The sequence below is a fragment of the Triticum urartu genome, chromosome 7A, assembly GCF_056163025.1.
Source record: "Triticum urartu cultivar PI428250 chromosome 7A, HENAU_Tu73, whole genome shotgun sequence".
Classification (NCBI taxonomy): domain Eukaryota; kingdom Viridiplantae; phylum Streptophyta; class Magnoliopsida; order Poales; family Poaceae; genus Triticum; species Triticum urartu.
In genome coordinates, this window is record NC_141879.1 from 75,239,462 (window position 1) to 75,383,640 (window position 144,179).

The 144,179-nt window shown below is 42.3% G+C and overlaps 4 protein-coding genes and 2 pseudogenes across 9 annotated transcripts; 4 read left to right on the forward strand and 2 right to left on the reverse strand.

The window, feature by feature from the left end:
* The first annotated feature begins 3,919 nt into the window (after nucleotides 1-3,919).
* LOC125518885 (RNA-binding protein csdA) lies at nucleotides 3,920-10,014 on the forward strand. Of its 6 annotated transcripts, none has more exons than XM_048683769.2 (7): nucleotides 3,920-4,302; nucleotides 4,383-4,415; nucleotides 6,581-6,694; nucleotides 6,969-7,994; nucleotides 8,769-9,112; nucleotides 9,326-9,396; nucleotides 9,679-10,014. In XM_048683769.2, exons 5-7 carry the CDS (start codon nucleotides 8,781-8,783, stop codon nucleotides 9,690-9,692), a joined length of 417 nt encoding a protein of 138 aa, XP_048539726.1. In that variant the 5' UTR covers nucleotides 3,920-4,302; nucleotides 4,383-4,415; nucleotides 6,581-6,694; nucleotides 6,969-7,994; nucleotides 8,769-8,780; the 3' UTR covers nucleotides 9,693-10,014. The 6 variants fall into 6 exon arrangements, with proteins under 6 accessions (XP_048539726.1, XP_048539725.1, XP_048539721.1 ...); XM_048683768.2 differs by lacking the exon at nucleotides 4,383-4,415 and having other exon boundaries at nucleotides 6,969-7,066; nucleotides 7,801-7,994; XM_048683764.2 differs by lacking the exon at nucleotides 4,383-4,415 and having other exon boundaries at nucleotides 6,969-7,066; nucleotides 7,806-7,994.
* Nucleotides 10,015-12,856: 2,842 nt separating this feature from the next.
* NUDX19 (nudix hydrolase homolog 19) lies at nucleotides 12,857-16,172 on the forward strand. The gene is made up of 6 exons (XM_048686858.2): nucleotides 12,857-13,555; nucleotides 13,692-13,832; nucleotides 13,943-14,047; nucleotides 14,899-14,998; nucleotides 15,207-15,299; nucleotides 15,598-16,172. The coding sequence occupies exons 1-6, from the start codon at nucleotides 12,872-12,874 to the stop codon at nucleotides 15,861-15,863; spliced, it is 1,389 nt and encodes a 462-aa protein (XP_048542815.2). The 5' UTR covers nucleotides 12,857-12,871; the 3' UTR covers nucleotides 15,864-16,172.
* A 39,934-nt stretch (nucleotides 16,173-56,106) lies between these two features.
* Nucleotides 56,107-69,596, reverse strand: LOC125530853 (very-long-chain 3-oxoacyl-CoA reductase 1). Its single transcript, XM_087535685.1, has 4 exons — nucleotides 69,217-69,596; nucleotides 68,850-69,138; nucleotides 68,360-68,429; nucleotides 56,107-56,587 (listed from the first exon to the last, which is right to left on the reverse strand). Exons 1-4 carry the CDS (start codon nucleotides 69,572-69,574, stop codon nucleotides 56,312-56,314), a joined length of 993 nt encoding a protein of 330 aa, XP_087391811.1. The 5' UTR covers nucleotides 69,575-69,596; the 3' UTR covers nucleotides 56,107-56,311.
* A 6,130-nt stretch (nucleotides 69,597-75,726) lies between these two features.
* On the reverse strand, nucleotides 75,727-78,297 carry LOC147957936 (uncharacterized; annotated as a pseudogene).
* Nucleotides 78,298-89,304: 11,007 nt separating this feature from the next.
* On the forward strand, nucleotides 89,305-91,079 carry LOC125530852 (anthocyanin 5-aromatic acyltransferase-like). Its single transcript, XM_087535002.1, has one exon. The coding sequence runs from the start codon at nucleotides 89,457-89,459 to the stop codon at nucleotides 90,864-90,866; it is 1,410 nt and encodes a 469-aa protein (XP_087391128.1). The 5' UTR covers nucleotides 89,305-89,456; the 3' UTR covers nucleotides 90,867-91,079.
* Nucleotides 91,080-92,416: 1,337 nt separating this feature from the next.
* LOC147957937 (protein FAR1-RELATED SEQUENCE 5-like) lies at nucleotides 92,417-95,024 on the forward strand (annotated as a pseudogene).
* The last annotated feature ends 49,155 nt before the right edge of the window (nucleotides 95,025-144,179 follow it).

The following is a 144,179-nucleotide window of genomic DNA, read 5'->3' on the forward strand; positions in this document are numbered from 1 at the left end:
ACATGATAGTATATATTATAAAGACACTCTACAAAAAACATCTGGAAAATGGTGAACAAGTATTTTTAAAAAGTTAATAAAGCATTCAGAAAATATTGAATGTGTATAGAAAAATTGTTGATCAGGTATTAAAAAATGATGATTTTTTTGTCACTAGTAAATGCACACGTGCGTTCACACGTGCAATTTAATCCGGCTTCAAGATATACCTGAATTTTCTATAAAAAAGTAGCACCAAACGGATTTGTCTTGCTAACACCACCTACGGGAGGTCCATCTCTTCTACAAATTGGTTAAATATTGTACAAAATCCCAAGTAGTTTATGGTACAAGCAAGTAACCAGGGTAGTGAGCACATACCCAGCTCAACCGATCCACTACCCAGCTGCTACCAAAAGTTCCAAATCACTGTGTAATATAGTTGTTTCATAGGGCATCGTCCACGAGATGCCACTAATTCCACAATCATCCCCTCGTACGGCCAACTAATTAGGTTAATGCTACATAAGATGCGATTCACATCAAATCTAAACATGCTAAAGAAAAACTGAGCACAGCTCCAGATCACATCCAGTCAATCAAATAAATATACTACCCAAATAAGCTTGTATAGTAATAAAGCAAAATATTCAGCCGCAAGAGATGAAGGGTGTAAAAGGATGGACCTTGATGGAGCCAAGCTGGTCGAGGTCGAGCTCCTCCAGGATCAATGCCATGTACTGCTCGACACGCTGAAGGATCTTTGTGAGCTTGTTTGCAGAAGCCGTCATACTGAGGACCTGACAAAGCAAGAGAGGTTTAGAAGCATTCAAATGTCTAGTTCTGAACAAACAAGGCACTGCCTAGCTTCAACTCTCACGACTTGTGACAACATTCTTCGAGCTCATTTGAATACTTGTGGACTTGTTTGTAAGTTCCCTAAATCGGGAACGATTCCCTGGTCACTATTTTCCATCCCCTGGTGTGTGTACACAATCACTGAGAAAAATTGAAGCAAATGCTAATTACGTTGGTACTAAAGGTGAAATCAGTATAATGCGATCGTTGGTAATGAAGCGATCGAAGTGCATACGACTGCTCAACTCTGTTGGTGATGAAGTTTGATTTGGGTTCAGTTTTATCAAGTGCATACAGGACTTGAGTTAATAAGCCTGATTTGAAACGTGAATCAATCTCCGGAAGAAAGAAAGAAATCAGAGTTGAAAGACGCCTGGCCCGGCGGCTGCATGTTTGACGATGGCGCTGATGACCAAGGCCCAGCGGAGTCCCTGACGGTTCGACGGCGATGGACGGCCAGGTGGTCCCGATGGCCCGATCACGACGGACGGCAAGGCGGTCTAGGCATCCCGATGGCTCGACCGCGATGGACGGTCAGGCGGTCTAGGTGGCGTCCCTGACGGCCGAGGCCACATGAGGCGATGGGCGGCGGCGGCACGGAGATGTGAAGGGCGGCGTCCTTAAGCTTCGCCGGGCCGAGGGTGATGGTGGCGACGTTGCTGAATCTATGGCGGGTCAAGGTGATGGGGGTGGCGGAAAAAAATTATATGAGACCAGGTCTCACGGTTAGCAGGTGAGATCTGTCCTGATGGATGACACGTGGCATTTACAAATCACAAAGCATCTAATCTCTCCCCCCCCCCCCCTGATTTTAAGTGGGGGGTGGAGGATGCTTTGTGATTTGTGAATGACACATGTCATCCATCAGAATGGGTCTCACGTGAGACCTGGTCTCATAGAATTCTTTTCCGGGGGTGACATGCTCGATGCGACCGGGGCGGCGGTTCCCTTGTGTCAGTTTCCTTTCATGCGAAAGGGTACGTAAGGAAGGGGATCACTGATTAGCGCTAATATGTGTTTGTGGATCATCATTAAGACAATAAGGACTGTCTGATTAAGGCAAACGAATGACCGAGATCTGTTGGATCTACCCCTCAGGATCTTTATATTGTTATAGATATTTGTAAGTTCCCTAAACTGGGAACGATTCCCTGGTCGCGACGGAGAAGCACCCGAATGACTATTTTCCATCTGCCTGATGTGTGTACACAATCAGTGAGAAAAACTGAAGCAAAATTCAATCAATGCTAATTACGTTGGTATGAAGGCCAAATCAGTATAATATGATCATTGGTAATGAGGCGATCGAAGTGCATACAGGACTGCTCAACTCTGTTGGTGACGAAGTCTGATATGGGTTCAGTTTTATCAAGTGCACACAGTACTTGTGTTAGCAAGCCTGATTTGAAACCCGAATCAATCTCCGGAAGAAAGAAAGTAGAGTTGAAAGACGCCTGGGCCGGTGGCTGCATGTTTGGCGATGGCGCGTCCCTTGACGGCGCGCTGACGACCGAGGCCAAGCGGCATCCCTGACGGCCCGACGGCGATGGACGACCAGGTGGTCCAGGCGGTCCGATGGCCCGACCACGACGGACGGCAAGGTGGTCTAGGCGGCGTCCCCGACGGTCGAGGCCACACGAGGCGATGGGTGGCGACGGCACGGAGATGTGAAGGGCGACGTCCTTAAGCTCCGCCGGGTCTAGGGTGATGATGATGACATCGCTCAATGCGACTGGGGCGGTTGTTCCAGTTTCCTTTCGTGTGAAAGGGTACCTAAGGAAGGGGATCACTGATTAGCAATAATATGTGTTTAGCATTAAACGTGTTTAGTGGCTCACCATTAGGAAAATAAGGGCTGTTGAATTAACGGAAACGAATGGCCGAGATTTGTTTGATCTGCCCCTCTTGGTCTTTTTATATTGGTATAGATGTATATAAAAATGTTAATAAGCATTTAAAAAAATTGTTGAACAAATATTTGAAAAATGTTAATCAAGCATTTGGAAATGCTAAATGTGTATAGAAAAAAAGATGAACATGTATTAAGAAAATGATGGAAATATTTAATCTTGTATATAAAAATGTAATCAAGCATTTGAAAAAAAATGATGAACAAGTGTTTCAAAAATGTTAATCAAGGTTTGGAAATGTTAAATGTGTATAGAAAAAAGTTGTACATGTATTTAAAAATGATGGAAATATTTGATCTTGTATATAAAAATGTAATCAACCATTTGAAAAAAAAATGTTGACCAAGTGTTTAAAAAATGTTAATCAAGCGTTTGGAAATGTTAAATGTGTATAGGAAAAATGTTGACCATGTTTAAAAAAAATATTGAAAAATAATTATCATGTATGTAAAAATGTTAATCAAGAATTTATAAAAATCTTACTAAACTATTTGAAAAATGTTGATCAAGCTTTTAAATTTTTTTAACTATGTATAGAAAAAATGCTGGCCATGTATGTAAAAATGTTAATCAAGCATTTACAAAAATGTTAAGAAAGTATTTAAAATATGTTGATCAAGAATTTAAAAAATGATAAATGTGTATAGAAAAAAAATTGACCACATATTGGAAAAAATGTTTAACACGTTTTTGAAAAATGTTCAACAAAGTGTTCAAAAACATGTACTTAAAAAATTAGATCGTGTATTTGAGAAATGTTCAATGTGTATCATTTTTTTTTCATGTGTACATTAAGAATGTATATACTTTTTTCTTCTGATAAAACCTACACGAAATAAAATAAAAATGAAGAAAACTAAAAAACAAAAGAAAACAAAAAAGAGAAACAATGAAATCCAAGTAAAATAAAAAAAACAAAGAAAACCTTCATGAAAATAAAACCGAAGTACAAAGAAAACCAATGAAAAAAATATCATAGTATATAGAAGAATAAAAATCGAAGAAAACCGATGAAGAAATAAAGAAAATCAAAGAAAAAACCAATGAAAACGAAAAAAAGAAGAAGCAAAAACCGAAGCGAAGAACCGGCCAAGAAAAACCACGAGCGATCGAACTCATGGGCCTACCCATTACTATACCGAGCGGGGGACCTTCAGCACTGTCCAGCCCAACTAAGCCATCTCAGTGTTCCTCATCGAAAGAAAAAATAAAACTAAGCCATCTCAGTGGTCAGTGCCGTGCGACAACGACGCGTGGCGGTCGGCGGCGGCTCCGGCCGTCGGCAGCAGGGTGCGGAAGCGATGAGGACGACGCAGGAGAAGCAGCGCCGACGTGGTCGCGGGTGGGGTTGGCTTGAGCCGCTCGGATGCCGGCTCCGTGGGCCCAATCGACGGCGACCGGATCTAAGCGGCGCCCGCCGTCAGCGGCCGGCGCGCACGCCGCCGAGGCGGGAGAAGAAGGCGAAGCGAGGAGCCGAGCCTGCCTGAGCCCGAGCCTCCCCCTGGCGCCCGGGTAGCGCGCCCAAAAAGAAAAGCTTCGGGCAGATCTGCTCCAGGTACCGCCCGCCCGACCAAAGCCTCTTTTTACCACAGCCATCGTCAGTATAAAAATGTGAGATGCCGTTATCCTTTTTAGACTTCAGCAGGAAGATCAAGATGGGGATCAAAGGTGAATGCTACGCTTTAAAAAAAAATTAGAGCAAGTGATAAGGGGCGATGGAATGTTTTGGGTGGAATAAATCGACGAATTCAGATTAAGAAGAGGGAATAAAGGGGCACCAATAGTGCTCTGCATGTCTAGAACCTGGAGCTTGATAAAATGTCCTTGTCGTCTCAAATAAAACCATTTTTTTCCTAAGCAAACCCCCAATAGTCCCAGGTATATTGTCTTGTGCAGTACCGGATTTTTCTTTTATCACCGGATAATATCCGCAGCTGTCAAAGCACTGCTTGCTACGCGGAGTTTCCGCTGCATGGATGAAAATCTGTATATGCCGTAGCGCGTGCTTTGCACATGAGCTTCCTCTGAGGGAACAAAGAATAATATTCTTTGGGGACACCGGGAACAATCTTTTCAAATCATAATTGAATTGGAATTGCAAGCTTAGAATCCTTTGCCTTTTTGAGAAAGCAGAGTACCATTGTAGTTGCAGTATGGACTGAACTTCACCTTCACCAGATCAGTACCCATTCATAGGAGAGATTTAGTAGATTAGATTTTCACCAGTTGGTCTTTGATTTGCTTTGCCGGTCGACATCCCATGGATGTATCGACAACGAACATGGTTTAGTGGAAACAGTATTTGCAACCGATAACGTCTTTACCTTCGCACTTCCGTGTGGAATCGATTCCTCTGCAAACCAGCAGCGCGAGAAGCATCAACTGAACCCTGCTCTTGCTCTGCCGTTTATAGACGCTAAAGCATCCAGGTCACAAAACCAAAGCTGTATGGTAGATGGTAACTGACCATTCTCTGTTGAAAAGGAACACTTTATTGATGTGTCCACACTTGATTAATTTTTTTTATGGTGGTCAATCTGGCTAGTGGGAACATTTGATCCAATGATCTACAACAGATCGATTTCCATAATTTGCCGCATAAATAAATATGTTAAATTTCATCAAACTACGTTTATTCTAGATTAGATTGGGAAAACCCCATATGAACTTGTTAGTAAACTAGACTTGTCCAGTTTTAGGAATTCTGTAAATACAGTGTGCCTTGGTGAAAAACATACTTTTTCTTTTGATATATGGAAATCATATTCTTATCACCAAGCTTCTGTCATGTATATTATATATTTCTCTGTGGGTCTTACTTGGTTTCTGAGCAACAGGGTTATTCATGTTTCTTCTACTCACGTTTGAGTTCCTGATGACAACAGAGGGAAAGGAACAGACATACTTAGGGTAGTCCTGACAGATCCTTTTCATGCAAATAAAACAGTACGGACAGCTGACTACAAGTGAACATGGAACCTCTTGAATTATTGCGTAAAGGTGTGATTTGGGAGAATATATGTTGATCAGAATAGGTTTTGTGAACGTCTGTAGGTCATGCACGTATGCAGAGAATTGATTCTGAAGTGGCTATATATATTTAACCCCAATAATACAATCTGCCCCTGGCATATAATGCCACTTCCAACTTTAGTACTATCTTTGGGAGGTTGCACAACATCTAGAATGGACAAGACATGCAAACTCTTTATTAAATTAAATTAGTAAAAGGTAAAATGTTAACTGAAGAGAATTAGCTTTACCTATTTTCTTTTCAAGTCTGGAGTTTCAGCTCCATGCAGCCATGGCTCCACCCTCTAGCGTTGTTTGATGCAGATTGGTCCACATAGGAATGTCTGCTACTTTCTTAATTTTTATTTGTGTAATAAGGTTTTCAATCATGCTTTCCTTTGTTTATCGTGCCTTTCCAACAATATTTTTGTGTGTTGATGCTGTAGAGAGATATTAAAGGGAGTTTGTAGGAAGAGTGTTGTGATTAGTACTCCATCTTCGCCAAGCAATTTTGTAATGGGCAGTGATACAAACCCTGGAGAAGCATCCAAGGGTGATTGAGTTTTGAGTTATGGCTCCATAGAGCCAAGAAACTTTTTCCTTTTCTTGTTCACTGTTTTTGCTTGAAATAATAAGCCTACCAAGTCCTGAGCCACTAGTATCTTCATTGAACTGTTAATTTTGTCACCATGAATCTTGTAGGCCATTTTCTTAAAAGTTACATGCATCTATTTTGGCCTTTCCAGTTATTTTTCTGCCTACCATTGTGCACTATAGAACAGAGGATGACAAATATCCAGTGTATTGTACTTTTCTCGCAGGCAAATATATTATTATACACAGCTGCATGCTTAATCAGGGATGCCCATACAGGAAGCCGGTAAAGAAGCTAGAAGCACATTTACTCTGTAATGGATCTAGAGCACATTTACTCGGTAATGGATTTAAACACATGTAATAGTATGATTCCATGGATACAACACTTACAAGCTTTACATTGAGCCCGTATGTATAATAAGGGGAATACATATGAGAAAGGCTAATTTAAACAATTCATTTAAGCTTAGATGTTATCCAGCATTTCTACTATCAGAACTATATTTACATTTTCTATACAGTTGAATTTATTCAAATTCGTTTATGAACTTATATTTTCCACACTTTAGTTGTAATAGCTGGCCTATCTGCCTTTCTTTTTCGTTCTTACAGTTACTCAAGTAATGTGGCACTTTGGTCTAAGGTGGGGGCACTAGGATTTCTATTAGCCACATGAAGTGTGCATAACTGCTAGATCTGCACCTCCCCAGGTACATATTGTGGAAGAATCAAAATCTAAAGAATATATCCTTTGATCCTAATTCCTCACACCTTTGTCCATGGATAAATTAAAAGACCTTAAACTAACAATTTCTCTGAAAAAAGAGAGAAAAGGTGGCCAGTAATATATAGCAGAAAACAAGTTATTGATCAGGCTATCTTATTGTGCTGAATTTGTTGCTCTTGAAACCTGTAATATCCATGGTGTCGATTCAGTCTCGAGCTATTTTTATGGTCTAACTAATCAACTGTGTTTGTAGTATTTAAGTAACTCTTTAAGCAACATGCATGAAAGACTGGTTTATACTTGGCATGCCCGGTAGACACCATTCTTACTTGACATTTGCTTGCCTGCACATTTACAACTGAACAGCTGTAGCCCTAGCTTGAAATTTAGATCATAATTATAAAACCAGTGAGGTATCCATGCCAATGAAAAGTTGATTTGGCGTATATACACGAAACATTTGCCTGAATTACCTTAATCAAATTATGTTACTGAGACAGCTATTTGATTTTTGGAGTAGTTAATTATAGCAGCAGTTACATTTATGTTTGGAAGAATCAGTTACCACATATTCAGAAGTAATATACCATGGTGTAGACTCAGGATGTAAAACTGAAATTCTCCTATCTTTGGCACCACTTTCCTGTTGCATTGTGGTCTTTCTTGGTTCTGCCCCGTCCTTTTTTCTCCATTCACCCCCTTCTTCAATCTGGATAGCTCAGTTAGAAAGGCTAGGTCAGAGCATCTCCGTGCCTCCACAGCCCCACTGGATTCGCAATTATTGAGGCGCCTCCACTATAAAAAGGCAACCATCCACAAGAAGTAAGAACACAGCGAGCAAGGAAGCAAGCACACAACAAGGACAAGACAGCAACTGAGAACCCTAGTACTGAACCAAAAGCTTTCACAGGGTATGTGACCCCCCCTGTTCCTCTCTTGTTCTTTTGGACGATTTGTTTAAGACCAAGTTCCTCTATTGTTCTTCTGGCTCTTCTATCAAACGGGACCATCTGCCTATGTAATCTTCTTGAAAAAGGCCATATACTCTTATTCTTGTTCTTAATCTACTAATAGTTGCTCAAAAAGTATTTGTGCAAGCGTAAGTGTGATGCATGTGATGTGCATAAGATTTTAAATCCTATCTAAATAGATTCAGTTGGTTCTTTATAGATTAAATTGACTAGTTTTGTTTTCGTTATTTTTATTGGCTAATTAGCATGTTCTCTCTTTGCATAGCATTTTGCTTGCCTTGTATCCACCTTTTGGGATACCATCTAAAAATTTATCTTATGTATCTACATGTGCAAATGATAGAGATGGAGCACCGACTTAGCCTAATTTAGTTAAGGTGACCCTGATTTTGTTTCTCTCCTGCCTTGTCTAGCCTGTACAATATTCCTCCTTTTAGTTTGTGTTCACATGGGCTATGTGCAGTACGAGCATCTTAAGTACATGTGTTCTCATTCTTGGTTTTCTAGCTCATAATCACATTGGCCCAGGACATATTCCCATACATATAATTACGACAGTACTATGGTTCTGTAATATCTCTATGCTCATACTACACATATGTGGAGCAATGAGCTAACAATAATTAGTAGTACTTCAGGTATAACTTATGTCTAGTTCTTTTTTTCCCTTTATGTCACTAACTTCTTGACACATCCATGCATGCATTTATACAGGGCTTACTGCGAATGAACACCCAGAGGAAGCCTGGAGACTGGAACTGCAACTCGTGCCAGCACCTCAACTTCAGCCGCCGTGACTTCTGTCAGCGCTGCCGTGCCACGCGCTCGGATCTGCAGCTCGGAGACGGCCGCTGTATAGGTGGTGTGCTGACCTCCCTGGACGTTCGCCCAGGTGACTGGTACTGCAATTGCGGCTACCACAACTTCGCCAGCCGCTCCAGCTGCCTCAAGTGTGGCACAATTGTGAGGGACTTCCCAGCAGGCCAGGGTGGCACTGGCGCTGCTGAGAGCGGTGGAGTTCGTGCTGGGTGGAAAACTGGTGACTGGATATGCACAAGGTGAGCTATAGCTTCACTTCAAACATAGATGTCATCCTTACAACCTGTATGTATCCTTTATCCTGACATCTTTGCATGGCAAGAAACAGTAGCATGCAGGCCTACATGTTTTGAGAGGAAAGTTAACTAAATAACAACACTTATATAACATTCTCTTGTGAAATAGTTTGAATCATGTTTTGACACAAAACTATTTGTGTGTATTTCATCCAGGCCTGGCTGTAATGTGCACAACTTTGCAAGCAGAATTGAGTGCTATCATTGCAATGCACCTAGGGAAGCAGGTATATTGTCTTCAATTTGCAACTTATGTTCTTTTGGTGCCTTAATGTACAACTACTCTTTGATCAAATACATGCATGTTCGATTTAAATCTGCATGCAAAGCTCAATACAAAAGAGCTCAAAAAACTGTTTGACAACAGTTAGTTGTAGTAAAAATTACTTGTAGCTGTCTCATCAAGCAACCCCGAGACCATTTGTTTGCACTGCAATTTGCAAACGTTCATCCAACATATATTCTCTGTGCCCTAAACTGGAATCGTTCTGTTGTACCAAAATAAGCAGGCACCGGGAAGTGAGGACCAATCATGCCGACCGAGATCGATAGGCGTGACGAGATGGCTTAGGACGAGACCAACCATTGTCACACTCGCAAGCTCCGATCCAGGAAAAATAAAACTACACAGTAGTATATATGCTGATGTATTGCCACCTGTTATACTACTACAACCGTCGCATGGTTGCGAGGGCAGGAGAAGTTCCCTTAGCTTCCAGAATGTAACGCGTGCATGGTCTCGTCACGCCTCGTTTACGTTGGTTGAGGCGTCGCTCATATTGTATGGTTTGGATTACTTGAATAAATATTCTTAACCATCCTTATATGTATTGTGTAACTATTGATGCGCGTGTGTTTCTGTTTCCTTTCCTCTGTTGCTTGCCTGAAGTATCGTTGCCATCATGTTGTTTCCAAAACCAAAAGAAAAATTTCGAAGCCCGGCACAGATGATCTCAGTCTCTCTTTTTTTTTTTTTTTGCTAAATCACATCTTTATGTTTTGGAAATTCGTGGGGAAAAAAAATCCATGCATGCAGAGAATGGATACAAGCATGTCCATTGTAAATACTGGCAGGAAGATATGTCCATTGGTGATCAGTGCAAAATTCACAAATTGCTCCAGCTTTCTAGAGTTTGGAAGGAAGATCATATGCCCAGCTCCAGATTATTATATGACTCCTAAAACCTGGACGTGACAACTTTTAGGTGTTTCTAGACTATATATAAACATATGGGCAGCCATGTATACAGCTTTTTTTTTCCAGTACAAAGCTGGATTGACATAAAAAAACTGCATATTAGTTTTCCTTTCCTCTACATCAAGCCTCATGTTTTCTAGAATTCAAGAGGGGCATTTTTTTTACCATGTGCAAGCATAACAGCCGCCTCCTCCTCTAAGAAAGAAAGTTAGGGTTCGTGCCTCTCACCGGCGCCGGCGCAGGTCCGCCTCGTCTCCGGTGGCCCTAGGGTCATGGAGACGCAGTGGATCCTGGCAAGGGCCGGCGGGAGGGCTCTATTTTTAATCATTTTTTCAATCTAATCTTGTTAGGGTTTGTGTCCTGTTTAGGAAGACGAGACGACGACGGCTCCCTGAAGATGGAATAAAGGTCTCCCCACCTAGCCCCCGTTCTGGCTGTGCATCTAGTATCGTTGGTGAGCGTGTGGAGGTGTGTCTCCAGCGGATTGGCCTTAGCACGACGACTTCTCGACTGTCTACTCCAATAAGTTGTGTCCGACTCTAGCGATGGAGGGGCGATGACGGCGGCGCCTTCGGCTCGCTAGTGCTTGTAGTCGTCGCTAGGTGGTCTATGAATCTGAATGTAATTTGTATTTCTGGTGTTCGTTGTATTACCATGATTGAAGATGAATGGATCGAAAGTTTTTCCCGCAAAAAAAAACAAGAGGGACATTTATTTTATTTCTTTGTTCCTCGATCTACTTCGAGATTAAATCTCACCTCATCCTATGTAACTCTTGTGACTATGTGGACAAAAATTGATATCCGAAAAAATTGCCTTTATCAAGGGAAAACTTTATTTTTGCCACTCTAGTTTTTGCCAACTTTGCTTATGCCACCCTAGAATTTGACATCTCACTTTTGTCACTCTTAGCTTTTGACAATACATCACAAATGTCATTCTGTGGCAAAAATGATAATTTTTCATTTCACTTTTGCCACTCTTAGCTTTTGACATGTATCATAATTGCCATTCTAAATTTTTTGCTTTTGCCACAGAATGACAAAAGTGATATATTGTCAAAAGCTAAGAGTGGCAAAAGTGAAATGTCAAATTCTAAAGTGGCATAAGCAAAGTTGGCAAAAACTAGAGTGGCAAAAAACAAAGTTTTCCCCTTTATCAAACCAATCCATGTTCAAAAAGTCTTTCATAAAAAGTCAATGGTTTAGGTTGCTTTGTCCAAGATTTTCAAGTTCTGAATGTGTACATTTACTCTTTGTTTTCTGTCGTGATCAGTTGCCCTTTAGCCTTAGGAGTCTCTGGTCCGCCCCTCCTACCTCTCACATCTCTCTCACCCACCTTTTCTTCTGTGATCCGTCATTGTCACCTCGCTCCCCTCCTCTCCACGAGCATCAAGGCTTCCATGAGTGCTTAATTATCATAGTCAGTATGCTCACCGGTCGATTACTCTCTTTCCTTCCTCGTCTCGCTATTTCTCCTCATAGAACATCGTTCGGATGATCAGACGGTTTGTTGACACCATATTTTGTCATAAAAAAAGTAATTAATATGGCTTCAGATGGAAAAGTATTCCACATGAAGATTCTTCGTCTACGAAGATTTTTGCTTTTTGAATCATCTCAATCCAAGGTCATGTGGAGAAGTTACAACCAAAACGATATGCTGCAGAGAAAGTAGTTCGGACCCTCCGGGCTTGGCTAGACATTCCGGACCCTCGGGGGACCTTTTGGGAGCCTCCGGGCCTTGACAAAAGGTTTGTAACTTTCAGGCACAAAACGGGATTTTCAATATCTTTTATAGATTTGGCCGCTCGATTGCGCATTGAATATGACTTCGGATGAAGAAGTTTTGAACATGACAATTACTCAGATCATCGAGAAGAAGTGTGTTGTCGGAGTTATCTCAGTCCGAAGTCATGCATGATCTCCACGATCGGCGCAAAAGGCTAGTATATACTTTTTATAGCCCAAAGCCCGACTCCGCATCCTCCAGACGACCAGTGTCCAAATTGGTTAGAACTTAATATTTTAGATGAGCTTTGAGTCATTTTCTTGTACAGAAAATCCAACCGTCTTATATATAGATGAGAAATGCCGGTCGATTGCACAACAACACATAAATGACAGCGAATCTACTACTTTTTACTCTTAGTTTACATCTCTCCTTAATTTTTGCTTTCTCCTTCTTCGTGTTGAAGAGCAAAAATCCTCAAGGCTCTAGGAACGGTTGGACCGACCCATAACAGCCCCATAGCCGCCGCACTTCCTGGCAAGTTCCTCCCCGAACGTGTGGGGTTTTGGGTCTACAAAAGAGCTTGTCGGCGTGTCTTGTATATCACGCTCCTAACGAGGCTACTCCGGCGACGTGTCCTGCGCATCGTGGGAGGTACACGATGACGGGTTGGTAAGAGAACACGCTTTGACTAAGGGCCATCGTTTCAAACTTAGATTTTCGTTTATAGTAAATATGAAATGAAAATTTGAAGGACAGGGCCACGTGTGAAAATGCTCCGGGTGGATGTATCGGTCGGTAGGTGGCCCCACGTGGCATGGAGACATGTCTCTCCTCTTTCCCAGCTACCTCCAATCCAACCCAACAACCTTCGCCGGCGAGCCAAACAAGCGAGGCAGAGCGCCACCAACCAGCCCGGGTTGCCGCCGACCCGCCGTGCCTCCCTCGCCATGTCCATCCACCTCCGCGCCCACGCCTTCGCGGCCAACCCGCTCCGCGGCCTCGCCGGCACGCGCTCCTCCGGCGCCGTCTCCCCCTCCGCGGCCGCCGAGGCCCTCCGCGCCCTCCTCGACGGCGCCGACGCAGCCGCCGGACACCACCTCTCCAGGGTCCTCCCGTTCCGCCGCGGCCGCCCCCTCGCGCGCTCCCCGGACCCTCCTGCTCCCTCGTCCTCGTCCCCCTCCCCCGCACCCCCGCCGGCCTGGCGCCTCGCGTGGCTCCCGCCCTCGCGCGTCCCCGGCGTCCCCTCGGACGTCTTCGTGTTCCTGGGATCCCACGGCGGCGAGGGGGGCGGCGAGGAGGCCGCCGCCTACTGGGCCGTCGACGTCAGCGAGGTGGAGGGCGCCAGGTTCGGCGGCGCGGGGGAGGAGTCGGCGTTCGTCGACTTGCGGACGCTCATGGTGGCCGCCGACTGGAGGGACAAGGACACCATGGGGGAGCTCGCCATCGCCGGCCACGTGCGTGCCATTTTCTACTTTTGGTTATTTCCAACTAGTAGCATTTTCTCAAGTAAATTCCCCACTGATACTGAAAACATCTCTGTGATTCGGGAATGCCAAATGATTTGCTTGATTTGATTCCTGATGCGGGCAGGCTCGAGCGCTGCTAGAATGGCACAACACGGCGAAATTCTGCGGAGCGTGCGGGGCAAAGGCAGTTCCTACCGAAGCTGGGACGCGGAAGCAGTGCAGCAACGAGTCCTGCAAGAAGAGGATATACCCTCGAGTTGACCCCGTATGATCTGTGCTCTGTTACTGACTGGCCTCTCCTAGTGTTTCCAGCTGCCAGTGGCTTGTGCTGGTTTGTATCCACTGTCTCCTTAAGCCTTTTTTGGTGGATTGCAGGTTGTGATTATGCTGGTCATTGATAAAGAAAATGACCGCGCTCTCTTAAGCCGGCAGTCAAGATTTGTGCCCCGGATGTGGAGTTGTCTTGCTGGTTTTATAGAGGTGCGAGTTACTTCTTCTCTTATGCATATCGTTATGTGTGCTTAGTTGCACTTGCATCCTTTGTTCTCTTAAATTTTCATGAGCTGCTTTTGGGTTGAATGTGGAGGGGCAGGCTAAGAATACCTTGGTGTACTAATAGGGGTACAAAAAGTTGCTGTCAGCCTGTCACCCCCTGTTAGTACTAATAGGAGTACATAAGAAGTTCAGTGAACTAATAGCTTTCTTATACAACATGTTCCTGTATCCTGCTTAGATGTTGTAAAAAGTTAGCATTGTCACGTTAGTCATGCTTACAGAGGGGTTAACTGAAGCACTTACTAAGCAGAAGAACTTGAATTTGATTTAAAATACCCGACGTAAATCTCAGTTACAGGGATAAGAGTAATACCCCATCAACACACTATATTCTGACTTTGTGACTTGGAAATTGACACTCGGAATCGTGCCAAGCATGATTATTTTGGAAAATTTTCTCTGGCCTGTTTTGACATCCAGTAGTCGTTATTAGTAGACAATGAAGAACTTAGGGATCCAGTTTCTTTTAATACACAGTAATGCTTTCAGTTGATCATCTGAACATGGGCCACATAAGCTATCTTTGAATTCAGTAAGGTTGTAATAGCCTCATTGTTGTAAGCTTGTAACCACTAAAGTTTGGTGTAGCTTGCATAAGTAGAATGGATGAATGAATAAATTGAGGACTTTTGAAAGAAATTCTTGTTCTTGGTTTACTGTATCCTAAGGTTATCAAGCACAGTATAATTTTCAGTGTGTAGGGTTAGCTAACAAGTTCACGGTCCTAGCCATGCATTGGAAGAAGCTTATCCTCACTGCAGCTGTTCTGTTTGTAGCCAGGGGAAAGCTTGGAAGAGGCGGTGAGAAGGGAAACATGGGAAGAAACTGGGATTGAAGTTGGGCAAGTCATTTACCACAGTTCTCAACCATGGCCTGGTAAGCTAGTCTTCTGATTGCCTGTTTATTTTCCAATGGGAACCTGTGACAATACATTAATACTGGGATATTTCAAGTGTGTAGACATGTAGTTACCGTGTCAAGACTTACATAAGTACTTGTATATTTGAAGAACTATTTTAAGTCATCAGTTGAAACTAGTATGTTTTCACTCAATGTTCTCATGTTGCATATGTTTTTTTTTCAGTTGGGCCAAATACCATGCCATGCCAGCTGATGGTGGGTTTCTTTGCTTATGCTAAATCATTGGACATACATGTTGATAAAAAAGAGCTTGAAGGTAATTTTTAACATGAATGACATGCTGATTCTATTAGCCTTTCCTGCTGCAACTGATTTATCTCATCATTTCCCATGTCACAGTTTCTCTTCCGTTATTTTCCTCTTGTGTAATATATCATACAAGAATATATAGAGATGAAATTTCTATTATAGATCAATGCTGCAAAACCCAAACTTATATTTCAGTTTCAGGAGAAGTGTTTTAGAAATCAACTGCATGATACTCCTGGGCGCGTAGCTCTCATCTCAAGAGCCAGATTGGTGCTCATTCTTTTCTTCTTTTGTCGTACGCGCAGATGCCCAGTGGCACAGCCGTGAAGACGTCAAGAAAGCGCTAACGTTTGCCGAGTATGAGAAAGCCCAGAGATCAAGCGCGCTCAAGGTCAACCAGATATGCAAGGGCACGGAGAGAGGGCAGAGCACCTCCTCCGACCTCAGGGTGGAGAGCGAGGAACCGGCTCCGATGTTCGTCCCTGGGCCCTACGCCATCGCTCACCACCTCATATCGTCGTGGGCCTTCGAAGGGGCGCCAAAGGTGCCCAGCTCCTTCTCCAACCTATGATGAGCCTGGACCATACTACTTCGTCTTTGGATTTACGGCAGGGGATGTTTGTATAGCACACTGAAACATTGTAGGAGCCATGTATTTCTTACGCTGTCGATAGCTACTGTAGATATGTTGTTACTCATTGCTGGTGGTTGTAACAGAAGGGCAAAAGAGGACCGAAGAGGATTTTGCAAGATCGGCGTCGTGATATATTGACAGTTATTGGTGATTTGATTTCGAGTGTATGATGTATAAGAACTTGCACGGATGTGCTTGCATAGAGACATATACAGACTGAAGATGAAGTTGCTATGTTTTTTTCCTTGAGAACTGGGTGAAGTAGCTATACTTTTTTTAGGGGTCCCACGACGGGCATGCCGTTGGGATCATCATCGTGGGGGGAAGGAATGTGAACGGTGCGATAGGATGTCTGGCCCAACTCCAAACACGGCGCTAATACTAACCCAATCTCACTGGCCCTCCGAATCCCACTAGGAAACGGACCCGTACCCCTCAAAAGAAAAACAAAACAAAACAAAACAGCGTCCATCCTTGACCCTCGGTCGCCTCTCTGCAATCGATCAAATCAGATCAGATCGATCGATCGAACCTCCTCGCCGTCTGCCGACTGCCGCCGCCGCTCGCCGCCGGGAGGAGACCAGACCAGAACTCTGGGAGCGGCGCCAGCCCCTCCCCGCCGCGTTGATCCTGCTTCCCCCAGCCGACCGCCGGGGGAGGACGCCGCCGGCATCGATCACGTACTTCTGCACGATATTACCTGAAGCTGTGGTACTTTTGCGCCCTTGTATGGATTAGAACGACCTAGCTATAGTAGCATGCCCGTCGATTTGCGCTTTTGCATGTAACACGATCGATTTGATACGTGCTATCGTGTTTTTCCATATCTCTGTTAGTGTGCTGTTCGTTGCCTATTCCTAACCACACACCCACATTCTCTCGTGCAGTTCCTTTATGGCGCGGGTTGTCGTGGAAATCAGTGATGATGACGACGATGACTACGTGCAGTTGCCGCACATGCTAACTCGCGGTGAAGAGCGAGGGGTAGGGGTAGTAGGAGGAGGTGGAGGTGGTGGTGGTGGAGGAGGAGGGGGTGGCGGAGGAGGAGCGGGAGGAGCTGGTGGAGATGGAGGATGGGGTGCTGTAGGTGGAGCAGGAGGTGCAGGCGGGGCCGGGGGATGTGTAACTGTAGGAGGAACAAGGGGTGTCGGCGGGGCTGGAGGATGTGTGATTGTAGGAGCAGCAGGAGGTGCTGGCGGGGCAGGAGGATCGGGAGGTGCCGGGGGTGCTGGTGGGGCCGGAGGATGTGTAATTGTAGGAGGACCAGGATCAGTGGCGGAGCTAGGTAACAACAGCTGGGGGGGGGGGCAAGGCTAAAACATGGGTGTTTGAGGGTATAAAATGCTAGGAAAAAAGTCATCTAAGCCCTCCTACAAAAAAATGTTCGCAGTTTGGTCCAAAGTTGGGGGGGCCACAACACCCCCAGGCTTCTACATAGCTCCTCCACTGACCAGGATGTACGGGCAAAACCGGAGGATGTTTGATTATAGGAGCAGAAGGAGGCGCTGGCGAGGCGGGAGGACGGGGAGGTGCAGGAGGTGCAGGCGGGGCCGGAGGATGTGTAATCGTAGGAGGAGCAGGAGGTATGAGTGGGCCCAATGGATGTTTGATTGTAGGAGCGGCAGGAGGCACTGGTGGGGCGGGAGGATGGGGAGGTGCAGGAGGTGCGGGTGGGGCCGGAGGATGTGTAATCATAGGAGGAGCAGGAGGTATGAGTGGGTCTAATGGATGTTCGATTGTAGGAGCGGCAGGAGGTGCTGGTGGGGTGGGAGGATAGGGAGGTGCAGGAGGTGCGGGCAGGGCCGGAGGATGTGTAATCGTAGGACGAATGGGTTGGGCAGGAAAATGGGAAGGTATAGGTGGAACGGGAGGAGCATGATGGGGTGGAGGTGGAGGCGTTGCAGGAGCTGGTGCTGGTGGTCGAGGAGGAAGGGGAAGAGCATCTCGTGGTGATGGAAAAATAAGACGTTCTCGCCGCACCGCGCGAAGTTCTCCGCTACAGCTTCACAATTCCCATGGCCCTGGCAACAACTAAGATGTCATCCAACAACCATAATTGTACAATCCGACATGACAATGATGTGGCAATAGATCATGTGGAAGGAGACACACCATGTGGAATTGGACATAGGTTCCACATGCGGTACATCGATAAGTAGTTGTAGACAGTGGTGTCTTCACATGTGTCACGCCAGGTGGTGGTCATATGTTGTCCGTCGCCGGTGCTAGTGTCGCTGCATAATGAGATTCCATGTTTATAGTTAGGGTCATCTAAGGGCTTGAGGTCAATGTGTGCCACTTTATTTGTTGTTGCGGTTTTAACTCGATGCAAATGGGTGAAAATGAGAAAACTAATCCTACAAGACTCGGTTCTCTTATTTCTATGCCTCATTAGACCGATCTAACTATTTGACACATCTCTTGTATGAATAAACAAGTTTTTCTTCCCCAAATGCTATTCTTCTCCATGCACCATTTTTTTAATCTCCCAACATGAGGTTGGTGCGTGAAGAAACAGAAGATCGTGTCGTGGAACTGCAGATTCAAGATTTAGATTGAATCGTAGGCAAATTAAATTATCAAGGCATTTTCCCGTACTTGTATCCTTTAGGTTAAAAAGTGTATGCCAAAGCTGTTCGTGACATCAATCTCAAGCGGCTAATATTCAACCGACTTACACCAAAAACCGAAACAAAAAAAGGTTAACATTAATGTAATCAGACCGGAGAGTACCAAGGAGCTTAGTTGGTTGCTTATTTTTGGATAATAGCTTGGAATGCCGGAGCATCCTCAAGCTTAGGCTCTTCAACTCCTTATTCCTTCATCCATTGTAAGATAACCCAAAACTTAAAAATTTCAATCACAAAAAACTCAACAAAACCTTCACGAGATCCGCTAGTAAAAGAAAGCAAATCACTACAAGTACTATACCAAAACAATTCATATTTTGTTTCTGCATTATATCTACTGTATTTCAACTTTTTATGGCAAAAACTCATCAAAGAAAACCATAGAGCCATCAAAATAAGCACACAACACAAAGAAAAACAGAATCTGTCAAAACAGAATAGTCTGTAGTAATCTGACTATTTCAAAAACTTCTGGAACTCCAAAAATACTGAAAAAATAGGAATACCTGAGTAATTTGTATATTAATCTTCTGCAAAAATAATTGGTATTTTATCACGCTTTGGTAAAAAACAAGAATTGTTTTTGTGAGCGCAAAAGTTTCTGTTTTTTTAGCAAGATCAAACAACTATCACCCAAGAAGATCCTATCGGTTCTACTTGGCACAAACACTAATTAAAACACAAAAAACACAATCATAACAGTAGCATAATTGTGCTAACACTCAAGAATAGAAGGCAAAAATCCAAAATAAATTTTATTCATTGGGTTGCCTCCCAACAAGCGCTATAGTTTTACGCCCTTAGCTAGGCATAAAGCAAGGATCTAAGTTTTTTCATCTTTGGTTCGAAATCCATAAGATGTCCTCATGATTGATTCATATGGTGGCCTAATTCTTGTTCTAGGGAAGTGTTCCATACCCTTCCTCAAAGGAAATTGTAACTTAATATTGCCTTCTTTCATATCAATCACGACACCTATAGTGCGTAGAAACGGTCTACCAAGAATAATTGGACAAGATGGATTGCAATCAATATCAAGAACAATAAAATCTATGGGCACATAATTCCTACTTGCAAGAATAAGAACATCATTAATTCTTCCCATAGGCTTTTTAATAGTAGAATCCGCCAAATGCAAATTTAAAGAACATTCTTCAAGATCGGTAAGACCAAGCACATCACATAAATATTTCGGAATTGTAGAAATACTAGCACCCAAGTCACACAAAGCAAACCATTCATAATTTTTTATCTTGACTTTGATAGTAGGTTCCCACTCATCATGCAATTTTCTAGGAATTGAAACTTATAATTCCAATTTTTTCTTCAAAAGCTTTCATCATAGCATCAACAATATGTTTAGTAAAAGCTTTATTTTGTTCATAAGCATGGGGTGAATTTATCATGGATTGCAACAAAGAAATACAATCAATCAAAGAGCAATTATCATAATTAAAGTATTTGTAATCCAAAAGAGTGGGCACATCACTAGCTAAAGTTTTGACCTCTTCAAACCCACTTTCATCAATTTTCTCAACAAGATTTTCACCCTCCGAAATATTGGGACGCCTTCTACCTAAAGTTGACTCTTCTCCAATCCCTTTTTCATCAATATTAACTTTACTAAATAAGGAATCAATAGAAGAAACACCAATCATTTTAAGATCTTCATTACTTTTGCGAAAGAAATCACTAGAAAACGCTTTTTCTAAAGTTTCTCTTTTAGCTCTAAGCATAGCGGTTCTTTTCTTACTTTCATCCATAGAAACATAGAGAGATTTAATTTATTCATCTACTTTAGGCACACAAATTTTCATCTTGAGATTTTCCACATCATGAGTAATTCTATCAACACTTCTAGACAAATCATCAATCTTACTCAACTTTTCTTCTATGGAAGTGTTGAAAACTTTTTGCATAGTGATAAATTCTTTAATATTGTTCTCAAGATCAGAGGTGTTCCTATTATTATTATAAGATTGATTTCCATAGGAATTACCATAATTATTAGAGGAATTACTAGGAAAATTCCTAGGATTAAAATTACCTCTATAAGCATTGTTATTGAAATTATTTCGAGAGTTAAAATTCACATATATGGCATCACTATTTTGCTCAATCAAAGTATAAAAAGGTATATCATTAAAAATAATAGGTGCACTTTTACTAGTAACCAATTTCATAAGAGCATCAACTTTTTCACTCAAAGAAGAAATGTCTTCAATCGAATTAACTTTTTTACTTGTAGGAGCTCTTTCGGTATGCCATTGCGAATAATTTGCCATAATATTATCAAGAAATTTGGTGGCTTCACCAAAAGTAATTTCCATAAAAGTACCACCCGCGGCGAATCTAAAAGATTACAAGAAACAAAATTCAATCCCGCATAAAAATTTTGTATGATCATCCAAAGATTTAACCCATGAGTTGGGAAATTCCTTAGCATCATTTTCATCCTTTCCCAAGATTGTGCAACAAGCTCATGTTCAAGTTGCTTGAAATTCATGATCTGGGTTCTAAGGGAAATAATTTTTGCGGGAGAAAAATACTTAGTGATAAAAGCATCTTTGCATTTATTCCAAGAATCGATATTATTGCGAGGCAAAGAAGAGAACCAAAATTTTGCAGAATCACGCAAAGAAAACGAAAATAATTTCATCTTCACCACATCATTGTCCACATCTTTTTTCTTTCTCATATCGCATAATTCCACGAAGGTATTAAGATGGGACGCGACATCCTCATTAGGAGTACCGGAATTGATCTTTCATAACAAGATTCAGCAAAGCAGTATTAATATCACAAGACTCCGCACTAGTGGCTGGAGGAGCAATCGGAGTGCCGATAAAATCATTGTTGTTGGTATTTGAGAAATCACATAACTTGGTGTTCTCTTGAGTCATTGATGACTACTACACAACCTTCTTCTTGTAGACGTTGTTGGGCCTCCAAGTGCAGAGGTTTGTAGGACAGTAGCAAATTTCCCTCAAGTGGATGACCTAAGGTTTATCAATCCATAGGAGGCGTAGGATGAAGATGGTCTCTCTCAAGCAACCCTACAACCAAATAACAAAGAGTCTCTTGTGTCCCCAACACACCCAATACAATGGTAAATTGTATAGGTGCACTAGTTGATACAAGTGGTATATGGATGGTAGATAAAGGTTTTTTTAATCTGAAAAGATAAAAACAGCAAGGTAACTAATGATAAAAGTGAGCACGAACAGTATTGCAATGCGTTGAAACAAGGCCTAGGGTTCATACTTTCACTAGTGCAAGTTCTCTCAACAATAATAACATAATTGGATCATATAACTATCCCTCGACATGCAACAAAGAGTCACTCCAGAGTCACTAATAGCGGAGAACAAACTAAGAGATTATTTTAGGGTACGAAACCACCTCAAAGTTATTCTTTCTGGTCAATCTATTCAAGAGTTCCTACTAGAATAACACCTTAAGACACAAATCAACCAAAACCCTAATGTAACCTAGATACTCCGATGTCACCTCAAGTATCCGTGGGTATGATTATATGATATGCATCACACAATCTCAGATTCATCTATTCAACCAACACAAAAATCTTCAAAGAGTGCCCCAAAGTTTCTACCGGAGAGTCAAGACGAAAATGTGTGCCAACCCCTATGCATAAGTTCACAAGGTCACGGAACTCGCAAGTTGATCACCAAAACATACATCAAGTGGATCACGTGATATCCCATTGTCACCACAGATAAGCACATGCAAGACATACATCAAGTGTTCTCAAATCCTTAAAGACTCAATCCGATAAGGCGATAAGATAACTTCAAAGGGAAAACTCAATTCATCACAAAAGTGTAGAGGGGGAGAAACATCATAAGATCCAACTAAAATAGCAAAGCTCGCAATACATCAAGATCATTCTGAATCAAGAACACGAGAGAGAGAGAGAGAGAGGGAGAGAGAGAGAGAGATCAAACACATAGATACTGGTACATACCCTCAACCCCGAGGGTGAACTACTCCCTCCTCGTCATGGAGAGCGCCGGGATGATGAAGATGGCCACCGGAGAGGGATTCCCCCCTCCGGCAGGGTGCTAGAACGGGTCTAGATTGGTTTTCGGTGGCTACGGAGGCTTTTGGCGGCGGAACTCCCGATCTATTGTGCTCCTCGAAGTTTTTAGGGTATATGGGTATATATAGGAGGAAGAAGTATGACGGTAGATCTCCAGGCTGTCCACGAGGCAGGGGGGCGCGCCCAGGGGGGGTGGGCGCGCCCCCCACCCTCGTGGGCAGCCCGGAACTCTCCTGGTCCATCTCGGATACTCCGTGGGCTTCTTCTGGTCCAAAAATAAGTTTCGTGAAGTTTCAGGTCAATTGGACTCCGTTTGATTTTCCTTTTCCGCGATACTCTAAAACAAGGAAAAAACAGAAAACTGGCACTGGGCTCTAGGTTAATAGGTTAGTCCCAAAAATCATATAAAATAGCATATAAATGCATATAAAACATCCAAGTTTGATAATATAATAGCATGGAACAATAAAAAATTATAGATACGTTGGAGACGTATCAGTCATGATGACCACACAACAAGATTGCACTCAAAAACAGATCCGGCAAGAAAACGGCGAACGGAAAAAGAGGGGCGAATAAAACGGCAAATTTTTCTGAAGTGGGGGAGAGGAAAACGAGAGGAAAATGGCAAATAATGTAAATTGTGAGGAGATGAGATTTGTGATTAGGAACCTGGTATATGTTGAAGATGCTCCCCGACAACAGCGCAAGAAATTTTTTTGATGTCGCTTGAAGCTACGTCGGTATTTCCCCAAAGAGGAAGGGATGATGCAGCACAACGGTGGTAGGTATTTCCCTTAGATATGAAACCAAGGTTATCGAACCAGTAGGAGAACCAAGCAACAAAACGTAAACAGCCCCTGCACACAGATAACAAATCCTCGCAACCTGACGTGTTAAAGGGGTTGGCAATCCCTTCCGGGCACGGCGCCTCAAGATAGGCAAACGAACATGAGATAAAATTGTAGTAGACTGATAGATCGAATGCGAAATAAAATAAATAAGAATAAATTGCAGCAAGGTATTTTTGTATTTTTGGTTTAATAGATCTGAAAATGCATGCAAGGAAAAAGTAGATCGCAAAGGCAAATATATGAGAAAGAGACCCGGCGGCCGTAGGTTTCACTAGTGGCTTCTCTCGAGAAAAATAGCAAACGGTGGGTGAACAAATTACGGTTGGGCAATTGATAGAACTTCAAATACTCATGACGATATCCAGGCAATGATCATTACATATGCATCAAATCCAAGATTAGTAGACCGGCTCCAGCCTGCATCTACTACTATTACTCCACACATTGACCACTATCCAGCATGCATCTAGTGTATTAAGTTCATGGAAGAACGGAGTAATGCAATAAGAACGATGACATGACGTAAACAAGATCTATCTATGTAGAGATAGACCCCGCCATTTTATCTTTAGTAGCAACGATACATACGTGTCGGTTCCCTTTCTGTCACTGGGATCAAGCACCGTAAGATCGAACCCACTACAAAGCACCTCTCCCCATTGCAAGATAAATAGATCAAGTTTGCCAAACAAAACCCAAATATCAGAGAAGAAACGCGAGGTTATAAGCAATCATGCATAAAAGAGATCAAAGAAACTCAAATACTTTCATGGATATAAAAAGATAGATCTGATCATAAATTCAAAGTTCATTGATCCCAACAAACACACCGCAAAAGAGTTACATCATATGTATCTCCAAGAGACCATTGTATTGAGATTTCAGAGAGAGAGAGAGGGGAAGCCATCTAGCTACTAACTACGGACCCGAAGGTCTACAAAGAACTACTCACGCATCATCGGAGAGGCACCAATGAAGGTAGTGAACCCCATCCGAGATGGTGTCTAGATTGGATCTGGTGGTTCTAGACTCTACGGCGACTGGATGAATATTTCGTCGACTCCCCTAGGGTTTTGGGAATATTGGGGTATTTATAGAGCAAAGAGGCGGTCCGGGGGGCACCCGAGGTGGGCACAACCCACCAGGGTGCGCCTGGGCCTCCTGGCGCGCCCTGGTGGGTTGTTCTCTCCTCGAAGCACCCCCAGGCGCAGCCAGGGCCCATTACGTTCCTTCTGGTCCAAAAAAATCTATGTAAAGTTTCGTTGCGTTTGGACTCCGTCTGATATTGATTTCGTGCGATGTAAAAAACATGCAGAAAACAACAACTGGCACTTGGCACTATGTCAATAGGTTAGTACCAAAAAATGATATAAAATGACTATAAAATGACTATAAAACATCCAATATTGATAATATAACAGCATGGAACAATAAAAAATTATAGATCTCTCTGTGTGTGTGTGTTTCTCTTCTGTTTTGCATTCCTGTTTTCATGCCTTTCATCGTTTCTTAAAGATCCGGAGATCTGTAACTCCGATTGGGCTGAAATTTCGAGGAGATTTTAATTTGGATATTAGCTTCCTTGTGGCCGAAGGACACCCCCAACCGACTTACGAGGTGGCCATAAGCCCTAGGGGCGCGCCTACCCCCTAGGGCGCGCCCTATGAGCTAGTGGGGATTGTGGACCACCTCTCCCGTTGATTCTTGTTCCCAAAAATCACACATATTCCAATCAAAAAAAGAAAATTGTGAAAGAAAGCCTAAGGACATTAACCTTGCACAAGTCCTAACAATCCCACTAAACAAGAGGTCTACTTTTAGATCACTAGCTTGGCAATTGGGATGTAGCCCTACCACACTTGAAAGGATCGATATGGTTGACTAGAGGGGGGGTGAATAGGCAACTAACAATTTTTAGCTTTTCTTTAACAATTTAAACTTTGCATCAAAGTAGGTTGTCTAGATATGCAACTAGGTGAGCAACCTATATGATGCAACAAGGATAGGAACACAAGCAAGCAAGAGATATAACACAAATAAGCTTGCACAAGTAAAGGTACGAGATAACCAAGAGTGGAGACGGTGGAGACAAGGATGTGTTACCGAAGTTCCTTCCCTTTGAGGGGAAGTACGTCTCCGTTGGAGCGGTGTGGAGGCACAATGCTCCCCAAGAAGCCACTAGGGCCACCGTATTCTCCCCACGCCCTCACACAATGCGAGATGCCGTGATTCCACTATTGGTGCCCTTGGAGGCGGTGACCGAACCTTTACAAACAAGGTTGGGGCAATCTCCACAACTCAATTGGAGGCTCCCAACGACACCACGAAGCTTCACCACAATGGACTATGGCTCCACGGTGACCTCAACCGTCTAGGATGCTCAAACACCCAAGAGTAACAAGATCCGCAAGGGATTAGTGGGGGGGAATCAAATTTCTCTTGGTGGAAGTGTGGATCGAGGCATTCTCAACCACTCCCGAGCAAATCAACAAGTTTGATTGGCTAGGGAGTGAGATCAGGCGAAAATGGAGCTTAGAGCAACAATGGAGCTTAGGGTTGGAAGAGGTGAGTCAACGGGGAAGAAGGGGACCCCTTTTATAGTGAGGGACAAAGATCCAACCGTTATCCACCTACCAGCTCGCGGCCAGCGGTACTACCGTGGGGCCATGCGGTACTTCCGCTTGCTGCCAAGCGTTACTACTGCAAGGTCATGCGGTACAACCGTGCAGGCCTGCGGTACTACCGCTGCACCAGCAACAGCTAGGGAGGACCTGTAGCACAAGTGCTGAGGGCGGTACTTCCACGGGCGCGGTACTACCGCTCCCCCTTGTGGTACTACCGCAAGGCAGGAACCCCCTAGCTTGGGAAGAGTGTGGATAAGGAAACATCTGTGCCTACTTCCGCTGAAAAACGGAAGAAGCAAAAACCCGACACAGTACTACCATAGAGGGGCGGTACTACCGCCTGACAGCTGAGCACGGTATTACCGCGGAAGGAAAGCGGTACTACCATGGTGGGCGTGGATGTAAAAAATTACATCCGCCCCTACTACCGCGGGGGAGCGGTACTAGCCTGGTGGGCCATGGTAGTGCAGCTCCAGGGGAGCGGTACTACCGCACCGCAGCATGGTACTACCGCTGGTGCCTACGGTACTACCGCTCACCTGGGAGCAGTACTACCACGAGCCACCACAGCAGCCAGAAACAAGGACGGAGGAAGCTCCAAGGCGCAAGGGAAAGGAGGGGACAAGGAAGAAACGTGTACGTGATGATTCCACCCAAACCTTTCCGACGCGGACCCCCTCTTAATAGTGCGGCTTTCCTACGACTCAAATCCACCAAAAAGAAAGGTAGAAAAGACGCCGTCTTCAACAGTCTTCGAGGGGCACCCAACCGTCTTGTGCCTAGTGATGAAACGTCTGGGATACTCAAGGCACATGATTAGTCCGCAAACGCATTGTCATCAATCACCAAAACACCTTAGGGATAAATATGCCCTTACAATGTCCCCATTTTTGGTGGATTGATGACAACACAGGATTTGCACAAGGGAAATAATATTAAGCAAATGCAAACCCCTCCTCTCTAGAATATAGATGGGCTCCCCCTAGATGTGTGTCAACTAGATGGGTGCTTTGGACTGCACGACACACATACTAGGATCAAAGCTCCCCCTATATTATAGAGACAAGGCATATCTTGCAATAGAAAGGCTAACACTAGTCAAGATATCACAAACATAAGTTAACTAAAATAGACTAGAGTGCATATGTCTTACACCATATGTAGGATAAGACTCGAAGGCACAAACCACACAAAGGCAAACGAGGTTCAAACGACAAAGAAAACACACCAAGCACGACACAACGCAAATCCCTACACTCTCTCCCTCTTTGGCATCGAGACACCAAAAAGGCAGAGAGGACACCTACACACACGGGGTGGCTCAGGCAGAGAAGTCATCCCACTGCTCCTCGTGCTCCACATCAGACTCAGCGGCGGGGACGGACTCCTCGATGTCCTCCTTTGAACTGGTCCACTTGTACCCCTTCTTCACCATCCAGGCAGCCTCTGGCGTGATGACATCCTCAGAACCGCCAGAGACATCCTCTCCAAAGAGCCTCATAACCTTCTTGTCATGGCGGTGACTCTCCTTGTCTGCCACGTGAGTCCTGTACAGTCCCTTTGCCTGCATGCAGAAGAGAGTCTTCATCTTGTCCTTTAACTTCTTGGCCCACGACGGCTCATAGGAAGGTGTGGTAGACCTAGCAGCATGGTCCTCAGCAACATTCTCTGCACCAGCCTCCTCCCCACCACCAGCCCTCCTAGTAGAATAAGCCTCAGCACGGGTAGTAGTGTTGGCCCAGTTGGGCTTGACGCGGAGACTGGTGGACTCATGCCGAATCCAGTCTGGAGCAAGAAACTCATCACCAGGGTACATCTTCTCCCAAGTTGTGGAGAGCAGCAGAAATAGGTACAGTCCATAGATAGGTACCTTGCGGGTGAACACCGCAAACCGAAGCTCACACCACATGATGTGTGAGACATCAAGTGGCTGAGTCTGAGACGAACGTGCCTCCGCACACAGGAGCAACATGTCCACTAGATAGGAATGAACCTTGTCCTTGTCGCCAATGCGTGGGAACAGAGTGTTGCGGAAGATGCGATGCATGATGTCCAGAAAGGAGTTCAGTACCTAAGTCGACTTGCCATTGGGGAGCACCTTCTCAACAAGGAATGGCTGAAGCAAGTTCTTGTTAGCAGACTCAGAGTTGGCGTGGGGGCGAACACCAACGGGTGTGTGAAGCCCGTCATTAGGAATGTGAAGCATATCCATGAACTCCTTCCATGTAGCAGACAGCTGACGGCCGTTGGTCATCCAGGTCATCCTCCGCTCATCCCCGGGGTGAAAGTAGACTGATGCAAAGAACTGACAAACAAGCTCAGGGTCATAGTCAAGGTGAAAGGAGATCACATGCTCAATAGCAAACTGCTCCACCAAGTCCAGAGCCTCTCCAAAATAGTCACGAAACTTGTCCTTCCTCATGTGATTCATGTCTATACACTTGACATCCACAAAGGTATTCTGCTTGTTCTTGATCACATCCAGATAGATAAGAGTCTGCTGCTTGGTCCAAAACAACTCAGTGCCTCTGAGGACAGCACGAGGATTCACATAGGGGTTGATCTTCCGGCGTTCGACATACTCATTGAGGGAAATCTCGTCCATGCCCTTAGCAGGTTCCTTTTGCTTGCTGGCAGTGGTCTTGACATTGCGCTTGGGGGCATTGGAGCCCTCTGGTGGTTCATCTTGGGGATTGGCAGATGCTTGGAGCCAGTATCACGACTGGGATTGGAGCGGTGAGAGCCACCACCTGAGACACAAAACGCAAAACACACACGACAAGCAAGAAGGATCAATGCAAAGACCACAACACAACAAAAGAAACATGTAGGAAGCACACAAGATAATTGCCATGAGAGATATTTGACCCCTACGGTAGAACAGCCAAGTGCTGCGGTACTAAGATTATAGTACCGCTCCTAGTCACGGTAGTACCATGTAAGGTCACGGTAGTACCGGGTCTGGGAGCGGTAGTAGGATCTTAGTGCCACAGCCAGCGCGGCAGTACCACACCTGATGGGCGGTAGTACCGCACGAGCTAGCACGGTAGTACCGCACCTGAAGGGCGGTAGTACCGCACCGCGTCAGATCCGAACAGGTTCAAATCTGAGAAAGCCCGCGAAACCACGGCGGTACTACGGTTGGACAAATCTATCACAGGACAATATATCAAGTATAATTCCTACACAACATGACTCTCCTACATCCTACTCTTGCATAGATTTGACCTAAAATCTCAAGAACAACATGCATCTCCCCAAAAACCTAGAAGCGAGAGAACAACCAAGAAAGAGAGGGATTTGGGAAAAAAACCTTGTTCCATGGCAAGAGGAAGTGGTGGGGAACGATCCCACCGGTCGGAATCCGAGGAGAGTGGCCGGAGACGGAGATCCAGCGAGGACCTCCGGCGCCGTTCTTGAGTGAGAGAGAGAGAGACAAATGAATGGGTATGGGGAGTTGGAACTCCCCTGCCCGAGTCATAACCCCCACGCCCACTCGACGGCGCGGTAGTACCATGCGTCATCGCGGTAGTACCGCTCGGCGGAAGTACCGCACCTGAGCGGTAGTACCGTGCCCTCTCAACGTGGTAGTACCGTGGGCTCAAAAAGTTGCAAGTTTCAAGCAGGTCTTTGCACGAAAACTTCGAGGCAACACGACACCACAAGACCACGCGACACACGAAGGCAGAAAGGCAAACGACAACACGAAACAACCACGAGACACCACCTCTCCAAAGAGAGGGCGGTGGCCGGAGCCACCTATGTTTGAGTCAATTGGTATGGCACCACAAAGAATTATCCTTGGGCCCATGACCAAAACTCGTCTTTGAGGAACAAGTACCATCAAACATGGCTAATGTGAAAGACTTGATCAATTTATGCATAATGGAGGGAAGGAGAGTTCATTGAGAGAACAACACTCCCCCTATGTCCATGCCTACATCTAAACAAGACAACAAGTTGAGTATGATGGGGTGTGCAAGGGTTCAAGCAACATTGCTCGAATCAATGATATTTAGCTCATGCCTTAACTCGCGAAATCTTGCTTCATCCAAGGGCTTCGTGAAAATATCTGCAAGGTTATCATGAGTGTTGACATAGTTGAGCTCGATCTCTCCTCGCCTAATGTGATCCCGGATGAAGTGCTACCGAATCTCAATATGCTTCGTCTTGAAGTGTTGCACCAGGTTGAGAGAGATCTTGATGGCACTTTCATTGTCACACCAAAGAGGCACTTTGTCACAAATGACACCATAATCCTTTAAAGTTTGCCTCATCCATAAGAGTTGTGCACAACAACTACCGTCCGCCACATACTCCGCTTCGGTGGATGAGAGAGACACACAACTTTGCTTTTTGGAAGACCAACTTACCAAAGAGCAACCAAGGAATTGGCACCCTCCGGAAGTGGACTTCCTATCCACTTTGTCTCCCGCCCAATCAGAATCCGAATACCCTACAAGCTTGAAGTTTGCTCCTCTTGGGTACCATAAGCCAAAGTTTGGGGTATGAGCCAAATATCGAAAGATTCGTTTGACCGCCACATAGTGACTTTCCTTAGGTGCGGCTTGAAACCGTGCACAAATTCCCACACTCAACATGATATCCGGTCTAGATGCACAAAGGTAAAGCAAGGAGCCTATCATGGAACAATATACCTTTTGATCCATCGCTTTACCATTGGGATCTATGTCAAGTTGGCACTTGGTGGGCATTGGAGTGGAAGCCGGCTTGACATCACTTAGCTTGAATCTCTTGAGCATGTCTTGAGTGTATTTGGCTTGGTTGATGAAGGTTCCTTCTCTTCTTTGCTTCACTTCGAACCCTAGAAAGAACTTCAACTCTCCCATGGAAGACATCTCGAACTTTGAGGTCATGAGAGCGGCAAATTCCTCATTGAAAGCTTTGTTAGGGTAACCAAAGATAATATTATCAACATATAATTGGCACACTAACAACTCCCCTTTGACCTTCTTAGTAAAAAGAGTGGGGTCGATTAGCCCAACTTCAAAACCACGGTCTTGTAACAACTCGGTAAGGTGGTCATACCACGCACGTGGGGCTTATTTAAGGCCATAGAGTGCCTTATCGAGTTGATACACATGATCGGGAAAGTAGGGATCCTCGAACCCGGGGGGTTGCTTGACATAAACCAATTCATTAATGGGACCATTAAGAAAAGCACTCTTCACATCCATTTGTTGCAACTTAAAGTTATGATGAGAAGCATATGCAATCAACATGCAAATGGATTCAAGACGAGCAACGGGAGCAAAGGTTTCACCGTAGTCGATACCCTCGACTTGGGAGTAGCCTTGTGCTACCAAACGAGCCTTATTGCGAATGATAATCCCATGGGCATCTTGCTTGTTCTTAAATATCCACTTGGTTCCAATGACATTGTGGTTCCCCGTCGGTCTTGGCACCAATCTCCACACTTTGTTGCGCTCGAAGTTGTTGAGTTCTTCATGCATGGCATTGAGCCAATCCGGATCTTCGAGCGCCTCATAGACCTTGTGGGGTTCGACACAAGAGACAAACGCGTGATGCTCACAATAGTTTGCTAATTGTCTACGAGTGCTTACCCCCTTTCTTAAGCTTCCAAGCACATTCGTCATGAGATGATCCTTGGTGGAGAGCTTGGAAGCAACCTTGGCGGCACGATGCTCCAATTCCTCCTCGGGGGTGAGACGAGGAGTGGTCACTTGATCATCTTGAGCGTTGTCTTGAGCTTGTTCTTGTTCTTGAACTTGCTCGGAGGAGAGAACTTGACCTTGGGCATCACTTGATGTGTGAACACCATCTTGAGCAAGATCTTGCCCTTGGTCTTGTTCTTGAGGATGAGGGCCTTCATGTTGTTCTTCGGAAGCGTGTGGGCCTTGGGTTGGTGATGGCTCCACTTGAGTGGAGCATTGTCCTTCTCCTTCGGCCACAAGGGGTTCCTCAATGGGTAGGATAAAGCCAACACCCATTCTTCTTATGGCTTGAGGAGGAATTTCATTACCTACATCACAAGTGCCACTTTGCTCCACTTGGGAGCCATTATTCTCATCAAACTCCACGTTACACGTCTCCTCAATAAGTCCCGTGGATTTACTGAGGACACGGTAAGCATGAGAGTTTGTAGCATAACCAAAAAATATGCCCTCATAAGCTCTAGCCTCAAATTTAGACAACCGAACACCTTTCTTGAGAATGAAACACTTACACCCGAACACCCGAAAGTACTTGAGGTTGGGCTTGTTACCGGTGAGTATCTCATATGGATTCTTGTTCAAGCCCTTGCGGAGGTAGAGCCAATTGGATGCATGACACGCGGTTTTGATGGCTTCGGCCCAAAAGTTGTATGGAGACTTGAACTCCGCCATCATGGTCCTTGCCGCATCCATCAACGTCCGGTTCTTCCTCTCTGCAACATCGTTTTGTTGAGGGGTGTAAGGTGCGGAATATTGATGCTTGATCCCCTCATCACTAAGAAACTCATCCAAGGTGTAGTTCTTGAACTCAGTGCCGTTGTCACTTCTTATTGTCAAGATCTTTGCATTGTGTTGACGTTGTGCTTCATTTGCAAAGTCAATGACGGTTTGTTGGGTCTCGCTCTTCCTCTTGAAGAAATACACCCAAGTGTATCTTGAGTAGTCATCCACAATCACCAAGCAATACTTCCTACCCCCAAGACTATCGAAGTATGGAGGCCCAAAGAGATCCAATGAAGGAGATCCAAAGGCCTCTTTGAGTAAATGATAGTCGTGGGAGGGTGAGCCTTCTCATGTAGCTTTCCTTCGATACAAGCACTGCAAGCATGATCTTTAGCAAAACTAACATTCGTTAGTCCACGGACATGGTCCCCTTGAGAAGACTTTGCAAAGATCTCATATTGACATGGGCTAGACGGCGATGCCAAAGCCATCCCACATCAACTTTAGCCATTAGGCATGTCGCGGTCTTAGTGGGTCGCTCCGAAAAGTTAATCACATATAGACCATTCTCGACATGCCCAACAAAGGCTACTTTAAGAGTCTTGCTCCACAAGAGGGCCACGGTATTGATATCAAAGAAAGTGGCAAATCCCATGATTGCAAGTTGACGAACGGAAAGTAAATTGTATGCAAGGGACTCAACAAGCATGACCTTCTCGATCATGAGATCATGAGAGATGACCACCTTGCCAAGTCCCAATACCTTAGAAGATGAGGCGTCACCCCACTCGACATTAGTGGGCATAGATGGAATCTTGTGCACGTCCACCACCAAGTCCTTGCTTCTGGTCATATGATTTGTAGCTCCGCTATCGAGCAACCATGATCCCCCACCGGAAGCAAACACCTACAAGAGATCAATGCTTGGTTTTAGGTACCCATTTTGTAATGGGTCCTTTGATGTTAGTAACAAGGGTCTTTGGAACCCAAATAGACCATTCAATATATTCATGAGGAGAACCAACGAATTTGGCATAGACATGCCCATCACTAGCACGACATAACATATAAGAAGGATTAAAGTCGTCGGCTTTGATGAGAGGAGTGGCATTGCCCTTTATGACAGCGCCACCCTTCGCATTGTTCTTCTTCTACTTGGAAGCACTCTCTCCCTCCTTCACAAAGGTTTGCATGAGAGAAGGAGGTCGTTTGGTCTTGTCATTCTTCTTCTTGTTCTTGGACTCGGGCACGTACCCAACCCCTTCCTTGGCCACAACTCCCTTTTGGTTGATCAAGAGGTCGTTGAGGTTCTTCTTGCCTTGTATGCAAGTCGCAAGACCTCTCTCAAGTTGCACCTTTAGCTTAGCGTTCTCCTCAATAAGATGCACATGCTCACAACACGGGTTAGTAGCATTTGCATTATCAATTAACATCATACGAGGAAAAGTGGCTTTTTCCTTGGTTAGCTTTACTTGAAGTTGATCATGAGACTCTTTGAGGCTAGCATGAGCACCATTCAAGACCTTGTGAGCCTTGTCAAGTAGATCAAACTCCTCTTTGAGTCTAGCAAGATCAACCTCAAGTTCGGCCTTCTCGGAGTTTAGCACATGAGAAACAATGAGAACATGATCATAATCTTTCTTTAACTTAGCATGATCAATGTTGTGTGACTCCTCAAGAGCCAAACGAAGACCACACTCTTCCTCAAGAGCATTGGAAAGATCCGAAATCTCATCGACATAGTCACGACTATGCCCTTCCATCTTAGTGATGGTATCTTCGTGAGCCTCGATCATGTCATTGGCTTCACCAAGTTGTTCCAAGAGAGCAACAAAGTGCTTCTTGGATTTACCCTTAAGTTTGCCCATAAAGGCCTCAAACTCATTTGCCTCCACATTAGCTCCCTCATGTTCATCAATGCTATCCGTCAAAGAAGGATGATTAATGATGGTAGTTTTGATGTTTGGGGTTACCTTGTTGGTGGCTTTAGCCATGAGTCACTTGGCGATGATGCTCTCATTGGGTGAGTCGAAGAGAGACACCCGTGGAGTCGTTGCAATGGCAACTGAGGCCATGGCATCCAACTCACCATCTTCATCATCGTCATCATCCTTATTGTACTCTTCTTGTACCACCAATGCCTTGGAAGGAGTCTTCTTGATGAAGTTTCTCTTGTTGGGGAACGACTTGGCCTTGTCCTTTCGGATGAGCTTGCCACCATTGTCTTCCCTCTTCTCATACGGGCACTCCGCAACAAAATGACTCACATTGCCACAATTGTAGCAAGTCCTTACACGTTGCTTGCTCTTCGTGCCACTCGAGTTGTTTTTGTTAAAGTTTGGCCTCGAGTTTTTCTTGCTCCAAAATTGCCTTGAAGCGAGTGCCATGTGTTCATGATATGCATACTTTGTATCTTCGGGGTTGCTCTCCTCTTCTTCCTCTTCTTCTTCTTCAACGGAGAGCTTGGCCTTCAATGCAAGGTTGGGCTTCTTTGCCCTTTGAGAATGAAGCACCGCATTGTCGGCGGTCTTGTCCAAAATGTTCATGGCCACAAACTCATCCAACACTTCGCTTGAGGTCAAAGTGTGGAAGTCCGGTATTTGACGAATGACGGAGGACATGGCCTTGTGGTAGGGCATCATTGCCTTGAGGAATTTGCGCTTGATCCAATTGTCATCCGTGTCCTTGCTCCCGTGATCTCGGAGTGAGACCGCGAGTTTGGTTACTCTCCGATAAAGCTCACGAGGTTCTTCATCTTCTTTCATTGCAAACTCATCGGCCTCATCTTGCACCACTTCATAGTTGGAGCGTTGAATGCTTGCGCTTCCCCGGTAGAGAGAGACAACACAAAGCCATGCGTCTTTGGCCAAGGCGAAGGGCCGAAGTTGAGGTAGGTCTTCGGGTGGGATTACATCTTGAATGATGAAGAGAGCATTCTCATTGAATTGATTATCCGCGGCTTGTCGAGGAGTGAAATTGCTTGGATCATGCGGATAGAAACCTTCTTCAATGATTCTCCAAAGATTAGTGTTCACATGATTTAAATGACATTTAAAGCGGTAAAACCAAGAATCAAAGTCCTCATTTTTCACAATCTTAGGGGGAGGACCGACATGATTCAAATGAGTGGAAGGAACCGGTCCACCATAAACAAGTGGTGGTTCCACATGAGCAAAGATGTCGGTGCCATTCTTACCACTAGAAGAAGGAGCCTTTTCACTACTAGCTTCCCCCTTATCGGAGGTAGCATCTGTCACCTTGTCGGTGGGATTACCCACTTTCAACGGTGCGGTGGATAGTTTAAGCCCTTCAAGGAATTTATTAAACATGCTTTCAACCTCGGTCGTCATGGAGGTTTTCAATGTCTCCAAGGCCACATTGAACTCCTCACGAGAGGCCGAGGTTCCCCCATCGCCCGTAGACGAGATCGGATTCACACCGGAGTGTTCCTCCACACCGTCTACGGTATCAACCATACTCTTCGGACGGTAAAGTCCTTAATAAAGAGATGAGGCTCTGATACCAATTGAAAGGATCGATATGGTTGACTATAGGGGGGGTGAATAGGAAACTAACAATTTTTAGCTTTTCTTTAACAATTTAAACTTTGCATCAAAGTAGGTTGTCTAGATATGCAACTAGGTGAGCAACCTATATGATGCAACAAGGATAGGAACACAAGCAAGCAAGAGATATAACACAAATAAGCTTGCACAAGTAAAGGCACGAGATAACCAAGAGTGGAGACGGTGGAGACGAGGATGTGTTACCGAAGTTCCTTCCCTTTGAGGGGAAGTACGTCTCTGTTGGAGCGGTGTGGAGGCACAATGCTCCCCAAGAAGCCACTAGGGCCACCGTATTCTCCTCACGCCCTCACACAATGCGAGATGCTGTGATTCCACTATTGGTGCCCTTGGAGGCGGCGATCGAACCTTTACAAACAAGGTTGGGGCAATCTCCACAACTCAATTGGAGGCTCCCAACGACACCATGAAGCTTCACCACAATGGACTATGGCTCCACGGTGACCTCAACCGTCTAGGATGCTCAAACACCCAAGAGTAACAAGATCCACAAGGGATTAGTGGGGGGAATCAAATTTATCTTGGTGGAAGTGTGGATCGAGGCCTTCTCAACCACTCCCGAGCAAATCAACAAGTTTGATTGGCTAGGGAGTGAGATCGGGCGAAAATGGAGTTTAGAGCAACAATGGAGCTTAGGGTTGGAAGAGGTGAGTCAACGGGGAAGAAGGGGACCCCTTTTATAGTGAGGGACAAAGATCCAACCGTTATCCACGTACCAACCCGCGGCCAGCGGTACTACCGCGCCAGGCCAGCGGTACTACTGTGGGGCCACGTGGTACTTCCGCTTGATGCCAAGCGGTACTACCGCAAGGTCACGCGGTACAACCGTGCAGGCCTGCGGTACTACCGCTGCACCAGCAACAGCTAGGGAGGACCTGTAGCACAAGTGTTGAGGGCGGTACTTCCGCGGGCGCGGTACTACCGCTCCCCCTTGCGGTACTACCGCAAGACAGGAACCCCCTAGCTTGGGAAGAGTGTGGATAAGGAAACATCCGTGCCTACTTCTGATGAAAAATGGAAGAAGCAAAAACCCAACACAGTACTACCGCAGAGGGGCGATACTACCGCCTGACAGCTGAGCACGGTATTACCACGGAAGGAAAGCGGTACTACCGTGGTGGGCACGGATGTAAAAAATTACATCCGCCCCTAGTACCGCGGGGGAGCGGTACTAGCCTGGTGGCCCACGGTAGTGCAGCTCCAGGGGAGCGGTACTACCGCGAGCCACCACAGCAGTCAGAAACAAGGACGGAGGAAGCTCCAAGGCGCAAGGGAAAGGAGGGGACAAGGAAGAAACGTGTACGTGATGATTCCACCCAAACCTTTCCGACGCAGACCCCCTCTTAATAGTACGGCTTTCCTACGACTCAAACCACCAAAAAGAAACGTAGAAAAGACGCCGTCTTCAACAGTCTTCGAGGGGCACCCAACCGTCTTGTCCCTAGCGATGAAACGTCTGGGATACTCAACGCACACGATTAGTCCGCAAACGCATTGTCATAAATCACCAAAACTCCTTGGGGATAAATATGCCCTTACAACACTCCATAGAAAATTAATGCTGAAGTTGATTAGGAGGCATATAAGCTGTGTGAAGCCAGCTCTAAAGGAAATAATAAGAAGGATAGCATGAATTTTTGCTAGTCGATACTTGATGAGGCAACAACAAAAGCTGCAAGGCCTAAGTTGAAGACAATGCATATTGTTGTGCATATTGATGAGAAGTGGTTTAACATGACCAAGAAGAATAAAACCTATTATCTGCTGGATGGGGAGGAAGAGCCTACGAGGCCTATTTATGACAGCTAGTTGTTCATCAGGGAAGCTATCATCAATAGGTAGTGGGTCATCAAGAATATTTTGTAACATATATAAGTTATCAGCTATGGGGTTCTCAGCTCCTTTCCTATCAGTGATATGCAAATCAAATTCTTGTAATAGAATAACCGACCTGATGAGTCTAGGTTTAGCATCTTTCTTTTTCATAGGGTATTTAATAGCAGCATGATCAGTGTGAACAATTACTTTAGAATCAACTATGTAAGATCTGAATTTATCACAAGCAAACACAACTCCTAGAAATTCTTTTTTAGTAGTAGCATAATTTCTTTGGGCACTGTCTAGAGTTTTACTAGCATAATGGATAACATTTATTTTTTTATCAACTCTTTGTCCTAAAACAACACCAACAACATAATCACTAGCATCACACATAATTTCATTTGGTAAGTTCCAATCAGATGGTTGGACAATAGGTGCAGAAGTTAAGGCTTTCTTAAGTGTTTAATAAACCTTTTGCAAGAGATTCGTAAGAGGCCTAATTTTTTTAGATAAGTCTTTAATAAACCTCTTATCTTTAGTATTGGGTTTGGCAATTCTAGCAGCTTCATCATAGAAGTAAATAACATGCCCATCAACATTATCAACCAAGAGATATTTTAACCATAGCAATACTAGGTTCTACTTTAATTTGTTTAGAGGGTCTAGGTGCTCTAATATTACTTTTTTTGAGCACGGTCCAAACCTTAGCATGTTCCTTTATCCTAATAGGGAAAGGTGGTTTTTCAGTATAAGCAGTAGACATAACTGGATCAACATTGTAAATGATAGTTTCATCCTTAACTATAACTGGTTCCTCAATCTTTTCTTTAATAGGGGGGGTAATATTTAAACCACCTCTCGTGAGATCAACATGAATAGCAAATGATTCACAAAAGAAGCTATTATCTAAGAGTCAAGTCCATATTTAGTACTAAAATTATGAAAATATCGGTATCCATAAAAGTTTTAACACAATCAAACTCAAGTTTTATACCTGACTCCTTACCTTCTCGAGTTCCCAATCTTCAAAATTGCGTTTAATTATTTCCAAGAGATCCCATCTGAATTCAGTAGTCTTCTTCATGAAAGAACCAGTGCAAGAAGTATCGAGCATGGATTGATCATTACGAGAAAGCCGAGCATAAAAATTATGTATAATAATTTCTCTTGAGAGCTCATGATTGAGGCATAAATATAAGATTGACTTAAACCTTCCCCAAGAGTATTTGAAAAATATTGAACAAGTTTTTGAAAATTTTGAGTAAGTATAAAAAACGTTGAACAAGTATTTGAAAAATGTTGAACAAGTATTAAAAATTGTTGAACAAGTATTTTCCTTACTTCTTCAAGCAGGAGATCCCGAGTACCGGGTGTCGTCAGACTCTCATTCTATTATCTTTGTGCAAGAGCACATTAAGCTGCCTAGGTTGTTCCGCTACTGGCGTGTAAAGAAGCTCCGACTAACAGCGAAATGTTGAATACAAATTAAAAAATGTTGAAGGGTATTTCAAAATGTTGAACAATTATTTAAAAATGTTGAACTAGTATTTGGTTTTTTTGAATAAGCGCTGGGACCATGTTGGACGTGTATACAAAAATGTTGATTACCTTTTAAATTTTTTGTTTCTTGACACATACAAAAATGTAGAGTGAAAATAAAAAAACATAAGAAAAACATGGAGAAGAAAAAAATAAAACCCAACAAAAAATGAAGAAGAAACAAAAATGCAAGAAAACAAAAAATGAAGAAAGAAAATGCAAGCAAGAATGAAAAAGAAATGGATAAGAAAAAATAAAGTAAACAAAAGAAAACAGAAAAAACAGTTCGAATAGCCTCAAGTAGGCCGCGCCCCAGTATTATACAGAAGAGCTAAGCTTGCCTGGTGGTTAGCAGTGTTGTGCGTGGTCTAGTAGACCCGGGATGGAATCTAGGTTTCTCCAATTTTTCTTCTTCCTTTTCTTTTAAACGTACGCGAACCGGCCGGCCCATTGGCTACAGCGCGGGAGATTTGCTTCAGCGAGACAGAGCTAGACACTCGGGAGCAACTAGTTAACGAGCGCTTTTTCGGGAGCCTCGCAGCGATCAGCGTCACTTGGCGCGTTCTCAGTCATTCGCCATGTGTCGCGCTCTAAACGCTTTCTTTGGATTTTATTTTTTTAATTTTTCCGCATGTGTTTTCGGCTTTTTAAACAAATTTTTTCAGGTTTTTTGATGTTTTGGTTTTTCCCCGGTCTTTTCTAGCTTTTCGATCAAAAAAATTTCAAAAAATTTTTTTGCGTGAAAAAATGTGTTTTATTTTTTTTCCTTTCGCGAAAGTCACGGTTTTTCTTCCGCGAGAGGCACGGTTGTGCTTTATCGAGAGTCACGGCCATGCCTTTCGAAAACAAAAAAAACGCGTTTTCTGTTTTTTTTCTCTTTCGCGAGAGTCACGGTTTTGCTTCCGCGAGAGGTACGGTTGTGCTTTCGCGAGAGTCACAGCCGTGCTTCTTGGAAAGGGAAAAACAAAACGTGTTTTCTGTTTTTTTTCTTTCATGAGAGTCACGGTTTTGGTTCCGCGAGAGGGAGGGTTGTGCTTACACGAAAGTCACGGCCGTGCCTCTCGGAAAGAGAAAAAAATATGCGTTTATGTTTTTTTTCTTTCACAAGAGACACGGTTTTGCTTTCGCGAGAGGCACGGTTGTGCTTTCGCGAGAGGCACGATTGTACTTTCGCGAGAGTCACGGCCGTGCCTCTCGGAAACAAAAAAACGCATTTTCTGTTTTTTTCCTTTCAAGAGAGTCACAGTTTTGCTTTCACGAGAGACACGGTTGTGATTTCGCGAGAGGCACGGTTGTGATTTCGCGAGAGGCACGGGCGTGCCTCTTTCGAAAAGGAAAAAAACCGTGCTCCCGGTTCGGTTTTTTCACCCGGTTTTTTCGTGAAAAAAAGTTCGTCAAAATCTATCAACATGGGATCTAGTTTTGAATATCTCGACGCGAGGAATCCAATGGTGAAAACGGTTCGAGATTTGGACGCACGGTTTAAGAGATAAAACGTTTGAATAAACGAATCTAGAAAAAAAGGGAAAACTCCCAGGTTACGACAAGTGACGCGCTGCATGTGCGCCACTTGTCGCGACCTGGGAAAGTGGAGTATTCTTTGCAACGAGTACTCCTTAATTAGTGATTTCGTAGATACTCACGTAAAGCGAGAAAAGCTGGGCACCCCTTATTTCTCGCTTTAAGCGAGCACATATGGGCTGGCCCAGCCGCACGGGAGGCCAACGCCTGTGTTTGGGTGTTTTTTTAGTTTTCTATTCTCATTTTTTGCTTTATATTTATACTTTTATTTATGTTTTGAAATATTCTACATATATATACAGAAGCCACTCTTCCAAAACACATTAAAAATGTTGAACAAGTATTTGAAAATGTTGAATAAGTATTAAAAAATATTAAACAAGTAACTGAAAATGTTGAAAAAGTATCTGAACATTTTGAATAAATATTAAAAATGTTGAACATGTATTTGATTTTTTGAATAAGTATTAAAAACTGTTGAACGAGTTTAAATATGTTGAACTACTAGTTGAAATGTAGAACAAGTATTTGAAAATGTTCAATAAATATTAGAAATACGTTGAAACGAGTATTAAAAGATGTTGAACAATTATTAGAAAATGTGTTATAAGTATTAAAACGTTGAACCAGCATTTAAAAATGGTGAATAAAAACCTAAAAATGTTGAACGAGTATTTGAAAAAATGTTGAACAAGTGCTTTAAAAATTCTGAATATAAGTATTAAAATGTTGAACAAATATTTGAAAAATGTTAAATAAGTGTTCGGAGAATGTTAAACGTGTATACAAAAAATGTTGATCACTTATTAAAAATTTTTTTTGACACATACGAAATGTACAACGAAAACAAAACAAACATAAGAAAAAATAAAAGAGAAACAAGAAATTGAGATGAGCAATGAAAACCAAACAAAAACTAAAGAAGAAACAGAAATGCAAGAAAACAAAAAAGAACAAACAAAATGCAAGTAAGAATGAAAAAAATGGAGAGAAAAAAAAAGAAGTAGAAAAACGGCTCGAATAACCTAAAGTAGCGCAAGCGCTAGTATTATACACAAAGAGCGAAGCTGGCCTGCTAGGTAGCAGTGTTGCGTGTGGTAGCAGAACCAGAATTGAATCCAGGTTTCTCCAATTTTCTTCTACCTTTTCTTTTAAACGTATACTTCAGCGAGACGACGGATGGAGACGCCTCGTGTTGGGGCAAGCCCAGATAGGAGGGCCCAGCCGCACGGGAGGCAAAGTCCTGCATTTTAGTTTTTTATTTCTGTTCCGTTTTTGCTTTATTTTTTTTACTTTTATTTATGTATTAAAATATTGTACACATATATAAAATAATAATCTTCAAAAATATATTTAAATAAAAGTTGAACAAATATTTGAAAATTGTTGAATAAGTATTAAAATGTTACATTTTAGGTTTTTTCTATTTTTACATCTTCTTTTTGCATCACCTATTGGAGTTGCACTTTTACATCTTCGTTTTGCATCATCTGTTGGAGTTGGCCCTTTTTTTGGAGATGTAAATTTTTACATCTCCTATTTTACATCTTTAAATTTGCATCTTTTATTAGAGATGCTCTAAGTAGTTACTGAGGATAGAGATGTTTGTGGAACTAACACCTCTTAAGATAAAATGAGTTAGTATCTAAATAAATGAAGGCTTGCATGATACTCCAATATAGACTAATAACATATATAAGGTAATAATATAGACCAGTAACATATACATGTTATAAGTCTAAATTACGTCCCAGTATGACAGCATGCAGCTCAACTTAGGTGGCTATGGATTGGAAGAGGAAAAAAATCCAACACGAAAACCATCCAATAAACATGCCACAACTCTTCCTCGTAACCAGCCAAAAATCAGCTATGAATCCCTAATTAATAAATAGGCACTATTGAATAAATATTTAAAAATGTGTAATGAGTATTTAAAAAAATTGAACTAGTATTTGAATTTTTTGAACAAATATTTATGAAATGTTAAGTAAAAAATTAAAAAAATCGAACAGGTATTTGAAAAATGTTGAACATGTATTTCAAAAATATTGAAATAAGTATAAAAATGTTGAACAGGAATTTTAAAAATGTTGAATAAGCGTTCGGGTAATGTTGAGTGTGTATACAAAAAATGTTGATCACTTAATAAAAATATTTAACACATACAAAAGTGTAGAGTGAAAACGAAAACAATAATAAGAGAAAACAAAAGAAAAATTAACAAATGGTGAAGAAAAATTAAAAATAAACCAAAAAATGTTGAAGAAACAAAAACAAAGAAACAAAATGCAAGCAAGAATGAAAACAATGGAGAAGGAAAAAAAGAAAAGAAACAAAGGAAAACAGAAAAAACAGCTCAAGTAGGACACGCCCTATTATTGTACACAAGAGCGAAGCTGGCCTGGTGGCTATCAGTGTGGCGAAGCAGACCCGGGATCGAATCCAGGTTTGTCCAATTTATCTTCTTCCTTTTCATTTAAACATACACGAACTGACCGGCCCACTTGATACAGCGCAGGAGATTCGCTACAGCGAGACGGAGCTAAACACTCGCGTAAAACGAGAAATAGCCGGGGAGCTCCAATACAGCGCGCCCTGTTGGCCCATACACGGGACAGGGCGCCCCATTTTGTTTTTTTACTTTATTTTATTTTTTTTATTCTATATTAAAATAATTCGGGATTAGTTGTAAAATTTTAAAACATTTTCAATTGTGAATTGTCAAAAATTGTTCTATAATTCAAAACTAGGAACATATTTTTTTATTTTAATGAACATTTTTATGAGTATTTTTATAGTGATGCAAATTTGAAATTTCATGATCATATTTTGAATTCAATGAACATTTTTAAACTTTATGAACAAAATTGGTATTCTAAAAATAATTTTTTTTAAAATATGGATGAATTTGTTTAATTTCAATGAACATTTTCTGAAAATTTATAACAAAATTTGGAATTCAATGAACATTTTTGCAATTCGACGAACAAATTTTGACTTTTGATGAACATTTTCTAAAGCGGATGAACAAAAAAAGAATTAGATTAACATTTTCTGCATTGTTGAAAATTGTTTTACATTGATGAACATATTTTGAATTCAATAAAGAAAGACATGTTCATGTATTTCAAAAACTGTTTATGATTTCTAAATACCTCTTCACAATTACAAAAAAATGTTCATGAATTTTGATAGAAAATGTTCGCAAATTTAAAACAAAAAACAAAAAATCTCGAATTTAAATTTTTTTTGCAAATTGAGAAAAGTAAAATTTTAATTGAAATGAAACATAAAAATAAAGGGAAAAATGAAAGAAAAACATAAAAAGGAACAAAAATGAAAATAAAAAAAACGAAAAATAAAGAAAACCCGAAAGGAAAAATACAGAAAAAACCGGTTCAGGAACCCAGAGAATCTCCAGCCTATACGATACGTGCCTACCGTGCTAGGCCGAAATCATTAGTTGAGAAGTACTCGTTACAAAGATCACTCCAACCTCCCCAGGTTGCGACAAGTGGCGCGCTGCATGGGCGCCACTTATCCTAACATGGGAGTTTTCCCGTTTCTCATAGATCTGTTCATTCAAAATGTTTTATCACTTAAATCGTGCATCTAAATCTCGAACCGCTTTTGCCATTGGATTCCTTGCGTCGAGATCTTCATAACTAGATCCCATGTTGGTAGGTTTTGACGAACGTTTTTTTCACGAAAAACCGAACGAAAAAATCGAACCGGGAGCACGGGTTTTTCCCTTTTAAAAAGAGGCACGCTCGTGCCTCTCATGAAATCAAAACTGTGCCTCTTACGAAAGCAAAACCGTGACTCTTGTGGAAGGAAAAAAAGAGAAAACACGTCTCTTTTGGTTTCCGAGGAGGCACGGCCGCGACTCTCGCTAAAGCACAACTGTGCCTCTCGCGGAAGCAAAACCGTGACTTTCACAAAAGGAAAAAAAATATAAAATCTATTTTTTTCATTTCCGAGAGGCACAGCCATGACTCTCGCGAAAGCACAACATGCCTCTCGTGGTAAGCAAAACCGTGACTCTCGCGAAAGGAAAAAACTCATTTTTTCGTTTCTGAGAGGCACGGACTCTCGCTAAAGCACAACCGTGCCTCTCGCGGAAGTAAAATTGTGATTCTCGCGATAGGAAAAAAAGTAGAAAACATGTTTTTTCTCACGTTTTCAAGAGGCACGGCCATGACCCTCGCGAGAGCAAAACCGTGCCTTCATGGAGGCAAAACAGTGACTCGCGAAAAGAAAAAAACGCATTTTTTCACGCAAAAGAAAAAAGAATTTCCGAATTTTTTATCAAAAAGCTAAGGAAGATAGATGGAAAACCTAAACGTTGAACAAAAAGGAAAAAAACCGTTTAAAAAGCCGAAAACGCGTGCGAAAAAATAAAAATATTCCGAAGAAAGCGGCCAGAGTGCGACACGTGGCGAATAGCTAAGAGTGCGCTAAGTGGCGCTGATCGTTGCAAGGCTCCCGAAGAAGCGCTCATTAACTAGTTGCTCTCATGCTAGGCAGCGACCTACGTGCCGTATAGAGTTTGCCAAATAGCTGGGCACCCCTATTTCTCATTTTAAGCGAGCACATGGGGACGTCTCGCGTCAGGGGGAGCCCAGATGGGCCGGCCCATCCGCATGGGAGGCAAAGGCTTGCTATTTAGTTTAGTTTTATGTTTTATGTTCTTTTTCTGCTTTATTTTTGTACTTTTACTTATATTTTAAAACATTTTACATATATATAAAAAACACTTTTCAGAAACACATTGAAAAAATGTTGAACAATTATTTTAATTTTTTTTGCATAAGTATTAAAACATGTTGAAAAAGTATTTGAAAATTGTGAATAAGTATTAATTATGTTGAACAAGTATTTGAAAAATATTAAATAAGTAATAAAAATTGTTGAATGAGTATTTGAAAAATGTTAAGCAAGTTTTTGAAAATTGTTGAACTAGTATTTGAAATGTTGAATAAGTATTAAAATGTTGAACAAGTATTTAGAAAATCTTGAGTAAATATTAAAAAATGTGTAGCGAATATTTATAAAATGTTGAACATGTATTTAAAAAATGTTGAAAGAAGTATTAAAGTGTTGAACAATTATATGAAGAATGTTGAATAAGCGTTCGGACAACGTCGATCACTTATAAAAAAATGTTTATTGACACATACAATAATATACAGTGAAAAAAATATAAGAAAAACAGAAGAGAAACAATAAATGGAGAAGAAAAAGAAAACCAAACAAAAAATGAAGAAGAAACAAAACTGCAAGAAAACAAAAAAACGAAGAAACAAAATTCTTGCACCTTGGTGGGGCTACAAGGATGCATGACTCTGAGGGAGGCGATGAATTGGCTACCGAGCGACAATATGATGCCTACTCTGTTGTATCTGCGATTCTGCATCGGTGTCTACGGCTAGAACGAGAACATCACGTAGTGTAATTGCAACCAATTACCCTTGCTTAATTTTTCTCACCATGCTATGCTCCAATTCACTGTAGTGGATTTCAGGGGCTCCAGAGGTGATATGTCTTCAAATGCTACCTCATAATTTTTCATTTGTGGTGTTTCTCATAGTTGTTTCAGTAAGAGATCAATGGGAAACGACAATGTTTTGGATAAGAAGTTATTTATGTGAGAATTTATCTATTAGGTTCTTTTCCTAACTTATCAGAAACTAATTCCATCGAATTACATTCATTGGTTTCCCCACTAAATTTGCTGAAATTTGAGAGGGGCTCTAGGCCCATATAGCAATTTCTGAAAAATCTCTAAGGGCTCATGTGGGTTTATTGACACTAGGTGGAGTGGGAAGTTTAGTCTCACCCCAGAAGTGGAAGAGGAGTTGGACCTCCTTATAAGGGTTTCTCTTCTACACACTATTGGAGGTTGAGAAGAGATGAGGCCCTCGCGCACTCCTCCTCCGCCGCCCGCCTCGTCACGCCGGGCCGCGGGTTGCGGGATTTAGCCGAGCTCACACCTACGCGCTTATTTTTGTCAGTCACTAACGGAGAGTTCTCTGACAGCTGGGCCACGATCTGAGACGTCGGATCATGGGCTGTCACGGACATGGGTCGAGCCCACATCTGTCTACGCGGCTGCGCCTATATAAGTGCGCGGTGTCTCCTAACCCTAGCCGCCACGAACATATCACATCTGAGCAGGTCTCCGAAACCACGCCCTTCCGGTTCCTATACGGGTGAGGGACGAATAGGTTTTTGGGCAGCGATTACGCGACCGCTCGCTTTCGACCATCTACTTCCCCTACGTCTGTGTCGCCTTCATCATCACCATGTCCATCGACGCCGAACGTGCCGCCGCCGAGAAAGCTAAAGCCGACAAGAAGGCTTCCGAGGACGCCGCTACTGCCACCAAAGCAGCGGCCTCTGCATGGCCTACTGGAGGGTATAACTCGTTTATCCCGCTCCTACTGTTTTCTGTTTTAGCCATGCTAGCATTATACGTAGATTTTTCTGCAATTAGCGTAGTATGTTCTTGCTTGACTGAATATCAGTATGCGTTTATTTGTGTCAATGCCATGCTAGTGATTTACTCGTGGATTAATTTAATCAAGAAATTGCCTATTTACTCAACAATCCACCGAGAAAGCTAAAGCCGACAAGAAGGCCGCCTTATGTGTAGGATTTTTTCGGCAAGTGGCTTTGCGGATGCACTGAAACCAGATAAGTTTACTGATACGTATTTTAAGCGTTGGCAGACTAAGACCATTTTATGGCTCACGGCTATGAACATGTTCTGGGTCACCGGTGTCTCCATGGGAACGATTGCTCCTGAACAGGAGAAGGCGTTCAAGGAGGCCACCGTTGTGTTTCTCGGAGCAGTTCTTAGCGTGATCGGAGATAAACTGGTCGACGCATATTTACATGTGCATGTTGCCAAGGACTTGTGGGAGGTGCTCGAATCTAAGTTTGGGGCCGCCAATGCCGCGAGCGAGATGTATATTATAGAGCAGTTGCACGATTACAAGATGGTTGAAAACCGCCCTGTATTGGAGCAGGCTCATAAGATAATATGCATTGTTAAGGAGTTTGAGCTTCTTAAGTGCGAGTTACCGAACAAATTTGTCGCGGGCTGCATAATCGCTAAGCTCCCTAATTCCTGGAGGAACTTTGCCACTACTCTGAAACATCAGAGGCGTGAATTCTCTGTGGAGGATGTCATTGGCCATCTGAGTGTTGAGCAGAATTCAAGGGCAAAGAACTCACACAGAAAAAGGGTCGAAGAAACTTCTGTTGCCAACATGGTTAACCAGAGGAACCATAACTCCCACAAGTCCAAGGGAAAGAACGGTGTCCAACACAATATTGATGTCTACTACACAACCTTCTTCTTGTAGACATTGTTGGGCCTCCAAGTGCAGAGGTTTGTAGGACAGTAGCAAATTTCCCTCAAGTGGATGACCTAAGATTTATCAATCCGTAGGAGGCATAGGATGAAGATGGTCTCTCTCAAGCAACCCTGCAACCAAATAACAAAGAGTCTCTTGTGTCCCCACCACACCCAATACAATGATAAATTGTATAGGTGCACTAGTTCGGCGAAGAGATGGTGATACAAGTGCAATATGTATGGTAGATAAAGGTATTTGTAATCTGAAATTATAAAAACAGCAAGGTAACTAATGATAAAAGTGAGCGTAAACGGTATTGCAATGATAGGAAATAAGGCCTAGGGTTCATACTTTCGCTAGTGCCAGTTCCCTCAACAATGATAACATAATTGGCTCATATAACTATCCCTCAACATGCAAAAAAGAGTCACTCCAAAGTCACTAATAGCGAAGACCAATCGAAGAGATTATGATAGGGTACGAAACCACCTCAAAGTTATTCTTTCCAATCAATCCGTTGGGCTATTCCTATAAGTGTCACAAACAGCCCTAGAGTTCGTACTGGAATAACACCTTAAGACACAAATCAACCAAAACCCTAATGTCACATAGATACTCCAATGTCACCTCAAGTATCCGTGGGTATGATTATACGATATGCATCACACAATCTCAGATTCATCTATTCAACCAACACAAAGGACCTCAAAGAGTGCCCCAAAGTTCTACCGGAGAATCACGACGAAAACGTGTGCCAACCCCTATGCATAGGTTCATGGGCGGAACCCGCAAGTTGATCACCAAAACATATATCAAGTGAATCACGTGGTATCCCATTGTCACCATAGATACGCACGGCAAGACATACATTAAGTGTTCTCAAATCTTTAAAGACTCAATCCGATAAGATAATTTCAAAGGGGAAACTCAATTCATTACAAGAGAGTAGAGGGGAAGGAGAAACATAAGATCCAACTATAATAGCAAAGCTCACGATACATCAAGATCGTATCACCTCAAGAACACGAGAGAGAGAGAGAGATCAAACACATAGCTACTGGTACATACCCTCAACCCCGAGGGAGAACTACTCCCTCCTCGTCATGGAGAGCACCGGAATGATGAATATGGCCACCAGAGAGGGATTGCCCCCTCCGGCAGGGTGCCGGAACGGGTCTAGATTGGCTTTCGGTGGCTACGGAGGCTTCTGGCGGCGGAACTCCTGATCTATTGTGTTCTGCGATATTTTTAGGGTATATGGAGATATATAGGCGGAAGAAGTACGTCGGTGGAGCTTCGCTGGAATAACACCTTAAGACACAAATCAACCAAAACCCTAATGTCACCTAGATACTCCAATGTCACCTCAAGTATCCGTGGGTATGATTATACGATATGCATCACACAATCTCAGATTCATCTATTCAACCAACACAAAGGACCTCAAAGAGTGCCCCAAAGTTCTACCGGAGAATCACGACGAAAACGTGTGCCAACCCCTATGCATAGGTTCATGGGCGGAACCCGCAAGTTGATCACCAAAACCTACATCAAGTGAATCACGTGGTATCCCATTGTCACCACAGATACGCACGGCAAGACATACATCAAGTGTTCTCAAATCTTTAAAGACTCAATCCGATAAGATAACTTCAAAGGGGAAACTCAATTCATTACAAGAGAGTAGAGGGGGAGGAGAAACATAAGATCCAACTATAATAGCAAAGCTCGCGATACATCAAGATCGTATCACCTCAAGAACACGAGAGAGAGAGAGAGAGAGAGAGAGAGAAAGAAAGAGAGAGAGAGAGAGAGATCAAACACATAGCTACTGGTACCCCGAGGGAGAACTACTCCCTCCTCATCATGGAGAGCACCGGGATGATGAAGATGGCCACCAGAGAGGGATTGCCCCCTCCGGCAGGGTGCCGGAACGGGTCTAGATTGGCTTTCGGTGGCTACAGAGGCTTCTGGTGGCGGAACTCCCGATCTATTGTGTTCTGCGGTGTTTTTAGGGTATATGGAGATATATAGGTGGAAGAAGTACGTCGGTGGAGCTTCGAGGGCCCCACGAGGCAGGGGCGCGCCCTAGGGGGAGGGCGCCCCCACCCTCGTGAGCACCTCCCTTGGCTCCTGACATGGGGTCCAAGTCCATCCGGTAGCTTTCCTTCCAAAAATAACTTCTCCAGTTGATTTCGTTCCGTTTCGATTCCGTTTGATTTTCCTTTTCTTTGAAACCCTAAAGCAGGGTAAAAACAGAAACTGGCACTGGGCTCTGGGTTAATAGGTTAGTCCCAAAAATGATATAAAAGTGTATAATAAAGCCCATAAACATCCAAAACAGTAGATAATATAGCATGGAGCAATCAAAAATTATAGATACATTGGAGACGTATCAAATACCGACTTTAAGAAAAAGGGTAAGAAGACCTTCTAGAAGAACAAGAAGGATGAGGGCTGCTTTACTTGTGGTTCGGTTGAACACTGGGCCAACAAGTGCCCTAACAAGTACAAGAAGCCAGGACAGGACTCCAAGTCTGTCAACATGATTGTGGGCAACAATGAGAATGGTGCACCTAGGTACGGTAATTTATTTACTGTTTTTTCAGTGTTTCAGTCCACCGATTGGTGGGTGGACACAGGTGCAGGTGTTCATGTGTGTGCTGGCATTTCATTGTTTTCTTCTTACCAGGTCACAGGCCACGGGTCCGTATTGATGGGGAATGGCGCAAGTGCTTCTGTTCATGGTGTTGGCACGGTTGATCTGAAGTTTACTTCGGGAAGGATCGTGCAGCTGAAGAACGTGCAACATGTCCCCGCCATCAAGAAGAGCCTCGTTAGTGGCTCCCTTCTAATTAGAGAAGGGTTTAAGTTGGTTTTCGGGTCTAATAAATTAGTTGTTACGAAATATGGACTCTTTGTTGGAAAAGGTTATGAGAGCGGAGGGATGTTCCGCCTTTCCCTCGCAGATTTTTGTAATAAAGTCGTGAACAATATTCATTCGAATGTTAATGAATCTGAAGTTTGACATTCACGTCTTTGTCACATTAGTTTCAGTGTAATGACGCGGCTAGCCAAGTTGGATTTAATCCCTAGTTTCACCTTAACCAAAGGTTCTAAGTGCCTTTCATGTGTGCAAGCTAAGCAACCTCGCAAGCCTCACAAGCCCGCGGAGGAGAGACACTTGGCACCATTAGAACCCATACATTCTGATCTTTGTGAGATGAATGGTGTGTTGACTAAAGGTGGAAAGAAATACTTCATGACGTTGATAGATGATTCCACTAGATATTGCTATGTGTATCTGTTAAATACTAAAGATGAGGCTCTACACTACTTTAAAATCTATAAGGCAGAAGTTGAGAATCAACTTGAAAAGAAAATTAAACGAGTCCGATCAGATCGTGGTGGAGAGTACTTCTCGAGTGAGTTTGATTCCTTTTGTGTGGAACACGACATTATTCATGAGAGGACGCCTCCCTATTCACCCCAGTCAAACAGGGTTGCCGAGCGGAAAAATCGTACTCTAACTGATTTGGTTAACACCATATTAGATACATCGGGTTTATCCAAGGCATGTTGGGGGAAGGCTATATTAACGGCATGTCATGTCCTGAATAAAGTTCCGACAAAGGATAATGAGATCACTCCCTATGAGAAATGGGCGAAGAGAAGGACAACACTTTCGTACTTGCGTACTTGGGGCTGTTTGGTGAAAGTCAATGTGCCGATCCCCAAAAAGCGTAAGCTTGGACCCAAGACTGTGGACTGCGTTAATTTGGGCTACACTAAGAACAACATCGGCTATAGATTTCTAGTAGTGAAATTTGAGGTACCTAACCAGAAGGTCGGTATAATTATGAAGTCTAAGGATGCTACATTCTTTGAGGATATTTTTCCTATGAGAGATATGCAAAGCACTTCTGGACAGGAATCTGAGGAGACTCCCGAGCCTGCCATTCCTATGGATTATTATGAACAAACACATGATGAAAATCCTGAGGAGGATGACAAGGAAACCCTTCATAGGGGCAAGAGACAAAGGACTACAAAGACCTTTGGTGATGATTCATTCGTGTACCTCGTGGATGATACTCCCACTTCTATTTCAGAAGCGTATGCCTCTCTAGAAGCTGACTACTGGAAGGTGCGGTCCGTAGCGAGATGAATTCCATCATGGCTAACGGGACATGGGAGATCACTGAGCGTCCCTATGATTGCAAACCATTAGGATGTAAGTGGGTGTTCAAAAAGAAGCTTAGGCCTGATGGTACGATTGAAAAGTACAAGGCTAGGCTTGTGGCCAAGGGCTATGACCAGAAAGAAGAGGAAGATTTCTTCGACACTTATTCACCTGTGGCTAGACTGACCACCATTCGAGTATTACTCTCGTTGGCAGCCTCGCATGGTCTTCTCATCCACCAGATAGATGTTAAGACGGCTTTTCTGAATGGAGAGCTAAACGAGGAAATCTACATGAAACAACCAAATGGCTTTGTGATAGATGGTCAGGAAAGAAAGGTGTGTAGGTTTCTGAAATCTTTATATGGCCTGAAGCAAGCACCTAAGCAATGGCATGATAAGTTTAATACAACTCTGACATCTGTTGGTTTCGTTGTTAATGAGGCTGACAAATGTGTATAATATCGCCATGGTGGGGGCAAAGGAGTTATACTGTGCTTGTATGTTGATGACATACTGATATTCGGAACCAACCTCAAAGTTATTGAGGAGGTCAAGTCGTTTCTGTCTCAGAACTTTGAGATGAAAGACCTTGGTGTGGCTGATGTTATCTTGAACATCAAGCTACTAAGAGATAATGAGGGTGAGATTACACTTCTGCAATCCCACTATGTTGAAAAGGTGTTGAGTCGTTTTGGATATTCGGATTGCACACCATCTCAAACACCATATGATCCTAGTGTGTTGATTCGAAAGTCCAAAGGCATGGCTATAGATCAGTTGAGATACTCTCAAATCATTGGTTCACTGATGTACCTAGCGAGCGCAACGAGGCCCGACATCGCGTTTGCTGTGAGCAAACTGAGCCGGTCTGTTTCCAAACCGGGTGATGTGCACTGGCATGCTGTTGAACGAGTTACGCGCTATCTGAAAGGTACTATGAACTATGGACTTCACTATACCGGAGACCCGTCGGTACTTGAAGGGTATAGTGATGCAAATTGGATCTCTGATGCTGATGAGATGAATGCCACAACTGGGTATATGTTTACTCTTGGAGGTGGCGCTATTTCTTGGAAGTCTTGCAAGCAAACGATCTTAACGAGATCGACAATGGAAGAAGAATTAACGGCATTAGACACATATGGTGTTGAAGCGAGATGGCTTCGAGATCTTTTGATGGACTTGTCATTGGTTGATAAACCGGTTCTGGCTATCCTTATGAACTGTGACAATCAGACTGTCATCACCAAGGTGAAGAGTTCAAAGGACAACATGAAGTCCACCAAACACATAAGAATGAGATTAAAAGCTGTCAGAAAATTAATAAACTCCGGAGTAATAGCGTTGGACTATGTCCATACGGCTAAGAATCTGCCAGATCCCTTTACGAAAGGGCTATCACGTGTTGTGATAGATAATGCATCAAGGGAGATGGGTATGAGACCCACATGAGTTGCCATGGTGGCAACCCAACCTATGTGATCGGAGATCCCGTGAAGTAGGACCTGGGAAAACAAGCCAGTGGTGAACTGAGAAGAGTAACTATACTAACCCACTCCGTTGGAGATGCAATACTCTCAAGACTGTATGGTAGGATGACTATTGTCTTAATGAGTTCCAAAGCTTATGTAAGCAAGATGCTTTCCTACAGAGTGATCTTTGGAGGAATACACCTATGTGAGCCCGACTGCTGGTCATGGCCTATGAGATTGGGGTGATCTCTAGTAAGCTCAGGAATAGGCCAGGAGTGTGACTTATATGCTCCACCCGAGGGGTTAGCTTTCGGCAGCCCAGTACTAGTAAGACATGTGGTGAAGCTTCTTTACGCCAAACTGACAATTCAAGGCATAGTCCATTGTTCAGTTGTGAAGGAGTGTAGCTACTTGCTCTAGGTGAAGCTCAACCTTAACAGGTCTTCACTGAAACACTGGTATATCGAAACAATAATTGGAACAGAGGACACAATGGTCCCTCGAGATCTGGTGGGGATTGCTGAAATTTGAGATGGGCTCTAGGCTCATATAGCAATTTATGAAAAATCTCTAAGGGCCCATGTGGGTTTATTGGCACTAGGTGGAGTGGGAAGTTTAGTCCCACCCCGAAAGTGGAAGAGGAGTTGGACCTCCTTATAAGGGTTTCTCTTCTACACGCTATTAGAGCTTGAGAAGATATGAGGACCTCGCGCACTCCTCCTCCGCCGCCCGCCTCGTCATGACGCGTCGCGGGTTGCGGGATTGAGCCAAGCCGAGCTCACACCTACACGCTTATTTTTGCCAGTCACTAACGGAGAGTTCTCTGACAGCTGGGCCGCGATCTGAGACGTCGGATCATGGGCTGTCATGGACTCGGACGTTGGTCGAGACCACGTCTCTCCACGCGGCTGCGCCTATATAAGTGCGCGGTGTCTCCTAACCCTAGCCGCCACGAACAGATCACATCTGCTCCACGCGCACGCCCACCGTCATTCCCTTGCTGCTGCTGCCGCCGGTGACTCAATCCCGTCTGTCGCGTACACGGTCGACGGGAGAGCAGGTCTCCGAAACCACGCACTTCTGGTTCCTGTACGGGGTGAGGGACGAATATGTTTTTGGGCAGCGATTACGTGATTGTTCGCTTTCGATCGTCTACTTCCTCTACGTCCGTGTCGCCTTCATCATCACCATGTCCACCGACGCCGAACGTGCCGCCGCCGAGAAAGCTGAAGCCGACAAGAAGGCTGCCGAGGACGCCGCTGCTGCCACCAAAGCAGCGGCCTCTGCATGGCCCATTGGAGGGTATAACTCATTTATCCCGCTTCTACTGTTTTCTGTTTTAGCCATGCTAGCGTTATACATAGATCTTTCTGCAATTAGCATAGTATGTGTTTGCTTGACTGAATATCAGTATGCGTTTATTTGTGTCAATGCCATGCTAGTGATTTACTCGTGGATTGATTTAATCGAGAAATTCCCTATTTACTCAACAAAATTAGCATATAGGTTGGTCTTTAGTTCAGCCTGTACCGACAAATTTCACATTTGTTGCCAACAGGAAAATTATTTTTCATGTTTGTCTTTAAGTTTCATTGTGCATTCATAGATCTTCAAGTGCAGTACTAAGATATTTCTCACTTATTATACTTCTTCACTTTCAGAAATTTCAGACTCGATAGCCTAACAACATGTACTTTTCAAATTCTTGCAATGATGAATATTTATCTTTAAATGTTCAATGTTTGTAGACTCTGGCGTATTAGCGCGTCTCCTACTTCATATTTGTCTACAACTTAGTGTGCTGAAAATGCAGACTTGAAGCAGCGCAAGGAAATTATGAAAATTTTCATGTCAGTGTTGCAATTTGTTCGCTTCATTTCTCATATCTTACCGATAGCCGTCAGTCTAGAGTGCCCATCGGTTCTCTTAAGCGATCCATCTTACTAATGTCCCGTGGCAACGCGCGAGGCATCACCTAGTATACATAAATTTACATTCACATCCAAAGTCCTTCAAGGTACACATCGGCCACTAGGCAAGATACCATTCACGCTAGCCATGCATCATCAGCAATTGAAATTACATTTCAGAGATACATATCATATAAATAAACTCTTGGTACCGTCATATCAAAAGTCCTTTAAGGTACACATCGGGCAAGATACAATATGCATTAGCCGTGCATAGGAACTGCGATTTAAGAGAACTTGTGGTTCAGAGATACAGACCACACACATAAATCCTTGCTATAAATTCATACAACTCTTGTAATATCATGATAGATTATTCGTTAGGGGGGCAGGCCACCCTTAACGCTGTGCGACGGTGCCCTTGGTCAGATTCAGAGCCCGCTGATGGAGGGACTCGTGGAGGCAAGCCCCAACACGGATGCTGTCGGGCAATAGTTGGTACAAGCACATCTGGAGCCTATGGCCCGGGTTGGGAATGCAGACAGGGAGACCATGCCCGATCCAGCGTGCCGCCGCATGGGCGTACGAGTCTGGTGTCGGCGTGATCAACTGTGACATGAGGCCTCCCCACGTCATCATCTTCGCCATCATCTTCGTGTCCACAAATAGTGGGACCTGCACCAGACACAAATAACATATTGGTGTGGTTTCTGTCAATTAACCTCAGACTAATTTCGTACACTTATACACTTTGTTTTGGAGTAAAGGGGATTGTATTGATTAAGTAAGTGTCACATTACAATCTCGAAGGAAAAGGCCTAAATATCTTTAGGGCCTCATCCTAAGAGCAACTCCAACATGTCGACCAGAACTGTCCGCGATGTCCTTTTAGATCGAAACGGACGCAAAAGCCAGCCACGCGATGACACAAATGGACCAACGTCCATTTTTTGTCCGGGCGACATTTCAGGCCTAAATTTGGGCCGGGTTTGCGTCGGCACAGACACACATCGGATGCGCGCAACGCCCGCCGTTGCCTCCCCCTGGCCTGCCAGTCGGTGGCACATTGGCCATTCCCCCTTCCTCCCATCGACAACCAGCTCACCCTGCCGTCCCACCCGTCGCCGCCGCCACCCAGTATCGTTGCCCAGGCCGGACGCCTGCACCAACATACCTCCCCCAGCAGCACGCCACCCCCCAACGGCCCCATACTCCGGTGTTTGGTGAACCATTTTCGCCGACGTCGCAATACCCCGACGTCTACGCCACCACCTCTAGCCTCCCCTGCCGGCAGCACACAAGTGCGACTACCTCGCTCGTCATACGATGTCACGTTCGCCTCCATGCCGATAGACCTGCTATCTGGTCTCGGAGAGGCGCAAGACTCTTCACCGGCCGGTTTCTTCCACCACACCTGCAAGGCGTTCGACGGTTTGCCCGCAAGGTACAAATGGATTCCGACGACGAGTATTTTTTCCACAATTTCATTTGCGATTCGGATGATTCTTCATCCGATGATGAGGAGATTGTGGTTGCTGCTTTGGTCATCCATGACCATATTAGTAGGAAGCGGCCGATGTTTGGGGCTCGATCCCGGGTCATACTCCGGCGTTGAATCGAAACAGAGAGAGTGGCCATTGCCTACTTTGACAGGACTACTTCCAGTCCCCTAAATCGCTCTTCCAACCCCACATATTCTAGTGTCGTTTCCTGATGGCTAGAAATGTGTTCAACCGTATCCGGGAGGGGGTGGTGGCGTACGATAACTATTTCGAGTGCAAGGAGGATGCCATGGGAAAGATTGGCTTCTCCTCTTTTCAGAAATGCGCTGTAGCGATGCTTGCATACGGAGTACCCGGTGATCTCATTGATGAGTATGTCTGAATGAGTGAGTCCACGTGCCTAGACTCCATGCACAAGTTCTACAAGGTTGTGGTAGTGTTTGGTCCGGAGTACTTGAGAGAGCCAACTACTGTAGATACAGTCCGGTTGTTGGCGACCAATGCGAGTAGGGGCTTTTCAGGGATGCTTGGTATCATAGATTGTATGCACCGGGAGTGGAAGAACTACCCTTTTGCTTGCCAGGGGAAGTATAGGGGCCATGTGAAAGCATGCATTTGAGGCCGAGGCTTCACAGGATCTCTGGATTTGGCACTCTTTCTTTCGCATGGCCGGATCTTACAACGACATCAACATGCTTCCGCGCTCTCTGGTGTTTGCAAGACTTGCAGAAGGCAACTGCCTAGAAGTCAATGTTGATATCAATGGCCACCACTACAACAAAAGGATACTACCTAGCTGACGGTATCTATCCTCGGTGGACTACTCTTGTGAAAACAATCCCTAACCTTGTAGGAGAGAAGAGGAAGAGATTTTCCCAAGCACAAGAGGGTGCAAGGAAGGATGTGGAGCGTGCCTTTGCTGTGCTTCAATCTCGATGGGCATCGTTCGGTATCCTACTAGAACTTGGAGCACCAAGAAGTTGTGGGAGGTAATGACTCTTTGTGTGATCATGCACAACATGAGCGTACATGATGAGCGTCCGGATGAAATCTATGACCAAGGGTTTCAATTCAGGGTGACAATGTGCCTCAGCATGGAGGAGCGGCAACGTTTGCATAGTTCATCAAATTTCATCATCAAATGCGTGATTGGGAAACTCACATTCATCTGCAAGATGATTTGGTTGAGCATATGTGGGCTCACGTTGTCAACCAGTTGATGTAATGCCTATTTTTTCTTTCAAATGTATTTGAGACAATTTAAATTTTATTTGGCTTATAAACTATGAGATATTTATTTGGTTGTGAAACTATCAGATATTTGTATTTTGTTTGAACTATGTGAACTTGGGCCAAAAGAGGTCAAAAATAGCCGCAAAGCAGCCATGAGGACGAAAATGCGTCCGCGTGTTGGGTGCACTACTGACCTAAACACGAAGCGGAGCAGATGAGGGAGAGGACACGCCGACCCAAAAGGACAAAAAATAATAAAATATGCGTCCGTTTGGGTCAACGTGTTGGAGCTGCTTTAACAATACTACAGTTTGACCCTCCCGTCGATCTTCTCTTACCAGCTTCTCTATTTCTCTTCTCCTTTCCACTATTTGTGTACTAGTTCCCAATTATATATTTAACTGATTTACATAAATTAGGAAAGTATGTTTTGGTCCTTCATGTTTATGCAAAGTATATATTTTCCCTCTTATCTTCTTTTGTGGACATTTCATCTGTCATGTTTCCAAACTGGGTATGATTCGTCCAAATGGTGGTTTCATGCTGATGTTCACCGGCATTGACCTTTGACCTCAGCACATAAGTGCCACCTGGCACACAATGGTCCACACATCTCTCTCATGCACGATGTCTTCGACCCAAGCCACTTCCAGGTGATGGTCGCGTGGAGGGTTGCCTACACAGCCTCCCTTCTTCCTCACAGTGTGCGCCACCTCCCGCCCGGGAACAACCACGCCGTCGACCATGGCCGACGCCGCCTCGCCACCCGGCGCCAACAGGAAGCACACAACGTGCGGCTGGGCGCATCCGGCCGCAGGCACACCTCACCATCGCTTGCGCTCGAAGCCTCCTCAGCCTCTTCCTGTTGTGCCTCATCCTTGCGACCTCGAACTTGAGGCCGACAAGCTTGCGCAACGGTCCTGCGAGCTGCTGCTGGAGCCCGGACATCAAGGCGGTGGCCATGTCCACGACGTCCTGGACGTCGAGATCGAGGCCCTGGAGTACGGGCCACGGCAGGAGGAGGTCCGGCAGGCCCTCGTCTCTAGCGACGGGAGTGCGATGCTGCAGAGCATATCTCCTCCTAGCCCAGGAACTACACGACAACTATTCGACAAAATGCTTATAAGACCGTACGAGAAATGGCTGGTTTCGAAACCTGAGGAACCAAATGTCGACCGGAAATAGATGAAGAGACCAAACCTCTACTTGTAAACTTGAGGGGCTAAAACAATATTTTTCTCTTCTTAGTCAGCATCTCTAGCCGTTGGTCTCCCCAGGAGGCATAAAATACGCCGTCTGGGGGCGAGCTGGCGGTAGAATCGGCTCTGGGGGCGGTTGGGCATCCAGCCGTCGTCCCCGGGCGCCGATATCGGCCCATTCCTAGCCGTTTTTCGGCCCACTTTCGACGAAAAATGGCCCGATATCGGCGAGAATCGGCCCATATTCGGCATGGTTCGGCGTTGAATTCTCAACATAAATAATTTTTTATCACATCATTCATCACAGAAAATCAAATAGTTCAACAAAATAATGCAACAACAAATATTACAATTATGTAGTTCAACAAATAAAAACTCATATTTCATCACACGTCGAGCTAGGCGTCGTCTGATGGTGTGGGCCAAGCATGCTTTTCCCTTGCGCCGGAGCCCCCGAGCGCCCCCCAGTGCGCCGGGTTCGGCCTGCGATCGCCGGGCCCAAAAACGGCCGGCGGATTTCGGCGTCCTAGGGGCGCGATTGGGATGTTTTTTCAGTGCCGGCGCGGAAAAAGTCACCGGGAAGGGAGGGGGGGGGGGGGGTGGGCGGCTGGAGATGCTCCGAGGAGTTATATATTCACCCCTTCTTAGTCTGACACCCTCGTTTTTAGATGTTCTCTCATCTTTGATTTTTTTTCACCAGATTTTCTTAAAAAGCGCATTAAATAACCCATCTTTAGTGACTTAACAAATAAAATTATGTTTATTCTGGTAATCTAATAAATACTTACCAAATGAGTGTTTACCAAATAAAATCACATTATTTTACCCAATCGCATTAATAATGGGCTAATCTATCAGAATATGTATCCCCGGGTTGCAAAGGATGGGCTTATCTAATTGATATTTTACATAAAAAGAATGTAAGATTTTCGTTTTTCTTCTTTATTCGTCCAATCCTCACATATATCCTCCCTCTCCCTACTCGTTCTGATTTGTTTGTTGGGAACTATGCAAAACTTTGTTGTATTTGTTGGCTTTGAATTATTGAACATGTATGAATGTTTTATAAGATGCAGTGGACTTATGCGCTGAATGAGAACATGATGTGTGTGTCTACGTGTATGTGTGTGTCTACGTGTATGTGATGCAACATATTTTATGTCAATATTTTTGAATACTTTCGTGTGAATATCAATTGCGAGTCTGGCAACAAAAAGCAATTAAAATGACATCCCTGAACAAGAAATCAAGGCTGTTCTACTCTTGAAATTACTTGTAAATTGAAGTATTGCCAAGCGCACATGCTTTTGCACCGTCCGGTCACAGTCACACACAGTAGCTGAGACACATGAGTCGCTAGCTGTTTTACTGTCTCGTGCATTGCACGATCACAAGTAGACCCACGATAGTTGTCAAGTAAGCTAAATACAAAGAAATGGTGGGAGACCGATGGTGTGGGGAGGTGGGACGTGTCATGGGCAGCGGGCAGGATAGACCGGGATGTGATGATGTGTAGCAAGTCTGGTGCAATCCTTTGCAATTAATTCAGTTCCATTTTATTAAAGCTACTCCCTTCGTACCAGGCTGGTCATAGTGGCCGACGCTGATAAACCCGTCGCTGGTCTGACCCACCTCACCGCAGCCGTCGTCGGCGTGACCACGGTCCCTAATTTGGCCTCCGTCTCTATGCCGCCGCCCTAGATTTGCCCCACCTCGGCCGGTTGCCGCCGCGCCGAAGCTACCTGCTAAGAAGCAGCGGGCCGCCAAGCCACGCGATGAAGGTGTGAAGCGGCTGATGGCGCGGGGGTGCAACCCGGTGGCGAACCAACCTCGGCTGGCCAAAATTTTGAAGCCGGACACGGCTGCGTCGGGCGATTGGCTGCCGGCGGTGGCCGTGGCTTCCTCCTCTGGCCAAAGAGGCCCTCCTCCACCTTCGCCGCCGCCCCTATGTCGCTCCTCCTCCTCCTCTCTAAGCCTCCAATCGTCGCTGCTCTGCCGTCCCGGTTCGCGCCGCCACCGCTGCTCCACCGCCCAGATTCGCGCCGCCGCCGCACCGATTCGCCACCCCTTCGATACTCCTCCGCCGCCGCCCTGACGCCGCCGATGTCCCCACTACCGCCGCCCTGATTCGGCCGACGCCCACTAGTTTTTACATCTTCTTTTTGCATCACCTATTGGAGTTGCACTTTTACATCTTCGTTTTGCATCATCTGTTGGAGTTGGCCCTTTTTTTGGAGATGTAAATTTTTACATCTCCTATTTTACATCTTTAAATTTGCATCTTTTATTAGAGATGCTCTAAGTAGTTACTGAGGATAGAGATGTTTGTGGAACTAACACCTCTTAAGATAAAATGAGTTAGTATCTAAATAAATGAAGGCTTGCATGATACTCCAATATAGACTAATAACATATATAAGGTAATAATATAGACCAGTAACATATACATGTTATAAGTCTAAATTACGTCCCAGTATGACAGCATGCAGCTCAACTTAGGTGGCTATGGATTGGAAGAGGAAAAAAATCCAACACGAAAACCATCCAATAAACATGCCACAACTCTTCCTCGTAACCAGCCAAAAATCAGCTATGAATCCCTAATTAATAAATAGGCACTATTGTTTAGCTACTCCATGCAGTCATTAAATTCACATGCAAACCGCTTAATTAAGGCCAGTTAGGCTAGTCATAGTGGGGAGTAATTTAGACTAGTATCATGCATATGAAATATAATGGGGAGTATCATATACTAGTATCACCATGTATATGATACTAGTGTATGATACTCCCTTTGTTTTTACTAGCAAAAGAGCCCGTGCGTTGCAACGGGAGTGAAAACATAACATACGCTCTTAACTCAACAACCATCACTCAAGACCAGAATAGGTCCATCTCCTTTATTTTTGCGAGGCATCATATTTGTGTTGCCGCTTATCCTCCTTATCACCCTCGCCGGCGATGGCCTCGGTGTTCACACAAAACAATAAAAAATGTGTGTTGAATATGGTTAGTCCTAAGATGTCTCTCTCTCTCTCTCCCTCCCCCCTCTCTCTCTTCCTCTCTCTCTCTCGCTTTCTCTCACTCTTGCGACGAGAAATCTGTTATTTTCCCCTGCGACATTTTTCAGAGTTATGCATGTGTAGTTATCGATGTTTTTTTTTCTGTATATGATTATAGTGGGGTGTTTATTCACAATCCAGATCGCCGCCGGTATGAAAAAAACGAATCTTGCGCTATAAATTATAAGTTTGCTTCCATAACAATATTTTAATAATATTTAACAGGTAAAATTAACATCATATTTAGATTTCACACATTTTTCTAATAATATTTCATATATAATATGTTAAAATCGAAGTTACGGTTTAAAAGATACAAATAATTTAGAAAATCATTTGGTTTGACTCAAATATATTCCAAAATAATATTTCAAAATACTTAACAGGTAAAAATAATCTCATATTCATATTCTATATATATTTTTAATCGAATTTCATATATAACATGTTCAAATCGGAGTTACGGTTTAAAAGATATGGATGATTTTAAAAAGCATTTGTTTGACTTAAATATGATCCGCGGATGAATTACCTAAAACATCAGTTTTTTTTGAAAAATGTAAAATAACGGTTCGGGTGTGACTTAAATCCGGACGACGGATTGATTTTAAGAAAAGACAGGGACTTTTGTGTAAAATACGAAAATAACGATTCGTTTTAACTTCAAACAGGACTGTGGGTTGAATTCTCTAAAATAGCAGGACCTTTATAAAAAAAATACCATGACAGACGAAAGAAACCCAATTTGCTTTATTATTAGGTAAAGATTTAGTCTGCATATTAGATTTAACTGAAGTTAAACTGTGCAAAGTTTGACCAAGTTTGTAAAAAATAATATAAATATTTACCATAACAAATCTATATGATGTGAAAGTATCATAGATCATCTTATTTATTGTCATGCATGACACATAATAATATATCATTTATTATGATACGGTATCTCCCTATGTTGCTTTAACCCTCTCTCTTCTTTAATTGTCTGCTACATCAGCGTGTTTGCTACTCCCGAGTGCATGATACCGCCTAAGATACCACCACCTTCGTACTCCCTCCATCCACGCATAAGTATACATATATAAATTTTAAAACAGATTATGGAGTGAAGTAAAAATGCATTGGAAAGGTGCAAGGCAGCATCTCTCTCCTCTTTAATTACTCCACTCCCAGTGAGCTAAGAGCATGTCATTGGTCTTGATTATCGTGTGATGAGAGAGAAGATTTTTTTCTATTTTAAAGTGCATTGGAGAGATAGATGTACACTATTTTGTGGACAAATTTGGAAGCCAAACGTACACTTATTCGTGGACGAAAGGAGTATTGCAAAGTAACTTAGAAGTAGTATTATAAATGATTGCATTTCTTAGATTATAGACTCATTTTGCTTCAGGTTCCGTTATGTTAGGGTAACATATTATGTTACTTCAAACACCTCTCTCCTTATTAGCTACAAGCCACGTAAGCAAACTAGACTTGAATATGGTATGTTACTATCTAAGTTACAGTCACTATGACAAACAACCAAAGCAAGTTTGCTTAGGTGACAAATAGTTAATCAGAAGAGAGGTGTTTGTGGTAACATATGTTACCGTAACATAACATAATCCAAGACAAAATGAGTCTATAACCTAATAAATGTAACAATCTATGATGCTACTTTATTATTTTGCACTATGAAGATAGTAACATACTCTTATAGTCCTCACTATGACTAGCCTCAGTCCCTCGCCTAATCAACGCCTTAGTCCTCTCTCCTCAGCATGCATAGGTCATTTATTTTGCAATTAACAACTAATTAACATGCGCATGAGAGAAAGTGTGGCCGGCCAAACAAGCCATGAAAGAAAACAAGGAACAATCCATGCTTCGTGCCTAGGAGATTTGGGAGTACTATTTGGTTTTCATAACTAATGCACTGGTACGCGAGGAGTATAACTTGAGAGTATCGTAATTAAGATTCATTTTAGCCCTTAGGTTCCTCGTGGTTAGATGTTTCGAAGCTATATCCTATATGGCCAGGTATGTTTTGACAAACTTTTTTCAAAGCAACTTTAGTGATACGAAGAAACAACATTCATGCACTATGTGTACTATTGAATTTGTATAACATTCTCCTAGGTTGCTTCCTTGTCATTGCTAATTAGTTCCAGCATTAATGTGAAAATCTCCTACCAATGTTTATAACTCAGTGGTTTGCCATTACTTATGAGTTGTCTCTAGTAATGTGAATATTGATCTATCGGTGTTGCTAAGTTGCCTACCTCTGAATCTACGTTGCTTATAGTACTCACTGATTATGGAAAGCAGGTGAGGACAATGTTAAGTTACTCCCTAGCGTGGCAGGCAACTTAGGATAAACTTTTATGCAACTTGACATTCATGGTAACCAACTTAGTTAAACATCAAGCTAATCGACGTCATGGTAGGTAAACCTAACAAAAATGTGTTTCCTATAGCATGAAAATTGGTTTCAAAAAATAAATTTGCTAAAACATATACGCGTGAGATCTAATTTCAAACGTCTCATCTACGAGAGCTGCAATGGTTATACTGGATCATAATTCTGACACAAGATTCAAAATGTATAGCTTTTTGATTAAAAAAACTAAATTAGGATGGTCGGCCCGATTGAGAACCTCTGGAACATTGGGTTTTGTGGTCTTGGGCCGGGAGAAATCCCTGATATGCAACGTCGAGGCTAGCAATGGCGACATCCGTAGACGTCGTCCCCTCCCCAGAGGCGTTGCTTTGGCCCCGATCCAACTCCCTTCCTCTTGCTCAGGGGAAACCCTTGGTACGACCTTTGGACCAGGCAACGATGGTGTCATGGCATCGTCCCTTCCTTGGAGGCCCCGTCTTATTCATCAAGGAGTTCCGGTGGCACGGCTCAATTCGTTGTCGGCTTCTACTACGGGTGTGGGCCTCATTGGTGCAATGTACACTATCATGGGCGCTCTCTCAATGATGCCATCTCTTGGTCCACCCAGGCCCTGCCGGTGACTTGCCGACTTCTTCTTGGCACAATGGGTGGGATGCGTTGGTCTGTGTTGACCTCGAGTGTTGGTCTTGTTGTAAAGGTCCGCGGCGTCGGTTGTGACGTGGCTTGATTGCTCTATGGGTTGTCTCATCACCACTGGCATGCAGTTGGCTTAGGTGGAACATGTATCATAGTACGCGTGGTTGGTTTGTTTGGTGGATGTGGTTGCTAACTTTTTTGATTGGCGTTGTAATGGCTGAAAGGTGTTGTATCCGACTTCTTTGCTGCTTCTTCTTCAATATAATTCTAGAAGAAAAAAAACCAAATTAGTTGTTTTTCTCAAGTTGGCTAAAGCTAGCACAGGGCACATGGGGGCGTGGAGATCAAGTGTGGAGGAGACGGGAGCAGCTGGGTCCGGTTTTCCTTCGGGGCTGAAGGGAAAAAAGATCAGTCTGTTTAATTCACATCTAGATATTTTTAAGAATGCCACATCTAAACTCCCACAAATATATAATGCAGTAACAAGAAACAAAAAAATTTAGGAAAAAAATAGATCACAAACAGAATAAAAATCAGATTAGATGTGACATAACTATGTCACATCTAGATGTGTCCTAAACAAACTCAAAAAAATAAACAGAAGGTTTCTGGTATGGATGTGTTCTCACGACCATTAGTAAGCAAACATTGGCTAGATGCGTCTTTATTTTACTCTCTTTTTGTTGCGTACATCAGGTGGTCATATATTTTCTTTGTTCGATAATGTAGTGCATATAAATTTTCTCGAAAATTAAAATCTACAAGTTTATATAGAAAAATATTGAAATCTAAAGTCCAAAATACATATATATCATTAGATACATCATGTGAGACATATATTTTCGTATTGTATAGATATTTTTTTTCTTATAAATGTGATGCAAGTTTATGAAACATGACGTTTTAAAAATACAGTAACGCTATTCAGCAATCGTTCACCGAGGGAGCATCGCAGAATGAACAATTTTTTATGACAATTTATATTGTCAGTAGTATGGCAATTCTTTTATGCAAACATGGCAATTTCCGCTCATGAGATTCAAAATCTATAACTTTTTAGAATTTAGTCCTCGTTAAAACTGGTAGCCTCCTTTCCTCCTCCTTCAGAAAAGTCTCATTCCTTCCCCCGTCGGCACCGCCGCCAATCCGCCCCACCTCTGATGGCCTTTGGGCCATGGAGGCGCGGAGGATCTCGGCCCCTGCCGGCAGGAGGGACCCCATTCTCATTTTTATTGGGTTTAACATCTTGGTTGGGGTTGTGTGGTGGTGGCGATCGATGTCCCTCAGTAGGAATAATGTCTCCCATGTTTGATCCCCGTCCTGATGGTGCAAATAGTATCATCGGAGGACGTGTGAAGGTGTGTTTTCGTCGGATCTCGCGGGATTCAGTCGGTGCTGGTTTTCAATGGATCTATTTGGATCCAGTGTATGATTACAGTTTTGATCTTTCTGGTCTACAACCCTCTTCATCGGTGATGGTTGCTGCTCTAGTGTGCTGGTCATTTCGGGTTTTAGCACGACGACTTCCCGAACGTCTACTACAACATGGTTTGCCCGGCTCCGGTGAGGGATGAGCAATGACGGCGGCGCGCCTTCGGCTCGCTCCAGTGCAAGTCGTCATTGCTAGGTGGTCCATGGACATGGTTGTAATTTTTTTACCTTTTGTGTTTTCTGTACTATCATGATTGATGAGTAGATTGAAATTTTCTCTTGTAAAAAAATCTATAACTTTTTGATTGTTTAATACTAAATTAGTTGTTTTCCTCAAGTTCCCTAAAGCTACGATAGGGCATGTGAGGGCATGGAGATCAAGTGTGGAGGAGATGGACCAGGCGGGTCCAGTTTTTTGGGCCGATGGGGAAAAAGATAGACCAGATCTTCTTTGATGGATGTGTTCTCACGACCACTAGTAAGCAAACATTGGCGAGATGCATCTTTATTTTGCTTTCTTTGCCGCGTACATCAGTTGATCATATATTTTCTCCATTAATTTGATATTGTAGTGCACATAGATTTTCTAGAAAGTTAAAACTCTACAAGCTTATAGAGAAAAATATCAACATCTAAATACCAAAAACAGTCATGCTTTTCAGTGAACCTCCGCTGGGGGAGCACGGCAGATTGAACATTTTTTTACAGCAATTTGTGTTGTCCGTAGTATGGCAATTCCTTTAAGCGAGCATGGTAATTTTCGTTGAATAGCATTAGGTTTTGTCAGAATTTGCCATGTTTGTTTTGAAGAAATTTTCTTGTGTGCTTTAAAGAATTTGCCATAGTAAACGTTTGCATTTGTCATGCTCCCGACGAACGTTAGCTGGTTAAGCTGGTCCTAAATAAATGTGCATTATATTATCAAACGGAAAGGGAATAGTAGAATGAATTAATATAGAAAATTATGTTCAAAAAAATTTTAATATAGAAAATTGTAAACTTACGTGACACTGCACATCGATGCCTTTGCCTCTGTACTCAACGTAAAGGCTCCTGGAGAACTGAGCAACGTACCTATTTCAAATGGAAAAAAGCTTATTTTAAACCCTGAACCTATAGAAGTTTGACGAAACAAACCCTGAAGTCGATCGCGTGGTTCTTGTTGGGCCGGTCCGCTTTAGGTTTTTTCCTTCTTCAAAACACGCAGTTTTTCTTCTTCTTTAAAACTGCAAAAATAAGCACGCAGCACATCTGTCGTGTTCACTTGTTCCCTTTTCCTTCTTCTTTTTTCTCTCTTTTCTTTTTCTTTTTCTCTTTCCTTTTTCTTTTTCTTTTTCATTTTTCATTTTTTTTCTTAAATTCGTGGTCATCTTAGTAGGAAATAGCAAACGAAAACAAATCCCGGTCGATGTTTGGCACTCTCTCCTCGTGCTCATTCCTACAGTACAAATTAGATTTTGAATGCACGTGTGGTAGTGTAACACTGCATATTACCGTTTGGTGGCGGCGTAGATGGAGTAGAACGGTACGGAGGGTAGCGCCACCGTGCAGCCGGAGCCGATGTTGACGACGGCGCCCCTCCCCCGGTCCACCATCCCGGGCAGCACGGCCGCCGTCACCTCCGTCAAGGCCCACAGGTTCACCCGTATCATGCTCACCCACGCCTCCGCGTCGACCTCGTGCAGGTACACCACGCCCGGCTTCGCCACCCCGGCGTTGTTCACCAGGAGTCCGACGTCCAGCCCTGCCACCGCCTCCCGGAGCCGCCTCATCGCCTCATCCCCTGCCAAAAACACCATCAGTCAGCACATCTGGATTATTTCTACGTTTCAGTACTGTGTGTGCTGCAGTGGTGCTTCACCTCGAGGAGTGGAGACGAGGGAGAAGTCGAACTGCACGGTCTTGGCCAGCACGCCGTGCGTTCGGGAGACGGTCTCGGAGATGTCCTGGAGCATGGCGGGGTCGCGGCCGACTAGCACGAGGTTGAGGCCGCGCCGCGCGAGCTCCAGCGCCATCGAGCGGCCGATGCCGGACGTCGGGCCGGTCACGACGGCCCACGCCCCGTAGCGGCGGCGGAGGTCCTTGGGCTGGCACAGGCAGAGCGCGAGGCCGGAGATGTGGAAGAGGCGGTACGCGACCACGGCGACGTAGAGGGCGCCGAGGATGCCCAGTGAGACGAACCATGGCTCCTGGTGCCGGAGGAACGCGTCGGTGCCCATCCACCTCCTCTCTCTCTCTCTCTCCCGCCTCCCTACGCTGCGCTGCGCGTGCTAATTAAGCGCTTGGAGGTTGCCGCTGCCTGTGCTAATTAAGTGCGTGTCGCGGGCTTGTCCCGGATGTAAATTCTAGGCCAACCATGGCGGCAGCTCGTGCCCTTCCGACAAAAAATGCCGCAAGTGGAGCGGCCAGCGGCGCCCCTTTCCCGCCCCCGGTGGCCTGCAATAAAAGTGCGGGCACGCCCAGCTGGTGCTCGTGGGGACTATGAAATGAAGTAACAGGGGACCGATCCCCTCGGGTTACATCTACGGGTCACATCTACGGGTATCATTAACTTGCAATTTGTAAATATAGGAGTAGTACTTCGATCAAGAGCAGTACTCTACGTAACCAGGGCCGGTCTTGAGATTTCGGAGGCCCTGAGCAAAACAAGAACCTAAGGCCCTTATATTTTACTTTAATTTTTTTTCGCTTTTCGAGATGCAAAGTCGCTGATAATGTTCAATCTTATTCAACAATTTTTTCTCGATGTGGGAATTTGCCAAACTAACCGCTCTTGGGACATTTACAAACCTCACATTGTTTTTACTAATATATACTAGTCGTATTTAAATGATGCACATACTTCTTACAGTAGGACAAAAGCAATCACAACAAGGAAGCATACCTCGGCCATTATCAATGTGATGGCTCCTTCTACATGTCATTCTTGATAATATTTTTTGCTATTTGATGAAGCATTAGAACCATCTTGTAAGCCCTAGAAATAACATGGATAATGAGTTAAATATCATAAGCAATATGAGAAACCCGTTGACCCAAAGATTCAATGTATTACTTTATATAATCTGCAGATACAAAGACATCATTTTCTGTCACTTTGATCCTGATCTAAGTTCAAAGTTTCTACAACGAACGGACTACTTTTTTCTGCACGTGAAGCAAGGAAGGGGATAAATCTCAAAATCCATACAAATTCACATGATTCAATAGAAAGGAGCTGACGCAGTCACTACCAGAACATAAAAACGACCCTACTGGTATCGACGGTGATGACCTTGCTGTGATTGGGAACTGGGGTTTGTTGTGTTCTGGACGATGGGAAAAAAACGTTGCGTCGGCGTGTTGCCGCATTTGGGGACTGGAGTTCGACTTGGACCCCCGCCGCTAGGTCACCAGCACCAGGCTGTCGCGCGCAGCGGTGATAAGAAGAAGAATCCCGAGGAGCTGGAGCGACGACTGACGTCTTGATGAAGAAAAGAAGAGACAGCTGACGAAGCGATCGATCTGATTGATTTTTTTAGGGAAACGTTTAGATCCGGCACGCCGGCCCAAACTTCCGCCGGTCGCGTGACACGCTGGCACTCACAACATGCTGCAGCCTTGTATTCCCATCACGCGAAAGGTTCCGCGCGAGACGCGTGCGTGGTGGATCCGTGCGAACCGTTTTTTTACCTTATCTCTTTTTTCCCTCTTTTTTCCTGGCCACGCAACGCCACATCGGTTTTCTTCCATCTCCAGCCCGCGCGCTGAACTTCTCTCATCCGTGCTCCATTGCCCTCATTAATAGCTTCAACCGGCTTCAGAAAAAGCTTCAACCGTCCGCATTTTTTGCTACAACCGACCGTCACCGGAACCAGCAATGTTTTGCTGGAACCGGCCGGAGAGGGAGCGGGAACCAGCAAATTTTTTTGCTGCATCCGGCGACAACATCTTTTTTGACAAGGAGCTGCAACCCACAACAGCGGGGATGACGATGCTACAAGCACGAACTGGGGACCGGCGCCTGCAAGCGTCGACGTGCTGCATGGGGATGCTTCAACCATCTATGGAAAAGCTGTTAACGACACTCGACGAAGCTACAAGCAGCGATGGAAATTGCTAAATGCGTCATTCTTTCTTGAAGGGACAAGAGAGAAGCAGGTGTTAAAACCGGTGCACATCGGAGCTACAACCGTCAACCCAAAATGCTACGACCAGTGGCATTTTTTGCTGGAACTAGAGAAAGAATAGGCTTCGACGGACGTGCGCCGTAGCTGCAACCATACTGAAAAATGCTACGCCTGACAACCAAAAAAGCTACATCCGATTTTGAAAAAAGCTTCAACTGGATACGGGGTAGCTGGAGGTCAGCCACCGCGCAGCCAAAAAAGCTGCAACCGGCGTCGAGAATAGCTACAACCCGCTTCTAAAAAAGCTTCAAACCTAGATCGAAAAAGCTTCAACCGTCAACAGGGAAAGCTTCAACCAACCAATGTCAAACTCAAAAGAGTTGGAACCATTACGAGAAAAGCGTAAACCTTAGACAGAAAAAGATTCAACTGGCATTTCGTTTTTTGCTACAACGCACCACCGGCGTCGGCAGTTTGTGGCGCCGCCCCGACCAGCACTGCCCTGCTAGAAGCACGGCGCGTGATGCTACAACTAGCGTACCAACTTGCTACAACCAGGGTCTCGTTATGCTATGACGCATCGCCGACGTTGATCTTTTGCTACAACCACACCGGCTATTGCTACAGCCCACATTTCTTATGCTACCACATACCACCGGCGCCGGTTCTTATGCTACAACCGCGTTGCTTTTTTGCTACAACCAGCATTGCCATTTGCTACTATGAACCAATGGCAGCGGAGAAAAAGCTGTGACAGACGAATTTTGTTTTTTCCTGGAACCGACGGTGTTTTCTTGCTGCGACCGGCAGAATTTTCGCCGGGACGGTGACGACTGCTCGTTTTTTTTGCCAGGATGGCGAGGCTGCACTAGAGACGGCGAGGGGGCTATGAAGGCGAGTACAGGATGTTGCAACCGACGACGAAGAGGGACCATAAACAGCGTGGGTGGTGCGTAGATCACGATGAATGGCGGCGAGACAGTTAGCGGGGGCAACGACGGCGAGGGCCACGAAAGCGCCGGTGATTCGTCGGAGGCCATGGCAAACCATGTCGTTGTACGAGACAGCCTGCATGGGCAGTCATCTACAGCCGGTCAAAGCTGTGTTCCTGTCTAATTCGAGACGAAGTGGTGCGGAGGGATGACGTGGTTTTTTTTTAATCCAATGACCACAGATGGATTAATCCAACGACTGTGATAGGACCGGCGCAGCGCTTGGGCCGGTGCGCCGGCGCAGATTACTGCCTATTTTTTTAGGGGTCAGCGATCTGATTGATGACGAAGAGAAGAAGCGGCTGTGCGTAGCTATGCTTCAACTAGCGCTAGCGATCAGCAAGGGAATTGGGCCTAGCTTCGCTTCCTTTCTTAATTTTTTTTCTCTGCCTAATATATTTCCTCTATACTAATGTACCTGCATGCCAGATCGTGGGCCCCTCTGAGTCTTGGGCCCTTGGCCGTTGCCTCGTTGGCCATACCCTAGGGCCGGCCCTGTACGTAACATTTTAACCTAAAAACACAAGCTATTTTTTTAACTGCCTGAAGACTGGGCTCGGGCTTGGTGGCAGCGCGGAGAAGGATGCTAGAAGAGGCATGGTTGGCTTAGCGTCGAGCAGTAGGACGACGGAAGCTCGCGAGGTGGAGGATGGCGGACGACATCGTGGCTTGAGTACCCATGGGAACGGAGTTGTGGTGGTGCTCGGAGGCGGAGACGTGGTGGAGACGAGGCCGCAGCGGAAACCCTTGCGGGTAATAGGATTAGACGAAGCACTGGGCGCAAGGGCAGAGCAGCGAGGCCGTGCCGGGTAACCGGAGGAGGGAGGAGAGCCGGAGTTGGGTCGACGAGGAGAGACACAGGAGACAGCCGGCGTCAGCTGGGAATGGAGGCGGCGATAGCAGCATTTGGACCACGCGTTGGGGAGAGATGCAACGGAGAAGAGTGAGCCAGTATGCGAGGAGAAGTAGGCTCAATTGAGTTTTACAGGGTTCTGGACAGGCTTTCGCGGGCCGCTGCGGGAGGCATTACCCACCATCCATTTGGGACTCAAGTCAAATGATCATGTAGTTTTGTCGTGTGCTAATAACTCGTGCAGTTTTTCCTTGAGATTTATTACATTGTCTATGAACCTTGTTAGACTAGCCATAGTGAAGAGTAACATACACTAGTAATATATTCCTAGACTATGTTACTACCTTCATAGTCGGTAGTAACATAAGTGTGGTAATATGCAAAGCTTTATTTATGATAAGTGATGTTATTGAAACTACCTCTCTCCTCCTTAACTCATTACCACATAAGCAAATTTGCTGCATTGGACTCGATGTTACTGCTGAAGTTACACTAGCCACAATGAAGAGTAACATACACTAGTAACATACACATATCCCTAGACTATGTTACTATCTTCATAGTGGGTAGTACTCCCCTCCTTTCCGGTTTATAGGGCTTATCTCAAAATTTTAGTCTTTCCATTTTATAAGCCTCAATTTGATTGTTCTTTATCACATGTTTAGATTTCAAGGTGCATTAAATCATTACATGCAATTATTAAGAGAAAATCGACCAATGCATGTACTTTATGCATGCATGCATTGCAATTAATGCATTGGTAAACATAATTTTTTGAGAAAAATAAGAGCATTAATTGAATGCTTTTGCAAACTATAAAAAATATTTCACCACTCACCATCTACCTTGGTTGGTGAGATTTTTGAATTAAGCCCTATAAACCGGAAATGAGTGAGTAACATAGGTATGGTGTCATGCAAAACTCCATTTATTAGGTTATAGACTCATACTGCATTGGGATATGTGATGTTATAGTAACATGCTAAGTTACTAGAACTACCTCTCTCTTCATTAACTCATTGCCACATAGACAAATTTGCTGAGTTGGACTTGAAGTTACTGCTGAAGTTACTCCCACTGTGACTAGTCTTACTACTCCCTCCATTTTTGTTTGTTGGGCGCATCTCCAAATCCTTGATTTTTCAGAATAGGAGAGATTTAAGGCGTGTTTCATTAATCACAGAATTAATTGTGGCGTTTGGTGCATGCGGTGCTCTCTTTCCTTTCTCCTTCCAATTCTGCATGCAAGTGGGAACACGTGAGTTTTTGTTGAGGTGTGAATGGAGAAGGATTTGCATGCAGCAGCTTTTGATCTCCTTTTCACACCGCATCCCCATTCCTTGGTGTATAAAAGAAGAGCCATTTGCTTTGCTATTCCTTGAACCAGCGAGGTGGAAGCCAAATGGAGAAGGAAGTTGAGGTTCATGGAGAAGGAGAGATGGAGGGCGTCCATGGAGAAGGAGAGGTGGAGGGCGTCCATGGAGAAGGAGAGGTGGAGGGCGAGGTGGATGCCGTCCATGTCGAGGTGGATGGCGATGTGGAGATCACGCAAGGCCAAGTACAAGAACTAGAGGATGAATTTCAGAGGGTTGATAAAAACATCCAGGATCTTTTTCATAGAGTGGATCGTGCAACCAATGTCGACGCTACAGATGCAAGGATTTCGGCTAGGTACGTCCGCACCGCTAACCTCGTGCAAGATGTGTCACACAGAACCTACTCCAACCCGACATCAACTTGCGAGGTGTGCATTCATCCGGCTTTGTGCCTCAAGTGTGGCATCCGCGGTGAGCCTTCCATATTCCTTTGCTTAGGATGTAGGCTCCCGGTACCAAAAGATTTGCGTTCTTGCGAGGCTTGCGGAAATCCTTGCCTGTGTGACAACTTTTGGTGCAAAGATTGTGCGACTACGGTGGCGATAAACAAAGAAGGGGTATGCATAAGGTGCCGTCGCAACCCATCTATCTATCTAGAGGACGAAAAGAAAGCGCATAATGTGCCGGATAGTCAAGTTTAGATTCGCCGGATGATGAAAATAAAGTGAGTTGTAATGGTTTTATATGCTTCAAGTTTATGTAAGAAAGTGAGTACGAATATGGTTTTATATAATCTTATTATGAGCTTATCTTGGTGATAGAATATGTAAAAGTGTATGAGTGAACCTGCGGATTATTCACAAAGTAATCAAGGGGAATAGCAATGAAGTATATCATAGGATTTGCGCAAAAAAAAGCTACTGCATGATCTATGAACCTGATGGCCGCCCCTTGCATATAGGAGTATTATCTCATGTTGAGTTCAAGTGCTACTGAAAATCTGCCATTACATCTCATGTTGAGTTCAAGTGCTACTGAAAATCTGCCATTACATCTCATGTTGAGTTCAAGTGCTCAATTGCCTGCTCAACATATTCTCTGTCAACTGTCAAACGAACAGGGAGACATCCTTGTTTCTCTAGTGCTTTTTTCTTCAAGTGAGGAACTGCATAGTGCATAGAACCCTTGTGCTTGATGATCTCTCTCATACACGCTTGATGACTCAACCAGATCCTATTAAGCTTTTGATGGGGGTACTCAGCAAGGGATTGATTAACCTATTACACATAAAATTAAAAAACTCAATCAGTTCATAACATTAACCTATGGGAGTAGATATCTTGAACAAATAACATAAAATACTCAAATCGGTGCAAGACCTTCGCGACAATCTCGGGTAGTCTTGGGCATCTTTTTATGGAACATTGCTTGAATTGAGGCAAACCAACCAAGATCTAATATGTTTGTGTCAGGAGAATTAGGTGGTTGGTATATCATCCTAATATCCCAACCACCCCTTGCAGCTTCCTGCAAAAAAAGTGGATCATCTGGTTTTATATGAGTCCTAGCATTGTCCTGCTGTACGTAGATGGTGTTCCATCTATCACTCTCAGGCCACTTTTCCTTTATAGCCGGCAGTACGTATTTCACTAAGTACTCCCGACTTTTCTCCCTGTCCACTTTATCGCAGGGCTTCAACTCCCATGCTCCCCTCAACCTAAGAATATAGAAATAAAGAACAAGTAAATAATGTGCATATAAAAATTTAGCAGAAAGTAGGAGTAGTAACAAGAACAAGTACCAACCTATTTTGACTCTTCTTTTTTGCTTGCACCCACTCTGTGTAAGCCCAAACCCCAATCTTGCCATCAAATACACAATTGCCTTGAGCATCATACCTTGGTCTAGCCATTGCGGACAAGAACATAATTTTTTGAATGTGGTTTTTATGTTTACATTCCCGGTGTGGTGCCTCCTCTCTATGACTCAAATACATGTTCTGGGTCTTCCGCGTGCGATAAAACCATTTCTCATCTATATGAACCACATCCATATCAGCCCTAAATGTGGGATTAATACCGCCTTGGGATGTTAGGCTACTTCGCTCAAGATGCATAAGAGCATACTCCACACGAGCCCTTTCGTTTGCAGCAGTCAAAGAAGGCTTCAATTCACTTGTTATTCGTCTAATTTCCTTCATCTTCAACCTACAACAAAATATCAAAAATATCTCGTTGATAACACTCACCTCCATATAATAAAAGAATGTTGACATGTAGAAAATTGACAACAATCTGATAGTATAACGCTCACCTCCGCCAAATAGTGATAGTTGACAAGTTCAAATGTCCAGCAACTTGTTCTAATGTTGTTCTCTCTCCAGGTGGGATGGCCTCCAATGCATCTATGTCGAAATTAATCCTCTTCCTTCCTGATTTGAGCTTCCGATTGTTTTTGACCCCAGTAATGCCGCCACCTTTTTTAGCCTCCCGCCATACCCTTTGCACTATCCTCCTAGGACAATCACAAGCTAGTGCAACAGCTTTAGAAACACCATGCTTCAACCTTATACCCGTACCATTACGTTTAATGATCTCAGCATATATGTGACGCTTGTCATCTGTATTGTACTGTCTTCTTGTCTCCTTGTTCGACAGAACATCTAGATTCGTAGGAAAAATAATTAGATAAACAAAAAATATGGAAACAAAACTATGCTGTAAATATGCTTACTCAAATCGATTGGTTGTTTTTGGGTTTGTACAGCCTCTTGACTAGGAGGGTATTCGTCGGCATGGGCAAAATTTGGGTTGTATCCACTTCCTCGATAGCCAATGCCCGAACCAGTTGCGTTCTCTCCGTTCATCACATCCAAACCATTGTGTCCACCAGTTCCTTTAGAACACAAACGTGAGAAGAGAACAGCTTTAGAACACAACAGTTTTAGTACTCCTGCAGCAAACACTGCAGTTTTGGTAACGATCTGCAGTTTTAAAACATTGCAGTTTTGGCAACGCCGACGAACACATGAACACAGGACGACGTGCCGTACCTGCACTAGTGCTTGGAGCTGGTACTAAACGCATGCACTAGTGCATGGAGCTGGTACTAAACGCATGCACTAGTGCACTAAACGCAAACACAGTACGACGCGCCGTACCTGCCCCGCCGACGAACATAGGAGCTGGTAGAACATTAGTGTTTACCTTCTGTGCTGGCTGCACTGAACGTGAAGCTTAGTGACTCGCCACCGCTGCCTGTACCTGCCCCGCCGACGAACGAGATCCCGCCGCCACCGCCAAACGAGATCCCGCCGCTGCCAAACGTGAAGCCCACGAACGTAGAACTTGCGATCCCGGCCCCGCCGCCGCTGTCTGTACCTTCCCTGCCGACGGAGCCACTCCAGTTCGACGAACCGGCCTCGTTAGGTGCCGGAGGGCGAGATGGGCGTGCGAGGCCGACGCGCCGTCGAGGCAAAGTCGTTGGAGGAGGAAGATGGTCGAACCCAGCCGTGCCGATGGAGATGGATGGAACTCTCGCTCGTCCGGTGAGACCAAGAGGAGGAAGTCCTCCGGGCGGCTGCGCTCTCGGTTGGAAAGCAACCCTAGACAGCCCACGGAGGCCAAGAGGAGGAAGCCGGCGATCTGATTCATCTTGCTGCGTCCGTGCCATTGGACCGAGGAGGCCAAGAGGAGGAAGCCGAAGATGAGCGCCATCTGTTCGTGAACATCCATTGCCATAGCTACTTATACTGCGCGCGGCGTAGAAGGAAAATCAGGCGGCCAAGAAGGAAACTCGCGCGCGGCGCGCGGCGCAGAAGGAAAATCAGGCGCGGAATCGCGCGCGAAAGGAAACTCGCGGCGTAGAAATCGCGCGCGGAAGAAATGCATGCGGAAGGAAAGTACTCGGTCCGGTGCATGCAGAGTAGGAAACGCCAGGGGGAAAAGAAGGAAACCGGTGCATGCAATCAGTTTAATGGACGGGGAGTACTATGCGTCAATTTTACATTTGATTAGGCGCATCTACAGCTAACTGGCTCCGTTTTTCCTTCCAATTAGAAAACACCTAGGTCTCAGAGCCCTTTGAGTTGCGCCTAATAAACTGTAATGGAGGGAGTATTATACTCTAAATGATGGACAAGAATTTATTGCATTGTCTTTTTGTGAACCCTGTTAGTATATTGTAAATGGTGGTCAGGAAATTTATTGCACCGTCTAGGAACTCTACTGGCTACAGTTATGCTAAATTATAGGGAAAAAAATACCGGTGTCTACTTAACTGCTTATACTCAGTATATACATGAAACTAGTAGGGCCACTAGAATAAGTATCTCTAGTCAGTCTCGCACGTGGTGGCATTGGTTCCGTCGTCCCCATAGGGTGTGTGAGTATTAGTTTCACCGTATATGATTCATCTAGTTGTGGGTTAGAGTCGTCAACCATGACGTGTCAGTTTATAGTGAAACGTTATCTCGTACCTCACAATGGTGCTTTTGACTTCAAAGTGAGGTTGGGTCTCCTCATCTGGCCTTCTCCTTCCTCTTGAGTTTGAATGTTCATTCTTTGGATCCTTGTCGTTGTATCTTTTGACAAAGACTTAATCCTCTTGGTTGCAATTACAACGACTCCTTGCCTTCGGTGATGCGGAGTAAGTGCGGCATTCAGATAGGCTCACGGGATGTCGTCTGCTTGTGCAGGTCGAAGATGGTGATGAATTTTTCTTTGAGCTTGTTTGTAAACTTCATTTTCATCAAGAGTGTTCTTGTAAGACTCGGACTTGGTTAACATATTGCTTATGACCTTGTGGTTAGTACGGTTAGACGCAGCGCTGGGCACGAGGGCAGAGCGGCGAGGCCGTGCTGGGTAACCGGAGGTGGGAGGAGAGCCGGAGTTGCGTCGAGGGAGAGGGGTGCAGGAGAATGGAGGCAGCGACGACAGCAGGAGGCATTGTCCACCGTCCGTTTTGGACTGAAGTCAAACGATTGTATGATTAAAGGATTTTAGGGCGACATGGATAGCTTTGTTGTGTACTAACTCGCGAAGTTTTTCCTTGAGATTTACTACCTCCGTCCGGGATTTTTAGACCGGCGAGCAACTCAGCGAGGTACAGTTTTACTACGCTGCATGCAAGAGAATTAGTTAAATAAATAGTGCATGCAAATAAAACAATAAGGTTGACCATAGCATAAGGCTACCCGTAATAGGAGTATCATAGGTAGTACCATGCATGCCAACTAAGTAAGCTTAATGAGGTGACCTAGAATTAAATGAACAAAGAGAGGCTTGAGTATCATATCATAATACCGTATCATATTAAATGATGTGTTACTTTGTGTCATGCATGACAATAAATGTAGTCCTCTATGATACCAACTTATGATACTATGCATTAGGGATGTAGTATCATAGACTAGTATCATATGCATGATACAAGTATATGATACTCCCCATTACAACCAGCCTAAGTGGTATCATGCACTTGTGACTAGCAAACATGCTTATGTGACAGACAATTAAAAGAGAGAGAGATGATTAGGTTGGTCATAATGGGAGTATCATAGGTAGTATCATGCATGTCAACTAGGCAAATTTGATGAGGTGGCATAGGATTAAATAAAGAAAAAGAGCGTTGAGTATCATATCATGATACCGTATCATATTAAATGTTGTGCTACTATGTGTCATGCATGCTAATAAATGAAGTCATCTATGATACTAATATATGATACTATACACTACGGATGTAGTATCATACACTAGTATCATATGCATGATACTAGTATATGATACTTGCCATTGCCATCATTTATTATGACCACTGGTATCATAACATAGTATGCTACTATATATCACAATATGATACTAGTGTACTATGTGCATGTAGCGGTCAGTTACCCTGGAAAGGTGCGGGGCGTGCATGTTCTTTGCTGCATGCAACTGCAATAATTAGTGACAAACTGGCTCGTCCTCTCTCGTTTTTCATCCCGTCTTGGTACGAGAGTTTCGGTCGGCAGGAACTACTCCCTTCTTTCCGGTTTATAGGGTTTATATTAAAATTTTAATTTTTCCATTTTATAAGGCTCAATTTGGTTGTTCTCCATCACAAGTTCAGAATTCAAGGTGTATTAAATCATTGCATGCAAGTATTAAGAGAAAATTGACCAATGCATGTACTTTATGCATGCATGCATTGTAATTAATACATTGATAAACATAAATTTTTGAGAAAAACAAGAGCATTAGTTGGGTGATTTTGCAAATTACAAAAAGTATTCCATCACTCACCATCTACCTTGGTTGGTGAGATTTTTGAATTGAGCCCTATAAACTGGAAAGGAAGGAGTATAAGACCTCTTCCAATGCAAATGTGCTTAGATGATGTGCTAAGTGCATTAAATACTTTAGCAACTCAACTCCCCAATGCATAGGTGCTTAACTTCTTGTTGCTAAGTACACTTTATTTAATGAGTTAGCACCTAAAGTCTTTCATGCATTGGTCAAATTGTTTCATTTAAGTGGTTTGCCTAGGTTCTCGTGCTTGACATTGGTTCTTCCTGCGGTCACCAAAGTGTTCTCTCCCCTCCTTAAATGTTAACGTTGTGCCATGTCATTTTTTCACTTATGTGGCATGCTTAACACCTGTCCACGGTGGAGCACTGGGAAGGGCCTAAACCTAGACGCAGATAGTATTACACTGTCTGTGAACCCTGTTAGTATATTGTAAATGATGGACATAAATTTAGTCTATAATCTCTGTTAGCTGTAAATGATGGACAGGATTGCACCGTTTGTGAACTCTACCGTTTATAGTTATGCTAAATTATAGGAAGAAATAGTGGTGTCTGCTTAACTGCTTATACTCAATATATACATGGAACAAGTACAGCCAATGGAATAAGTATCTCTAGTCAGTCTTAGACGTGGTGGCATTGGTTCCGACATCCCCATAGGGTCTGTGAGTATTAGTTTCACCGTATAGGATTCGTCCAGTTGTGGGGTAGAGTCGTCAACCATGATGCATCGGTTTGTAGTGGAACAGTTATCTCGTATATCATATCTCGCAACAGGGCTTTTGACTTCAAAATGAGGTTGGGTGTTCTCGTCCGGCCTTCTCGTTCCTCTTGAGTTTGAATGTTCATTCTTCGGATCCTCATCGTTGGTATCTCTTGACAAAGACTTAAGCTTCTTGGTTGCAATTACAACGACTCCTTGTCTTCGGTGATGCGGAGCAAGTGTGGCATTGAGATAGGCTCACGGGACGTCGTCTGCTTGTGCGGGTCGAAAATGGTGATGAATTTTTCTTTGAGCTTGTTTGTAAGCTACATTTTCGTCAAGAGTGTTTTTGTAAGACTTGAACTTGGTATGACCTTCTTACAAAAACTAGTAGGACCCGGCGGTATATCTTCAACTGAATTTCTTGAGGACAAACAAAGGTTTAAGTTTGGGGGAGTTGATACGTCTCTGTTGTATCTACTTTTCCAAACACTTTTGCCCTTGTTTTGAACTCTAACTTGCATGATTTGAATGGAACTAACCCGGACTAACGTTGTTTTCAGCAGAATTGCCATGGTGTTATTTTTGTCCAGAAATAAAAGTTCTCGGAATGACCTGAAAATCAACGGAGAATTATTTTGGAATATATAAAAAATACCGAAGGAAAGATCCACGTCAGGGGGCCACACCCTGTCCACGAGGGTGGGGGCGCGCCCCCTGCCTCGTGGGCCCCCTGACGCTCCACCAACGTCCACCTTGACTCCATATATTCACTTTCGGGGAGAAAAAAATTAGAGAGAAGGATTCATCGTGTTTTACGATACGGAGCCGCCGCCAAGCCCTAAACTCTCTCGGGAGGGCTGATCTCGAGTCTGTTCGGGGCTCCGAAGAGGGGAATCTGTCGCCATCGTCATCATCAACCTTCCTCCATCACCAATTTCATGATGCTCGCCGCCATGCGTGTGTAATTCCATCGTAGGCTTGCTGGACGGTGATGGGTTGGATGAGATTTATCATGTAATCGAGTTAGTTTTGTTAGGGTTTGATCCCTAGTATCCACTATGTTCTGAGATTGATGTTGCTATGACTTTGCTATGCTAAATGCTTGTCACTAGGGCCCGAGTGCCATGATTTCAGATCTGAACCTATTATGTTTTCATCAATATATGAGAGTTATTGATCCTATCTTGCAAGTCTATAGTCACCTATTATGTGTTATGATCAGTTAACCCCGAAGTGACAATAATTGGGATACTTACCGGTGATGACCGTAGTTTGAGGAGTTCATGTATTCACTATGTGTTAATGCTTTGGTCCGGTACTCTATTAAAAGGAGGCCTTAATATCCCTTAGTTTCCAATAGGACCCCGTTGCCACGGGAGGGTAGGAAAAAAGATGTCATGCAAGTTCTTTTCCGTAAGCACGTATGACTATTCGGAATACATGCCTACATTACATTGATGAACTGGAGCTAGTTCTGTGTCACCCTAGGTTATGACTGCTACATGATCGATCGCATCCGGCATAATTCTCCATCACCGATCCAATGCCTATGAGATTTTCCATATAGTGTTCTTCGCTTATTTACTTTTCCTTTGCTACTGTTACAATCACTACAAAACCCAAAAATATTGCTTTTGATGCCGTTACCTTTTGCTACCGTTACCACTACTATCATATTACTTTGCTACCAAACACTTTGCTGCAGATATTAAGTTTCCAGGTGTGGTTGAATTGACAACTCAGCTGCTAATACTTGAGAATATTCTTTGGCTCCCCTTGTGTCGAATCAATAAATTTGGGTTGAATACTCTATCCTCGAAAACTGTTGCGACCCCCTATACTTGTGGGTTATCACCAGTTGCTGCTAATTGTGTTACAAAACATGATCATCTCAGACAATAAAATTTAGCATCATGTCTTGACCATACCACATCACAACATGCCCTGCAAAAACAAGTTAGACGTCCTTTACTTTGTTGTTGCAAGTTTTACGTGCCTGCTACGGGCTGAGCAAGAACCGTTCTTACCTACGCATCAAAAACCACAACGTGGTATAGTGATTGCTTTTTGATCTTCGGAAAAACCCTGTTCATTGAATCCGATTCAACTAAAGCTGGAGAAACAGACACCCACTAGCCACCTGTGTGCGAAGCACGTCGGTAGAACCAGTCTTGTGTAAGCGTACGCATAATGTCGGTATGGGCCGCTTCATCCAACAATGCCGCTGAATCAAGAATCAACTAGTGACGACAAGCAATGTGTATATACCCACGCCCACAACTCCTTTATATTCTACTCGTGCATATAACATCTACGAATAAACCTGGCTCGGATGCCACTGTTGGGGAACGCAGTAATTTCAAAAAAATTCCTATGCACACACAAGATCATGGTGATGCATAGCAACGAGAGGGGAGAGTGTCGTCCACGTACCCTTGTAGACTATAAGCGGAAGCGTTATGAGAATGCAGTTGATGTAGTCGTACGTCTTCACAATCCGACCGATCCAAGTACTGAACATACGGCACCTCCGAGTTCAGCACACGTTCAGCTCGGTGACGTCCCACGAACTCTGATCAAGCAGAGCTTCGAGGGAGAGTTCCGTCAGCACGACGGCGTGATAACGGTGATGATGATGCTACCGACGTAGGGCTTCGCCTAAGCACCGCTACGATATGACCGAGGTGGATTATGGTGGAGGGGGGCACCGCACACGGCTAAAAGATCAACTAATCAACTTGTGTGTCTTGGGGTGCCCCCCTGCCCCCGTATATAAAGGAGCAAGGAGGGAGGCCGGCCGGCCCTAGCAGGGCGCGCCAGGAGGAGTCCTCCTCCTAGTGGGAGTAGGACTCCCCTTTCCTAGTCCCACTAGGAGGGGGAAGGAAGGAGTGGGAGAGGGGAAAGGCAAGGGGGGCGCCACCCCCTTCCCTTGTCCTATTCGGACTCAAGGCATGGGGAGGGGCGCGCGGCCCTGCGCTGGCCGGCCCCTCTCTCTCCACTAGGGCCCAACAAGGCCCATTAACCTCCCCGGCACTCCGGTAAAATCCCGATTTCACCCGGAACTATTCCGATGTCCAAATATAGGCTTCCAATATATCAACTTTATGTCTCGACCATTCGAGACTCCTCGTCATGTCCGTGATCATATCCGGGACTCCAAGCTACCTTCGATACATCAAAACACATGAACTCATATTACTGATCGTCACCTAACTTTAAGCGTGCGGACCCTACGGGTTCGAGAACTACGTAGACATGACCGAGACTCGTCTCCGGTCAATAACCAATAGAGGAACCTGGATGCTCATATTGGTTCCTACATATTCTACGAAGATCTTTATCGGTCAAACCGCATAACAACATACGTTGTTCCCTTTGTCATTGGTATGTTACTTGCCCGAGATTCGATCGTCGGTATCCTCATACCTAGTTCAATCTTGTCACCGACAAGTCTCTTTACTCGTTCCGTAATGCATGATCTCGCAACTAACTCATTAGTCACAATGCTTGCAAGGCTTATAGTGATGTGCATTACCGAGAGGGCCCAGAGATACCTCTCCGACAATCGGAGTGACAAATCCTAATCTCGATCTATGCCAACTCAACAAGCACCATCGGAGACACCTATAGAGCACCTTTATAATCACCCAGTTACGTTGTGACGTTTGGTAGCACACAAAGTGTTCCTCCGGTACTCGGGAGTTGTAATCTCATAGTCATCGGAACATGTATAAGTCATGAAGAAAGTAATAGCAACAAACTAAAAGATCATCGTGCTAAGCTAACGGATGGGTCAAGTCAATCACATCATTCTCTAATGATGTGATCCCGTTAATCAAATGACAACTCATGTCTATGGTTAGGAAAGATAACCATCATTGATTCAACGAGCTAGTCAAGTAGAGGCAAACTAGTGACACTCTGTTTGTCTATGTATTCACATATGTACTAAGTTTCCGGTTAATACAATTTTAGCATGAATAATAAACATTTATCATGATATAAGGAAATACAAATAACAACTTTATTATTGCCTCTAGGGCATATTTCTTTCACGAATCGGGGCTAAAGCGTGCGATGCCATTTAGTCCTGGTTTGTGTCTCAAACCGGGACTAAAGGGCCCATTTCTCAAACTCTACCCCCCCCCCCCTCTGTGTCGCCATTTCAGTTTTGAAAAAAAAGAAAATGATAAAAACTTCAAAAAAATAAAATCCTACGAGATGTAGTTATATTACTACATCTACTAGTTAGGAAAATTAAAAAACTTAAATTGGACATGTTTTGCAAAAAAGTGTTATGAAAAAGTAAAATGGCTATAACTTTTGCATACAATGTCGGGAAAAAATGTATAATATATCAAAATGTTCAACATGAAAATCCGCTATATATTATACGTCTCAAAAAATTAAGGTTGTCTCAGAAATGAGAGAGAGAGAGAGAGAGAGAGAGAGATGGTATCCCGCCGGGGCTTCCCGACAATCAGTTGCGAGCGTGCGGGAGTGTCTCCAACCCCCACGTGTCGCGTGCTGGGTGCATCTGTATTTTTTTAATTTCTGCATGTGTATTGGAGGATTTTCTAGATTTTTGGTTTTTGCATTTTTGCTTGGTTTTTCAGGTTTTTATGAAGAAAATTATTTATTTATTATTCTCTCACGTGAAGCGCATTGAAAAAAAATCATAGGTTTGCTATTGCGCTTCCACCTGAGGCGAAACCTGTGCATCCCGAAAGTGAAAGAGCATAACTATGTTCTCCGAGAGTGAAAAGGCACAATTGTGCTTCCTAAAAAGGGGGAAAGCACTGTTGTGCTTTCGCGAGAAGCACAAATGAGGTTCCCAAAAAGTGAAAAACACATGTGCTTCCAGGTTTTTGATTTATTTTTTTCAGTTTTCTCGCTTTCCATTTTTTCTTTTTTGGGGAAAAAGATTGTCCAAACCGATTGATATGCATATAGTTTTGAAGATCTTGACGCGAGAAATCGAAGAGTGAAAACAGTTCATAATTTGGACGCACGATTTAAGAGATACAATGCTTTGAATTTTTTTTTACGAAAAAGAGTAAAACTCATAGGTTGTGACAAATGTTGAACCTGCAGTGCGTCACTTGTCATCGCGAGAGAAGGTGGAAGTGATCTTTGCAAGAAATACCCTTAACTAGTGATTTTGAGGATACAAAAAGATTCTACAAAGGATTCCGGACGGGCAGGTGTGGATAGGTTTAACAGGGAGTCAGGGGAGTTGGGCCACGGGGAGAGAGATTAGTTGGGGAGAGAGGGGTCCATAGAATACCCGTAATTATCCGTAGGTCTAGTACTTTTTAGAAATGAAGGTTTACTAGGGAGAATCCTATTTGCCGATGGTTCACATAGACGAGCCAACAATAGCCGGATTGGCCAACCCATTAGCTAGGATTTGTGCAAGAGAGATCTTGGTTATGGAAATTTTTGACCGGTTTCCAAAACCTTCTGGAAGGTTTCAGTCCATTTTTCTTTCCTTTTTTTGTTGTTTTCTTCATGTTTTTTTTATTTTTTATTTTCTTTACTGTGTTTTTTCAAATGTTTCTAAAAATGTTCAGATTTTTTAAATAATAATGTTTAAAAGTTTCAAATTTTGCATCTTTAGAAGTTCACAACTACAAAAATTCTAAAACCAAAATGACTCCAGCGTTTTGACAAAGCGTCCAATAGGACATCCTGTGTACTGGCACATATGCTGCGAAAACTCGGAAGTTCCTAGTTGTAGAACTGTAGAATGCAAAACATGGTCTATTTGAACTAGTGTAGCATTCATGATGTCATTTTCAAACTTAAATTTTAAGCATCCTTGTAAATGTCGAAGGGAAATTAGGGAAAACACAAATTGAAACATAAGTAAATATCTGTTCATTTAAAAGATGGTTTTAGGGTTGACCAGGAATATGCTCGGTATTAAATAATAATTTTTTTCAAGCTTGATTGCGAGAATGATACAAATAGAAATTAGTTTGTTCAAGGAGAGACTTGAAAGGTTGGTTTTTTTTGTGAAATGTGTTATAATTATCTTAGATAAATGTTACATAAGACAGAACATGCATCGATTGATGCAGAGGTCGGGGTCTTAACCTCGTTTTCCAAAAAAAAAAGACAAAACATCTTTTTTCTCAAGTCAAGATGAAAAAAACAACAAACAATGATGGCAATTTAAGGTAGTAGTTCCTGCAAAAATGTCATCGCATCAGTTCGGACCTATTTTCCATGTCAGGACATAAAAAACACTAGATCACACAATACATTGGACTGGAACAAAAATATTGACACATGGCACCATGTTACCGTTGTTTCAGGAAAAGTAACCTTTACACAAAAATGAAATTTAACCAAGGTCCAAAGGAGCCCATGACCAGTCTATATTTTCAGCCTATGTGTAATCATTCGAGGTTGATTTTACTGCTTACCTCATCCTTTATAATTTTTTTTTAAGTTATAGGTTTGTCCTGAGTCATACTTCTATAAGTTTAACCAAGTTTATAATAAAATTTACTAATATCCACAACATCAAATATATAGAGTATGAAAATACATTTTCTGATGAATCTAATGAAACTAGTTTGGTGTTATAGATTGGTATTATTTTTCTATAGAGTTCATCGAGTGTGGGGAAGTTTGACTTAGAATAAACCTAGACTGCAAATATTTTTAAATGGAGGAGATAGTTAGTTAGCTTCACATCTTTTTTATCTAGAGACATATATAATTTTTTTTCTGAATTCCTTGTTGCATTAGTTTCTCAATTGGTGTTATCATGTAATTTCTAGACATATCTAGATTGTTACCTCAGTAATTAGGGTGCCACATGACATTCTTGACCTATGAAAAAACACACGACCATCTTAGTAAATTGAACTAGTTTGTGGATATTCAGTGCCGGGGCCCATCTGCATCCACTGAACAGTAAAATCAAAAAAATAGCATAAACTAGAAAATTGAATTATTTGGATGCAAAATGATTCAGTGCGCCAGGTGCGTGCAAAATTTCATGGCTAAATGACATATGAGGAGCTCGTGACCAAAAATCCAAAATGAGCAGTGCTATTTTCAAAAGTTCCACAGACCCAAATTTGTCTTTTTTTGCTATGAGCTACCGAAATGTCCAAACTGCTGGAAATTTGGCACGGACTTCATGCACATGAGCATCTTGCATCACAAACAAATTGTTTTTCTTAATATTTTTAATGATTTTACTGTTCACATGCGGGGTGCAGATGCACCCGAGAACCAATACACGCACATATTCGCGGTTCAAGAGTTGTTTTTCCTGAGTCATGACAAGGGATATGCTTCCTGTCCATTTTGTATTCATTGCTGGGATATCTGTGTTTATTTTTACTTCTGTCGAAAACAGTAGATATTGAAACAACATTATGCATAGTTCCGTCATTTTCATTTTTTTTTAGAAAAGGAGTCCCGTCATTTTCATATCCTCTTCCTTCGGTCTGCGTCACTAGAGTCGTGACGGCAACCAGCATCTTGAATGAACGCGACCATGCATGCAAACCGGTACGTAATGAATCAATCATCTTCATATCCTTCATGTCCTTTTCATGTCCGGCCTCTTCATTCAGTCTCTACGTCACTAGAGTCGTGACGGCACCCAGCATCTCGAATGAAGGCGACCATGCATGCAATGCAAACCGATATCAGCTCACGGTCGAATTCACCACCAACGGGTGGCTCGGGGAGCGCCTGCGAGCGGACGACAAACGAACGGCTCATAACCAACATCATCATCGGGGCAACAAAATAAACCACTTATCACCCAGCAGTGAGCTCTAGCTAGTAGTACTATTTCTTGGTGCCGTGATGAACATCCGCGTGCGAGCTCTCGAGACCAACCATGTCCGGCCGGAGATCATTCCCACCGGTCCGCCGTCGGATCACGGCCCCATCAGGCTCTCCCTCTTCGACACCCTGTTCCTCTCGCTCCCCCCGATCCAGCGCCTCTTCTTCTATGACGGCGAGGACCTCCCGCCGTTCCCGGCGCTCGTGCGCTCCCTGCGGTCCTCCCTCGCCGCCACGCTCACCGTCTTCACCCCGCTCGCCGGCAAGCTTGCGGCCTGCACCGATGGCGACGTCGCCATTGAATGCTCCCCCGACGCTGTCCGTCCAGGTGTGAGGTTCGTCGTCGCACAGTACTCCGGCGACGCCGCCGACATGCGCCGGCTAGCGCGGGATGCCGAGCATGACACCGAGGCGTTCTTGCAGCTCGTGCCGGAGCTCGAGGTGCGCAGGCTGCCGGCGCCCGTGCTTGCCGTCCAGGTCACGCGGCCGGCACCGGCAGGGCAAGGCGATGACGGCGGGGCCGGCGCAGTGGCCGTCGGGGTCTCGATGCACCACGCGGTGGCTGACGGGCAGTCGCTTTCGCAGTTCATGCGTGCATGGGCCACCGCATCACGAGATGGCTCGCTGGCGTTGGCAGGGCTCGTGCCACCGCCGATGTTCGACCGGGCGGGCATCCTGCGGCACCCCAAAGCAGAGGCGGCTACACGCCAGTTTGCCCGGCTCTCGGCGCCGTATCTGCCCACGGTGAACACGCTCACAGAGCCGGACTGGACGCGGCAGAGCAGGAGGACCTACCTGCTCACCGCCTCCCAAATCCAGTCTCTCAAGCGCCGCATCCTGCAACAAAGCGACAAGGACCAGCCGCCGGAGCCTCCAACCACGTTCATCGCCATCGCGTCCCTGCTCTGGACATCCTTCGCCCGCGCCAAGCACCCGAACCACGGGGCTACTGACGATGAAGACGTGTACTTCCTGTTCCCCGCGGACTGCCGTCGGCGCCTGCGCCCGCCTCTGGACCCCGGCTTCTTCGGCAACTGCGTCAAGCTTTGCTACGCGCGGGCCAAGACAGGCGACCTCTGCGGCCACGACGACGGCGCCGCACTCGCACGCGCGGCCGCGGCTGTGCGGCGTGCGATCCGCGAGCACGTGGAGGAGGAGGACCCGCTGGGCGACGCCGACCGGTGGGCGGAGACCATCCGGGGCGTCCCGCGGGACAGGCTGGCCAGGCAGGGGTCGTCGCACCGGTTCATGGAGCCAAGCCGAGCGGAGATCGTGTCGATGCTCAGCGCGGCGGAGATAGTGATGCTGGTGGGAGCGCGAGGCGGCACGGTGCAGGTGTCCGTGGCGCTTGGCCGGGAGCACGTGGACGGCTTCGAGGCCAGCTTCCATCGCATAAGAGCCTCACGTGTAATTGGTGGTGAGTGGATATGATCATACGATCTAAATCCGTATGTAGTTTGGTTATGTCTAATGAACGAGAGGGCTACGTGTCAGCCGACTACGAGGCAATTATGATGACTTTATAAAATCTTAAGGTGCTATCCCGGCTTAATCTCTCGGGAATGCTCAGAGGGATAGAATGTGTGTGCTTGCGTTCATATGATTGAGTGTATACTTGTGTATGTGAGCAACTTCGATTGTACTGTATCTTTTTTAAAAATACGTCTTGAATCCTTTATAGGTATGCCATTTTAAGGTGCCGAGTTGGAATCTCATTCTAGAGACACGTTTTGTCAATTGGGTAAGACGAGATCCTACAGTTCACTGTTTTATCTTTGAGGCTTGCTCCGGTGCACCCCCCTAACTCAATTTTCTAGGGGTATTTTTTACCCTCGCCATCTATTTTTTTCTTCGGCCCGCCGCTGTCCATATCCAAGCCCCGTAGCCCATATCCAAGCCCCGTATAACCCGTATGATCCATACGTATGTATACGGTGACATCCCGAAAAAAAAGGATGACACGACCCCACGACCAGGTAGGACCTGCCGACGGCCGATCCATCAATCACGTAGCTCAATCAATCACGCGCTCCATCATTCACACAGCTCCTCCATCATTCTGGTGAGGTTCTTTAGGAATATCGGTGGCGGCGATCTTATCGCCGGCGATCTCGTCCAAGAGCGCGCACGGCACCGTCGTCAACCTCCAGCGCTCGCAGGTACTGCATCTCGTTTCCCCACGTTTGTCTCGCTCACGACAGCATCGAACGAGCTGCCGCTGTTTTCGTCGTAGTGGTTAACCTAGCGGGGCGGGTAACCTAGCTTTCTGGCGGTCCAGGCCATCGCAGATCTTGTTCTGGCAGTGCTGCTCGTCGTGATATACAGAGTGATCACGCGGGCTAAAGTGGGTTTCTTCTTTCTAGGGTTAACCTAGCATCGGTTGCCGTCGGTTGTGTGCACGACGGCTCCGTTATTTGATGCGGCGGCTTAACTAGGTATCCGGCGATCCAAAGTAATCACGACTGGTGCCGTGGGCTAGGAATCCGGCGGCGCATGTTATCACGGGTAGCGCAGCTTCTCGCGATCCAAAGTGATCACGTACTGGATTCGTGGGACGTACCTTAACGCTGCTCGGTGTGGAGAGAGGGAGGATCCATGGGCGATTAGAGGTCGTTGGCGCCGGTTGTGTGCACGATCTGAACGCCCTCGGTTGGGGCGCTCTCCGGTTGGGGTAGTTTGTTTAACATCCGTGATCGTGCGCTAGGTGTTGTATATGTCAGCATTGATAATGTTTGCACATGCGATGATACATATTAATTGTTGTAGGAAATGGCGGACGATGAGTTAACTGATATGATGTATGACATGGAGTTTGGAGAAGTGATGAAAGACTGGATAGAAGATTGGTCAGATGATGAAAATTCAGATCGTGGAGATAGGTCAGAGAATGGGAACGTATTGGAAGATCTTAATGTGAGTCGCATTATCATGTTGTAATTTTTTGGTGGCATCCGACAATATTATATTTTGAAAATTTATAGATGGATGAACATGATGATGGTCAGGAAAACAATGAGCATGATGATGGTGAGGAAAACAAGTCGGAGATCTCGTATAAAGATTACATTAGTCAGGTATGGAAGTGGAATTTTTTGTTGGCATGCATGCAAGTTGAATAAATCCTGGAATATTATATTATAAGTACTTATGTATTTGTGTTATATTTTTCAGCTCATTTCCGAATGTCATAATGCGTATGACTATTACGGTGAATCTGACGCGGAGACAGGCCTTGATGTCGAATCATTAGCTGCACCTGATTCTGGGGAGTCGCAATCGCCGGTCATCATGAGTGAGGTATGTATGTAATGAATGTTGTATGGAAGTAATGTTATACCATAGAAAACTGTTTTCATGGCTATGTTATGATTGTGTAGGTGACAGAAGTTGAGGGGAAAAAGAATGTCCAAGATACTGCTAGTGCAGATGATAAGAGGGATATGTTCATGCAGATAATACAAAAGACTTCTACGTCTCATGAGGCTGCGTATGATTTCTACAACAACTATGCTAGAGAAAATGGTTTCAGCATTAGAAAGAATAGGGTCAGGTATACCAAAACCGAGTCACATCATATGCGTTATAGGCGGTTTGTTTGTTCCAGACAAGGAAAACGTGATAGCAGGTTGCTAACCGAGGAAGGACACAGCCGTAGGCTCCGACCCGAGACACGCTGCCACTGCAAAGCGCACCTGACCGTGAAGCTTGACCAAAAGTGTGGGGTTTGGTATGTTGATAGTTTTGAGGACAAGCATAGCCATATCTTGGCAGGACCGGACGAGGTACCTTTTCTTTGGTCCCACAGAAATATCAAAGAGTACAAGAGAGCTGAGATACTGTCCATGGGAGCTGCAGGGATTAGAATTCACGACATGATGAATTCGTTCATCAGCAAACATGTATGGTATGGCGGTGTTAGTTTTACCAGGCGTGAAATATACAACCTTTGCGCCAGGGAGAAGAGGAACCTGCTTTCAAAAGGTGATGCTGCCACAGTCATAGGCATCCTGGCCAGTAGGAAACAGAGGGATCCTAGCTTCTTTTTTGAGTACAAGCTAGACAAGGAAGGACATATTAATAGGATGTTCTGGTGTGACTCCCAGTCTCGTCATGACTATGAGGACTTCGGCGACGTGCTTGTATTTGACAGCACGTACAAGATGAACCGGTATGGTATGCCATTCATACCCTTTGTTGGTCTTAACCATCACCGGAAGACCACTGTTTTTGCTTGTGCCATAGTTTCGGACGAGACCGAAGAGACATATGTGTGGCTGCTGGAAACTTTTTTGAGGTCCATGTGTCAAAAGATGCCGAAGAGTGTTATCACGGACGCCGACGCTACGATGATCAAGGCAATTCGCCAAGTCTTGCCAGACGTGTGGCACCGTATATGTACGCGGCATATAGAAAAAAAATGAAGATTCACCTCAGTCACAAGTCCTTGAAGGAGTTCCAAACTCTTCTGTACTACAACACGTCCACGGCCACGTTTGAGGAGAGATGGCACACGTTTTCCAAAAGATGGCAGTCGGAAAAACAGTAACATGGTTGAGACGGATGTATAAGAAGAGGAGACTGTGGGCCGCGGCTTATCTGACAGAGGGTTTTTGTCTTGGCATGAAAAGCAACCAGAGGAGTGAAAGTCTAAACTCATGCCTTCACCTCCACCTAGACGGTGAAATGACCCTGGTGGATATGATTTTGCACTATGAGAACGCCGTTGTACGTATCCGTGAGAATGAGGCACGAGATGATTGCACGGCCTCACAGAGTGTACCGGTGGTAGTTACTAGCTCGAGGGAAATTGAGATAGCTGCTTCTCACGTCTTCACTCCAGCAAACTTCTATATGTTGCAAGCTGATCTTAGGAAAATTGGCGGCATGGAGATTGTAGAAATAAATCTCGGAGACGGATCACAGCAGTACATCGTGGCCTGGAAGAATAACCGGAAGAGCCGTTTTTGGGTGGAGTACACTCCAGTAAATTCCGCAGAAACTATAAGGTGCAGCTCTAGAAGAATGATTCGAAAGGGTCTACCTTGCAAGCACATATTCCATGTACTGAAGTACTTGAATATATCTGAAATACGAAAGTGTTTAGTTCTTGTGCGGTTCACGAAAGACGCAAGGTTGGGACTGCCCGCGAGGCGCACAAGTGATCTGTTGGGATTTGGATGGACTGGAGCAGCTGAAAGAATGAAATATAGCCAGGTCAGTGTGTTGGCTTCAGAAGCTATGCATGCAGCATGCAAACACCCAGCTTTGTGGGATCAGTTACAGGAGAGTTTGAAGACCATGATAGCTAGGAGCCATGAGTATGATCAGCTAAAGGAAAATTTGAGTAAGAAAACAGCCGATCTTAGTAGTTGTGCAATTGAATATGTAGACGATGGTGAAGGCAACATAGTTGAAGTTCAAGATCCTATTAAAGTATCAATGAAAGGTGCAACTAAGGTAGATGAGAACCGCCCTATGTCGAAAAATGGTAGGCCACTTTCGTACGACGAGATCAGAATCAGGTGCGGTGCATGCAAATTGCTAGGGCACACTAAACGCAGCAAGAAATGCAAACTAAATAAGAAGTAAGTTTTTGTACACATTGTAGGTTATAATTGTTTTTAATTTGTCATTCATCAACTTTTCCTGTTATCGTGTGCAGAAGCGTGGTGGGCGAAGAAGAGTAGAACAGTTTCTAGAGTTATGTTAGGATGAATCCAGTGATCTAATAGTGAGGTGTTTACAATGTCTTACTGCATACATGATACATGATATATAATATTGCAAGAGGCCAGTACCTTGAGATAGTGCTTGTAGCATATATGGACTAAACAGGAGGCGGTCACTAGGGAATTTAATCATGGAAAATGGATAGCATTTTAGCCATTGTAATGATGTCATCTTTTGTGTTGTCCACTCTAGTTATATTATATTAGAAAACTAGACGATACCCGACATGTTGTTGCGGGAATGTTTTGCAATATATTCATAGATAAATGCTTACGTGTAACATGTATATGTTGTTGCGGGAATCTTTTGTTTGCATGTTGTAGTGGACCTTTCTCCATACATGTTGAATGACGATGTGGGAAACTTGCATGATAAGAGAAATAGGTTAGTGGTGGCTAGTTGTTTAGATATAGAAGATGTAATTATGTGTGGTAATAATTAATTTTTTTCACTCCTTTGGTTCACCACCATTTAGATATGGAAGATACCAGCTCACTTTGGTCTATAGTATAGAGTTCGTTCCAAAAACCCACCATTTTCACCTCATAAAGAAAAGAAAAACCCACCATTTCAGGGCTTGTAGTGTAACTCGTGTCGCTTGTCGCGATGACGTGGAGGGGGGGTGAAGGATGCCATTAGACGGTGCAACACACGGCCGCTCCCATTGCAGATTCCATTTAACAATTTTTATTTTGATTACAGCCCGTTTAAATGGGCCGCGCTGGCCACCTGGTCGGGGTGGTTCTTCCCTCGCGATCTCCACACGCGTTCTATCTATCCACTACGACCGCCGCCGCCGCCGCCACCGATCCACGTCTTGCCGCCGGTCACATTACGCCATGGTTTCGTGGAGCGACGGGTCGATCTCTTCTTCGGATGGCGAATCCGTGACTAGCCTGTAGGTACGCTCCTACTATATAATCTCCAGATAGTGCTAGGCTTAGGGTTAGGGTTCTTCATTTCCGGTATTTAACGCAGGGCGTTGATTTGTGCATTATCTCTGTTGTTTCGTTTAGCTTCCTACGACTATCCCGTGCTATGAATGGAGTGGCATTGCTCACGATTTGTCTTCTCGTTGTCTGCATCGAGAACCTTGCGTCAGGCTAGTTGCTTTTGATTCCTTGGACACTGGTAGACGTTTTCTTGCCTGTGGTCAGAAGGTATGTTGTTCCATACTTTAAATATATGTTTACATTACCTCGTGCTCGACTTACTTCGCGGTAATCCATTGATCTGCCCAAAATTGCATACAATTTCAATTAATTTGTTCATTTACAAATTCCGTATTTATGTTGTCTTTTTCACGGTCTAATATTTGTTTTAGCATATAATAGCATATACTTGTAGTTAATTGATCCATATACATATATATGTATATCATTGCATGCTACATTTTGTGTTTATATGATTGAGACCATATTTTTAGTGCATTGCATGTAATTGTATTGCATTTGTGCATATATGATTGAGACCATATTTTTTCATACTGCAGGAAGAAGTGAAATGTAACTATGTGGAATGGATAGACCCGGAGTGGTCGGTGGCTACGAAGTTCTGCCTAAGAGAACTGTGGAGCATGTATGACGAGAAGCTGAGACAGAATATTAAGAATGCTGAAGACAAATGCATGTTAATTGGAGAAAATAGGAGGACAGAGGAAGAGCTGAGATTTTTCAAAATGGACTTTGCTAAACTGGTGGCTGACAAGGAGGATGCTCTCACGTAGTTGGGCAATGCAAGATTGTCACTTAGCGATCTCAAAGAGGAGCTGGAGAAGAATAAGATGGCAGACCATGGTTGTGCCAATCTACATCAGGTCCTGAGGGTAAAGGCTGAGAAAGACCGGGGCCGAGTGGTGCTAGAGAGAGACCAAGTGATGAGAGAGAGGGACTAGCTGAAGCAAGAGAAGAAAAAACTTGAGTATATTATTGCAGATTTTCTCAAACAGAAACATGGGTACGTTGATAAGATCAAGAAGCTGAAGGGGATTTGTGATGAATTTTAAGTATGTTTTGTGGTTTATTGTTGAACTGAATGATCAAGTCCTATCTGCATTGTGGCCAGTTCATTTGTGTAAGGTCTAAGTATATTATATTAACCAATAAATCATATCACTTTCGAAATAGTTTGCCCTTGTTTGACCTGCATCCTAATGCGGGTTCTCGGCTAAGCATTGAAATTCTTTTGCTTCCACCGGAGCTCTAAATCGTACTGATCAAGGGGGCGAAAGAGTAGTTGATCATGTGATTGATGGTGCTACTGATCCTGATCTTCATGATGTAGAAAAGGAAAAGGCTAACAAAAATGTAGCAAAAAAAAAACGATGCAACGTGATTTGAAGCAACAGATAACGCCAAGGGAGTCTGGCGCAAGACACGAGGAAGATCCACCTGCGGACGCCGATCCCGAGAGATCCAGCGGCGCAGTCATGCGCATGGGATCCTAGGCGGATCTGCCTACTCCACCAACCGCAGGATCCACGGGTGGCCCGTCTGCGTCCGACACGTGGGCTGTTTCCACCGAGCGGTCGGGCGGGTCCGGACCTGGCGCGTCGCCCCGCGCCAACTGGCGCTCGTCGAATGGGTCGCCCGCGCGGGGACCGGATCTGTCGTTGTCTCGGGCGCGGGATCCCACACCGGATGGCATGACAGCCGAGGTTGATTCTCAGGCAAACAAAAAGGAATTTATCATTTTTTTCTTCTTATTGTTGAATAATGCCAAATCAAATCAAAAAAATATGCAAAAGTAAAAAGGAAATGAATACTCTTCCATGGAAGAAAAGAATGAACACAGCAGCAAAAAACATTAAGGTACATTTTAAATTATTGTACAGATAAAAAGAAAATAAATATTTAATTGAATAAGTGAAATATAAGACATTAATTTTTCGTACACATTGAATAAGTGAAATATAACACATTGAAGCAGCTCGGTTTTAAATGTGGTACTAATCTGTGCGCGGGTGAGGCTGGCCTGCGACGGCCCACCCGAATTAGGCCCAAGCGAGCGTCGCACCGGGCACATCCCAGCGGTGCTGGGAGTTTAGTCCCACCTCGCCAAGCGAGGGGAGCTCACACCGGTTTATATACCGGGTTGAGCTTCCCGTCTCAAGTTCCTTTCTAAAGCGGGCAGCACATGCCTAACCCCATCCGTCTCTGCCCAGTGGGGCCTACTAGCTGCCTATTATCACAATCTGGCGGGCCTGCATCCTGGCCCAATAAATAATTGGGTTGCTAGTCGTATGCTGGCCGTTGAATTGTGTAGTATGCAGCTAGTAGGCGGGCTATTTTTTGTCATATTTCACTTTTTGCATTTCTCACCATTATTTGTAGTTCTTCAAATCACCTCATAAAAGAATATAACACAACAATTTTTTGCACATTCATGAATTTTCTAACTGTCAGAACAAGTAATACAGAAAAATATATATGTGATTTAAAATTTTTTCAAAGATAAAACTAAAAAGAAATATTTTATTTAACAAGTGAAATGAAAGAGAACGCATTATCTTGCATAATTTGAATTGTAAAGCTGTCGGAATTAATGAAAGAGGAGAAATAGATTTGATTTTAAAATATTTAAAATATATATTAGAAATGAAATACGTAAACATCATGGCAATGCACACATTTCCATTGCAACCAGTAATTTAGGCTAACTAGGATTGTTTCCAAACACAAATGTGAGATTATGATAACCTTGCAGGGTTAAGCTATGTATTAGAATCTGGAACCAAATTAACGCAACCTTAGAGTTGAAGAAGTTGCTGATCCATATATCAATAATAATGTTCTATTTTCACTTCAAGCCAGCATAAACCTATATAACCAAAATCCAGCATGGCCTGCAGTCTGCCTAACCCATCATCCTAGGCTTACAAAGGTCATGAGCACCGCAAAATAACAGCAGCAACTACTAAAACATCGCAACAAAGTAAAGGGCACATCTTCAGCAGGAAGTAGAGTCTTCTTTTTTATCCTTCCACTCTTGCCCCGTTGATTCTCCACCCCAGTCTTGCTCCCACCTCCAGCACTTTTTTTGTGGCTCCTTTGTCTGAAAAATAGATCAATCAACAATCCAATGGCTCAGTAGTTTGATTATAGAGAAAGTAGAAATGGGATTATTTATGAAAATAAAAGGATAACACATGCATTACATTAACAACTGCATTACATAACTTGACAGGTTGAACACATCACATTTGCACTATCTAAACTTCATCATTACATAACTTAACACTTACTGCAGTTCTCTGGGTTTGGTAGCATGGTACTATATGAACCAACGTATTAAAAACTACAGTATTCTTGCGTATACATATGAGATAACATGGTTTGACTAAAACAGAGATTTCTGGAGTATTCACAATACATACAACTGTTTGGTATGCTGTAAATTGTGCTGCATAGCCATTGCATTTAAGCACTCACAAACTCTGTTTTTTAAAAAGAGGCTACATTTTCATGCAGAGAAATAACTGTATTTTTACCAATACTGCAGTAGTAAAATCACATTTATCAGGGGAAACCAAACAGCTCACTGTAAATACAACTAACATAATCTCAAATACTGAAGTATTCTCAAAGAACTTAGAACATAGTATGCTATCAAACGGGTCCAAACTGACTCACTCAGATAGACTAACTGAAGACATTGACATGCCATCACTCTGTTTTCTTGTCCTTCAACTTGTTGATGCGCTCTGAGTGACGAATACCCATACGGATGTAGGTCTCCGCTTCAATCGGCATGGTCCTGTCTCCGAGCTGCGGGATCCCTGGACCCACAATCTGCACGTCTGCCGGCTGCTCCTGGACAACATCATCCTGCTCCTCCTCTCCAGCACTATCGTCCAGCAACAGAACAACCTCCTCTTCCCCGCTCTCATCCTTGCTCTGCTCCACATCTTCGCTATCACTCTCATCCTCGCTATGCTCCACATCTTCACTATCACTGTCATCCTTGCTCTGCTCCACATCACTGTCAGAGTGAACATTGGACAGATCAACCGGAGCAGGCACTGCGAGCAACACTCCGACAAGATCTGGCACTGGAATAGGAGGGGCGCGGCGGCGCGAGCGGTACATGTACCACCTCACACGCTGACGCGGATCCGGGGAGTTCTCCGCTTCGTTCATAGCCCAGAGGAAAACCTGGACTGGAACAACTCCTCGAGCAGGACCAAACAATGATTTCTTATCATTGCCCGTAAGCACCTTGATGAGACCCCTACCGTGGTCGATGAACATCAGCAAGCTGGGAAACCAGCTGCAGATCTCCTCCACATTCGCCCTCTTCTCCAGATCGCCCTGACAGAACTTCCCAACTGCCTCCTCCCACTTTTCTTGAGCGCGGCGGCAATCACTTGCCGACCGCAACCTCCTTCCCTTCTTGGCCCCCATCGCCGGCGATGCCAGATGTGGGATTTGAGCTCACGGAGTGAATGGGGAACAGAAGCAAATACCTAGGGTTCGTATCTGCCAGATGAAATGGGGAATTTTTTCCCTCTCCAGCTGATAATCGCGTGTAAGGCCGGCCTGGTACGGCCCACCCAAATTAGGCCCAAATTAAAGCCGCGGCGGGCACTGTCTCGGGGTGGTGGGAGTTTAGTCCCACCTCGCCAACGGAGAGGAGCTCGCACCGGTTTATAAACCCACCTGAGCTAATCATCTCAAGTTCCTATCTAAAGCAGGCAGCTCATTGCCTAACCAGTCTCTCTCTGCCCCGTTGGGCCTACCGGCAGCTTATATACATTCACCGCGGGCCTGCATCCTGGCCCAATGGGTTACTAGTCGTATGAAGGCCGTGAGGTTTCATATAAATGCTGTTGGGTAGGCTGGCATTTTCATTATTTATTTATTTTTTTGCATATGTCACATGTCTAATTTTTTGCATATGTCACATGTCAAATTTTGCAAACAAGTTTGAAGCATTAAATTTTCAAATTTTAAATTAAATATAAATTTTACAAAATATTTAAAATATTTGGACCAAACATTTCCACCATGTGAGGATACCCAAAGTAATTTTTTAAATTTGTATTCAATTTTTTTGCATATGTCAATTGTCTAATTTTGCACACAAGTTTGAAATAAAATATCTCACATGTCAATTTTTTTGCATATGTCACATGTCAAATTTTGCAAACAAGTTTGAAGCATTAAATTTTCAAATTTTAAATTAAATATAAAATTTACAAAATATTTAAACTATTTGGACCAAACATTTCCACCATGTGAGGATACCCAAAGTAATTTTTTAAATTTGTATTCAATTTTTTTACATATGTCAAATGTCTAATTTTGCACACAAGTTTGAAACAAAATATGTCACATGTCAATTTTTTTTGCATATGTCACATGTCAAATTTGGCACACATGTCAGGACCACCTCCAAATCACCCCTATTTTGGCACACATGATCTCTTGCACAAACAAAGATAGTTTTCCAAGGTTTTATATTTTTTTTGAATTTTTTATTAATTTATAATGCCCTCTAGACTGACTGGTCAAACCATCGGTTTATACCTCAAGAGGACATTATAAAGTATTAATTTTAAAAATTTTCTTTCATAGCCATGTTTGGAACATGTGAGTCACCATGCACAACAAAATTTGGGTGATTTGGAGATGGTGGAAAAAATCACGTATGTTCAAAAACTAGCTTAAGTTTAGACCAAATGGCCCCTCCGGAATGCGATGATTTTTTCGACCACCTCCAAATCACCCATATTTTGGCACACATGATCTGTTGCACAAACAGAGCTAGTTTTCCAAGGTTTTATATTTTTTGAATTTTTAATTAATTTATAATGCCCTCTAGACTGACTGTTCAAACCATCGGTCTATACCTCAAGGGGGCATTGTAAAGTATTAATTTTCCAAATTTTCTTTCATAGTCATGTTTGGAACATGTGGGTCACTATGTAAAACAAAATTTGGGTGATTTGGAGGTGGTGGAAAAAATCACGTATGTTCAAAAACTGGCTTAAGTTAAGACCAAATGGCCCCTCCGGAATGCGATGATATTTTCGACAACCTCCAAGTCACCCCTATATTGGCACACATGATCTCTTGCACAAGCAAAGCTAGTTTTCCAAGGTTTTATAATTTTTTGAATTTTTTATTAATTTATAATTCCCTGTAGACTCACTTGTCAAACCATCGGTCTATACCTCAAGGGGGCATTGTAAAGTATTGATTTTCCAAATTTTCTTTCATAGCCATGTTTGGAACATGTGGGTCACCATGTACAACAAAATTTGAGTGATTTTGAGGTGGTGGAAAAAAATAACGTATGTTCAAAAACTGGCTTAAGTTAAGACCAAATGGCCCCTCCGGAATGCGATGATTTTTTTGACCACCACCAAATCACCCCTATTTTGGCACACATGATCTCTTGCACAAACAAAGCTAGTTGTCCAAGGTTTTATATTTTTTTTGCAATTTTTATTAATTTATAATGCCCTCTAGACTGACTGGTCAAACCATCGGTCTATACCTCAAGGGGGCATTGTAAAGTATTAATTTTCCAAATTTTCTTTCATAGCCATGTTTGGAACATGTGGCTCACCATGTACAACAAAATTTGGGTGATTTGGAGGTGGTGGAAAAAATCACGTATGTTCAAAAACTGGCTTAAGTTAGACCAAATGGCCCCTCCGGAATGCGATGATTTTTTCGACCACCTCCAAATCACCCCTATTTTGGCACACATGATCTCTTCCACAAACAAAGCCAAAGGAGTCTGGCGCAAGACACGAGGAAGATCCACCTGCGGACCCCGATCCTGATAGATCCAGCGGGGCAATCATGCGCACGGGATCCCAGGCGGATCTGCCTACTCCACCAACCGCAGGATCCACGGGTGGCCCGTCTGCGTCCGACACGCGGGCTGTCTCCACCGAGCGGTCGGGCGGGTCCGGACCTGGCGCGTCGCCCCGCGCCAACTGGCGCTCGTCGACTGGGTCGCCTGCGCGGGGACCGGATCTGTCGTTGTCTCAGGCGCGGGATCCCACACCGGATGGCACGACAGCTATGGTTGATTCTCAGGCAAACAAAAAGGAATTTATCATTTTTTCTTATTGTTGAATAATGCCAAATCAAATCAAAAAATATGCAAAAGTAAAAAGGAAATGAATTACTCTTCCGTGGAAGAAAAGAATGAACACAGCAGCAAAAAACATTAAGGTAGAACAAATGAAGGGAAGCAAAAATTTATTGGTACGAAACATATAGTCTGACTGTATTACACATACACAAGTATGTGTGAGCGACCAAAAATCCACACAAAATCCATGGTATCGTGCTTATTACACTACAACAAAATTGACATACTGTGACGAAAATCCTCGTGACGATGGTGGACAACGTCACATAAATTCCTAATGTATGATGTTGTCATAGGTGGCGTCACCAATTACTGCAAATCGGTGACGATAAGCGTCACCGAATTGCCTCGACCTTTCAGCACACCTGGCTCCCAATTTTTGTGACATCTTCGTAATTTCCATGACGAGCCCGCTAGAGTCACCGAGTACTACAAATGTGTGAAGATCATTTTTGTCATGTTACGTATAGTAGTCAGACCCACCATAGCTAGTTCTTGGGTTATTGAGTGATTGGGCCCATGCGTCAGTGTTGGCAGTGAGATTGCCATAGTTTTTTCAAAGGCTAGCATGTGTTGTATTTTTTTTGATATAATATAAATAGGTAGTAGCCATGGAAATACTAATAATCATTATTTTTTATAAAGGTAAAACTTATTTTCTTCTTTCTAATATAAATAGGTAGTGGTTGGGCTAAGAACTCAAAGTGAGCGTTCGTGAGCTGATGTTGTTTATCTCGAATATAAAAATGAAAATAGGAGCCAAGAGGAAATGAGTGAACATTATTTTCATGTTGTATAATATAATAAATAGTTAGTGTGTATGCAAAAAAACTTTCAATGGCACACTCGTGAGCTAATGTTGTTACATTTCTATCTCAAAAGTTAAAAAGGAAATATGAGAGTTGATTGGATTTTTTAATTCTTATCACCCACCTTTTAAAACGATGGCACGCCAAAAATTCACAACCACGGAGAAAAAACAAAACAAAAATCAGCTCCGTGCGTGGGTCGGCCCATTTGGCGCTAGGTCTCACGCCACACCGTGTGCCTCCATATAAAACACTAGCCCAAAAAAATCCCCAAATACACCTATACATTCGCACCTGACTCAAATCTCATCTCACCGGCGGCGCCTGCAAATCACTCGCCGCCAGCCGCGCCACCCGAATTCGCTCCCCCTCGCCACCCTCTAGTCTGTCGCCCCACCCTCTCTGTCCGGTTCCCCATCCCAAGCCACCACTACACCGACGCCGACCTGCCCCATTTGATGCCTGATCCGACCTCCATGCTGCCTCCACTGTTGATGGCTTGTCGACCATCACCAACTCCATCTCCGACGCCTTCACCAGCTTCGTTTCTCACCTCGTGCCTCACCAAGATCTGGACGCTGCCTCACCACCCCTTCATCACCCACTACTTGAGATGTATATGGTGATTTAGAAGATTGGTTTCGTCCAGCCACCAACAAGACAGCGGCGGCGAGAGACACCAGGTTTGGGAGAGGCAAGCCGATGATGCAGATAGGCTAGGGAATGAGTCGGAAACTCTACAAGGAACTCGGCTACAACACCATTAGATCTGTTCCCCTTCCAACTACTCGAGGGTAATATTTCGCTGCTTCCTTTTTCTTCCATAATTTCCTGATGTAAGATTTGTGATATGGAAATTTGATTCTTCTAACCACCTATTTGAAATCTCCTTTTCCTAGTTGCAGTTCATCTAGATCAGGAGTAAGATCAATGTCCTTTGTTCTTATCTAAGGTATGGTTTATACTTATATGTTGTTGACTATCTCTAAATTTCTACAATGAATGATTTCAACTCAAGTTTCCCCTTTAAGCTGCAAGATTATGCAATCTCCAGCATGCTCAAGAACATCTAATATGTGACTAGACTCTACAGTCAGAGTATTAACAGTGAAGCTGTACTAGGAATAGCCTTTTATCAGTTACTATGCACAAGAAGTCAATATTCTGTGATAACAATTAACAAGGTAAAGATATGTCGAGGGCTCGTATCATGGGACATACCGTAATTGCTAGATGCTGAAACATATATATATATATATATATATATATTAAAAGGTCCATTCAAATGCTAATACTGCTCAGTGAAAGAGAAATGATTATGTTATTCTGTAATATTTTTATCCATGTGAACACTTGTCAGTATATTGCTTCTCTTCTGTTTTCCCCCTATAACGCAGGCGCATTAATCGACTGCTCACTGTAGGTAGCAGGACTGGGTTTGCAATATCAAGATAATCGTATCGACCTTGCTATGTTGGTAAAGTTTGAAGCTTAATATTTTTACTACTTGTTTGTTGCTTCTCCACTTTTTTTTCTTACAGTCCAGTACTTGACAATTCCTTACGTGGTTGTCTATGCCTAAATTTAACCTCACCGTGCCCTTCCTTTGTGCATAACTTGTATTTTTATTGTTATATTTAGATTGAGGAAGCATCATACAACTATAGTGCAAGTACACAATTAGCTGTAGTTGCTGGGGAAGGTGAGTAAGCACACAACTGACTAAAATAGTGTAGACAATACTGACAGTAGTTGCTTATGGCACTTAGTTTTACATGAGATGATGAATAACCAAATTCATAGCATGTCCAAATCATTTCAGAATTAGAAAACACACAGTTAATAGGAATAAGATGGCCTGTAGTGGTTGGGTGATGACCTGTAGATATTTCATTATTTGAATGGATGAATGGATGTCACTCCTTATAAAAGAAACATTTTGGTGTTTTGGTCTGCGGTTTTTTAGTACATTACTGATATGCTTTTTTAGTGATGTGCCGATCTAAACTTTTGTAGTAACCAAAGCTTCAAACAACTATACTTATGCAACTAATTATGAAATATGTTCAGTAGATTACTACAATTCATTGTCATACGCCACCCTAGTGGACTCACTAGTCATTCACATGCTACTTAAAAGTGCAACATGGGTCCATGTAAATTATTTTGACTGACAGCTTTTTATACAAGTTTGTGTCTTCTTGTTTTGCCAAACTAATATAACATTTTATTGGCCCATCCACATACCCGAAAATCTAGTTAATAATGTACACAGATCCATAATTTGATAGATTGTATGCTTCTTAGTGGTACTTCTATATGTTTTTATCTTATGTTTTCATCTCATTAAGATGCAACACTATGTTGTGTTTCCTCAATTTATAGGCATCGGGGGGAGTTAGCCGTGAGACTTGAAGCACATGACAACATTTCAAGAGATTATAAGGAAGCATCAAGAAGGATTGGAAGCTGTGAAGAAGAGCCAACAAGAGAAGAGTGAAGCTTGGGGAAAGAAGCAACATGATATTGGTTTTTCTCTTAAGGGCTCGAGCAACTCAGCAAGAATCCATCGTCTTGTCTATTGTCGTGTCAAACTTGAGTCAATGTTATTCATTATTTTCATTTCTATTTGGAGGATGATTTGGCTAAGAGATTGAATATATAATATGATTTGTCTCCCATTTCAATTTATAATGTGATTTGGCTCATAACTTATTTATATAATGTGATGTGAATTAAATACTTTGATATGCATTTGCAATATAGTGGAACTCATATTTCATTGCAAATTATTCAAAACATAGTAAACATATTTTGATGATGCCATCTTCATCAATAATGAAAGTAGTGATGCTAGTAGTGGGGTAATCTGTGCGGGTGTTGACATGGCATAAAGTCAGTGACATTGCTCCATCATTAAATATTGTACAATATGGCATATTTGCTCCTAACTTGTGACATTAATCCATCGTCATGGAAATAGAAAGTTGTTGACGTTCTCGAAAACGTCACCGAAGGTCCCATTTTCAATGACATTGTTTTATGCGCGCCGTCACCAGGAGTAATCTATGACGGGGATTCCGCGACGATGCTTGTGACGCCCATAGAACGTCACTCGGGTGTAATTTGTGACGTTATTAGCTGTTCGATGACATTTGCTGGCTTTTCACAGTAGGCCTAATCTCTTGTAGTGTTACATGAATGATTGAAAATCAAAGTTGTCCATGCCGGGAAACGTGCTTCCGGACTTAAAACAAACGACTAAAACTAGAATCTTGAATCATGTATGATGTCTTCACGCCTTGCTTTTCTTTGCGATGTCGCGGATTTTGTTCTTCACACATTCGAGCGTGTTGGTAGGTGAGATAACCAACTCGGCGACGAGACGCCTTCTCCTTGCATTAACCATGGCCTGCAATTTTTAGAACAATGTTTAATGAATAGAAGTTGGTATTATACGGCAATTGTACAAGTGTACGAAAAGAGAGGATAAATTACTTAGGTAAAATCGGTGGTCCATCGATCCCCGTCCCAATGCTCCATAACTTCAATCACAAAAGGCCACAAGAGTTCCTAATATATATGCAAACATTACTCACCATGCACACGAACATGTCTTTCGTAAGTAGAAAATGATGAACCGTAACTCACCGGTCCTCTTGTAGTGGCATGTCGATCTGAGGTAAGATAGGCCACTTAGTGACGTCTGGATATTTGCCAGGTGTAATACGGTTTGCCTCTTCCATATCAATTGCTATTGCTAGTCGCTATTTGAAAGAAAGTAGTAGTGAGAAACCATATGACATTTCATATGAAGAATGCTCAATGTTGGGGAGAGTACCAGTGCTTTCATAGTGTCGAGAGAGAACTCGAGAGGATAGAGCAAATCAAAAACTCGGAATTCTTTCTTGCGGTTGTGCATCAACACGGTGATCCAGTGTGTATTGCCGACGTTCAACGGGATAAATGACTAACATGTGGAACACATTTGTAATCAGATGCAATTATGCTTGTTGAAATGAGTGTTAATGAACTAGTAAGAACATATCGTACCTTATCACGGACGGTATACTCGTCCAGAACCCTACGTACTGCTCCAGCTCTGCTCAACGCACTATCCATGTTGTATGTCGACGGTTTAGGGTTGTCTCGTGCCTTAGCACGATCAACAAGGTATTCGGACCTCCAGGCTTGACAGAGGTGCCGATCATGACCAACGCGCAGAGCCAAATGTGTCTTATAAGCATCGATAATCTGCGTAAAATAGTAGAACATTTTATTTTCATATGTGACACCTAGATTATGCACTTAAATAGCAGGACATGGTAATAGATCTTACGTCATCCGCCAGCCATGTATGCTCAAGTACCGGTCGTATACTCTCCACAGTCACAAAGGTGCCACGTTCATTGTAGTAAACTCTTTTATTCATATTCTTCTCAGACCGAGCAGCTGCCTCCACAAACGTAACAGCAGCATCAATGAGTTTCGGTGTGAGATCGTCCTTAGCAGAGCCTTCCACGTCATTGTTACTAAACAGAGCTGCATGATAAATTACGAACGTCACGAACGGTGAGTACATGAAATGGTAGTAAATTAAGCACTAAGATAGCTACTAACGGTACCTCTAGTTGTGGTAGTGTTGCCGGATGGCTTAGTACCACGAGCGCTTCGCTTGCTGGGCTTGTCAAGTTTAAAGGGGGATTCAAATTTCTTGGGAACAGTCCGTCGGCGCTTCCCGGATATAACATCGTCTTCTTTTGTGGTTGCTGCAGACTTTTCCCCTTGCTCTTACCCACCATCCCGTCGATAGAACTTGCAGAAATGTCAATGTCTGACGATTCTGCTCGAGGAGAATTACCTACAATCCAAGGGTTCTCCGGTGTTGCACCGCACTCCGTTGTCTTGTCAACATTTAACTTGGCAGATTTTTTCTGGTTAACAAAGAAATAATGTGATAGGTTCAGTTAACGAAAATGAAGATGCATAATTGAGATAAATGAAGACAAATAAATGAAAACATACTTCCTCATCATTGTTGTTCTTGTTGACAACAGGCTCGTCAGGCTGTGTCAAATCAATCACTGGCTCTAGACCGTTAGAGTCATCCTTGTACACGGATTCTTTTTTTTTCTGGCGGACCATTCTCAAAGGAATCCACTTCTAGGTCTGCATCGTTGTTTCCGGAAGCCGCAGCAGCCGCTGGCTTGTACATCACACCATTTTGGTTCAACTTCTCTAACAATCCCTGCATTACATAAAAAATATTAATTAATGTCGGTACGGTTTTGCAACTTCAAAAATGTTGTAAACATAGAATTAAGGGTGTGTCACCTCAGCTACTTGTTCCGATATTTCCTTCATTTGGCTGCATATGTAATCCATACACCGCTTCATGATGAGGTTCATCATCTCGTCCGCGTTTGAGGCTAACTTGGACTTCTTTGCCGCACCAACGGCGGGCTTCATTTTTGGCTTTTCTGGTTCGGGTACTTTGCGCTCCTGCGCCCTATACTCCTTGGTTATGTTGTCTTCAATCTGCATGTGAAATACAAGTATATGTGATCAATAAAAATATTAATACAACTAATTATGTTATATAAAATATTTAAGAAGTACCCAACGTAATGAATTACCTTGATGTTACCACGGCCACGTCCATGGTCATAATCAAACTCGTCTCTCCTTGAGGCTACAGCTTCAGTCCAATTTCTCATTAGAGGTTCCATGGACAAGCTAGGATTGAATGCGCATTCACCTTCCAGGGGCTGAACCTTCTCCCAGTACAGGTACTGCATGAATATGAGAAATTATAGTTAGTACTATACAGCAGGTAAATTAGCAATCATATTTTTTTTGCAAAGGTACAAGTCTGAAAGGTGTACCTGCAGGAGAGCTAAGTTCCCTCTCAGCCATTGGCGGAGGTGTTTGACTTTCCTCGCGTTGCAAAGGCAGTCCAGCAGAACCCGGAGGGTGAATGCATTCCAATTAATCTTGGATATACGATTCACATCATCCACCAATGCGTAATATTGCTTTGGTATAGTCTTGCTCAACATGGGAGCAAGAACTGTTCCAAGCAACACGAGGACAACTCTCCGAAGGAAATTGTCGTCGGCAGATTTATTTTTTGTGATGTCAACAATCAGATCATCGATGAGTATGTTACCTGTGGTCTTGCTCAGGAATTGAGGCAGCACTCGATCTTTAACATCCTCACCTTCCTCACCGAGAATACCTTTTGCCGATAGTCCGTGGTTCTCCAAGGCCAAGATGCACTCAACATCCACGGGACCGAGAGACACTTCGCCAACCAAGTCTTGTACAATGAATCTGCCCTTGCTAGGATCAAAAATCTCAACCACGTACCGGATCAGCAATGTACGCATCTTCAGCGAAGGTATCTGAAGCATGCTACGGAGTGGTGTTTCAGCAAGTGCGGCCCGTTGACCGGAAGATAGACCGGCAATAAGCTTGCACCATTTTTCAACGGCGCAAACTATTTCTCCGTTGAGTTCATCCATCCTGTTAAAAAAATATACTTGTTTACAGTACCATAAATTATGTAATCAACTTTTTTCCTAACATATTGTTGCATAAAACATAATAATGGAATACACTATCCCACAGTATATAGAAAACTATAGAACATAATTTATTCAAACTAAAACATTCAGCACAGACACGTGCAACACATAAAATGACAGTTTAACAAGTACTTATTTAAACAATTAGTTTCATAATCAAAAGTAACATTATTTATCTAATCATTTATTTTCATATGGTACTGTACAAATAGATATAAGAATCGGTGACAGTGCCTAATTAACAGTAAATCGAAAAGAAAAGAAACGAAATTATGCCTACTAGAACATGCATCAAACAAACGTGCAACACATACAATATTAGTGGGCGTCTCATAGTTGCAACATGCATGTCTTAGGGAATTGCTATAACTTAAAGTGACTATGCTATAACTAACACTGATTTAAAATTGTTGTTTATTCATCAATCCAACCTACAAGTGAAAGACAACAAACAACATGCAGAAACATGCAATCGTAGGGCTATCTAATCTAATACACACACAAACAAATCTAGTGTCATAGGCTTATCTAATCTAATACACGCACAAACAAAAAACATCTACTCCAACAGATGTAATGCGAAGATACTAGATCTTATCTAATCTAATATACGCACAAAGAAAAGCATCATGGATGCGGTACGGTTGCCAACATACTGGATCGCTCGATGAAGATGGAAGTTGTCGGCGTTGTAACATGGACGCAGTTCGTCCACGACGGCCCGCGCTGACGATCTGGATGTTCTCGACGATCTTGCTGGAGTTGGGCCGATGCTAGGGACGCAGCTGTCGTCGACTCGGCGGTAGGAGCCGTCGTAGACGACATGAAAGACGATGCCGAGACTATATAGGAGGAGGAGGATCTCCTAGGTCGTCGTAACCACCAGGGAACGTACGTCCGTGATCCTTGCCTTCCTTGGTTGAGGAGAGGCAGTACGTGCTCCTAAATTAAAGGGATAGGCTTCCCACGCTCGAGTTTTTTTTGTAGATTCCGATCCGGGATTTGTGTAACAAATCGCACGTGCTCCTCTCTTTGAGCGACGAGGGGCTCGTTTCATGTACTTTTTTTTTCTTTTTTTTTCATATTACAAAATTTTGATATCAAATAATTATTTCAAGTCAACCAAATGGTGCTAAATTTTTTTCTCACAATGTGATGACCATGGACATCATGCATGCCAATTCTCATCGATTTCCGACACTCGATGCATTTACTAGGATTTTGCCAGCGAAAAGAACCCGAAACGCTGCCCGGACGTGACGCAACGTTCGTTCGGTGTCAGGAATGGCTCACATGTTGCATGGGGGCCTACATTGGGCATCCTCCCATGGTGCCAAAGTTTGGTGTCATTTCATGCAGGCCAGCACATAGCACATGTGCAATCACTATCATTCGGGTCTGCAGGAGGGGGAGCCCGTAGGACGTTGTTTTTCTGGACTCAACCAAATTGTCCCAAAAAAATTTCACACAATGGGAAGACCATGGACATCATGCATGCCAATTCTCATCGATTTCCGGCACTCGATGCATTTACTAGGATTTTGCCGGTGAAAAGAACCCGAAACGCTGCCCGGACGTGACGCAACTTTCGTTCGGTGTCAGGAATGTCTCACATGTTGCATGGGGGCCTACATTGGGCATCCTCACATGGTGCCAAAGTTTGGTGTCATTTCATGCAGGCCAGCACATAGCACATGTGCAATCACCATCATTCGGGTCTGCCGGAGGGGGAGCCCGAAGGACGTTGTTTTTCTGTACTCAACCAAATGGTCCCAAATTTTTTTCACACAATGGGAAGACCATGGACATCATGCATGCCCATTCTCATCGATTTCCGGCACTCGATGCATTTACTAGGATTTTGCCAGCGAAAAGAACCCGAAACGCTGCCCGAACGTGACGCGACGTTCGTTCGGTGTCAGGAATGGCTCACATGTTGCATGGGGGCCTAGCTACATTGGGCATCCTCACATGGTGCCAAAGTTTGGTGTCATTTCATGCAGGCCAGCACATAGCACATGTGCAATCACCATCATTCGGGTCTGGCGGAGGGGGAGCCCGAAGGACGTTGTTTTTCTGGACTCAACCGAATGGTCCCAATTTTTTTCACACAATGGGAAGACCATGGACATAATGCATGCCAATTCTCATCGATTTCTGGCACTCGATGCATTTACTAGGATTTTGTCGGCGAAAAGAACTCGAAACGCTGCCCAGACGTGACACAACGTTCGTTCGGTGTCAGGATTGGCTCACATGTTGCATGGGGGCCTACATTGGGCATCCTCACATGGTGCCAAAGTTTGGTGTCATTTCATGCAGGTCAGCACATACCACATGTGCAATCACCATCATTCGGGTCTGCCAGAGGGGGAGCCCGAAGGACGTTGTTTTTCTAGAGTCAACCAAATGGAATTTTGAAAATAGAATGAAAATTATATTTAAGAAGTGAAACAGAAGACAACATACATTCATGGAATTTTGAATTTTATAACTATAATAAGAAATAAAATACAAAACATATACTTCAATTTTAAAACTCTAAGAAGAAATAACAAAGAAAAAATATATTGATAAAACAGAAAAGATATATTATAATAAATATGAAACATATTATATTGCATTTTTTGAATTTTAATAGTGCGAGAATAACTGAAGGAGTAAAAATATATTAGATTTTAAATTATTATACAGAAAAAAGAAAATAAATATTTAATTGAATAAGTGAAATATAAGACATTAATTTTCCGTACACATTGAATAAGTGAAATATAAAACATTGAAGTAGCTCGGTTTTAAATGTGGTACTAATCTGCGTGTGGGTGAGGCTGGCCTGCGACGGCCCACCCGAATTAGGCCCAAGCGAGCGTCGCGCCGGGCACATCCCAGCGGTGCTGGGAGTTTAGTGCCACCTCGCCAAGCGAGGGGAGCTCGCACCGGTTTATATACCGGGCTGAGCTTCCCGTCTCAAGTTCCTTTCTAAAGCGGGCAGCACATGCCTAACCCCGCCCGTCTCTGCCCAGTGGGGCCTACTAGCTGCCTATTATCACAATCTGGCGGGCCTGCATCCTGGCCCAATAAATGATTGGGTTGCTAGTCGTATGTTGGCCGTTGAATTGTGTAGTATGCAGCTAGTAGGCGGGCTTTTTTTGTCATATTTCACTTTTTGCATTTCTCACCATTATTTGTTGTTCTTCAAATCACTTTATAAAAGAATATAACACAACAATTTTTCGCACATTCATGAATTTTCTAACTGTCAGAACAAGTATACAGAAAAATATATATGTGATTTAATTTTTTTTCAAAGATAAAACCAAAAAGAAATATTTTATTTAACAAGGGAAATGAAAGAGAACGCATTATCTTGCATAATTTGAATTGTTAAGCTGTCAGAATTAATAAAAGAGGAGAAATAGATTTTATTTTAAAATATTTGAAATATATATAAGAAATGAAATACGTAAACATGGCAATGCACACATTTCCATTGCAACTAGTAATTTAGGCTAACTAGGATTGTTTCCAAACACAAATGTGAGATAATGATAACCTTGCAGGGTTAAGCTATGTATTAGAATCTAGAACCAAATTAACGCAACCTTAGAGTTGAAGAAGTTGCTGATCCATATATCAATAATAGTGCTCTATTTTCACTTCAAGCCAGCATAAACCTATATAACCAAAATCCAGCATGGCCTGCAGTCTGCCTAACCCATCATCCTAGGCTTACAAAGGTCATGAGCACCGCAAAATAACAGCAGCAACTACTAAAACATCGCAACAAAGTAAAGGCCACATCTTCAGCAGGAAGTAGAGTCTTCTTTTTTATCCTTCCACTCTTGCCCCGTTGATTCTCCACCCCAGTCTTGCTCCCACCTCCAGCACTTTTTTTGTGGCTCCTTTGTCTGAAAAATAGATCAATCAACAATCCAATGGCTCATTAGTTTGATTATAGAGAAAGTAGGAATGGGATTATTTATGAAAATAAAAGGATAACACATGCATTACATTAACAACTGCATTACATAACTTAACACTTACTGCAATTCTCTAGGTTTGGTAGCATGGTACTATATGAACCAACGTATTAAAAACTATAGTATTCTTGCGTATACATATGAGATAACATGGTTTGACTAAAACAGAGATTTCTGGAGTATTCACAATACATGCAACTGTTTGGAATGCTGTAAATTGTGCTGCATAGCCATTGCATTTAAGCACTCACAAACTCTGTTTTTTAAAAAGAGGCTACATTTTTCATGCAGAGAAATAACTATATTTTTCCCAGTACTACAGTAGTAATATCACATTTATCAGGGGCAACCAAACAACTCACTGTAAATACACCTAACATAATCTCAAATACTGAAGTATTCTCAAAGAACTTAGAACATAGTATGCTATCAAACGGGTCCAAACTGACTCACTCAGATAGACTAACTGAAGACACTGACATGCCATCACTCTGTTTTCTTGTCCTTCATCTTGTTGATGCGCTCTGAGTGACGAATGCCCATACAGATGTAGGTCTCCGCTTCAATCGGCATGGTCCTGTCTCCGAGCTGCGGGATCCCTGGACCCACAATCTGCACGTCCGCCGGCTGCTCCTGGACAACATCATCCTGCTCCTCCTCTCCAGCACTTTCGTCCAGCAACAGAACAACCTCCTCTTCCCCGCTCTCATCCTTGCTCTGCTCCACATCTTCGCTATCACTCTCATCCTCGCTATGCTCCACATCTTCACTATCACTGTCATCCTTGCTCTGCTCCACATCACTGTCAGAGTGAACATTGGACAGATCAACCGGAGCAGGCACCGCAAGCAACACTCCGACAAGATCTAGCACTGGAATAGGAGGGGCGCGGCGGCGCAAGCGGTACATGTACCACCTCGCACGCTGACACGGATCCGGGGAGTTCTCCGCTCGTTCATAGCCTAGAGGAAAACCTGGACTGGAACAACTCCTCGAGCAGGACCAACCAACGATTTCTTCTCATTACCCGTAAGCACCTTGATGAGACCCCTACCGTGGTCGATGAACATCAGCAAGCTGGGAAACCAGCTGCAGATCTCCTCCACATTCGCCCTCTTCTCCAGATCGCCCTGACAGAACTTCCCAACTGCCTCCTCCCACTTTTCTTGAGCGCGGCGGCAATCACTTGCCGACTGCGACCCCCTAACCTTCTTGGCCCCCATCGCCGGCGACGCCAGATGTGAGATTTGAGCTCACGGAGTGAATGGAGAACAGAAGCAAATACCTAGGGTTCGTATCTGCCAGATGAAATGGGGATTTTTTCCCCTCTCCAGCTGATAACCGCGTGTGAGGCCGGCCTGGTACGGCCCACCCAAATTAGGCCCAAATCAAAGCCGCGGCGGGCACTGTCTCGGGGTGGTGGGAGTTTAGTCCCACCTCGCCAACGGAGAGGAGCTCGCACCGGTTTATAAACCCACCTGAGCTAATCATCTCAAGTTCCTATCTAAAGCAGGCAGCTCATTGCCTAACCAGTCACTCTCTGCCCCGTTGGGCCAACCGGCAACTTATATACATTCACCGCGGGCCTGCATCCTGGCCCAATGGGTTACTAGTCCTATGCAGGCCGTGGGGTTTCATATAAATGCTGTTGGGTAGGCTGGCATTTATATTATTTATTTATTTATTTTGCATATGTCACATGTCTAATTTTTTGCATATGTCACATGTCAAATTTTGCAAACAAGTTTGAAGCATTAAATTTTCAAATTTTATATTAAATATAAATTTTACAAAATATTTAAAATATTTGGACCAAACATTTCCACCATGTGAGGATACCCAAAGTAATTTTTTAAATTTGTATTCAATTTTTTGCATATGTCAATTGTCTAATTTTGCACACAAGTTTGAAACAAAATATGTCACATGTCAACTTTTTTTTGCATATGTCACATGTCAAATTTTGCAAACAAGTTTGAAGCATTAAATTTTCAAATTTAAATTAAATATAAATTTTACAAAATATTTAAAATATTTGGACCAAACATTTCCACCATGTGAGGATACCCAAAGTAATTTTTTAAATTTGTATTCAATTTTTTGCAATTGTCAAATGTCTAATTTTGCACACAAGTTTGAAACAAAATATGTCACATGTCAATTGTTTGAATATGTCACATGTCAAATTTGGCACACATGTCAGGACCACCTCCAAATCACCCCTGTTTTGGCACACATGATCTCTTGCACAAACAAAGCTAGTTTTCCAAGGTTTTATATTTTTTTGAACTTACTATTAATTTATAATACCCTCTAGACTGACTGGTCAAACCATCGGTCTATACCTTAAGGGGCCATTGTAAAGTATTATTTTTCCAAATTTTCTTTCATAGCCATGTTTGGCACAGGTGTGTCACCATGTACAAGAAAATTTGGGTGATTTGGAAGTGGTGGAAAAAATCACGTATGTTCAAAAACTGGCTTAAGTTAGACCAAATGGCCCCTCTGGAATGCGATGATTTTTTCGACCACCTCCAAATCACCCCTAATTTGGCACACATGATCTCTTGCATAAACAATGCTAGTTTTCCAAGGTTTTATATTTTTTTTTGATTTTTTAGTAATTTATAATGCCCTCTAGACTGACTAGTCAAACCATCGGTCTATACCTCAAGAGGGCATTGTAAAGTATTAATTTTCCAAATTTTCTTGCATGGACATGTTTGGCACATGTGGGTCACCATGTACAAGAAAATTTGGGTGATTTGGAGGTGGGGGAAAAAATAACGTATGTTCAAAAACTGGCTTAAGTTAAGACTAAATGGCCCCTCCGGAATGCGATGATTTTTTCGACAACCTCCAAATCACCCCTATTTTGGCACACATGATTTCTTGCACAAACAAAGCTAGTTTTCCAAGGCTTTATATTTGTTTTGAATTTTTTATTAATTTATAATGCCCTCTAGACTGACTGGTCAAACCATCGGTCTATACCTCAAGGGGGCATTGTAAAGTATTAATTTTCCAAATTTTCTTTCATAGACATGTTTGGAACATGTGGTTCACCATGTACAACAAAATTTGGGTGATTTGTAGGTGGTGGAAAAAATCACGTATGTTCAAAAACTGGCTTAAGTTAAAAGACCAAATGGCCCCTCCGGAATGCAATGATTTTTTCGACCACCTCCAAATCACCCATGTTTAAGCACACATTATTTATTGCACAAACAAAGCTAGTTTTCCAAGGTTTTATAATTTTTTGAATTTTTTATTAATTTATAATGCCCTCTAGAGTGACTGGTCAAACCATCGGTCTATACATCAAGGGGGCATCGTAAAGTATTAATTTTGCAAATTTTCTTTCATAGCCATGTTTGGAACATGTGGGTCACAATGTACAACAAAATTGGGTGATTTGGAGGTGGTGGAAAAAATCACGTATGTTCAAAAACTGGCTTATGTTAGACCGAATGGCCCCTCCGGAATGTGATGATTTTTTTCGACCACCTCCAAATCACCCATATTTTGGCACACATGATCTCTTGCATAAAAAAGCAAGTTTTCCAAGGTTTTATATTTTTTTGAATTTTTTAGTAATTTATAATGCCCTCTAGACTGACTGGTCAAACCATCGGTCCATACCTCAAGGGGGCATTGTAAAGTATTAATTTTCCAAATTTTCATTGATAGCCATGTTTGGAACACGTGGGTCACCATGTACAACAAAATTTGGGTGATTTGGAGGTGGTGGAAAAAATCACGTATGTTTGGCCCCTCCGGAATGCGATGATATTTTGGACCACCTCCAAGTCACCCCTATATTGGCAAACATGATCTCTTGCACAAACAAAGCTAGTTTTCCAAGGTTTTATATTTTTTGAATTTTTTATTAATTTATAATGCCCTATAGACTGACTAGTCAAACCATCGGTCTATACCTCCAGGGGCATTGTAAAGTATTAATTTTCCATATTTTCTTTCATAGCCATGTTTGGAACATGTGGGTCACCATGTACAACAAAATTTGGGTGATTTGGAGGTGGTGGAAAAAAATCACGTATGTTCAAAAACTGGCTTAAGTTTGACCAAATGGCCCCTCCGGAATGCGATGAATTTTTCGACCACCTCCAAATCACCCCTATTTTGGAACACGTAATCTATTACAAAAAAGCTAGTTTTCCAAGGTTTTATATTTTTTTAATTTTTTATTAATTTATAATGCCCTCTAGAGTGGCTGGTCAAACCATCGGTCTATACCTCAAGGGGGCATTGTCAAGTATTATTTTTCCAAATTTTATTTCATAGCCATGTTTGGCACATGTGGGTCACCATGTACAAGAAAATTTGGGTGATTTGGAGGTGGTGGAAAAAATCACGTATGTTCAAAAACTGTCTTAAGTTATAGACCAAATGGCCCCTCCGGAATGCGATGATTTTTTCGACCACCTCCAAGTCACCCCTATATTGGCACACGTGATTTCTTGCACAAACAAAGCTAGTTTTCCAAGGTTTTATAATTTTTTGAATTTTTTATTAATTTATAATGCCCTCTAGACTGACTGGTCAAACCATCGGTCTATACCTCAAGGGGGCATTGTAAAGTATTAATTTTCCAAATATTCTTTCATGTATATGTTTGGCACATGTGGGTCACCATGTACAACAAAATTTGGGTGATTTGGAGGTGGTGGAAAAAATCACGTATGCTCAAAAACTGGCTTAAGTTAAAAAGACCAAACGGCCCCTCCGGAATGCGATGATATTTTCGACCACCTCCAAATCACCCCTATTTTGGCACACATGATCTCTTGCATAATAAAGCTATTTTTCCAAGTTTTTATATTTTTTTTGAATTTTTTAGTAATTTATAATGCCCTCTAGACTGACTGGTTAAACCATCGGTCTATACCTCAAGGGGGCATTGTAAAGTATTAATTTTCCAAATTTTCTTTCATGGACATATTTGGCCCAAGTGGGTCGCCATGTACAACAAAATTTGGGTGATTTGGAGGTGGAGGAAAAAATCACGTATGTTCAAAAACTGCTTAAGTTAAAAAGACCAAATGGACCCTCCGGAATGCGATGATTTTTTCGACCACCTCCAAATCACTCCTATTTTGGCATACATGATTTCTTGCACAAAAAAGCTAGTTTTCCAAGGTTTTATAATTTTTTGATGTTTTTATTAATTTATAATGCCATCTAGACTAACTGGTCAAACCATCGGTCTATACCTCAAGGGGGCATTGTAAAGTATTAATTTTCCAAATTTTCTTTCATAGCCATGTTTGGAACATGTGGGTCACCATGTACAACAAAATTTGGGTGATTTGGAGGTGGTGGAAAAAATCACGTATGTTCAAAAACTGGCTTTTTTCGACCACCTCCAAGTCACCCCTATTTTGGCACATATGATCTCTTTCACAAACAAAGCTAGTTTTCCAAGGTTTTATATTTTTTTTGAATTTTTTATTAATTTATAATGCCCTCTAGACTGACTGGTCAAACCATCGGTCTATACCTCAAGGGGGCATTGTAAAGTATTAATTTTCCAAATTTTCTTTCATAGCCATGTTTGGAACATGTGGCTCACCATGTACAACAAAATTTGGGTGATTTGGAGGTGGTGGAAAAAATCACGTCTGTTCAAAAACTGGCTTAAGTTAAAAGACCAAATGGCCCCTCCAGAATGCGATGATTTTCTCGACCACCTCCAAATCACTCCTATTTTGGCAGACATGATTTCTTGCACAAACAAAGCTAGTTTTCCAAGGTTTTATAGTTTTTTGAATTTTTTATTAACTTATAATGCCCTCTAGACTGACTGGTCAAACCATCGATCTATACATCAAGGGTGCATTGTAAATTATTGATTTTCTAAATTTTCTTTCATAGCCATGTTTGGAACCTGTGGGTCACCATGTAAAACAAAATTTGGGTGATTTGGAGGTGGTGGAAAAAATTACGTATGTTCAAAAGCAGGATTTTTTCGACCACCTCCAAGTCACCCCTATTTTGGCACACATGATTTCTTGCACAAACAAAGCTAGTTTTCCAAGGTTTTATAATTTTTTGAATTTTTTATTAATTTATAATGCCCTCTAGACTCACTGGTCAAACCATCGGTCTATACCTCAAGGGGGCATTGTAAAGAATTGATTTTCCAAATTTTCTTTCATAGCCATGTTTGGAACATGTGGGTCACCATGTACAACAAAAATTGGGTGATTTGGAGGTGGTGGAAAAAATCACGTATGTTCAAAAACTGGCTTAAGTTAGACCAAATGGATCCTCCGGAATGCGATGATATTTTCGACCACCTCCAAGTCACCCCTATATTGGCACACATGATCTCTTGCACAAACAAAGCTAGTTTTCCAAGGTTTTATATTTTTTTGGAATTTTTTATTAATTTATAATGCCCTCTAGACTGACTGATCAAACCATCGGTCTATACCTCAAGGAGGCATTGTAAAGTATTAATTTTCCAAATTTTCTTTCATCGCCATGTTTGGAACATGTGGGTCACCATGTACAACAAAATTTGGGTGATTTGGAGGTGGTGGAAAAAATCAAGTATGCTCGAAAACTGACTTAAGTTAGACCCAATGGCCCCTGCAGAATGCGATGATTTTTTCGACCACCTCCTAATCACCCCTATTTTGGCACACGTAATCTCTTACACAAACAAAGCTAGTTTTCCAAGGTTTTATATTTTTTCAATTTTTTATTAATTTATAATGCCCTCTAGAATGACTGGTCAAACCATCGGTCTATACCTCAAGGGGGCATTGTAAAGTATTAATTTTCCAAATTTTATTTCATAGCCATGTTTGGAACATGTGGGTCACCATGTACAACAAAATTTGGGTGATTTGGAGGTGGTGCAAAAAATCACGTATGTTCAAAAACTGGCTTAAGTTAAAAGACCAAATTGCCCCTCCGGAATGCGACGATTTTTTCGACCACCTCCAAATCACTCCTATTTTGGCACACATGATTTCTTGCACAAACAAAGCTAGTTTTCCAAGGTTTTATAATTTGTTGATTTTTTTATTAATTTATAATGCCCTCTAAACTCACTGGTCAAACCATCGGTCTATACCTCAAGGGGGCATTGTAAAGTATTGATTTTCCAAATTTTCATTCATAGCCATGTTTGGAACATGTGGGTCACCATGTACAAAAAAATTTGGGTGATTTGGAGGTGGTGGAAAAAAATCATGTATGTTCAAAAACTGGCTTAAGTTAAAAGACCAAATGGCCTCTCCGAAATGCGATGATTTTTTCGACCACCTCCATGTCACCCCTATATTGGCACACATGATCTATTGCACAAACAAAGCTAGTTTTCCAAGGTTTTATATTTTTTGAATTTTTTATTAATTTATAATGCCCTCTAGACTGCTGGTCAAACCATTGGTCTATACCTCCAAGGGGCATTGTAAAGTATTGATTTTCCAAATTTTCTTTCATGGACATGTTTGGCACATGTGGGCCACCATGAACAACAAAATTTGGGTGATTTGGAGGTGGTGGAAAAAATCACGTATGTTCAAAAACTGGCTTAAGTTAAAAGATCAAATGGCCCCTCCGGAATGCGATGATTTTTTCGACCACCTCCGAATCACTTTTATTTTGGCACACATGATTTCTTGCCCAAACAAAGCTAGTTTTCCAAGGTTTTATAATTTTTTGAATTTTTTATTAATTTATAATGCCCTCTAGACTCACTGGTAAAACCATCGGTCTATACCTCAAGGAGGCATTGTAAAGTATTGATTTTCCAAATTTTATTTCATAGGCATGTTTGGAACATGTGGGTCACCATGTACAACAAAATTTGGGTGATTTGGAGGTGGTGGAAAAAAATAACGTATGTTCAAAAACTGGCTTAAGTTAAGACCAAATGGCCCCTCCGGAATGCGATGATTTTTTCGACCACCTCCAAGTCACCTCTATATTGGCACACATGATCTCTTGCACAAACAAAGCTAGTTTTCCAAGGTTTTATATTATTTGAATTTTTTATTAATTTATAATGCCGTCTAGACTCACCGATCAAACCATCGGTCTATACCTCCAAGGGGCATTGTAAATTATTAATTTTCCAAATTCTCTTTCATGGACATGTTTGGCACATGTGGGTCACCATGTACAAAAAAATTTGGGTGATTTGGAGGTGGTGGAAAAAATCAGGTATGTTCAAAAACTGGCTTAAGTTATACCAAATGGCCCCTCCGGAATGCGATGATTTCTTCGACCACCTCCAAATCACCCCTATTTTGGCACACATGATCTCTTGCACAAACAAAGATAGTTTTCCAAGGTTTTATATTTTTTTGAATTTTTATTAATTTATAATGCCCTCTAGACTGACTGGTCAAACCATCGGTCTATACCTCAACGGGGCATTGTAAAGAATTGATTTTCCAAATTTTCTTTCATAGCCATGTTTGGAACATGTGGGTCACCATGTACAACAAAAATTGGGTGATTTGGAGGTGGTGGAAAAAATCACGTATGTTCAAAAACTGACTTAAGTTAAGACCAAATGGCCCCTCCGGAATGCGATGATATTTTTGACCACCTCCCAGTCACCCCTATATTGGCACACATGATCTCTTGCACAAGCAAAGCTAGTTTTCCAAGTTTATATATTTTTTTGAATTTTTATTAATTTATAATGCCCTCTAGACTAACTGGTCAAACCATCGGCCTATACCTCCAGGGGCATTGTAAAGTATTAATTTTCCAAATTTTCTTTCATAGCCATGTTTGGAACATGTGGGTCACCATGTACAACAAAATTTGGGTGATTTGGAGGTGGTGGAAAAAATCACGTATGTTCAAAAACTGGCTTAAGTTAAGACCCAATGGCCCCTGCAGAATGCAATGATTTCTTCGACCACCTCCAAATCACCCCTATTTTGGCACACATGATCTCTTGCAAAAACAAAGCTAGTTTTCCAAGGTTTTATATTTTTTTGAATTTTTTATTAATTTATAATGCCCTTTAGACTAGCTGGTCAAACCATCGGTCTATACCTCAAGGGGGCATTGTAAAGAATTGATTTTCCAAATTTTCTTTCATAGCCATGTTTGGAACATGTGGGTCACCATGTACAACAAAAATTGGGTGATTTGGAGGTGGTGGAAAAAATCACGTATGTTCAAAAACTGGCTTAAGTTAGACCAAATGGATCCTCCGGAATGCGATGATATTTTCGACCACCTCCAAGTCACCCCTATATTGGCACACATGATCTCTTGCACAAACAAAGCTAGTTTTCCAAGGTTTTATATTTTTTTGAATTTTTTATTAATTTATAATGCCCTCTAGACTGACTAGTCAAACCATCGGTCTATACCTCAAGGAGGCATTGTAAAGTATTAATTTTCCAAATTTTCTTTCATCGCCATGTTTGGAACAAGTGGGTCACCATGTACAACAAAATTTGGGTGATTTGGAGGTGGTGGAAAAAATCAAGTATGCTCAAAAACTGCCTTAAGTTAGACCCAATGGCCCCTGCAGAATGCGATGATTTTTTCGACCACCTCCAAATCACCCCTATTTTGGCACACGTAATCTATTACACAAACAAAGCTAGTTTTCCAAGGTTTTATTTGTTTTGAATTTTTTATTAATTTATAATGCCCTCTAGACTACCTGGTCAAACCATCGGTCTATACCTCAAGGGGGCATTGTAAAGTATTAATTTTCCAAATTTTCTTTCATAGCCATGTTTGGAACATGTGGGTCACCATGTACAACAAAATTTGGGTGATTTGGAGGTGGTGCAAAAAATCACGTATGTTCAAAAACTGGCTTAAGTTAAAAAGACCAAATGGCCCCTCCGGAATGCGATGATTTTTTTAACCACCTCCAAATCACTCCTATTTTGGCACACATGATTTCTTGCACAAACAAAGCTAGTTTTCCAAGGTTTTATATTTTTTTGAAATATTTATCAATATATAATGCCCTCTAGACTCACTAGTCAAACCATCGGTCGATACCTCAAGGGGGCATTGTAAAGTACTGATTTTCCAAATTTTCTTTCATAGCCATGTTAGGAATATGTGGGTCACCATGTACAACAAAATTTGGGTGATTTGGAGGTGGTGGAAAAAAATCACGTATGTTCAAAAACTGGCTTAAGTTAAAAGACCAAATTGCCCCTCCGGAATGCGATGATTTTTTCGACCACCTCCAAATCACTCCTATTTTGGCACACATGATTTCTTGCACAAACAAAGCTAGTTTTTGAAGGTTTTATAATTTTTTGAATCTTTTATTAATTTATAATGCCGTCTAGATTGACTGGTCAAACCATTGGTCTATACCTCAAGGGGGCATTGTAAATTATTAATTTTCCAAATTTTCTTTCATAGCCATGTTTGGAACATGTGGGTCACCATGTACAACAAAATTTGGGAGATTTGGAGGTGGTGGAAAAAAATCACGTATGTTCAAAAACTGGCTTAAGTTAAAAAGACCAAATGGCCCCTCCGGAATGCGATGATTTTTTCGACCACCTCCAAGTCACCCCTATAATGGCACACATGATCTCTTGCACAAACAAAGCTAGTTTTCCAAGGTTTTATATTTTTTGAATTTTTTATTAATTTATAATGCCCTCTAGATTGACTGGTCAAACCATCGGTCTATACCTCCAAGGGGCATTGTAAAGTATTAATTTTCCAAATTTTCTTTCATGGACATGTTTGGCACATGTGGGTCACCATGTACAACAAAATTTGGGTGATTTGGATGTGGTGGAAAAAATCACGTATGTTCAAAAACTGGCTTAAGTTAAAAGACCAAATGGCCCCTCCAGAATGCGATGATTTTTTTGACCACCTCGAAATCACTCCTATTTTGGCAGACATGATTTCTTGCACAAACAAAGCTAGTTTTCCAAGGTTTTATAGTTTTTTGAATTTTTTATTAATTTATAATGCCCTCTAGACTGACTGGTCAAACCATCGGTCTATACATCAAGGGGGCATTGTAAATTATTAATTTTATAAATTTTCTTTCATAGCCATGTTTGGAACCTGTGGGTCACCATGTAAAACAAAATTTGGGTCATTTGGAGGTGGTGGAAAAAATCACGTATGTTCAAAAACAGGATTTTTTCAACCACCTCCAAGTCACCCCTGTTTTGGCACACATGATCTCTTGCACAAACAAAGCTAGTTTTCCAAGGTTTTATAATTTTTGGAATTTTTTAGTAATTTATAATGCCCTCTAGACTGACTGGTCAAACCATCGGTCTATACCTCCAGCGGCATTGTAAAGTATTAATTTTCCAAATTTTCTTTCATAGCCATGTTTGGAACATGTGGGTCACCATGTACAACAAAATTTGGGTGATTTTGAGGTGGTGGAAAAAATCACGTATGTTCAAAAACTGGCTTAACTTAGACCCAATGGTCCCTGCAGAATGCGATGATTTTTTCGACCACCTCCTAATCACCCCTATTTTGGCACACGTAATCTCTTACACAAACAAAGCTAGTTTTCCAAGGTTTTATAGTTTTTCAATTTTTTATTAATTTATAATGCCCTCTAGAATGACTGGTCAAACCATCGGTCTATACCTCAAGGGGGCATTGTAAAGCATTAATTTTCCAAATTTTATTTCATAGCCATGTTTGGAACATGTGGGTCACCATGTACAACAAAATTTGGGTGATTTGGAGGTGGTGCAAAAAATCACGTATGTTCAAAAACTGGCTTAAGTTAAAAGACCAAATTGCCCCTTCGGAATGCGATGATTTTTTCGACCACCTCCAAATCACTCCTATTTTGGCACACATGATTTCTTGCACAAACAAAGCTAGTTTTCCAAGGTTTTATAATTTTTTGAATTTTTTATTAATTTATAATGCCCTCTAGATTGACTGGTCAAACCATCGGTCTATACCTCAAGGGGGCATTGTAAGGTATTAATTTTCCAAATTTTCTTTCATAGCCATGTTTGGAACATGTGGGTCGCCATGTACAACAAAATTTGGGTGATTTGGAGGTGGTGGAAAAAATCACGTATGTTCAAAAACTGGCTTAAGTCCAAATGGCCCCTCCGGAATGCGATGATTTTTTTGACCACCTCCAAATCACCCCTATTTTGGCACAAATGATCTCTTGCACAAACAAAGCTAGTTTTCCAAGGTTTTATATTTTTTTGAATTTTTTATTAATTTATAATGCCCTCTAGACTGACTAGTCAAACCATCGGTCTATACCTGAAGGGGCCATTGTAAAGTATTAATTTTCAAAATTTTCTTTCATAGCCATGTTTGGAACATGTGGGTCACCATGTACAACAAAATTTGGGTGATTTGGAGGTGGTGGAAAAAAATCACGTATGTTCAAAAATTGGCTTAAGTTAGACCAAATGGCCCCTCCGGAATGCGATGATTTTTTCGACCACCTCCAAATCACCCATATTTTGGCACAAATGATCTATTGCACAAATAAAGCTAGTTTCCCAAGGTTTTATATTTTTTAATTTTTTATTAATACATAATGCCCTCTAGACTGACTAGTCAAACCATCGGTCTATACCTCAAGGGGGCATTGTAAAGTATTAATTTTCCAAATTTTCTTTCATAGCCATGTTTGGAACATGTGGGTCACCATGTACAACAAAATTTGGGTGATTTGGAGGTGGTGGAAAAAATCACGTATGTTCAAAAACTGGCTTAAGTTAGACCAAATGGATCCTCTGGAATGCGATGATATTTTCGACCACCTCCTAGTCACCCCTATATTGGCACACATGATCTCTTGCACAAAAAAAGCTAGTTTTTAAAGGTTTTATATTTTTTTTGAATTTTGTATTAATTTATAATGCCCTCTAGATTGACTGATCAAACCATCGGTCTATACCTCAAGGAGGCATTGTAAAGTATTAATTTTCCAAATTTTCTTTCATCGCCATGTTTGGAACATGTGGGTCACCATGTACAACAAAATTTGGGTGATTTGGAGGTGGTGGAAAAAAATCATGCATGTTCAAAAACTGGCTTAAGTTAAAAGACCAAATGGCCTCTCCGGAATGCGATGATTTTTTCGACCACCTCCATGTCAGCCCTATATTGGCACACATGATCTCTTGCACAAACAAAGCTAGTTTTCCAAGGTTTTATAATTTTTGAATTTTTTATTAATTTATAATGCCCTCTAGACTGACTGGTCAAACCATCGGTCTATACCAAAAGGGGGCATTGTAAAGTATTAATTTTCCAAATTTCTTTCATAGCCATGTTTGGAACATGTGGGTCACCATGTACAACAAAATTTGGGTGATTTGGAGGTGGTGGAAAAAATCACGTATGTTCAAAAACTGGCTTAAGTTAAAAGATCAAATGGCCCCTCCGGAATGCGATGATTTTTTCGACCACCTCCAAATCACTCGTATTTTGGCACACATGATTTCTTGCACAAACAAAGCTAGTTTTCCAAGGTTTTATAATTTTTTGAATTTTTTATTAATTTATAATGCCCTCTAGACTGACTGGTCAAACCTTCCGTCTATACCTCAAGGGGGCATTGTAAAGTATTGATTTTCCAAATTTTATTTCATAGCCATGTTTGGAAAATGTGGGTCACCATGTACAACAAAATTTGGGTTATTTGGAGGTGGTGGAAAAAATTCACGTATGTTCAAAAACTGGCTTAAGTTAAAAGATCAAATGGCCCCTCCGGAATGCGATGATTTTTTCGACCACCTCCAAATCACTCGTATTTTGGCACACATGATTTCTTGCACAAACAAAGCTAGTTTTCCAAGGTTCTATAATTTTTTGTATTTTTTATTAATTTATAATGCCCTCTAGACTCACTAGTCAAACCATCGTTCTATACCTCAAGGGGGCATTGTAAAGTATTGATTTTCCAAATTTTATTTCATAGCCATGTTTGGAACATGTGGGTCACCATGTACAACAAAATTTGGGTGATTTGGAGGTGGTGGAAAAAAATCACGTATGTTCAAAAACTGGCTTAAGTTGCCCCCCCGGAATGCGATGATTTTTTCGACCACCTCCAAATCACCCCTATTTTGGCACACATGATCTCTTGCATAAAAAAGCTAGTTTTCCAAGGTTTTATTTTTTTTTGAATTTTTTAGTAATTTATAATGCCCTCTAGACTGACTAGTCAAACCATCGGTCTATACCTCAAGGGGGCATTGTAAAGTATTAATTTTCCAAATTTTCTTTCATAGCCATGTTTGGAACATGTGGGTCACCATGTACAACAAAATTTGGGTGATTTGGAGGTGGTGGAAAAAATCACGTATGTTTAAAAACTGGCTTAAGTTAGACCCAATGGCCCCTTAAGAATGCGATGATTTTTTCAACCACCTCCAAATCACCCCTATTTTGGCACACGTAATCTATTACACAACCAAAGCTAGTTTTCCAAGGTTTTATACTTTTTGAATTTTTTATTAATTTATAATGCCCTCTAGACTGATTGGTCAAACCATCGGCCTATACCTAAAGGGGGCATTGTAAAGTATTAATTTTCCAAATTTTTCTTTCATAGCCATGTTTGGAGGTGGTGAAAAAAATCACGTATGTTCAAAAACTGGCTTAAGTTAGACCGAATGGCCCCTCCGGAATGCGATGATTTTTCGACCACCTCCAAATCACCCCTATTTTGGCACACATGATCTCTTGCATAAAAAAGCTATTTTTCCAAGGTTTTATTTTTTTTTGAATTTTTTAGTAATTTATAATGCCCTCTAGACTGACTGGTCAAACCATCGGTCTATACCTCAAGGAGGCATTGTAAAGTATTAATTTTCCAAATTTTCTTTCATCGCCATGTTTGGAACATGTGGGTCACCATGTACAACAAAATTTGGGTGATTTGGAGGTGGTGGAAAAAATCAAGTATGCTCAAAAACTGGCTTAAGTTAGACCCAATGGCCCCTCCGGAATGCGATGATTTTTTCGACCACCTCCAAATCACCCCTATTTTGGCACACGTAATCTATTACACAAAAAAAGCTAGTTTTCCAAGGTTTTATATCTTTTGAATTTTTTATTAATTTATAATGCCCTCTAGACTGCTGGTCAAACCATTGGTCTATACCTCCAAGGGGCATTGTAAAGTATTAATTTTCCAAATTTTCTTTCATGGACATGTTTGGCACATGTGGGTCACCATGTACAACAAAATTTGGGTGATTTGGAGGTGGTGGAAAAAATCACGTATGTTCAAAAACTGGCTTAAGTTAAAAAGATCAAATGGCCCCTCCGGAATGCGATGATTTTTTCGACCACCTCCAAATCACTCGTATTTTGGCACACATGATTTCTTGCACAAACAAAGCTAGTTTTCCAAGGTTTTATAATTTTTTGAATTTTTTATTAATTTATAATGCCCTCTAGACTCACTAGTCAAACCATCGGTCTATACCTCAAGGGGGCATTGTAAAGTATTGATTTTCCAAATTTTATTTCATAGCCATGTTTGGAACATGTGGGTCACCATGTACAACAAAATTTGGGTGATTTGGAGGTGGTAGAAAAAAATCACGAATGTTCAAAAACTGGCTTAAGTTGCCCCCCCGGAATGCGATGATTTTTCCGACCACCTCCAAATCACCCCTATTTTGGCACACACGATCTCTTGCATAAAAAAGCTAGTTTTCCAAGGTTTTATTTTTTTTGAATTTTTTAGTAATTTATAATGCCCTCTAGACTGACTCGTCAAACCATCAGTCTATACCTCAAGGGGGCATTGTAAAGTATTAATTTTCCAAATTTTCTTTCATAGCCATGTTTGGAACATGTGGGTCACCATGTACAACAAAATTTGGGTGATTTGGAGGTGGTGGAAAAATCACGTATGTTTAAAAACTGGCTTAACTTAGACCCAATGGTCCCTGCAGAATGCGATGATTTTTTCGACCACCTCCAAATCACCCCTATTTTGGCACACGTAATCTATTACACAAACAAAGCTAGTTTTCCAAGGTTTTATACTTTTTGAATTTTTTATTAATTTATAATGCCCTCTAGACTGATTGGTCAAACCATCGGCCTATACCTAAAGGGGGCATTGTAAAGTATTAATTTTCCAAATTTTTCTTTCATAGCCATGTTTGGAGGTGGTGAAAAAAATCACGTATGTTCAAAAACTGGCTTAAGTTAGACCGAATGGCCCCTCCGGAATGCGATGATTTTTCGACCACCTCCAAATCACCCCTATTTTGGCACACATGATCTCTTGCATAAAAAAGCTATTTTTCCAAGGTTTTATATTTTTTTGAATTTTTTAGTAATTTATAATGCCCTCTAGACTGACTGGTCAAACCATCGGTCTATACCTCAAGGGGGCATTGTAAAATATTAATTTTCCAAATTTTCTTTCATGGACATGTTTGGCACATGTGGGTCACCATGTACAACAAAATTTGGGTGATTTGGAGGTGGTGGAAAAAAATAACGTATGTTCAAAAACTGGCTTAAGTTAAAAGACCAAATGGCCCCTCCGGAATGCGATGATTTTTTTGACCACGTCCAAATCACTCCTATTTTGGCACACATGATTTCTTGCACAAACAAAGCTAGTTTTCCAAGGTTTTATAATTTTTTAAATTTTTTATCAATTTATAATGCCCTCTAGACTCACTTGTCAAACCATCGGTCGATACCTCAAGGGGGCATTGTAAAGTACTGATTTTCCAAATTTTCTTTCGTAGCCATGTTTGGAATATGTGGGTCACCATGTACAACAAAATTTGGGTGATTTGGAGGTGGTGGAAAAAAATCACGTATGTTCAAAAACTGGCTTAAGTTAAAAGACCAAATTGCCCCTCCGGGATGTGATGATTTTTTCGACCACCTCCAAATCACTCCTATTTTGGCACACATGATTTCTTGCACAAACAAAGCTAGTTTTTGAAGGTTTTATAATTTTTCAAATTTTTATTAATTTATAATGCCGTCTAGATTGACTGGTCAAACCATCGGTCTATACCTCAAGGGGGCATTGTAAATTATTAATTTTCCAAATTTCTTTCATAGCCATGTTTGGAACATGTGGGTCACCATGTACAACAAAATTTGGGTGATTTGGAGGTGGTGGAAAAAATCACGTATGTTCAAAAACTGGCTTAAGTTAAAAGATCAAATGGCCGCTCCGGAATGAGATGATTTTTTCGACCACCTCCAAATCACTCGTATTTTGGCACACATGATTTCTTGCACAAACAAAGCTAGTTTTCCAAGGTTTTATAATTTTTTGAATTTTTTACTAATTTATAATGCCCTCTAGACTGACTGGTTAAACCTTCGGTCTATACCTCAAGGGGGCATTGTAAAGTATTGATTTTCCAAATTTTATTTCATAGCCATGTTTGGAACATGTGGGTCACCATGTACAACAAAATTTGGGTTATTTGGAGGTGGTGGAAAAAATTCACGTATGTTCATAAACTGGCTTAAGTTAAAAGATCAAATGGCCCCTCCGGAATGCGATGATTTTTTCGACCACCTCCAAATCACTCGTATTTTGGCACACATGATTTCTTGCACAAAAAAAGCTAGTTTTCCAAGGTTTTATAATTTTTTGAATTTTTTATTAATTTATAATGCCCTCTAGACTCACTAGTCAAACCATCGGTCTATACCTCAAGGGGGCATTGTAAAGTATTGATTTTCCAAATTTTATTTCATAGCCATGTTTGGAATATGTGGGTCACCATGTACAACAAAATTTGGGTGATTTGGAGGTGGTGGAAAAAAATCACGTATGTTCAAAAACTGGCTTAAGTTGCCCCCCCCCGGAATGCGATGATTTTTTCGACCACCTCCAAATCACCCCTATTTTGGCACACATGATCTCTTGCATAAAAAAGCTAGTTTTCCAAGGTTTTATTTTTTTGAATTTTTTACTAATTTATAATGCCCTCTAGACTGACTAGTCAAACCATCGGTCTATACCTCAAGGGGGCATTGTAAAGTATTAATTTTCCAAATTTTCTTTCATAGCCATGTTTGGAACATGTGGGTCACCATGTACAACAAAATTTGGGTGATTTGGAGGTGGTGGGAAAAATCACGTACGTTTAAAAACTGGCTTAAGTTAGACCCAATGGCTCCTGCAGAATGCGATGATTTTTTCGACCACCTCCAAATCACCCCTATTTTGGCACACGTAATCTATTACACAAACAAAGCTAGTTTTCCAAGGTTTTATACTTTTTGAATTTTTTATTAATTTATAATGCCCTCTAGACTGATTGGTCAAACCATCGGCCTATACCTAAAGGGGGCATTGTAAAGTATTAATTTTCCAAATTTTTCTTTCATAGCCATGTTTGGAGGTGGTGAAAAAAATCACGTATGTTCAAAAACAGGCTTAAGTTAGACCGAATGGCCCCTCCGGAATGCGATGATTTTTCGACCACCTCCAAATCACCCCTATTTTGGCACACATGATCTCTTGCATAAAAAAGCTATTTTTCCAAGGTTTTATATTTTTTTGAATTTTTTAGTAATTTATAATGCCCTCTAGACTGACTGGTCAAACCATCGGTCTATACCTCAAGGAGGCATTGTAAAGTATTAATTTTCCAAATTTTCTTTCATCGCCATGTTTGGAACATGTGGGTCACCATGTACAACAAAATTTGGGTGATTTGGAGGTGGTGGAAAAAATCAAGTATGCTCAAAAACTGGCTTAAGTTAGACCCAATGGCCCCTCCGGAATGCGATGATTTTTTCGACCACCTCCAAATCACCCCTATTTTGGCACACGTAATCTATTACACAAAAAAAGCTAGTTTTCCAAGGTTTTATAATTTTTTAAATTTTTTATCAATTTATAATGCCCTCTAGACTCACTTGTCAAACCATCGGTCGATACCTCAAGGGGGCATTGTAAAGTACTGATTTTCCAAATTTTCTTTCGTAGCCATGTTTGGAATATGTGGGTCACCATGTACAACAAAATTTGGGTGATTTGGAGGTGGTGGAAAAAAAATCACGTATGTTCAAAAACTGGCTTAAGTTAAAAGACCAAATTGCCCCTCCGGGATGTGATGATTTTTTCGACCACCTCCAAATCACTCCTATTTTGGCACACATGATTTCTTGCACAAACAAAGCTAGTTTTTGAAGGTTTTATAATTTTTTCAAATTTTTATTAATTTATAATGCCGTCTAGATTGACTGGTCAAACCATCGGTCTATACCTCAAGGGGGCATTGTAAATTATTAATTTTCCAAATTTCTTTCATAGCCATGTTTGGAACATGTGGGTCACCATGTACAACAAAATTTGGGTGATTTGGAGGTGGTGGAAAAAATCACGTATGTTCAAAAACTGGCTTAAGTTAAAAGATCAAATGGCCGCTCCGGAATGCGATGATTTTTTCGACCACCTCCAAATCACTCGTATTTTGGCACACATGATTTCTTGCACAAACAAAGCTAGTTTTCCAAGGTTTTATAATTTTTTGAATTTTTTACTAATTTATAATGCCCTCTAGACTGACTGGTCAAACCTTCGGTCTATACCTCAAGGGGGCATTGTAAAGTATTGATTTTCCAAATTTTATTTCATAGCCATGTTTGGAACATGTGGGTCACCATGTACAACAAAATTTGGGTTATTTGGAGGTGGTGGAAAAAATTCACGTATGTTCAAAAACTGGCTTAAGTTAAAAGATCAAATGGCCCCTCCGGAATGCGATGATTTTTTCGACCACCTCCAAATCACTCGTATTTTGGCACACATGATTTCTTGCACAAACAAAGCTAGTTTTCCAAGGTTTTATAATTTTTTGAATTTTTTATTAATTTATAATGCCCTCTAGACTCACTAGTCAAACCATCGGTCTATACCTCAAGGGGGCATTGTAAAGTATTGATTTTCCAAATTTTATTTCATAGCCATGTTTGGAACATGTGGGTCACCATGTACAACAAAATTTGGGTGATTTGGAGGTGGTGGAAAAAAATCACGTATGTTCAAAAACTGGCTTAAGTTGCCCCCCCGGAATGCGATGATTTTTTCGACCACCTCCAAATCACCCCTATTTTGGCACACATGATCTCTTGCATAAAAAAGCTAGTTTTCCAAGGTTTTATTTTTTTGAATTTTTTACTAATTTATAATGCCCTCTAGACTGACTAGTCAAACCATCGGTCTATACCTCAAGGGGGCATTGTAAAGTATTAATTTTCCAAATTTTCTTTCATAGCCATGTTTGGAACATGTGGGTCACCATGTACAACAAAATTTGGGTGATTTGGAGGTGGTGGGAAAAATCACGTACGTTTAAAAACTGGCTTAAGTTAGACCCAATGGCTCCTGCAGAATGCGATGATTTTTTCGACCACCTCCAAATCACCCCTATTTTGGCACACGTAATCTATTACACAAACAAAGCTAGTTTTCCAAGGTTTTATACTTTTTGAATTTTTTATTAATTTATAATGCCCTCTAGACTGATTGGTCAAACCATCGGCCTATACCTAAAGGGGGCATTGTAAAGTATTAATTTTCCAAATTTTTCTTTCATAGCCATGTTTGGAGGTGGTGAAAAAAATCACGTATGTTCAAAAACAGGCTTAAGTTAGACCGAATGGCCCCTCCGGAATGCGATGATTTTTCGACCACCTCCAAATCACCCCTATTTTGGCACACATGATCTCTTGCATAAAAAAGCTATTTTTCCAAGGTTTTATATTTTTTTGAATTTTTTAGTAATTTATAATGCCCTCTAGACTGACTGGTCAAACCATCGGTCTATACCTCAAGGAGGCATTGTAAAGTATTAATTTTCCAAATTTGCTTTCATCGCCATGTTTGGAACATGTGGGTCACCATGTACAACAAAATTTGGGTGATTTGGAGGTGGTGGAAAAAATCAAGTATGCTCAAAAACTGGCTTAAGTTAGACCCAATGGCCCCTCCGGAATGCGATGATTTTTTCGACCACCTCCAAATCACCCCTATTTTGGCACACGTAATCTATTACACAAAAAAGCTAGTTTTCCAAGGTTTTATATATTTTGAATTTTTTATTAATTTATAATGCCCTCTAGACTGACTGGTCAAACCATCGGTCTATACCTCAAGGGGGCATTGTAAAGTATTAATTTTTCCAAATTTTCTTTCACAGCCATGTTTGGAACATGTGGGTCACCATGTACAACAAAATTTGGGTGAATTGGAGGTGGTGCAAAAAATCACGTATGTTCAAAAACTGGCTTAAGTTAAAAGACCAAATGGCTCCTCCGGAATGCGATGATCTTTTTGACCACCTCCAAATCACTCCTATTTTGGCACACATGATTTCTTGCACAAACAAAGCTAGTTTTTGAAGGTTTTATAATTATTTGAATTTTTTATTAATTTATAATGCCGTCTAGATTGACTGGTCAAACCATCGGTCTATACCTCAAGGGGGCATTGTAAATTATTAATTTTCCAAATTTTCTTTCATAGCCATGTTTGGAACATGTGGGTCACCATGTACAACAAAATTTGGGTGATTTGGAGGTGGTGGAAAAAATCACGTATGTTCAAAAACTGGCTTAAGTTAAAAGATCAAATGGCCCCTCCGGAATGCGATGATATTTTCGTCCACCTCCAAGTCACCCCTATATTGGCACACATGATCTCTTGCACAAACAAAGCTAGTTTTCCAAGGTTTTATATTTGTTTGAATTTTTTATTAATTTATAATGCCCTCTAGACTGACTAGTCAAACCATCGGTCTATACCTCAAGGAGGCATTGTAAAGTATTAATTTTCCAAATTTTCTTTCATCGCCATGTTTGGAACAAGTGGGTCACCATGTACAACAAAATTTGGGTGATTTGGAGGTGGTGGAAAAAATCAAGTATGCTCAAAAACTGCCTTAAGTTAGACCCAATGGCCCCTGCAGAATGCGATGATTTTTTCGACCACCTCCAAATCACCCCTATTTTGGCACACGTAATCTATTACACAAACAAAGCTAGTTTTCCAAGGTTTTATTTGTTTTAAATTTTTTATTAATTTATAATGCCCTCTAGACTACCTGGTCAAACCTTCGGTCTATACCTCAAGGGGGCATTGTAAAGTATTAATTTTCCAAATTTTCTTTCATAGCCATGTTTGGAACATGTGGGTCACCATGTACAACAAAATTTGGGTGATTTGGAGGTGGTGCAAAAAATCACGTATGTTCAAAAACTGGCTTAAGTTAAAAAGACCAAATGGCCCCTCCGGAATGCGATGATTTTTTTGACCACCTCCAAATCACTCCTATTTTGGCACACATGATTTCTTGCACAAACAAAGCTAGTTTTCCAAGGTTTTATATTTTTTTGAAATATTTATCAATATATAATGCCCTCTAGACTCACTAGTCAAACCATCGGTCGATACCTCAAGGGGGCATTGTAAAGTACTGATTTTCCAAATTTTCTTTCATAGCCATGTTAGGAATATGTGGGTCACCATGTACAACAAAATTTGGGTGATTTGGAGGTGGTGGAAAAAAATCACGTATGTTCAAAAACTGGCTTAAGTTAAAAGACCAAATTGCCCCTCCGGAATGCGATGATTTTTTCGACCACCTCCAAATCACTCCTATTTTGGCACACATGATTTCTTGCACAAACAAAGCTAGTTTTTGAAGGTTTTATAATTTTTTGAATCTTTTATTAGTTTATAATGCCGTCTAGATTGACTGGTCAAACCATTGGTCTATACCTCAAGGGGGCATTGTAAATTATTAATTTTCCAAATTTTCTTTCATAGCCATGTTTGGAACATGTGGGTCACCATGTACAACAAAATTTGGGAGATTTGGAGGTGGTGGAAAAAAATCACGTATGTTCAAAAACTGGCTTAAGTTAAAAAGACCAAATGGCCCCTCCGGAATGCGATGATTTTTTCGACCACCTCCAAGTCACCCCTATAATGGCACACATGATCTCTTGCACAAACAAAGCTAGTTTTCCAAGGTTTTATATTTTTTGAATTTTTTATTAATTTATAATGCCCTCTAGATTGACTGGTCAAACCATCGGTCTATACCTCCAAGGGGCATTGTAAAGTATTAATTTTCCAAATTTTCTTTCATGGACATGTTTGGCACATGTGGGTCACCATGTACAACAAAATTTGGGTGATTTGGATGTGGTGGAAAAAATCACGTATGTTCAAAAACTGGCTTAAGTTAAAAGACCAAATGGCCCCTGCAGAATGCGATGATTTTTTTGACCACCTCGAAATCACTCCTATTTTGGCAGACATGATTTCTTGCACAAACAAAGCTAGTTTTCCAAGGTTTTATAGTTTTTTGAATTTTTTATTAATTTATAATGCCCTCTAGACTGACTGGTCAAACCATCGGTCTATACATCAAGGGGGCATTGTAAATTATTAATTTTATAAATTTTCTTTCATAGCCATGTTTGGAACCTGTGGGTCACCATGTAAAACAAAATTTGGGTCATTTGGTGGTGGTGGAAAAAATCACGTATGTTCAAAAACAGGATTTTTTCAACCACCTCCAAGTCACCCCTGTTTTGGCACACATGATCTCTTGCACAAACAAAGCTAGTTTTCCAAGGTTTTATAATTTTTGGAATTTTTTAGTAATTTATAATGCCCTCTAGACTGACTGGTCAAACCATCGGTCTATACCTCCAGCGGCATTGTAAAGTATTAATTTTCCAAATTTTATTTCATAGCCATGTTTGGAACATGTGGGTCACCATGTACAACAAAATTTGGGTGATTTTGAGGTGGTGGAAAAAATCACGTATGTTCAAAAACTGGCTTAACTTAGACCCAATGGTCCCTGCAGAATGCGATGATTTTTTCGACCACCTCCTAATCACCCCTATTTTGGCACACGTAATCTCTTACACAAACAAAGCTAGTTTTCCAAGGTTTTATAGTTTTTCAATTTTTTATTAATTTATAATGCCCTCTAGAATGACTGGTCAAACCATCGGTCTATACCTCAAGGGGGCATTGTAAGGTATTAATTTTCCAAATTTTCTTTCATAGCCATGTTTGGAACATGTGGGTCACCATGTACAACAAAATTTGGGTGATTTGGAGGTGGTGGAAAAAATCACGTATGTTCAAAAACTGGCTTAAGTTAAAAGACCAAATTGCCCCTTCGGAATGCGATGATTTTTTCGACCACCTCCAAATCACTCCTATTTTGGCACACATGATTTCTTGCACAAACAAAGCTAGTTTTCCAAGGTTTTATAATTTTTTGAATTTTTTATTAAGTTATAATGCCCTCTAGATTGACTGGTCAAACCATCGGTCTATACCTCAAGGGGGCATTGTAAGGTATTAATTTTCCAAATTTTCTTTCATAGCCATGTTTGGAACATGTGGGTCACCATGTACAACAAAATTTGGGTGATTTGGAGGTGGTGGAAAAAATCACGTATGTTCAAAAACTGGCTTAAGTCCAAATGGCCCCTCCGGAATGCGATGATTTTTTTGACCACCTCCAAATCACCCCTATTTTGGCACAAATGATCTCTTGCACAAACAAAGCTAGTTTTCCAAGGTTTTATATTTTTTTGAATTTTTTATTAATTTATAATGCCCTCTAGACTCACTAGTCAAACCATCGGTCTATACCTGAAGGGGCCATTGTAAAGTATTAATTTTCAAAATTTTCTTTCATAGCCATGTTTGGAACATGTGGGTCACCATGTACAACAAAATTTGGGTGATTTGGAGGTGGTGGAAAAAAATCACGTATGTTCAAAAATTGGCTTAAGTTAGACCAAATGGCCCCTCCGGAATGCGATGATTTTTTCGACCACCTCCAAATCACCCATATTTTGGCACAAATGATCTATTGCACAAATAAAGCTAGTTTCCCAAGGTTTTATATTTTTTAATTTTTTATTAATACATAATGCCCTCTAGACTGACTAGTCAAACCATCGGTCTATACCTCAAGGGGGCATTGTAAAGTATTAATTTTCCAAATTTTCTTTCATAGCCATGTTTGGAACATGTGGGTCACCATGTACAACAAAATTTGGGTGATTTGGAGGTGGTGGAAAAAATCACGTATGTTCAAAAACTGGCTTAAGTTAGACCAAATGGATCCTCTGGAATGCGATGATATTTTCGACCACCTCCTAGTCACCCCTATATTGGCACACATGATCTTTTGCACAAAAAAAGCTAGTTTTCCAAGGTTTTATATTTTTTTTGAATTTTGTATTAATTTATAATGCCCTCTAGATTGACTGATCAAACCATCGGTCTATACCTCAAGGAGGCATTGTAAAGTATTAATTTTCCCAATTTTCTTTCATCGCCATGTTTGGAACATGTGGGTCACCATGTACAACAAAATTTGGGTGATTTGGAGGTGGTGGAAAAAAATCATGCATGTTCAAAAACTGGCTTAAGTTAAAAGACCAAATGGCCTCTCCGGAATGCGATGATTTTTTCGACCACCTCCATGTCAGCCCTATATTGGCACACATGATCTCTTGCACAAACAAAGCTAGTTTTCCAAGGTTTTATAATTTTTGAATTTTTTATTAATTTATAATGCCCTCTAGACTGACTGGTCAAACCATCGGTCTATACCAAAAGGGGGCATTGTAAAGTATTAATTTTCCAAATTTCTTTCATAGCAATGTTTGGAACATGTGGGTCACCATGTACAACCAAATTTGGGTGATTTGGAGGTGGTGGAAAAAATCACGTATGTTCAAAAACTGGCTTAAGTTAAAAGATCAAATGGCCCCTCCGGAATGCGATGATTTTTTCGACCACCTCCAAATCACTCGTATTTTGGCACACATGATTTCTTGCACAAACAAAGCTAGTTTTCCAAGGTTTTATAATTTTTTGAATTTTTTATTAATTTATAATGCCCTCTAGACTGACTGGTCAAACCTTCCGTCTATACCTCAAGGGGGCATTGTAAAGTATTGATTTTCCAAATTTTATTTCATAGCCATGTTTGGAAAATGTGGGTCACCATGTACAACAAAATTTGGGTTATTTGGAGGTGGTGGAAAAAATTCACGTATGTTCAAAAACTGGCTTAAGTTAAAAGATCAAATGGCCCCTCCGGAATGCGATGATTTTTTCGACCACCTCCAAATCACTCGTATTTTGGCACACATGATTTCTTGCACAAACAAAGCTAGTTTTCCAAGGTTCTATAATTTTTTGTATTTTTTATTAATTTATAATGCCCTCTAGACTCACTAGTCAAACCATCGGTCTATACCTCAAGGGGGCATTGTAAAGTATTGATTTCCCAATGGCCCCTCCGGAATGCGATGATTTTTTCGACCACCTCCAAATCACCCCTATTTTGGCACACGTAATCTATTACACAAAAAAAGCTAGTTTTCCAAGGTTTTATATTTTTTGAATTTTTTATTAATTTATAATGCCCTCTAGACTGCTGGTCAAACCATTGGTCTATACCTCCAAGGGGCATTGTAAAGTATTAATTTTCCAAATTTTCTTTCATGGACATGTTTCGCACATGTGGGTCACCATGTACAACAAAATTTGGGTGATTTGGAGGTGGTGGAAAAAATCACGTATGTTCAAAAACTGGCTTAAGTTAAAAAGATCAAATGGCCCCTCCGGAATGCGATGATTTTTTCGACCACCTCCAAATCACTCGTATTTTGGCACACATGATTTCTTGCACAAACAAAGCTAGTTTTCCAAGGTTTTATAATTTTTTGAATTTTTTATTAATTTATAATGCCCTCTAGACTCACTAGTCAAACCATCGGTCTATACCTCAAGGGGGCATTGTAAAGTATTGATTTTCCAAATTTTATTTCATAGCCATGTTTGGAACATGTGGGTCACCATGTACAACAAAATTTGGGTGATTTGGAGGTGGTGGAAAAAAATCACGAATGTTCAAAAACTGGCTTAAGTTGCCCCCTCGGAATGCGATGATTTTTCCGACCACCTCCAAATCACCCCTATTTTGGCACACATGATCTCTTGCATAAAAAAGCTAGTTTTCCAAGGTTTTATTTTTTTTGAATTTTTTAGTAATTTATAATGCCCTCTAGACTGACTAGTCAAACCATCGGTCTATACCTCAAGGGGGCATTGTAAAGTATTAATTTTCCAAATTTTCTTTCATAGCCATGTTTGGAACATGTGGGTCACCATGTACAACAAAATTTGGGTGATTTGGAGGTGGTGGAAAAATCACGTATGTTTAAAAACTGGCTTAAGTTAGACCCAATGGCCCCTGCAGAATGCGATGATTTTTTCGACCACCTCCAAATCACCCCTATTTTGGCACACGTAATCTATTACACAAACAAAGCTAGTTTTCCAAGGTTTTATACTTTTTGAATTTTTTATTAATTTATAATGCCCTCTAGACTGATTGGTCAAACCATCGGCCTATACCTAAAGGGGGCATTGTAAAGTATTAATTTTCCAAATTTTTCTTTCATAGCCATGTTTGGAGGTGGTGAAAAAAATCACGTATGTTCAAAAACTGGCTTAAGTTAGACCGAATGGCCCCTCCGGAATGCGATGATTTTTCGACCACCTCCAAATCACCCCTATTTTGGCACACATGATCTCTTGCATAAAAAAGCTATTTTTCCAAGGTTTTATATTTTTTTGAATTTTTTAGTAATTTATAATGCCCTCTAGACTGACTGGTCAAACCATCGGTCTATACCTCAAGGGGGCATTGTAAAATATTAATTTTCCAAATTTTCTTTCATGGACATGTTTGGCACATGTGGGTCACCATGTACAACAAAATTTGGGTGATTTGGAGGTGGTGGAAAAAAATAACGTATGTTCAAAAACTGGCTTAAGTTAAAAGACCAAATGGCCCCTCCGGAATGCGATGATTTTTTTGACCACGTCCAAATCACTCCTATTTTGGCACACATGATTTCTTGCACAAACAAAGCTAGTTTTCCAAGGTTTTATAATTTTTTAAATTTTTTATCAATTTATAATGCCCACTAGACTCACTTGTCAAACCATCGGTCGATACCTCAAGGGGGCATTGTAAAGTACTGATTTTCCAAATTTTCTTTCGTAGCCATGTTTGGAATATGTGGGTCACCATGTACAACAAAATTTGGGTGATTTGGAGGTGGTGGAAAAAAAATCACGTATGTTCAAAAACTGGCTTAAGTTAAAAGACCAAATTGCCCCTCTGGGATGTGATGATTTTTTCGACCACCTCCAAATCACTCCTATTTTGGCACACATGATTTCTTGCACAAACAAAGCTAGTTTTTGAAGGTTTTATAATTTTTTCAAAATTTTATTAATTTATAATGCCGTCTAGATTGACTGGTCAAACCATCGGTCTATACCTCAAGGGGGCATTGTAAATTATTAATTTTCCAAATTTCTTTCATAGCCATGTTTGGAACATGTGGGTCACCATGTACAACAAAATTTGGGTGATTTGGAGGTGGTGGAAAAAATCACGTATGTTCAAAAACTGGCTTAAGTTAAAAGATCAAATGGCCGCTCCGGAATGCGATGATTTTTTCGACCACCTCCAAATCACTCGTATTTTGGCACACATGATTTCTTGCACAAACAAAGCTAGTTTTCCAAGGTTTTATAATTTTTTGAATTTTTTACTAATTTATAATGCCCTCTAGACTGACTGGTTAAACCTTCGGTCTATACCTCAAGGGGGCATTGTAAAGTATTGATTTTCCAAATTTTATTTCATAGCCATGTTTGGAACATGTGGGTCACCATGTACAACAAAATTTGGGTTATTTGGAGGTGGTGGAAAAAATTCACGTATGTTCAAAAACTGGCTTAAGTTAAAAGATCAAATGGCCCCTCCGGAATGCGATGATTTTTTCGACCACCTCCAAATCACTCGTATTTTGGCACACATGATTTCTTGCACAAACAAAGCTAGTTTTCCAAGGTTTTATAATTTTTTGAATTTTTTATTAATTTATAATGCCCTCTAGACTCACTAGTCAAACCATCGGTCTATACCTCAAGGGGGCATTGTAAAGTATTGATTTTCCAAATTTTATTTCATAGCCATGTTTGGAACATGTGGGTCACCATGTACAACAAAATTTGGGTGATTTGGAGGTGGTGGAAAAAAATCACGTATGTTCAAAAACTGGCTTAAGTTGCCCCCCCGGAATGCGATGATTTTTTCGACCACCTCCAAATCACCCCTATTTTGGCACACATGATCTCTTGCATAAAAAAGCTAGTTTTCCAAGGTTTTATTTTTTTGAATTTTTTACTAATTTATAATGCCCTCTAGACTGACTAGTCAAACCATCGGTCTATACCTCAAGGGGGCATTGTAAAGTATTAATTTTCCAAATTTTCTTTCATAGCCATGTTTGGAACATGTGGGTCACCATGTACAACAAAATTTGGGTGATTTGGAGGTGGTGGGAAAAATCACGTACGTTTAAAAACTGGCTTAAGTTAGACCCAATGGCCCCTGCAGAATGCGATGATTTTTTCGACCACCTCCAAATCACCCC

Coding starts and splice junctions, on each gene's coding strand:
- LOC125518885 (XM_048683769.2), top strand. CDS start 8,781: ATGAACACCCAGAGGAAGCCTGGAGACTGGAACTGCAACTCGTGCCAG. Junction 9,113..9,325: donor GGTGACTGGATATGCACAAG/GTGAGCTATAGC, acceptor TATTTCATCCAG/GCCTGGCTGTAATGTGCACA.
- NUDX19 (XM_048686858.2), top strand. CDS start 12,872: ATGCTCCGGGTGGATGTATCGGTCGGTAGGTGGCCCCACGTGGCATGG. Junction 13,833..13,942: donor TATACCCTCGAGTTGACCCC/GTATGATCTGTG, acceptor GGTGGATTGCAG/GTTGTGATTATGCTGGTCAT. Junction 15,300..15,597: donor TGATAAAAAAGAGCTTGAAG/GTAATTTTTAAC, acceptor TCGTACGCGCAG/ATGCCCAGTGGCACAGCCGT.
- LOC125530853 (XM_087535685.1), bottom strand. CDS start 69,574: ATGGGCACCGACGCGTTCCTCCGGCACCAGGAGCCATGGTTCGTCTCA. Junction 68,430..68,849: donor ATCTACGCCGCCACCAAACG/GTAATATGCAGT, acceptor CATTTGAAATAG/GTACGTTGCTCAGTTCTCCA. Junction 56,588..68,359: donor GCATCGATGTGCAGTGTCAC/GTAAGTTTACAA, acceptor TGTCTGGTGCAG/GTCCCACTATTTGTGGACAC.
- LOC125530852 (XM_087535002.1), top strand. CDS start 89,457: ATGAACATCCGCGTGCGAGCTCTCGAGACCAACCATGTCCGGCCGGAG.